This window comes from Pleurodeles waltl, chromosome 8 (assembly GCF_031143425.1).
Source record: "Pleurodeles waltl isolate 20211129_DDA chromosome 8, aPleWal1.hap1.20221129, whole genome shotgun sequence".
NCBI lineage: Eukaryota > Metazoa > Chordata > Amphibia > Caudata > Salamandridae > Pleurodeles > Pleurodeles waltl.
This window is the reverse complement of record NC_090447.1, coordinates 10591064-10735242: the sequence shown is the minus strand read 5'-3', so window position 1 is coordinate 10735242 and position 144179 is coordinate 10591064. Positions and strand designations below refer to the sequence as shown.

The 144179-nt window shown below is 46.3% G+C and overlaps 1 protein-coding gene across 1 annotated transcript; it reads right to left on the bottom strand.

Moving 5' to 3' along the window:
• Nucleotides 1–60971: 60971 nt before the first annotated feature.
• Nucleotides 60972–110447, bottom strand: LOC138249022 (pepsin A-like). Its single transcript, XM_069203079.1, has 9 exons — nt 110395–110447; nt 101737–101893; nt 92354–92474; nt 84815–84933; nt 82638–82834; nt 77019–77135; nt 72040–72184; nt 71711–71809; nt 60972–61239 (listed from the first exon to the last, which is right to left on the bottom strand). Exons 1-9 carry the CDS (start codon nt 110445–110447, stop codon nt 61102–61104), a joined length of 1146 nt encoding a protein of 381 aa, XP_069059180.1. The 3' UTR covers nt 60972–61101.
• Nucleotides 110448–144179: the final 33732 nt, after the last annotated feature.

The following is a 144179-nucleotide window of genomic DNA, read 5'->3' as shown; positions in this document are numbered from 1 at the left end:
GTAGTGGCAAAGAGTGGAGAGGCCTAGAATGGAGTGTGGTAGAGTACAATAGTGTACAGGGGAGTAGTGTAGCGCATAGTGGCCGAGTGGAGCATCACAAAGTGGAGTGAAATACAGTATAGTGGCATACAGTAGAATAGCGGTGGAGTGTTGTAGAGTGGAGTGGTAGATTGGAATACCTTATAGCGGAGTAGCGCAGAGACGAGTAGAGTGGAGGGACATAGAGTGGAGTGGCATAGAGTAACACAGCATACAGTGGAGTGGAGCAGAGTGGAGTGATGTAGAGCAGTATAGTTTTCCTTACCCAAATGCCAAGTGTCAAATATCAGAGAAACACACTATTTCAGAGTCTGAGAAGATATGTGGCAGGTCATTTGAGGGGGAGGGAAACCTCAGGGTCCTGGATAGGGATCATTCAGACAGTAATTTTTTTAGGTCTTCCTCCTTCTTCTCTAGACATCAATAACACAGCCAAAGGTGATCACCAGATCTTCTCACTCCCTTGTACTTGTGGGATTTCACAATGAGTCATCCTTGTGCTCATTCTATTCACTCTTAGCATACTGCTTGTTGGACCTGGCCCTCTCTGCAGGGTCATCCCCAAACTTATCTTCCACATATTTTTTTGAATTTGTTTTGCTGGTATTAGAACTCTGAGTAAATCCATTCAGTAGTTTTCGCGAAATTAAGGTTCAACAGATTTGTAAATCTGGGCAGTTGGATGGACTCTCACGAGAGTCCCTCAAACCCTATTTTAGAAAATAGAGCATTCTGATGGCCAAGGGAGCTTCATTTCCCTTGAGCCATCTCACTCCCCAGGAGTCAGCCTCATGCGGTGCTGTTCTGTGACTGGTTTCAAATGAAGAAAATTTTGCTGTCAGCATAGGAAAACAGAAATACATATTTTAAATTTAAACAGAACTTTTAATTAGGGCTTGTGTTAGTTGCTTGATGGACAGACTGTGCAGCAAGAGGTCACTCAGTAATAATCTAGCCTGTTTCTTTGCACAGAGTTTATTGTTATTTAACATTCCCAGTAATCACTGGGTGCATTAAATATCTCACCTTTTATTAAATTTCGGCCAGTAAAACATGTCAAAATTTAACAGGTGAGAAGTATACAGTATTTGATGTATAATGCAGGTTATGGTGAGGTGTGTGGTCTAAGAAGTGGGTTATTGTAACTAGCAAGTTTGTGGTGTGTTCCATTTTATTGCATGTGTAGCTTTAGAAGATCAAAATTATGTACTGTAAATTGTAAGATCCTGTATAAGGGGTGCAAAGTTTGCAACGTTTTGTACAAAAATCATGAAAGCTTTGTGTAAAATCTGCAGATGATGACATTCCACTTGTCCGAAAGTCATGTGAGGAATCTTTCCAGTGAGATATCTTCTACTCAAGCCAGGGGTCTGCACTCAAGAATCATGTGAAAAATGTATGTTACACAAAACACAAACATATTGGTATACTTCATGTTATACAGAATTCACAAATTGTGCATTTGTTTGCCAGTATACCACCTATTTCACCCAAACTTAGTCCTGCCCTGCCTTCTTTAAAACAATATTTTTCTAATGTCAAAAGGGGTGGGCGGAACTTGCAAAGTATCACTCAGCATAATTCTGTGAAGTTACATAAAAACTCCAGCAGATTCACTGAGTTCTGCCAATGGACAGAAATGTGTATGCCAGTAGCACGAGCAGCACTGAAAATCAGTGAACGGCACTATGCGGTTTGCAAGAGCGTGTGGCCATTCGAGTTGATTTTGCTGCCTCCCGAGTAGAAAATCTTCAAGAGCAACAAATCTACTTGAGAAGCAGCCGCTCTAGACCATCCACTTTCCAAGATGGCGCTAGGGGACGCCAAATGTCACTCACGCTTGAGCAACTGGAGCCCCAAATGAACAAAGTCTGCTACAAAGCCATTGGCTGAATTTGGCTGAAACTCTGCATTACAAGACAAACTCAAATCCCACCAATTCTGCTGGTGGAAAGAAACATTCCGCCCACCCCTATTCTCAAACAGGGTGTGTTGGTTCCTTGCTGTATCCCTCAAGGAGGCAACGCCACCTTTGCCTCTGGCAGGTCCTGAGGGCTCAAAGACCTCACTTAATGGGCCACTTGCTTTCCCTCTGTAAATAGTCCGTCCGCTGATCTTTCAAAATAAAGTGTATTTTTCACTCAAAACTTTAGACAACTGATTTTTGTGTTTCTTATCTATTTGTGATAAAATATAACAGAGCAAAGCCACAATAGGATATGTATACTCCGATACCATTTACGGATAAAGCACAGAGGAAGGTCAAAGAGCCTCAGATTAGATGCTCAGTTTGCAGGTCTTTTCACCTTGGCAGCTGCATTAAAAACTGATAACGATAAGGAGCTGAAAAACCTGTGCTTACTTTGTAGAGATAAAATGAAAAATATCAGAGGGAAATCCAGTGGGACAGAAGCACTCAGAAGGGGCTGCTCCGTGGAGACAAGTGAGGGGGTCAGCACCAGGGCTAGGAGCCCTGCACATGCTGTGTGCTTACACACAACACTACAAAGAGCACATGAGGGGGTTCTGCTGCTAGACCTGACTAAGGACCAGGTACTCATGTACAAATATTCCTTTTAGGAAATAGGGAATTGTGAAATATAATGATTCACAGTTTGTGATTTTTTAAATGGAATTTACAAAAATGTATTCCTCAGATGTGGCCGTAACTTGCACACCGATTTCTACTGAATCCATATTTATTTTGCAAACTGACCTCTGTATTAATAAATTGGTTCACAAAATACTGATTCTATTTTTTCTTCTGTGTGCGGCAATCAGGGGTCTCTCTTTGCACAGCAGCCAAGGCCGTGTGTGCGCCAAAGGCAGCAAACACTCACTATGCAATTGATCGCGGTATGTGAGCTACCAAAGGCAGTAGGCTCTGCCACTTCAAATTAAATGTAAAAGATGCATTTTGACTCACTCTTAGTTTCATGTAATAATTGTTAGAAATGGGGTTTTTGGTTGGCAGTCAGGTTGCCCTCTGTCCAAGCAAGAACCCTCACTCTAGTCAGGGTAAATCACACACAATCCAAAATCAGCCTGTGCTCACCCTCCGGTAGCTTGGAACGAGCAGTCAGGCTTAACTTAGAAGGCAATGTGTAAAGTATTTGTGCAATAAATCATACAATACCACCATATAGCACCACAAAAATACACCACACAGTGTTTAGAAAAATATATAATATTTATCAGGATAATTGTAGGTCAAAAAGAATAACGTTGCAATGTGAAATTGTAGAGATATCACTGAAAAGTGATATAAAGTGTCTTAAGTCTTTAGAATATAAACAAAGTCTCTATCAAGCACAAGTACCTGGTTTGGAGTGGAAAAATCTCCTCAGAGGGCCACAAAAGAAGAGGTGCGTGGAAAAAGTGTGTGTGCGTCGATTTCTCCCCAGCACACACGGACTTGCGTCGTTATTTTCCACGCGGGGAAGTCGTGCGTCGTTTTCCGGCGCGCGGACAGTCTCTTTTCATGGATCGCGGGGATTACCAGATGTCCCGGGTCTGTGCGTGGATTTTCCTGCTTGTTTTCCGGCTGTGGGTCGTTCTGCGGGGCAGCGCGTCGAAATTACGATCTCACGGCAGGCGTCGCGACGATTTCTCCTCTAGAGATCGGGCGGCGTTGTCCTTGCGAAGCCGTGCGTCGGATTTTCGGTCGTCCCAAGAGCGTCGCGTCGATCAGCGTCGGTGTGCGGCGTTTTTCTCGCCGCGGAACAAGCTGTGCGTCGAAATTTTCGGTGCACGGAGCGTCCAAGTGAAAGAGAGAAGTCTTTTTGGTCCTGAGACTTCAGGGAACAGGAGGCAAGCTCTATCCAAGCCCTTGGAGAGCACTTTCACAGCCAGACAAGAGTTCAGCAAGGCAGCAGGCCAACAGCAAGGCAGCAGTCCTTTGTAGAAAGCAGACAGGTGAGTCCTTTGAGCAGCCAGGCAGTTCTTCTTGGCAGGATGTAGTTTCTGGTTCAGGTTTCTTCTCCAGCAAGTGTCTGATGAGGTAGGGCAGAGGCCCTGTTTTATACCCAAATGTGCCTTTGAAGTGGGGGAGACTTCAAAGAGTGGCTAAGAAGTGCACCAGGTCCCCTTTCAGTTCAATCCTGTCTGCCAGGGTCCCAGTAGGGGGTGTGGCAGTCCTTTGTGTGAGAGCAGGCCCTCCACCCTCCCAGCCCAGGAAGACCCATTCAAAATGCAGATGTATGCAAGTGAGGCTGAGTACCCTGTGTTTGAGGTGTGTCTGAGTGAATGCACAAGGAGCTGTCAACCAAGCCCAGCCAGACGTGGATTGTAAGGCACAGAAAGATTTAAGTGCAAAGAAATGCTCACTTTCTAAAAGTGGCATTTCTAGAATAGTAATATTAAATCCGACTTCACCAGTCAGCAGGATTTTGTATTACCATTCTGGCCATACCAAATATGACCTTCCTGCTCCTTTCAGATCAGCAGCTGCCACTTCAACAGTGTATGAGGGCAGCCCCAATGTTAGCCTATGAAGGGAGCAGGCCTCACAGTAGTGTAAAAACGAATTTAGGAGTTTTACACTACCAGGACATATATCTACACAGGTACATGTCCTGCCTTTTACCTACACAGCACCCTGCTCTAGGGGTTACCTAGGGCACACATTAGGGGTGACTTATATGTAGAAACAGGGGAGTTCTAGGCTTGGCAAGTACTTTTAAATGCCAAGTCGAGGTGGCAGGGAAACTGCACACACAGGCCTTGCAATGGCAAGCCTGAGACAAGGTTAAGGGGGCTACTTAAGTGGGTGGCACAACCAGTGCTGCAGGTCCATTAGTAGCATTTAATCTACAGGCCCTAGGCACATGTAGTGCACATTACTAGGGACTTATAAGTAGATTAAATAGTCGAATCAGGTATGATCCAAAGTTACCATGTTTTAAGGGAGAGAGCATATGCACTTTAGCACTGGTTAGTAGTGGTAAAGTGCGCAGAGTCTAAAAACCAGCAACATTTAGGTCAGAAAAAGAAAAGGAGGAAGGCAAAAAGTTTGGGGATGACCCTGTCAAAAAGCCAGGTCCAACATGACCCCCTCCCAGCCTAAAGCCAGGGTAGACTAATCAACACTCTGATGGACTTCCCTGCTTAAGGCGATAGAACATGGACAATGGCCCACTACTGCAGGGGCACTCGCCAGTTCTACGCCTTTCTGAACTCAGTGAGGCTTCTTTGTCTATACTCTCTGGGGCCACTGATCTGGCCCATGGGGAACCCTTCTCATTACCTGAGGACCCCATCTGTACAGCTCCTAACTTTAATTTGCTTACAGATGCATCCCAGTATGCAGACAGTACCACCATGGCCAACAAAGTGATGTGGCCCATTCCATTCCTTGGGTCTGACTTCTGTCCCCAACCCAGGGAAAACTCTGCCCACAAGGACAGAAACCAACAGATGCCACTGACATCTGTCAGTGTTATGAGCCAGGCCCCTGACCATCCACTGCTAGGTGGAGACCCTGAGGGGGGCCGTTGGCTGAGCTTCTCCTCCAACTGGGGGGCTGGTAGGGAGCTCCCAAGGGATTCCTGTAGCATCCCAGAATGGGGGGTAGTAACCCCAGGGGTCTGGCACCCCTTCTCCACTCTCACCAGGTCAGGGGTGGGTCCCTGATACTGGTCCCTCAGCCCAGGGTCTGTACTCTGAGGCTGAACAGAGGACAGGGGTGAGTCCTTCCTCCCCGTGCCTCCCCATCGGGGCTTACATACCCTCCTCTGGGGAGTGGTACTGCCAGACATCTGAACTGTTAGGGCACCCTTGGGGGTCGGCCCTCTCAGCTCTCCTGACACTAAGGGAAACTCATTCCCCAGAATGCAGTCAATGGGCAGCTGGGGACTAACTATGACCTGCCTCTGGGTCACCTCCCCACCCCACTCTAGGGACACCCGGGCCATGGGGCGGAAGAAATCTTCCCCACTGGCTGGAGTCACTCTACACACCTGTCCGGTGTACTGCTCTGGTGACACTAGTCTCTCCACAATCATGGTAAGACTAGCCCCTGTGTCCCTCAGAGCGGTGACTGGGATCCCATTCACTCCCACCTGGTGGAAGTGACGACTCCCACCCTCAGGGATTACCAGTTTACCCTCTGAGTCCACCTCCCAACTAAAGGAGATGAAGGCATGGTCTACGACCTGCCCCTGGGGACTACATTCCCCTAAGGCCACATGGGCCACCCCTGTAGAGGTCCCAATATTGGGTGAGTTCTTTGGACAGACAGAGTCCCCCTTCCTGTGTCCTATCTGGGAACACTCAAAGCAGCGGGGTTGGGAATGGGATGCTTTGGGCCACTGCCCACCAGAACCCCACCCTGTTTCTCAGATGAGGTATGGAAACCCTTTCTTCCCCCCTTACTCTTGGACTCGTCTGGGTCATCTCTAACCTCCCCCTCACTTTGTTGGGGGGAACCGGAACTACCCTTCTCGGGGTCACTCCCAGATACCTTTCTGGACACTCTGGTGCTTGCCCAGAGGTCCGCCTCCTCAGCAAGCTTCCTGGGATCAGTCAGCTTACTATCCACTAAGTGCTGGCGCAACTCTGTAAAAGTAGTATTAAGCATATGCTCTCTCAGAATCAAGTCATATAAACCTTTATAATCAGCCACTTTGTTGCCCCGCACCCATCCATTCAGTGCCTTACTGGAGAAGTCAAAGAAATCTACCCATGTTTGTGTGGTTTGTTTGGTGCTGTCCCTGAACCTCTGATGGTATCCCTCAGGGGTCAGCCCAAACTTGGCAAGTAAAGTGGCTTTCTGAAGGGGGTATGTGTTTTGATCAGGTTGATCCAATGTGAGGAGTGTATCCCTCCCCAATGGCAGTACATAACCCCACATAGCTACCCCCCATTGCCCTTCAGGAACCTCATGAGCCCTTAGTGCAACTTCATAAGCAGCTAACCATTTATCTATGTCATCTCCCACCACAAAACTGGGCACCACATTTTTGGGTATATTAACCTTCTTTTCTCCAGCAGGTCCTGTCAGTATGCTGCCACCATTATTGCTGGATTCAGACTGTCTCGCCTTGATCTCCAGCTCCTTGAGACTCAGTTCATGAGCCAACAATAGTTTCTTTTCAGCCAAAGCTCTTTCAGCTTCCACCTGTTTGGCTGCTCTTTCAGATTCCACCTGTTTGGCTGCTCTTTCAGCTTCCGCTTGTTTGGCTGCCCTTTCAGCTTCTGCATGAATCTGTTTGGCTGCTCTTTCAGCTTCAATCGGTTTGGCTGCTCTTTCAGCCTCAGCTTGTTTGGCTTCTCTCTCTGCCCTTCTCTCCTCCTGTTGAGCCTCAATTTTCAGTTTTGCCATTTGCAATTGGAACTCCCTTTCCTCTCTCCTTTCCTCTGCGGTCAGGCTTTGCACAGAGACCCTGCTCCCTGGTCTGGAAGGGGGCACAATTGCAGTGGTAACACCATCCACAGATAGTGAAAATTCCTCTGAGGTGCCATTTTCTGGCTCCTCTTCCTCATCATCCTCTAAATGGGCTTCTGCCCAGGCCCTCAGCGCCACTTGAAAGTCCTCCTTTCTGGAGGCCCCTTGGGTGGGTACCCTCAATGCCCTGCAGAATCCTCTTAGTTGTTTGACCGTATATGTATCCAACTGGACTAGGTCAAAGTCCCCTGTCTGAGACCCAGTCAGAGACATGTTGAGTGAGGATTTAGTTTTTGAAAATTGTCAGGAAAAAAAACGGATTTGCAAAAAGAGATAAAAAGCCAAGTTGACCTTCAACTGTGGGTAGGTAGTGAAATACTTAGCTACTGTATGTCACTGCACAAATACAAGTCCTATCCTCACCGCTGATCACCAATGTTAGAAATGGGGTTTTTGGTTGGCAGTCAGGTTGCCCTCTGTCCAAGCAAGAACCCTCACTCTAGTCAGGGTAAGTCACACACAATCCAAAATCAGCCTGTGCTCACCCTCCGGTAGCTTGGAACGAGCAGTCAGGCTTAACTTAGAAGGCAATGTGTAAAGTATTTGTGCAATAAATCATACAATACCACCATATAGCACCACAAAAATACACCACACAGTATTTAGAAAAATATATAATATTTATCAGGATAATTGTAGGTCAAAAAGAATAACGTTGCAATGTGAAATTGTAGAGATATCACTGAAAAGTGATATAAAGTGTCATAAGTCTTTAGAATATAAACAAAGTCTCTTTCAAGCACAAGTACCTGGTTTGGAGTGGAAAAATCTCCTCAGAGGGCCACAAAAGAAGAGGTGCGTGGAAAAAGGGTCTGTGCGTCCATTTCTCCCCAGCACACACGGACTTGTGTCGTTATTTTCCACGCGGGGAAGTCGTGCGTCGTTTTCCGGCGCGCGGACAGTCTCTTTTCGTGGATCGCGGGGATTACCAGATGTCCCGGGTCTGTGCGTGGATTTTCCTGCTTGTTTTCCGGCTGCGCGTCGTTCTGCGGGGCTGCGCGTCGAAATTACGATCTCACGGCAGGCGGCGCGTCGATTTCTCCTCTGGAGATCGGGCGGTGTTGTCCTTGCGAAGCCGTGCGTCGGATTTTCGGTCGTCCCAAGAGCGTTGCGTCGATCAGCGTCGGTGTGCAGTGTTTTTCTCGCCGCGGAACAAGCTGTGCGTCGAAATTTTCGGCGCACAGAGCGTCCAAGTGAAAGAGAGAAGTCTTTTTGGTCCTGAGACTTCAGGGAACAGGAGGCAAGCTCTATCCAAGCCCTTGGAGAGCACTTTCACAGCCAGACAAGAGTTCAGCAAGGCAGCAGGCCAACAGCAAGGCAGCAGTCCTTTGTAGAAAGCAGACAGGTGAGTCCTTTGAGCAGCCAGGCAGTTCTTCTTGGCAGGATGTAGTTTCTGGTTCAGGTTTCTTCTCCAGCAAGTGTCTGATGAGGTAGGGCAGAGGCCCTGTTTTATACCCAAATGTGCCTTTGAAGTGGGGGAGACTTCAAAGATTGGCTAAGAAGTGCACCAGGTCCCCTTTCAGTTCAATCCTGTCTGCCAGGGTCCCAGTAGGGGGTGTGGCAGTCCTTTGTGTGAGAGCAGGCCCTCCACCCTCCCAGCCCAGGAAGACCCATTCAAAATTCAGATGTATGCAAGTGAGGCTGAGTACCCTGTGTTTGGGGTGTGTCTGAGTGAATGCACAAGGAGCTGTCAACCAAGCCCAGCCAGACGTGGATTGTAAGGCACAGAAAGATTTAAGTGCAAAGAAATGCTCACTTTCTAAAAGTGGCATTTCTAGAATAGTAATATTAAATCCGACTTCACCAGTCAGCAGGATTTTGTATTACCATTCTGGCCATACCAAATATGACCTTCCTGCTCCTTTCAGATCAGCAGCTGCCACTTCAACAGTGTATGAGGGCAGCCCCAATGTTAGCCTATGAAGGGAGCAGGCCTCACAGTAGTGTAAAAACGAATTTAGGAGTTTTACACTACCAGGACATATAACTACACAGGTACATGTCCTGCCTTTTACCTACACAGCACCCTGCTCTAGGGGTTACCTAGGGCACACATATGGGGTGACTTATATGTAGAAACAGGGGAGTTCTAGGCTTGGCAAGTACTTTTAAATGCCAAGTCGAGGTGGCAGGGAAACTGCACACACAGGCCTTGCAATGGCAAGCCTGAGACAAGGTTAAGGGGGCTACTTAAGTGGGTGGCACAACCAGTGCTGCAGGTCCATTAGTAGCATTTAATCTACAGGCCCTAGGCACATGTAGTGCACATTACTAGGGACTTATAAGTAGATTAAATAGTCCAATCAGCTATGATCCAAAGTTACCATGTTTTAAGGGAGAGAGCATATGCACTTTAGCACTGGTTAGCAGTGGTAAAGTGTGCAGAGTCTAAAAACCAGCAAAATTGAGGTCAGAAAAAGAAAAGGAGGAAGGCAAAAAGTTTGGGGATGACCCTGTCAAAAAGCCAGGTCCAACAATAATCATATTTAGATTTGAGGTATTATACTCTAACATGATCATGCCAGTTCCCCATGACAATTACTCCACCAGCACCTGCATAGACAGGTACAGAAATGGCAGAACTCAAATGTAGGTACCTTTAAGTAAATTTGCTTTGAATTGTCTGGGAGAACATTAAACTGAGCCCTAAGAGTTTACCACGGAAGTCACAAGTGGCTGATGATGTCATGGTGTCATGGTGTGTCTTGCCATTGCATAGCCCATATGTTTCCACCACATTACCACAATAAGACTACAAGCGGTAGAGTGCACGGTGAAAGAAAGTGTGGGATGAGCTAGCTATGCCTGACTTTGGATAGCACTAGGTGAGTTAGCCATGCCCTGACATTGGACACAATAGTTAGATGCCCCTGCAAGCCAAACATAACTAGGGGTCATGTAAGAAGGACCGCTTCATGCACGTCAAGAACATGCAGGTGTGGAAGGCAGAGCTCTTCTTGACTCAAGCTAAGGATGAATGCTGGGCCTCCTGCGTTCTAACAAGAGTTTCCATCCCCTGGGGCTGACACTGCACAACTAGGGGCCATATGTACTAAAGAATTTTCCCATAGACACAGAATGGGTAAAATCCTTTGATACATCTGTCCCTAGGTGTCTTCACCCAGGCTATACCAGCTCTTTTATCCTACAGCTTCCTTTGGTGCACGTGAAGGCACCAAGAACCTTTCCAACTAGGATTCAAATAGAGACTCTCTTCCAGACGCTGCCATGCCACTGGCAAAATTACTTCCTCTGTCAAAGGAATTGGCTATTCCTCCACTGCCAATGTTTCAAACATCACCGATCCTATAAAACATGTGACAAATTTCCTGAAGGTGAAAGCCATTTTGATATGATCACAGTGCCATGCCCAACAGTGGATGGAGAAAGAGTTCCTTGTGGGACTTTACCTTGCGATGAGTGCTTTGGCAGGTTTGAAGGGATATTTGATTCTCCCTAAGATCACATTCAGATAGCCAATATCTTCAACCATGGTGATGGCATTGAAGTGAGTAATATTTTTCCCCCTTACTGGCACAGATGGTGGAGGCAGGTTTACTCTGCAGAAAGCAAATGGCCTGGACACATTCTCTCAGGTAGAGCTAGAGAGTCCATGAACACCTCCTTCATGGTTGTGCTAACCAAGATTGCTGAGGGTTCTGGATTACCTTTGCCTATAGATGAAAACAAAGATCACACAGAGATTTCACAGCCCACATCCTCTGCTCTGGATCCCTTGCTTCCTTTCAGCAAAGTCTTCATTGATGTTATTTTGGTCACATATAGCAAACAAGTTTCTGCTCATATGGTGAAACATCAGGTCTTCCAGAGTCTTCACCCTTCACCTCAACCTTCCCTGTCTCACTCCCTGAGAGTCTTGTGGTACAAACTTCTTCTTCCACCTAGCAGAATAATGACCTTTCCTTTTTATTCCCCGAGAGGGAATCTCAGAGGACTGAAGCAATGGGGAAGAGGTTTTTCTTTCCTGGGAGCCTTGCCCTTTCACTCCAAGAAAGCGTCTTGCCTTCTGGCCTGTTTTTCACATGATCTCTGGGGAAATTGCACAAATGTTTTTCATGAATCTACCTGATCACCTCTGGGACTATTTTGCAGACATTTTGCATGTTGGTCAGGACGCGGCCAAAGACAACCTTTCCTGCTCTGACATACATAATTTGGAATCGTAGCTTGATCCATGGGATTCTTTATTGCCTTGCATCACTATGCTGTTTGATGTTGGCCAGTTGACTCTTATGAACATTCCCTTTGATTATGCTCCTGTTTTTAGAAAGGTGGCTAACTTGCACTTGCATCATTTCACACAGGGTTGTGCCACGGCCCGCTCATTTGGCCTGGCTTCCCCTGCTCCTTGCTTTCACAGAAAATACTGTAAGTAATAAATTATACCCTATTAGCACAATCATCTTTCACAGCCTGTGAAGTTGAAGTCCAACCTGTTGTTTTCACAATACAAAGGACTTGGTGGTTCCAAGCGTGTCCAAGGACAGCAGCAACAGTTCTCTTCATATTTAGAACTGAAGAACAACTTTAAGTCACTTGCAAGGGAATACATGGCCTGTAAGGGGGAGCATGCCATTTCCTTTGTATAATTAGCTGTCCATCAATATAGAACATTGGTTTCAACTGAGTGTCGAGCAAGGCACACCCTTCCAGAACATGTCCTATCCCATGATGCATTTTCTCTGTTCCTTTGACACTGTCAACACTTCATAGTGGTAGGCGATCAATTGGATTCTCGAGCCAGATGCCTGGCTCTGACTCACATTGAGGTCCTCTTGGAGTCTCAAGACAAAAATGAGCTAAGCTTTCATGTGGCTTCTGCCTGCCACCCACACTCTAACTTCATGCACCAAGAATTGACGACAAACATTAACCCTTGATGTATAGCATGAGAGACAATAAGATAGCGATCTGGTCCCAGACTGCACAATGTGTAAAAACTTGGGAGCAATCTTGGCTTCCCTGCTTGACCAAACTGTGTGATCCAAGGTAAATATTTGATTTTCATGTTACTCTTTTTTCTTTATGATTACATATAAGAGCATCTTGGAGCATGTACGTTGAGGACGTGAGTGGCACAAAGCATATCTTATGTTTGATTTAATTGATTATAATTTTGCTCCAACTCTTGTAAGAATATAGGCCATATATATGGTCCATATTACCACTTACTTACTGTAGGAGGCTGGCCAGGTTTGTAGTGGTTACCTAAGGTACGTACACCTTATAACAGGCCCAGTTATCCCTTATTAGTGAAATCTAGTCAGTGTCTAGAAGCCAGGCTCTCTAGAGGTAGCTGTAGCTGAGCAGCCAAGGCTTAACTAGGAGACATGCAAAGCTCTTGCAATACCACTGTAGTCACACAGTACTCACACACACATGACAGAAAATACACAGTGTTACAAAAATAAAGTTACTTAAATGCCAAAAATAGCATAGAGACTATACTCCCTTAGGAGGTAAGTAATACACAAATTATATACACTAGTATGCAGATATCGGCATAAAAACAGTCAGAAAACAGTGCAAATAGTGAAAATCACAATAGTTAGAAATGGGCCTATGGGGAACACAAACGATATACTAAGAAAGTGGAATGTGAATGTCGGTTTCGCACCTAGGCAAGTGTAGTGTTTAGTGGGACACTGGGAGTATTAGAAAACACCAAAGGTAAGTAATAGAACCCACCCCAGAGCCCAGGAAACCAGGAGTAAATCACAGTAACTTTTCTAACACACAAGAAAGAGAAGAAAGAAGATAATGCAAGAACCAGAAGAGACTACAAGACATCAACAGTGGATTCCCGGACCTGAAGACCTGTGGAAGAAGGTGACCAGGTCCAAGACACACTAAAGAGTCTAGGGAGAACAGGAGCCCCTGCTAACCGGTATGAAGGTGCAAAAGAAGAACCACTAGTGAAGAACAGCAGTCAGTACCGCAACCAAGAAGACAGATGCGGGTTTCTGGTTGGTGCAGATGATGTCCCACGCTGGATGGATGATTGCAGTCTGGTTTGTGTTGCTGGATTCTGCCAACAACTCACGGCACACGCAAAGCTCACAGTTAGCAGAAAATGGCACTGCCCGGGACCAGGAGGGACCCGCTGGACTCTGCCCAAGAGGGGGAATCAGAGGGGCTCTCAGCAACTCAGAGAGCCCTCAAAAGACCAGGCAGCGTGCACAGGAGTCCCACAGCAAATGGACAAAGAAGGTGCAAAAGGATGCCTATAGAACATTACAACAAAGGGTCCACGCCGCTGGAGAACAACACTGGAAGCTGTGCATCATAGGAAGAAGTGCTGAGGGTCGGAGCTGCACGGTGCATGAAGAACTTTGTGGGAGGATGCCAACAAGCCTTGGCAACTGCAAAACAGGTGGTGCACAGGGGTACTGTCTGGTGTGGGGAGGCAAGCTCTTACCTCCACCAAATTTGGATAGCAACACATCAGGACCATCAGGACCACTTAGATCCACCACCTGTGATGCGGAATCCATGCAACTCATCAGGAGAGGGGACCCACGCAGCCGGTCTTCGATGCAGAGAGGTGCCTACTGAAGCAGAGTAGTGACTTTTTCACTCAAAGGGAGATTCTTTTGTTCTTCTGGTGCAGGCTCAAGACAGACTTTCCTCTGAGGATGCACGGCCAGGAAACAGTTGCAGTTTCTGGCAGGAGCTGGAGATACAATGCTGCAGAAGTTGTCTTTGCTTCTTTGTTGCAGTTTGTAGAGTTCCTGGAGGGTTAAGATGCAGTTTCTTTTATCATAAGGTGAATTAAAGGATGCAGAGGATTTCTGCTGTAGTCTTGCAATCTGAATCTGAAGAACCACCCATGAGAGAGACCCTTAATAACCCAAAAAGGGGGATTGGTCAGCTAACAGGTAAGCACCTATCAGGGTAGACATCACCTGCTAGCACTGGCCACTCAGATGCTCCCAGAGTGCCCTGCCAACTTGGAATCCAAAATTGCAAAACCCAGGGACCCTCTGGCGGAGCTCTGAGCACCACCCCTAGGGTGGTGATGGACAGGGAAGTGGTCACTCCCCTTTTCGTTGTCCAGTTTCGCGTCAGAGCAGGGACTGGGGGTCCCTGAACCAATGTAAACTGGATTATGCAAGGAGAGCACCAAATGTGCCCTTCAAAGCATTTCCAGTGGTTTGGGGACACTACCACCCCCTAGCCTGTAACACCTATTTTCAAAGGGAGAGAGTACAACACCCCTCTGTAGGAGGCTGGACTGGCTTGTAGTGAGTACCAAGGGGTACTTACACCTTGCACCAGGCCCAGGTATCCCTTATTAGTGTATAGGGTGTCTAGCAGCTTAGGCTGATAGATAATGGTAGCTTAGCATAGCAGCTTAGGCTGAACTAGGAGACGAGTGAAGCTCCTACAGTACCACTAGTGTCACTTGCACAATATCATAAGAAAACACAATACACAGATATACTAAAAATAAAGGTACTTTATTTTTATGACAATATGCCAAAGTATCTCAGTGAGTACCCTCAGTATGAGGATAGCAAATATACACAAGATATATGTACACAATACCAAAAATATGCAGTATAGTCTTAGAAAACAGTGCAAACAATGTATAGTTACAATAGGATGCAATGGGAGCACATAGGGATAGGGGCAACACAAACCATATACTCCAGAAGTGGAATGCGAACCACGAATGGACCCCAAACCTATGTGACCTTGTAGAGGGTCGCTGGGACTGTAAGAAAACAGTGAGGGTTAGAAAAATAGCCCACCCCAAGACCCTGAAAAGTGAGTGCTAAGTGCACTAAAGTTCCCCAAAGAGCACAGAAGTCGTGATAGGGGAATTTTGCAGGAAAGACCAACACCAGCAATGCAACAACGATGGATTTCCAGACGAGAGGACCTGGGGAACAAGGGGACCAAGTCCAAAAGTCACAAGCAAGTCGGAGGTGGGCAGATGCCCAGGAAATGCCAGCTGTGGGTGCAAAGAAGCTGCTACTAGGCAGTAGAAGCTGAGGATTCTGCAAGAACGACAAGGGCTAGAAACTTTCCCTTTGGAGGATGGATGTCCCACGTCGTGAAGAGTCATGCAGAAGTGTTTTCCTGAAGACCGCAAACAAGCCTTGCTAGCTGCAAATCGTGCAGTAAGGGTTTTTGGATGCTGCTGTGGCCCAGGAGGGACCAGGATGTCACCAATTGCTTCTGGGGACAGAGGGGGCGTCCAGCAAGACAAGGAGGCCTCTCAGAAGCAGGCAGCACCCGGAGAAGTGCCGGAACAGGCACTACGAAGAGGAGTGAAATGATGCTCACCCGAAGTTGCACAAGAGAGTCCTACGCCGCCAGAGGACAACTCAGGAGGTCGTGCAATGCAGGTTAGAGTGCCGTGGACCCAGGCTTGGCTGAGCACAAAGGAATTCCGCCGGAAGTGCACAGAGGCTGTAGTAGCTGCAAAAGACGCGGTTCCCAGCAATGCAGTCTGGCGTGGGGAGGCAAGGACTTACCTCCACCAAACTTGGACTGAAGAGTCACTGGACTGTGGGAGTCACTTGAACAGAGTTGCTGGATTCAAGAGACCTCGCTCGTCGTGCTGAGAGGAGACCCAGGGTACAGGTAATGCAGTTCTTTGGTGCCTGCGGTTGCAGGGGGAAGATTCCGTCGACCCACAGGAGATTTCTTCGGAGCGTCTAGTGCAGAGAGGAGGCAGACTACCCCAACAGCATGCACCACCAGGAAAACAGTCGAGAAGGCGGCAGGATCAGCGTTACAGAGTTGCAGTAGCCGTCTTCGCTACTTTGTTGCAGTTTTGCAGGCTTCCAGCCCAGTCAGCAGTCGATTCCTTGGCAGAAGGTGAAGAGAGAGATGCAGAGGAACTCTGATGAGCTCTTGCATTCGTTATCTAAGGAATTCCCCAAAGCAGAGACCCTAAATAGCCAGAAAAGAGGGTTTGGCTACTTAGGAGAGAGGATAGGCTAGCAACACCTGAAGGAGCCTATCAGAAGGAGTCTCTGACGTCACCTGCTGGCCCTGGCCACTCAGAGCAGTCCAGTGTGCCAGCAGCACCTCTGTTTCCAAGATGGCAGAGGTCTGGAGCACACTGGAGGAGCTCTGGGCACCTCGCAGGGGAGGTGCAGGTCAGGGGAGTGGTCACTCCCCTTTCCTTTGTCCAGTTTCACGCCAGAGCAGGGCTGAGGGGTCCCTGAACCGGTGTAGACTGGCTTATGCAGAAATGGGCACCATCTGTGCCCATGAAAGCATTTCCAGAGGCTGGGGGAGGCTACTCCTCCCCTGCCTTAACACCTTTTTCCAAAGGGAGAGGGTGTAACACCCTCTCTCTGAGGAAGTCCTTTGTTCTGCCTTCCTGGGCCAAGCCTGGCTGGACCCCAGGAGGGCAGAAACCTGTCTGAGGGGTTGGCAGCAGCAGCAGCTGCAGTGAAACCCCTGAAAAGGCAGTTTGGCAGTACCTGGGTCTGTGCTACAGAACCGTGGGATCATGGATTTGTGCCAACAATGCCAGGATGGCATAGAGGGGGCAATTCCATGATCTTAGACATGTTACATCGCCATATTCAGAGTTACCATTGTGAAGCTACACATAGGTAGTGACCTATGTGTAGTGAACGTGTGTAATGGTGTCCCCGCACTCACAAAGTCCGGGGAATTTGCCCTGAACGATGTGGGAGCACCTTGGCTAGTGCCAGGGTGCCCACACACTAAGTAACTTAGCACCCAACCTTTACTAAGTAAAGGTTAGACATATAGGTGACTTATAAGTTACTTAAGTGCAGTGAAAATGGCTGTAAAATAATGTGTGCATTATTTCACTCAGGCTGCAGTGGCAGGCCTGTGTAAGAATTGTCAGAGCTCCCTATGGGTGGCAAAAGAAAAGCTGCAGCCCATAGGGATCTCCTGGAACCCCAATACCCTGGGTACCTCAGTACCATATACTAGGGAATTATAAGGGTGTTCCAGTATGCCAATGTAAATTGGTGAAGTTGGTCACTAGCCTGTTAGTGACAATTTGGAAAGAAATGAGAGAGCATAACCACTGAGGTTCTGGATAGCAGAGTCTCAGTGAGACAGTTAGTCATAACACAGGTAACACATTCAGGGCACACTTATGAGCACTGGGGCCCTGGCTGGCAGGGTCCCAGTGACACATACAACTAAAACAACATATATACAGTGAAAATATGGGGGTAACATGCCAGGCAAGATGGTACTTTCCTACTCCCTCTACCAAAGGAAATCACTTGTTCTGCCTTCCTGGGCTTGAGCTGCTCTAGCAACAGGAGGACAGAAACCTGTCTGAGAGGTGGCAGCAGCTGGGACTGCCTGGAAATCCTCAGAAGGCTGGAATGGCAATACTTGGGGTCCTCTAAGGAGCCCCCGGAGTGCATGGAATCATACAAGCAATGCTTGCAAAAGCATTGGGGCATGATTTCAACATGTTTGATACCAAACATGCCTATGTCCGGAGTTACCATTATGTAGCTTGACATAGGTAGTGACCTATGTCCAGTAAGCACATAAAATGAAGTGCCCGTACTCAGGAAGTCTGGAAAAATGGTTCTGGAGGTCGTTGGGGCACCTCTGCTAGTGCAGGGATGCCCTCACACACAGGTACCCTGCACCCTGCCCTCAGGACTGAAAGGCATGCTATAGGGGTGACTTCTAAGTGACCTGGTGCAGTGTAAATTGCACTGAAAGGGTGCATGCACCTTTTCATGCAGGCTGCAATGGCAGTCCTGCAGAAGCGTTTGTGTGGGCTCCTTATGGGTGGCAAAATAAATGCTGCAGCCCATAGGGATAACCTGGACCCCCAATGCCCTGGGTTCCTAGGTACCATGTACTAGGGACAAATAAGGGGGCACCAGTGTGCCACTTTTGGGTAAAATACTGGGTTACCAGTATGCAGTGACAACATTTAGAGGAGAGAGAGCATAATTACTGGGGTCCTGGTTAGCAAGATCCAAGTGAACACAGCCAAGCACAATGACATCTGGCAGAAAATGGGGGTGACCATGGCAAAATGATGGTACTTTCCTACACAACCACCCCCAAATGAGGGACAATAATGCCAACCTTGCCCAGGTGAGTCTTCATTGTCTAGGTGTAAATATCTGGAGAGTCCATCTGCATTGGTTACTGCCAGGTCTTTGTTCCACTGTAAAGTCCATCCCCTGTAGGGTAATGGACCACCTCAACAATTTAGGGATTTCTCCTTTCATTTGCTTTAGCCATAAGAGAGATGTGTGGCCTCTCTGAACAATGAAGTGAGTCCCAAAGAGGTATGGTCTTCTTCAAGGTCCAGACCACAGCAAAGGCCTCCCTCTCTATGGCTGACCAACTCTTTTCTTCAGGGGTCAATCTTCTGCTGATAAAAGCTACTGGTTGATCCTGGCCCTCTGTATTTAATTTTGATAAAAGTACCCCAAACCCCACCTCTGAAGCATCAGTCTGAACAAGAAACTTATTGGAGTAGTTTGGGCTTTTTAAGACAGGTGCAGTGCACATGGACTGTTTTAGCTCCTCAAAAGCTTTCTGACAGCTAGCTGTCCGTAATACCTTTTTAGGCATCTTCTTTGAGGTTAGATCATTAAGAGGGGCAACAATAGAGCCATAGTTCTTTACGAACCTCCTGTAGTACCCAGTGAGACAAAAGAAAGGCTCTCACCTGGGTCTGTGTTGTAGGGAGAGCCCAGCATAAAATAGTCTGGATCTTCCCCTGTAGTGATTCAATCTGTTCTCCACCAACAAGGTGTCCCAGATAAACAACCTTCCCCTGCCCTACCTGGCACTTTGAGGCCTTGATAGTAAGGCCTGCCTTCTGCAGAACCTAGAAAAACTTTCCAAAGGTGGACAAGGAAGTCATCCCTGGTGGAACTAAAGACAGCAATATCATCAAGATATGCTGCACTGAAAGCTTCAAGACCTTGGAGGACTGTGTTCACCACCCTCTGAAAAGTGGCAGGTGCATTCTTCAAACCAAAAAGCATAACTGTAAACTGATAATGCCCTCCAATGGTTGGGAAAGCTTTCTTAGGTTTAGCATCTTCTGATAGTTTGATCTGCCAATATCCCGCAGTCAAATCAAAAGTGCTTAGATACTTGGCAGATGGCAGTGTATCTATTAACTCATTTGCGCTAGGTATTGGGTGAGCATCTGTTTTTGTGAGTGTGTTGAGCCCTCTGTCTTCTACACAGAACCTTATCTCCCTTTTTCCATTCTGAGAGTGAGGTTTGGTACAATCACCACTGGGCTAGCCCAGGGGCTATCAATCATGAATTGTCTGAACCTCAGATTTAATGCAATCTCTGGCATGGTCAGGCTGATATAAATCTTACTCTCGACAGGTAATCTGCCTCCTGTATCAATGGTGTTCTCACACCATGTAGTCTGACCAGGTGTCCGAGAAAAGAGTTCCGAAAAGTCACCTAGGAGGTTCCTGCAGTCCTCCTTCTGGGACTCAGTAAGGCAGTCTTCTAGGATAACTCCTTCCACTGAGCCATCAGCTGCAGTGTTGGAGAAGAGTTCAGGGAAAGGGTCACTCTCTTCTTCCTGTCCCTCATCAGTGGCCATGAGCAGAGTTAAGTCAGCCCTGTCATAGTAGGGCTTCAGGCGGTTCACACGAAGTACTCTAAGAGGACATCTAGGAGTGCCTAGATCAACCAAATAAGTGACCTCACCCTTTTTCTCCACTATGATGTGTGGTCCACTCCATTTATCTTGGAGTGCTCTAGGTGCCACAGGCTCAAGGACCCACACATTCTGTCCTGTTTGGTACACTGACAGGACAGCCTTCTGGTCATGCCATTGCTTTTGCAATTATTGGCTTGTCTGAAGGTTCATAGTTGCCTTTTTCATGTGCTCAGCCATTCTTGATCTTAGGCCAAGCACATAACCTACTGTAGTGTAGCCATTTTTAATGTAGCTTTCTGCGCGTTTGCTTAACGTATTAGGCCTCAGTGCACTTTGCACTAGATGCATTTTGTTTAGCCTTGCACTGTTATTTTACAATAACCAGTTTCACTGTCTTGTTTTTATTTCCTTCTATCACACTGTTTAGCTTACTTCAGCACTGTGTTCTCAAACAATACATTCTTGCTCGCTCTGTGCTTCAGTCAAGGATACCGTCTGGTACATTGCCGATTGACGTGGTAGAAGTTTAGTCTTTATGGTTGATAGAAAGTACACATCCTTACGTAGGGACGATTTTTAGAACGCCTGTGTGTTAGTTATAAAAACACTTTCTAGTCCGGGTACACGTAAGAGGGAGATTCCGACCAGGAACCCACAACTAGATGCTGACTGCCCTGTTGCAGATGGTGATCCAGATCACAGGCTTTTGCTCAGGTATGAGGGTTGATGTCCTCCCCGGGGAACCTGAAAGGCAGGCTCAAAATATAACTTAGGGAGAACATAATTTAGTTGCAATATGACAGCCTTATTCTTATGTTTCACTCTCCTCGTTACTATTTCAATCCTACTGTGTTGTATGGTTCTGGTTATTGCGGCTCACGCCTTGTTATCTAAAATGCAGTCGTTTTATTAAACCAATCTTTAAAACTCAAACTTCCTTTGTCATTTATGTATGAGACCGCACTTTGTACGAGAGAATTGGTTGTGACCTGAGTGGCCACAACTTCCCTGGGAAGCACTAAGATGTCATGCCTTCGGCTGCCCAATTGTCTCTTCCCTTTGGGAGAGATGAGGCACTGCTAGTTAGCCGGAGCATAACCCGGATTTGGGGTGACAAGGGTCCTTCACCATGGGTCAGACTTAGTCCCCCACACTGCGAACGATCTTGCCGCATACAAATCCAGTAGTCTCATTAGGATAATGAGAGCCTACGCGACACTACTACATCTTGTTTAGGGGCCTTCAAGGGTTACTCCCACCCCACGTTCACAAGAGCTAATGGACCCCTAACAAGGTGACCAAAGAGGAGTTCAAAGGGGCTATAGCCCACTGCTTTCTGAGGTACTTCCCTGTAGGCAAAAAGGAGGCATGGTAACAGGACATCCCATCTCCTCCTGAGGTTTTCAGAGTCCCATAATCAAGCCTTTGAGGGTTTGGTTAAACCTCTCAATCAACCCATTTGTTTGGGGATGGTAAGGTGTGGTGAACTTGTATGTTACCCCACACTCTTTCAACATTGCTTTTAAGTATGCAGACATGAAGTTGCTACCTCTGTCTGACACCACCTCTTTTGGAAAACCCACCCTGGAAAAGATTCCCAGGAGGATTTTGGCCACTGCAGGAGCTGTAGTGGTCCTCAGAGGTATAGTTCTGGACATCTAGTGGCATGGTCCACCACCACTAAATTGAATCTATTACCAGAAGCTGCGTGAGGGTCAAGGGGGCCTACAATGTCAACCCCTGCCCTTCCAAAGGGCACACCAATCACTGGCAGTGGGATTATGGGGGCCTTTGGGGTGCCACCAGTCTTGCCACTGGCTTGACAAGTGACTCAGGAGCGACAGAACTACTTTGTGTCTTCGAACATGTGAGGCCAGTGAAAGTGAGGCACCAGTCTGTCCCAGGTCTTACTTTGCCCCAGATGTCCAGCAGGATGGAATATCATGTGCTAAAGTAAAAAAAAACTCTGTATTGCAAAGGGATGACCAACCTTCTGGTGGCACCAGGCTTGGGTTCCCTTGCTTCTGAAAACAAGAGGTTGTTTTTCCAGTACACCCTGTGGGTGCCACTGACATCCCCTGTCTCTTCCTTGACAGCTTTGGGGGACCTGTCCCTCCGTGGCAGGACCCCTGCTCCTAAAAGTTCAGCTGTGTCAGCTTGTAGCTCCTCAGGTGTTGGTTCTGTCCAGGGAACTGACCATAGCCTGGAAAAATGTAATATCTCTAACTAGGCCTACTGTAATAACAGGAACTCTTCACGATTAACAAAATCAAGCCTACACAATTTTTTAATGTGATCACTATAAATACTCTGTTCTTGAAAATGAATTAACATTTGCTAAGCCAAATCTACTGGCTTTAAAATCATTGAAAAATGTACCTATAAAAAAACAGATAAAATGAATGGATTTAAACATTAAGGGACATCCTTACAAGGAAGCATCCTTACAAGGAGGAATTAAGAAGGTCCCCACAGTGTGCCATATTTACAAAGTAAGTTTACATAGTAAATACAGCGCTACCACGGTGACGTTAGGGGGGGTGCAGGGCGATACAAGAAAAGTGGCGCTTCAAAGCTGATGTGCCACTTTCTTGTAAATATGCCCCTAAGAATGATTCTATCGCCGCCTGAAAGGTAAACAATAATTTTAGTCAGACCCAAGATTATCCATGTTACTGTCTCTGACTAGAGAGCCATACAGAAATCCACAAGATCTAACTTTATTCTGCCACAGGAAACCATAGGTCCTTTCTGACTGCTACGTAGTGTACCCCAGTTTCTTAGTACGCTCCAGAATCCTGTAATTTTCACCAGGGCCAGTCACCCCAAGGGCTTTACAAAGGCTAGACCCAAGGAAGCAGCTTTCAACAGAAGGTTCCCTCTTTCTGGATACCTGTGTCCTACTCTTGGCAGTGGGCCCCAGCCACCAACACCACATTCAGTGGCCTCCCGATATTCAGAATTGGTTCATCTCATTTCTTTGCCCTTCCTGTACAGCTGCAATACCTTTTCTGGACAGTGTCCCCCTGTATGGCAAGTGCTGCCTTTTCAGCACATTTACGACCCAAGCCCCTCACTCAGCTTCTTGCTAAGCAGGCAGCTGGGCTAATGAATACACAGCCCAGGATTAGCCTCTTGGGGACACAGTTCAAATACTCATTTTCTCCAGCAGGCAGGTCTTCCAGGTCTAATGCCAGGGCTGCTGCCCAGGTTGTGCCCCAGTGAGGAAGTTAGAAATCATAGGTCCTGCTCTAGAGGCAAGTAATTACCACCCACTCTGTGGTGCTGATCCTAATATGACCTCACTGAGGGCTCGAATCGGACATATGTATCAATTACAAGTCCGTGTGGGTGTATGCATGGGTGTGTGTGTGTGCATGTGTGTCTATGTGTGTGTATTTATGAAGCAATACAGTATCTCTTCGATGGTCTTAAAAATAAATGAAATTTTGGAAAGCACCTGAGACACTGATTTTTCACTTTTTCCTGAGGTCTTTAATATCAAACATAAAACCAGGGGTTCTCTTTTTGAGAGACAGGGAGGGGATCACATGGCCACCCTGTTATCAGTGAGTTTCTCCCTGGTCAGTGTCTTCCATCTCAGCGATGGGGATCCTGAAATAGCAGTTCTTGCTCCAATTCTTAGCTGCAAGCTTTACTCCAGCCCCCTCACACCTGCTGACTCCCAGGGCTCAGACACTGCTCCCCAAGATTCAGGTCCTGAATGCAGATTTCTCTAGACACAGATTCCTATTGAGATAGTCTGTTGATGGGAAGAGTAGAGCGAATTGACAGAGGGTCAGTGTCCCATCTATGGGCTAGTACACAGGAAGGGTCAGTCTCCAGGCTGCTCAGGTCTGCGGAGAACCGAGCAGGGTTTGCTTTTTATGGGGGTCCCCCTCCGGTTGCTCCTGAGAAGGCATGGGGAAAATGGTACCGCATTTTTAATCCTTTACTAGACAAACAAACTGTATAGAAAAATCGCACATAATTACAGTAATGACATTTAGAGTTTTAGCACAGCCAAATGCTAAATATAAAAAGAAATAACATTTCTAACTTCTTAAAAAAGTATGAAAGGATCCTTTCTTATTTCTTTTGATGTGAGAGGAATGTAACAAGGCCTACAGACTTCTCCCACATTGCCTCCTGTGAGTGCAGTCCTATTTCAAGTCCAAGTATGTGGGAGATTCTCCTGCCCCAGCACAGTGAGAGACCTGTGAACTGCCAGTGCTTGTTTCCCAGGGTGTCGATGAGAACCAGATGTGAGAAATATACATTTCTAAGGCAAGCACCAGCTATAAAAGTGATGTTTACCATATGGACATTACATATTACTAGTTAACTAAAAAATCCACAATAATGTATCAAAAGTGCACTTACAATATATGGAAGCTCCCTTTGGATATGAAAACATCATAAACCTATATGCTACTACAGCATAAAGAAATTAGGTGAACAACTTCAAGTTGCTGTGACAAAAGTAGAAGCCTGGGTCATAGATCAGAAACCCTGGCTTTACATGACACACACACTCTCAACTTTGTACCACAACACCACATTCCCAGGCAGCCAGAAAACCTATAATGCATTCATTATGAGTGACCTTCAGATGATAGCTCGAGCTTGAAATTTTACATGGTTGCATCCTCTCCATTTTCAGGGCAGTGAGTAATGCTTGCATGGTGTCCTGTCATACAAAATAACTGATACAAAGACTATCACACCCTTCCTATGTACAAACACCTGAAACCAAGTGACACACGACACCTGAATATTATGGCAGTTTTTTATCTTCATGCCTTTACAGGTGTGCAATAGCTATACACAGACACAATACGATACATAGATCAGCGTGATCTCATAACATACTAGGGTCCAGATAAATGACAGAGCGCGATGCTGCGCAAACTTTGCCAGGGCCCAGCTCCGTCTTTTTTAACGTGCAGGGATGTGCTGTATTTATATAAAATATGGCATACCCCTGTGTTGCCCCCTGTGCTGACGCTAAATTTCCTGCTGAGCAACGACATAGCTATCTTTGCACCATGGTGCAAGGATGGCTGCACTGCAGGGGAGATGTCTTTTGTGCAGTAAGGGACACTTTCCTACAAAAAAAACAATCTTCAATGGCCTTTTGCTCTTTCTATGTGTCCTGCATTCTATGTGAGCGAAAAATGAGGAGAAATTAACACATTTCTCCTTGTTGTGCCATGCTAACGCCACCCCGTGGCTGGCGTTAGATACTGGCACTGCCTCAGTTTTACAAAAACTCATAAATCTGGGGCAACGTCTAAATGCAATGGGCTGCGGGTGACAGGACTGTATTTAGAAGGTGGCGTTAAGCCACAAAAAGCTGCTTAACACCACCTTGTAAAGATGGCCCCGTGCATAGCGCAACCCGAGTGTCACTAAAAGTTATGCTCCGGTGGCGATAGGGCCTTGTAAATTTGTCTCTTAGTACCTGTAAAGGTTGAGAGCATTATGTCAGCAGTCAGAAATCACAGCAATGGCCGCCCTGTCTAACTACTTTGTTTATTTCTGAGAAGGGGGGACAGGGAAATAATTTGTCCAGATTAAGACCTAATGGAAATTCTCTCTGGAGTTTGGTCAAGTTGATTCACCTTCCTTCAATGAATTCATGGAATTATAACTTTATTCTCTTTTGTAAAGGTGACAAGGCTGTAACTTCTTCTCTGAGGTGATGGCTAAAGATGGTGGTCTGTCTTGCCTATGGCTCATGGTCTACTTCTATTTCATTGCCACATATAGGATGTCTGCACATGGTGTGGCTCCTTCTTGGGGGCAGTAATTCTTTGTCATGGCGACATCAAGGATGTCCACATGTGATGTGGCTGCTTCTTGGGAACAGGTATTTCTATGTCATGGTCACATCAAGGATGTCCAGACATGGCATGGCTGCTTCTTGGAGGGGGAGGGGTACTTGTATCATGGCCACATGAAGGATATCCACTCGTGGCATGGCTGCTTCCTGGGGGATACTTCTATGTCATGGCCATTCAAGGATGTCCACACGTGTTATGGCTGCCTCTTGGGCAGGGAGCCTGGTTGCAGTACATTTGCCAAGCTGCAGATTGGGCATATGCATCCACTTTTGTTTCCTACAACATGGTAACTGTGGGGGATCAACAACCCTTGGAGCCTGTAACCCAAGTCCTCGGGCTGTTCTTTCTAAGTGAATGCATCTTCTTTAACAAACCAGTTGTGCAGCATTACTTTAGACTATTGTGTTACAATGAGCTGCTTTGTATATCTTCATAACTTGAAGCACTTGGATGAGGGCATGCTGAAGAGGTAGTGCTTGAACTACCAGCATCTGACATCCCTCTGAAAGTTTGTACCCAGTGGTTGGTGACAAAAGGGCACAATGTGAGCCTTCTCCTTATGGCCTAAATGAGTGGGTGGATTCTGAGTGGGCGAGTGTGTGTAGAAAAGCAGACCAAAGTTTTTTTCTTCCCTTGGTTAGTCCTGCTGATGCCTAGGTGAATTTGAAAGCTCCTCTGAATTGTAGGTACTGGAGCGAGGAAGGGTAGTCAGAGTAATGAAGTAATCTGAGAATTTCACTTTATTAATTGAAACAATAGCTGAGAGGAAAACTGATTAACATTAGTCATATGCTCATAGAGATCATTTACAATGAAAAGCCTCCATTTAACAACCAAAAGAGAGTTAGACCACTCACCTATGATTCCAGAACAGTATTATGGCCCTCATTCTGACCCTGGCGGTCTTTGACCGCCAGGGCGGAGGACCGCGGGAGCACCGCCGACAAGCCGGCGGTGCTTCAATGGGGATTCCGACCGCGGCGGTAAAGCCGCGGTCGGACCGGCACCACTGGCGGGGTCCCGCCAGTGTACCGCGGCCCCATTGAATCCTCCGCGGCGGCGCAGCTTGCTGCACCGCCGCGGGGATTCTGACCCCCCCTACCGCCATCCAGATCCCGGCGGTCGGACCGCCGAGATCCGGATGGCGGTAGGGGGGGTCGCGGGGCCCCTGGGGGCCCCTGCAGTGCCCATGCCACTGGCATGGGCATTGCAGGGGCCCCCGTAAGAGGGCCCCTAAATGTATTTCACTGTCCGCTGCGCAGACAGTGAAATACGCGACGGGTGCAACTGCACCCGTCGCACAGCTTCCACTCCGCCGGCTCGATTCCGAGCCGGCTTCATCGTGGAAGCCTCTTTCCCGCTGGGCTGGCTGGCGGTCTGAAGGAGACCGCCCGCCAGCCCAGCGGGAAAGTCAGAATTACCGCCGCGGTCTTTCGACCGCGGAACGGTAACCTGACGGCGGGACTTTGGCGGGCGGCCTCCGCCGCCCGCCAAGGTCAGAATGAGGGCCTATATGTCTTAATGCAAAAGGTGACACTTATTTTTGTGCTGATGGAGTTGAACAAACTCTGATAAGTTATAATGTTTTGAACAAGTATTTACCTCACCCTACCTGGTGAAGAAAGCTTGAGAAGAAGTTAAGCAAGTGAAAAGGTGTGTTTATTCTGTGTTCATTAAATGGAGATTACACACAGAGGAACAGAGATATGGGTTGCAGTGTGAACATACAGAGCGGTGAACTCTGTGATTTGTGGACACACATGAAGCAGCTTTGACCTTTGAAGGCTCCTGAACTAAGCATTTGTAGCCTGAAGTGCTTTGCTGTTACACTAAGCAAAGACATTGAGAAGGCAGTTGAAGGTTTAAATGGTGACAAATACCAAAGAATAAGGTTTTCCTGCAGTGTTTAGACAAGGGATAGAGCTTACGACATAGATGAGAATTAACCATGTTCAAGTGGGATATATTGAATGGAAGAAAGCAGTAAATAATGAGGGCTGAGTCTTGGAGATGTCTTGCAGTAGGATGGATGAATCTTGGGAAAATTAGAAGATCTCAGGAGCCTTGTCGGCCACTGTGAGAATCGAAGTCTGGACATGTCAGGCAGTAGCATAGGTGAACTTTGAATGTGTGAGAATGGTGTCAGGAGCCCTGAAGGCTGTGGGACAGCAAGTCCTCCACATGTCAGGTAGTTGCATGGACAAATCTTGGAAGAGTGAGAAGGTGTCAGGAGCCTTCTATGCTGCTGTGACGATGAAGGCCTGGAAATGTCAGGCTGTAGCATGGGTGATGTGAATCTTAGAAGTGTTAGAAGGTGGCATGACGTGACAACAGAGAGGTTGCTTCCCTCAATCCTTTCAGCTTATCAAATTACTTGAGAAAGTTATACCTAAGAGAGCATTATGCGAAACCTGTTACCAGAGTTTGGGGGGTGAGTGCTGATGTGACAAAATTACAGTGCAGGCCCCTAAAACTTATGTGGCTTTTGAGATATGGTATGTCTTGAAACAAGTGTCAAAGCTTTAACGCACTCAGGCGGTCATTCTGGGGCGGCCCAGCGGGAAAGACCCTGCAACGAGGAAGCCGGCTCGGAATGGAGCCGGCGGAGTTGCAGGGGTGCGACGGGTGCAGTGGCACCCGTCGCGATTTTCACTGTCTGCATAGCAGACAGTGAAAATCATGGTGGGGCCCTGTTAGGGGGCCCCTGCACTGCCCATGCCAGTGGCATGGGCAGTGCAGGGGCCCCCAGGGGCCCCACGACACCCATTCCCGCCATCCTGTTCCTGGCGGTAAATACCGCCAGGAACAGGCTGGCGGGAAGGGGGTCAGAATCCCCATGGCGGCGCTGCAACCAGCGCCGCCATGGAGGATTCCCTGGGCCAGGGGAAAACCGGCGGGAAACCGCCGGTTCCCCTTTTCTGACCGCGGCTTTACCGCCGCGGTCAGAATAGCCCAGGAAGCACCGCCAGCCTGTTGGCGGTGCTTCCGTCATTTTAGCCCTGGCGGTCGCCGACCACCAGGGTTAGAATGACCCCCTCAATGTCCATAAAAATCCCTATCTGTTCCAAAATGTAAATATTTAATCAACTACTGCGTAATAAATTCAACTAATAAGTCTCCACTTCATCATTAAATGTGATTTGTGTATCATTTGCTGCTGTTTCATGGTCAAACTGTTCTTTGCTGTTATTGATTTATGTTGAATAAAATGTAAATGATGTTCATTCTCAATTAAAATTCTTCTTCCCATTTTAAGTCTCCATTAAGTATACTTCAAATGAATTGAGTTTCCTGAATGGTTTCTTTTTTCTTAACACATCCAATTTAATCTTTGCTACATAAGCCCACAATATTTTTTTCAGGCATATGGCCACCAATGTGCTTGAGAGGTACTTTGGGCTCGTGCAATGTCACATGTTCACCTTAAGTCCTGCCACTGGCATCATGTAGGAAAGTACCATGTTTGGCCACTAAATGTGAGTCACACAGAATGATTCAGTCTGTTGGCCGATCATTTGGTACATTAAGATACAAAGAAATTGGTACTTGCATTATTTGTATTCTGGTAGGTAATGCTATTTGCACAAGAGTGTGATATTGATGAGATGTTGAGTAGCACAAACAGTGTAATATTGATGAGATGTTGAGAAGTACCAACAGTGTAATATTGATTGTTGAGTAGATTTTTGCCCAAGGGACCAGTCCTGACACTCACTTAAAGTGAAAAAAACTGTTTACTGGAAGCAAGCAGAGGTCACATTTGCTAATAACTGTTCAGCTTAACCCCACCCACTTTTAATCATTATCATCCTCTTACGGTTCTACAGCCCACTCCCCCAATTAATGCTTCACTCCTTAACATGTTTTGACTAAGAACTCCTATTTCCCAATCTTTGTTCGTCCTTCTCCACTACCTTCTTCATCTGCCTGCCGCACGAGTCCCAGGTTTTCTCGCCTCTCAACATTGATGAAATCTTTCCATGTACTTCTCTCCTCCTAATGTGTCTGTGTCTACCGCTGCCTTATCCTGAGCTCTCTCTTTCTGCCTGCTTCAAGCTACTGTTCACACACACCATTCCAAGCAACCAGCCTGCCTGCTCCCAGGTGAGTGTTCCTTTGGATACCAAGGTGGGTGCTGGTCTCGTTGTTGCACTGAAGGGAATGAGCAATTCTTCTGCTCATGCTTCTCATCAGCAGCGACACATTGGATCCAGGTGACCTTGTTTTCCAGATCCAATGAGGTCTTCCCCTGTAATTCTCTGCTCCTAACCTTTTCATCTCTTCCCTTCCTTCCCCTGAACTCTGTCTTTCTGAAACCACAAAAACCCTACAAAGAGGTGTTCTTTCTCTCTGTACCTCAGCTTCAACCCTTCCTCTCGGATGATTCTTCTAGAACTTCCATCACCTTCACAATATAATTTATTTTCCCAATCAGGGAACAGCACTTATATCATGATGTTCCGCCTGAACACCGTTGTCCATTTATTCTGTGTGGCTCTGTGGCTTCTCTCTCCTATCTCTCTGGTTTTACAAAATCCTCACATCTCCCTGTTTATATCCTTCATTTCTGGTAGATGGTTCCTCAGCCTCCCCTCTATGCCCACCTGGTAGCAGACTTTCTTCTTCCTCCCACTATCTGCTCCTTTCATGAGAAGAAACACGACCGGTGATTCGCTCCACCCTATTGCTGTACCCCTGCCTCACATATGCCCACCTTTTACCTCATCTGCACCTGCACAGCCATTTCAGTCTGTCATCCTTACACACCGTGTATGCCTTCGTATGCCTCCACTGCTACCCTCAACCTAAATGAATTTGGTGCTTTCTCTTCTTAGCTAAGTCCTGCCTGTCTTTGAGTCTGAATCCATCGTTATGTAGAAATGCTGTGCCAGGTCCTAGCCTGTTACCTCCTGCAGTTTATGCACATATTGGACAGATCTCTGACCTGCTGGACCTACCCATCTTGCTACTGAGCACTCGTGTGCGCAAGTCCTCAGTGACCAAACACTTATAGGATGTCACCCCATCTAACTTACAATAGATGAACATGCCAAAATGTTATGAGAACATTGTCCTTACAACGCAGCTTTTCTTGCCTGGGTCACTTCCTTTCATCACTTCCACTTAAATTTCCCTATGGCTTTCAACTTTTCTCACCAATCCTTTGCCCACCCTACCAAAAACCGCTTCACAAACTCACCACACTCAGCTCATCCCCCAAGAAACACTTCCCATAAAAGGCCGTGCCTGCATGTTTTCCTGAAATGGTGACCAATGATAGCCTTTTTTCCACCAGCACCATCACAAATTAGATTATGTTCCATCCAGGCCTCGCCGGAGTCTATAAAAAAAGTGATGGATGGAATGCTTGCACTAACCACAGCCACGGGTACTTACTTGGGCTGCATCCCAATCCATCATTATTTTGCACACCATGCAACCGGAGGTAGGAACCCACCATGTGCAAATCAGTCTTGTCCCTGCTCCAAGGGGAAACTTCTAGCCCTTTCTGCCAGGCCTGGTCCTCCCCGAATAGCTCCCCAAGCAACCCAGGGCCGGTTTTGCCCTAATTAGCACTCATCAGTTGCAGATAGTTTGGTTCTAGTGACACAGTGAGCTTGGTACCCATGTCTGGGCATACCCAACGTTCTTAGAGAAAAACACTTCAGTATTCAAAGTGATAGATGGAATGCTTGACTTATTCTCAGCCACAAGCAATCCCTTGAGCTGCGTCTCAGCCCATCAATTTTTTCGAAACCATGCCACCTCACTCCAGCTTAACTGCCAGGCCAGGAGCATCCTGAACCAGATCCAAAGCACAACATGACAGTTATCATGGCTGTGCAATGCTTGTGGCATAATTCTACAATCATTGACAAAACTAGTACCATCAGCAGGTATACATTGGTAAAACAAGACGGATTACCTTTGCCAATAGTTACTTCCTGGAGTACACCCATACATAACAGGCATCTAATTAAGATATAAATCGACTACAAACTAGTATTAGGCTCTCACCTATAGTACCTGCCTTTACATCACTATACATATGTCATTTTTTTGTTGTATCACATTAATAGTCAGACTACTTAACTTGCACTATTGACACCCATTTTGGTCTCCTGAAAAAGTGCTCACACAGCCGCAGTGGTAAACGTAAACTTTAGTTAAGCATTGCTCCTTGTCTTAAGTCTTTGTCTGGCAGCAGAAACCACTTTTTCTGCACCTTGCAAGGTATTTCTTGTGCTGGCGAGAGCGATGGATGAGGGTCTTAACCCTGGTGCTGACACCTCTTACTTGTAGTTTCAAAGGTGTTTTTTGTGTTGGCACATGCGAAGGACGAAGCTCTTAACCCTGGTGCTGACACCTCTCACTTGTACTTTCAAAGGTGTTTCTTGTGTTGACACATGCGATGGACGAGGCTCTTAACCCTGGTGCTGACACATCTCACTTGTACCTTCGAAGGTGTTTCTTGTGTTGGCATGTGCGATGGACGAGGCTCTTAACCCTCTTGCTGACACCACTCACTTGTACCTTTGAAGGTGTTTCTTGTGTTTTGGCACATTAACCCTGGTGCTGACACCTCTCACTTGTACCTTTGAAGCTGTTTCATGTGTTGGCACATGCGATGGACGACGCTCTTAACCCTGGTGCTGACACCTCTCACTTGTACCTTTGAAGGTGTTTCATGTGTTGGCACATGCGATGGATGAGGCTCTTAACCCTGGTGCTGACACCTCTCACTTGTACCTTTGAAGGTGTTTCTTGTGTTGGCACATGCGATGGACGAGGCTCTCAACCCTGGTGCTGACACATCTCACTTGTACCTTGGAAGGTGATTCTTGTGTTGGCATGTGCGATGGACGAGGCTCTTAACCCTCTTGCTGACACCACTCACTTGTACCTTTGAAGGTGTTTCTTGTGTTTTGGCACATGCGATGGACGACGCTCTTAACCCTGGTGCTGACACCTCTCACTTGTACCTTTGAAGGTGTTTCTTGTGTTTTGGCACATGCGATGGACGACGCACTTAACCCTGGTGCTGACACCTCTCACTTGTACCTTTGAAGATGTTTCTTGTGTTGGCACATGCGATTGACAAGGCTCTTAACCCTGGTGCTGACACCTCTCACTTGTACCTTTGAAGGTGTTTCTTGTGTTGGCACATGCGATGGATGAGGCTCTTAACCCTGGTGCTGACACCTCTCACTTGTACCTTGGAAGGTGTTTCTTGTGTTGATGCGAGCGACGGACAAGGCTCCTAACCCTTTTGCTGACAACCCTCACTTTTCTCCACAGAGCAGGCCGTTTCTGAATGTTTCTTCCCCCGCGCTTTTCCTCTGCTTTTCTTTCCATTCTATCTTTACAAAGTAAGCACAACTTTTTCAACCACTTATCGTTATCAATTTTTAATGCAGCTGCTAAGGTGAATTTAATCGAAAGTCAAGCAAGTAAACTGACCTTTCCCTGCATTTCCTCTGTAAATAGTATTGGACTGTAAATAATAATTAGTTTTTTATCAAAATTGATACTAAACACAAAAAATCTGCTGCTTATTGTTTTGAGTAAAAGCTGCATGTGATTTACAAAGATCAGTGGCCAGGTCGTTACAGGGGGGAGCAAGTGGCCCCCTAAGTGAAGCCATTGGCACACCTGAGCACCAGCCAGAGGCAGCAGGTGCCGGCACCCAGCTACCTGCTGGATCAGTTCGCACGTGGTTCGGTACCACACATACATAAACACATAAAATGAATTTTCCTATGGTTTTGCCGCCAGAGACGGTCTTGGATAGAATATATTCTCCCTCAACAGATGTGCTCCTTTTGTGAAAAGCGTGGCACACATCACTGCAGTACAAATCACAATATCAAGCTTTAGTTATTCATGACATCAACTCAAACACAGCACAAAGTTTACATAAACACCCTCCTTCTTAGCCCACCCTACTCCTTCTTGCCCCCTTCTAAACTGCACAACATTAGCTGCAGACCTGCCCAAGCTTGTACCTAGACATGTTAAACACAGCAGTGGATACTGTCAGAATACTTGTATCCTGTGACTTAATGCGAACTAAGGCCTCCCCCTCAGCAGGCTGTGATGATGGCCTGAGTCTCCCATATCTCACAAATATTCATCAGCCTTGGGTCCCATTAAGCATTGGCGGGCCCCTAACGGGTCAGGCTTCTTCCTCACATGTGCAGCAGGGGCCTACATTACGCTTCTGCATGGAGCTACTTATTGTTGTTATTAGGCGTTGGGGCCACATGCAGCCCACAGACACTTCCAGATTGGTGCCTGGTCTGGTAGAGGCTGAAGGCACTGCTGTTGGGTCAGGAGTGTCGGCCTCGGGTACTCCACGTGCACTGGGGATTAGATCAGGGAGCACTACACATGTGCAGAAGGCTGCTTTGCAGATTTCTTTTAAGTTTAAACTATTTTATTATGTTTGGTAATATAATGGCAGGAAGACATACAAAAAATAACAGCAAAATTGTCACATTTGAAGTAATACTGAAGAAAGTGTTGCTCATTGCAATCATGGTATAAAATCCATAAAAGACGCTGCAACGAGTAACAGGCTACATTCATAATACTATCCAATATAAACCAGTTTACTTTAAGCAATTAAATAGAATTGAATAAAACATCCAAAGGTTTCTAAATTGAAGATGTGAGGTAAAACAGCTTCTTATTCTTATTGAATGAAAATCCAATCCAATTTCTCAAATGTAATATCCAGTTCTGGCAGGCAGTTGAAGATATAGTAATCACAGATTTACAATTCATAGTGGTGTATAGCCATTTTAGTGATGCTTCTGGGCATGTTATTTTAGCACGTAGGCCTGCCGCTTGTGCCCTTTAGCACAGTTACATTTTATTCTGCTTCATTTTTATTGTTTCAGAATCAGCCACATTCGTGGTGATGTTTTATTTTCCTTATCTAGTTGTTCTTTCACCTGGGAAACCATTGCGTCTCTTAGAAAGGTATTCTTTTCACTTTGTGCTTTCCTCAAGGCTACAGCGAGATAGGGTTGCTGGCACAAGTGGTACATTGCGTCTCCAATGTTCACAGAAACACACACATTCTTACGTGGGGACATTTTCTCAGAACATCAGCTGTTTTATTATAAAAATATTTCCATGTCCCAAGCACGTTTGAGGGAGATTCCAGCCAGATGACCACGGCCGCATGCTGATTGACTTTGTTACAGCTGCTTGCTGAGATCACCGGTTCACTGGCCTACATCAGGGTTGTAGACAACAGGCGTCTTTGCTCAGGTATGGGGGAATGATGTCTTCCCAGGGGTGAAACCTGAAGGGTGGATTAGAGCTTATCCTGCTGTGCTCTAACACAGCTTAGGTAGGAACCGCATGTATTACACATAGTGACGGTATGGTGAGACCCTTCCTGTGTTTCACTTTCCTTGTCACCATTTTGCTTCTATTATGTTTTATCATTCTAATTATTGCAATTCATGCCATTCTGTCTAAGCTGCAGTGTTTCAATAAACCTTATTGTATCATTCCCTGCCTCTGTTTGTCTTTGCATGTGTGGAATAATGTAACTGAGAGAAAAGGATGAGATCTGATACACCACGATTTCCCTGAGAAGTCATCTTGTCATGTGCCTGGTTGCCTCAAATCATCCCTGCTTTTGGGCAGGGATGAGGCACTGCTAGTTGGGCAAAAATGGATTAGGCTGACAGTTGTCACATGGTGTGGGATTGGACTCAGTTTCCCACAATTCAGGTGATACTGCCACCCAAATGCAGCAGCCTCATTAGGATAATGAGAGCCCACGAAACAATAGTAATGGATTTGATAGCAGAAGAAATGAGTAAATCAAACAATTTAGCATTCACATACGAAAGTGTGAACAAAATGAGTGGTTTACCTATTATAATTTCATATGTAATGGGATTATCAATATTAAAAATTTGTGGGATGTTACATATAACAAATGTTGTAATGATCGTTATTCAGTTTTACAATTCCACCAAGTTGTAACGATTGTTGTTCAGTTGTAAAATATCCACAAGTAGGATAATCAATTAAGTTAGCCTACATAATTTAACAGGAGTCCAGTAGCATTTTTTCCATTGTTAGAAATGGGGTCTTTGGCTGGCAGTCAAGTTACCCCCTGCCCAAGCAAGGGTAGAGGAGACTCACCCTCAGTTAACCCCGCTCATCCCCTTGGTAGCAGGCTTAAATTCAGAAGCAATGTGTAAAGTATTTGTACCAACACACACAGTAACCCAGTGAAAATACTACAAAATGACACAACACAGGTTTAGAAAACAAAATAGGTGATATTTATCTAAATATAACAAGACCAAAATGAAAAAATCCGACATACACAAGTTACGATATGAATTTTAAAAATAATTAGAAAACAGTGAGAATGCTGTTTTTGCACAAAAGTGCCTGGGTAGCGTCAAAATAAAGCTGCACAGGTGAGTGTGTGTCAAAAAAAGGCCAGCGATGCATCAATTTTTCACACGCAAGCAAGACCATACGTCACTCCTCCTCCGGTTGGGTCGGCATGCGTTGTTTCTTCTCTCCCGCAAGAGAGCAATGTGTCTATCCCTGATGGGCACCTCGGGACCGGGCAGGCTTTGCATTGATTTTCCACTACCAGCGATGTTGTGTTGAAATCCGGTCGCATGGTATCAAGAAACCATGCTGCGTGGGGGCTTGGTCGTTAACAGCAGCCGCTGCAGGTGTTGAGCGTCGTTTCTCCAGCCGTGTTGTGTTGATCTCACAGCCGCAATGCAGGTGGAGTGTCAAGATTAGCCATGAGACGGGTGGTGCGTCAAACGTTTCCCTGCACGTTCGATGGTCTTTGTGTGGATTTCTGCCTTTTGCCACCAGCTGCATCTTTTAAGGGCCCAGAGACAAGTTAGGGCAACACTTGGCAGGCAGGACTCTCAGCAGAAAGCCCAAGTGCTGACGGAGAGAAGCCTTTGTTGTCCCTGAGACTTTAACAACAGGAGGCAAGCTCAGCTCAAGCCCTTGGAGATTCTTCACCTATGGGAAGTCACACAAAAGTCAGTATTTGTCCTCTCTCAGGAAGAAGCAGCTACTGCAGGCCAACCCAGCAAAGCACAGTCGCAGGCAAAGGGGCAGTGCTCCACCTCCAGCTTCTCCAGCTCTTCTCTCGGGCAGAGGTCCCTCTTGGTTCCTGAAGTAATCTGATTTTCAGGGGTTTTGGGGGCTCTTCTTATACCCCTTTCTGCCTTTGAAGTAGGCCTACTTCAAAGAAAAGAATCTGTTGTTTTCAAGACCCTGTTTCGCCCAGGCCAGGCCCCAGACACACACCAGGGGGTTGGAGACTGCATTTTGTGAGGGCAGGCAAAGCCCTTTCAGGTTTGAGTGACCATTCCTACCCTTAGCCCAGATGGCCCATCAGGATATGCAGGCTACACCCCAGCTCCTTTTGTGTCACTGTCTAGAGGAGAGATGCAAACAGTCCAACTGTCAAACTGAACCAGACAGGGAATCCACAAACAGGCAGGGTCACAGAATGGTTTAAGCAAGAAAATACCTACTTTCTAAATGTGGCATTTTCAAACACTTAGGCCCATATTTATACTTTTTGACGCTAAACTGCGCTAACGCAGTTTAGCGTCAAAAACTTTTGCGCCGTCTAACGCCATTCTGAAGCGCCATGCGGGCGCCGTATTTATGGAATGGCGTTAGACGGCGCAATCAGACCGGCGCTGCCTGGTTTGCGTGGGAAAAAACCACGTAGACCAGACAGCGCCGGCGTAGGGGGAAAATGGCGTATGGGCGTCTTAAAATGGGGCAAGTCAGGTTACGTCGAAAAAATCGTCGTAACCCGACTTGCGCCATTTATTTTCGACGCCCATCCCCCATCAACATGACTCCTATCATTGTAAAGATAGGAGTCATGCCCCCTTGCCCAATGGCCATGCCCAGGGGACTTCTGTCCCCTGGGCATGGTCATTGGGCTTAGTGGCATGTAGGGGGGCACAAATAAGGCCCCCCTATGCCAAAAAAAATAATTAAAAAAAAAATAATAATACTTACCTGAACTTACCTGAATGTCCCTGGGGTGGGTCCCTCCAGCCTTGGGTGTCCTCCTGGGGTGGGCAAGGGTGGCAGGGGGGGTCCCTGGGGGCAGGGGAGGGCACTCTGGGCTCATTTTGAGCCCACTTGTCCCTTAACGCCATGCCTGACCCAGGCGTTAAAAAGCGGCGCAAATGCGCCGTTTTTAGCCACGCCCACTCCCGGGCGTCTCTTTTGCCCGGGAGTATAAATACCACGTAAAGGCCTGGGAGTCATTTTTTAGACGGGAACGCCTCCCTTGCATATCATTAACGCAAGGAAGGGGTTCACGCTAAAAAATGACGCACATTCCGGGAACTTTGGCGCTATACGCCTCTAACGCCATAGTATAAATATGGCGTTAGTTGGCGTTAGTTTAGCGTCGAATTTGCGTCGAAAAAAACGACGCAAATTCGGCGCAAACGTAGTATAAATACGGCCCTTAATCTAAAAACCAACTTCACTAAAAGATGTATTTTTAAATTGTGAGTTCAGAGACCCTAAACTCCAAATTTCTCTCTGCTACCAAAGGGAATCTGCGCTTCAATCATATTTAAAGGCAGCCCCCATGTTAACGTATGAGAGAGATAGGCCTTGCAACAGTAAAAACCGAATATGTCAGTATTTCACTGTCAGGACCTGTAAAACACATAAGTACATCTTCCACCTTCAACATATACTGCACCCTGCCCATGGGGCTACTTGGGGTGCCTTACATGTATAAAAAGGGAAGGTTTAGGCCTGGCAAGTGGGTACACTTGCCAAGTCGAATTGGTAGTTTAAAACTGCACACACAGACACTGCAGTGGCAGGTCTGAGCCATGTTTACAGGGCTTCTTATGTGGGTGGCACAATCAGTGCTGCAGGCCCACTAGTAGCATTTGATTTAAAGGCCCTGGGCACCTATAGTGCACTTTACCAGGGGATTACTAGTAAATCAAATATGCCAATCATGGAAAAGCCAATGTGCACATACAATTTATACAGGGAACACTTACACTTTGCCACTGGTCAGCAGTAGTAAAGTGTCCGGAGCAAACAAAAACAGCAAAAACAGAGTCCAGCACACAGAAGCAAACTGGGACGTAGAGGCAAAGAGTTATAGGAGACCATGCCAACGATGCCAAGTCTAACATCAATATAAAAGAGTTGGTATGGAATATAAAAGATGGAAAAAAAAGTGAAATGTTACAAAAAACGACTTGTTCTAGTTTTTTAGAGACTAGCTATTCTGGAAGCAACATGAATTGTCAGACTATGTATACCAACAAACACCTCAATATCTTAAAACTTACAACCAGGTATGGAACTATTGTAGTGTAGGAAAGTACCATCTTGCCTGGCATGTTACCCCCATTTTTCACTGTATATATGTTGTTTTAGTTGTATGTGTCACTGGGACCCTGGTAACCCAGGGCCCCAGTGCTCATAAGTGTGCCTGTATGTGTTACCTGTGTAGTGACTAACTGTCTCACTGAGGCTCTGCTAATCAGAACCTCAGTGGTTATGCTCTCTCATTTCTTTCCAAATTGTCACTGACAGGCTAGTGACCATTTTTACCAATTTACATTGGCTTACTGGAACACCCTTATAATCCCCTAGTATATGGTACTGAGGTACCCAGGGTATTGGGGTTCCAGGAGATCCCTATGGGCTGCAGCATTTCTTTTGCCACCCATAGGGAGCTCTGACAATTCTTACACAGGCCTGCCACTGCAGCCTGAGGGAAATAACGTCCACGTTATTTCACAGCCATTTTACACTGCACTTAAGTAACTTATAAGTCACCTATATGTCTAACCTTTACCTGGTAAAGGTTAGGTGCAAAGTTACTTAGTGTGAGGGCACCCTGGCACTAGCCAAGGTGCCCCCACATTGTTCAGAGCCAATTCACTGAACTTTGTGAGTGCGGGGACACCATTACACGCGTGCACTACATATAGGTCACTACCTATATGTAGCTTCACCATGGTAACTCCGAATATGGCCATGTAACATGTCTATGATCATGGAATTGCCCCCTCTATGCCATCCTGGCATTGTTGGTACAATTCCATGATCCCAGTGGTCTGTAGCACAGACCCTGGTACTGCCAGACTGCCCTTCCTGGGGTTTCTCTGCAGCTGCTGCTGCTGCCAACCCCTCAGACAGGCATCTGCCCTCCTGGGGTCCAGCCAGGCCTGGCCCAGGATGGCAGAACAAAGAACTTCCTCTGAGAGAGGGTGTGACACCCTCTCCCTTTGGAAAATGGTGTGAAGGCAGGGGGGGAGTAGCCTCCCCCAGCCTCTGGAAATGCTTTGTTGGGCACAGAGGTGCCCAATTCTGCATAAGCCAGTCTACACCGGTTCAGGGACCCCTTAGCCCCTGCTCTGGCGCGAAACTGGACAAAGGAAAGGGGAGTGACCACTCCCCTGACCTGCACCTCCCCTGGGAGGTGTCCAGAGCTCCTCCAGTGTGCTCCAGACCTCTGCCATCTTGGAAACAGAGGTGCTGCTGGCACACTGGACTGCTCTGAGTGGCCAGTGCCACCAGGTGACGTCAGAAACTCCTTGTGATAGGCTCCTTCAGGTGTTAGTAGCCTTTCCTCTCTCCTAGGTAGCCAAACCCTCTTTTCTGGCTATTTAGGGTCTCTGTCTCTGGGGAAACTTTAGATAACGAATGCATGAGCTCAGCCGAGTTCCTCTGCATCTCCCTCTTCACCTTCTGATAAGGAATCGACCGCTGACCGCGCTGGAAGCCTGCAAACCTGCAACATAGTAGCAAAGACGACTACTGCAACTCTGTAACGCTGATCCTGCCGCCTTCTCGACTGTTTTCCTGCTTGTGCATGCTGTGGGGGTAGTCTGCCTCCTCTCTGCACCAGAAGATCCGAAGAAATCTCCCGTGGGTCGACGGAATCTTCCCCCTGCAACCGCAGGCACCAAAAAGCTGCATCTCCGGTCCCTTGGGTCTCCTCTCAGCACGACGAGCGAGGTCCCTCGAATCCAGCGACACCGTCCAAGTGACCCCCACAGTCCAGTGACTCTTCAGCCCAAGTTTGGTGGAGGTAAGTCCTTGCCTCACCTCGCTGGGCTGCATTGCTGGGAACCGCGACTTTGCAAGCTTCTCCGGCCCCTGTGCACTTCCGGCGGAAATCCTGTGTGCACAGCCAAGCCTGGGTCCACGGCACTCTAACCTGCATTGCACGACTTTCTAAGTTGGTCTCCGGCGACGTGGGACTCCTTTGTGCAACTTCGGCGAGCACCGTTTCACGCATCCTCGTAGTGCCTGTTTCTGGCACTTCTCCGGGTGCTACCTGCTTCAGTGAGGGCTCTTTGTCTTGCTCGACGTCCCCTCTCTCTGCAGGTCCAATTTGCGACCTCCTGGTCCCTCCTGGGCCCCAGCAGCGTCCAAAAACGCCAAACGCACGATTTGCGTGTAGCAAGGCTTGTTGGCGTCCATCCGGCGGGAAAACACTTCTGCACGACTCTCCAAGGCGTGGGGGATCCATCCTCCAAAGGGGAAGTCTCTAGCCCTTGTCGTTCCTGCAGTATTCACAGTTCTTCAGCCTAGTAAGAGCTTCTTTGCACCAACCGCTGGCATTTCTTGGGCATCTGCCCATCTCCGAGCTGCCTGTGACTTTTGGACTTGGTCCCCTTGTTCCACAGGTACCTTCAGACAGGAATCCATCGTTGTTGCATTGCTGATTTGTGTTTTCCTTGCATTCTCCCTCTAACACGACTATTTTGTCCTTAGGGGAACTTTAGTGCACTTTGCACTCACTTTTCAGGGTCTTGGGGAGGGTTAGTTTGCTAACTCTCACTATTTTCTAATAGTCCCAGCGACCCTCTACAAGGTCACATAGGTTTGGGGTCCATTCGTGGTTCGCATTCCACTTCTGGAGTATATGGTTTGTGTTGCCCCTATCCCTATGTTTCCCCATTGCATCCTATTGTAACTATACATTGTTTGCACTGTTTTCTAAGACTATACTGCATATTTTTGCTATTGTGTATATATATCTTGTGTATATTTCCTATCCTCTCACTGAGGGTACACTCTAAGATACTTTGGCATATTGTCATAAAAATAAAGTACCTTTATTTTTAGTATAACTGTGTATTGTGTTTTCTTATGATATTGTGCATATGACACTAAGTGGTACTGTAGTAGCTTCACACGTCTCCTAGTTCAGCCTGAGCTGCTTTGCTAAGCTACCATTATCTATCAGCCTAAGCTGCTAGACACCCTATACACTAATAAGGGATAACTGGGCCTGGTGCAAGGTGCAAGTACCCCTTGGTACTCACTACAAGCCAGTCCAGCCTCCTACATTGGTTGTGCAGTGGTGGGATAAGTGCTTGAGACTACTTACCACTCTTGTCATTGTACTTTTCATAAGAGAAAAATATACAAAACAAGGTCAGTGTATATACACATAGCCAAAAAGTTTTGCATTTCCTCTTTTCACTCTTTTCTAAGTGCTGAAAAGTACTTCTAAACTTTCAAAAAGTTCTTAAAAGTTTAAAAAGTTTTTCTGTCTTTCCAAAAAGTTCTGAAAACTTTTTTTTTTTTCTCTTTGTCTATCACTTTAACTCTCTCTAAAAATGTCTGGCACAGGCCAAAAAGTTGAACTGTCCAAACTGGCATATGATCACCTTAGCTGGAAAGGAGCAAGGAGTCTCTGCATAGAGAGAGGTTTGAGTGTAGGGAAGAATCCTTCCTTAGAACTGTTAATTAATATGCTTAGAGTACAGGATAAGGCCATAAGTGCCCAATCTGTAGAAAAAGTAGCTAATGGTTCTCAATCTGATCCAGGGACTCCCCCAGGAAAAGGTTCAGGAAAGAAACTTCTCAGCCTGCCCATTACTAGACAGTCTAGCATAGTTGGTACAGAGGTTGAATCACATCATACTGATGATGTGCTCTCACATTATACTGGTAGCCAAGCTGTTAGGGTGCCCTCTGTAAGGGACAGGTCTCCTTCTGTTCATTCCCATCATACCTCTGTATCTAGAAATGTCCCTCCCACCCACCCTGATGACAGATTGTTGGAAAGGGAGCTCAATAGATTGAGAGTGGAGCAAACCAGACTGAAGCTCAAGAAGCAACAGCTGGATTTGGATAGACAGTCTTTAGAAATAGAGAGGGAAAGACAGAAGATGGGTTTAGATACCCATGGTGGCAGCAGCAGTATTCCCCATAGTCATCCTGCAAAAGAGCATGATTCCAGGAATCTGCATAAGATAGTTCCCCCTTACAAGGAGGGGGATGACATTAACAAGTGGTTTGCTGCACTTGAGAGGGCCTGTGCTGTACAGGATGTCCCTCAAAGGCAGTGGGCTGCTATCCTATGGCTATCATTTACTGGAAAAGGTAGGGATAGGCTCCTTACTGTAAAAGAAAATGATGCTAACAATTTCCAAGTTCTTAAGAATGCACTCCTGGATGGTTATGGCTTAACCACTGAACAGTACAGGATCAAGTTCAGAGATACCAAAAAGGAGTCTTCACAAGACTGGGTTGATTTCATTGACCAGGCAGTGAAGGCCTTGGAGGGGTGGTTACATGGCAGTAAAGTTACTGATTATGACAGCCTGTATAACTTAATCCTGAGAGAGCATATTCTTAATAATTGTGTGTCTGATTTGTTGCACCAGTACTTGGTGGACTCTGATCTGACCTCTCCCCAAGAATTGGGAAAGAAGGCAGACAAATGGGTCAGAACAAGAGTGAACAGAAAAGTTCATACAGGGGGTGACAAAGATGGCAACAAAAAGAAGGATGGTAAGTCTTCTGACAAGGGTGGGGACAAATCTAAAAATGAGTCTTCATCAGGCCCACAAAAACACTCTGGTGGGGGTGGTGGGCCCAAACCTTCCTCTAATCAGAACAAGGAAAGGAAACCATGGTGCTATTTATGTAAGATAAAAGGCCATTGGACAACAGATCCCAGTTGTCCAAAGAAAGGCACCACAGCTCCTACCACTACAACCCCTACTGCTACACCTAGTGTCCCTACTAATAGCAGTGGTGGTGGGAGCAAACCTACTAATAGCCAATCCAAGGGAGTAGCTGGGCTCACTTTTGGTAATTTAGTTGGGGTTGGTCTGATTAGGGAGACCACAGAGGCTACTTTAGTCTCTGAAGGGGCTATTGACTTAGCCACTTTGGTTGCTTGCCCCCATAACTTGGAGAAGTACAAGCAACTAACCCTAATAAATGGTGTTGAGGTCCAGGCCTACAGGGACACAGGTGCCAGTGTCACAATGGTGATTGAGAAACTGGTGCACCCTGAACAACACATACTTGGACACCAGTACCAAGTAACCGATGCTCACAACATAACACAAAGCCACCCCATGGCTGTTGTAAATCTCAACTGGGGGGGGGTATCTGGTCCAAAGAAAGTTGTGGTAGCTTCAGATTTACCTGTAGACTGTCTATTAGGGAACGAGTTGGAGACATCAGCTTGGTCAGATGTGGAGTTGGAGGCCCATGCAGCAATGCTGGGCATCCCAGGGCATATTTTTGCTTTGACAAGGGCTCAGGCCAAAAAGCAAAAAGGACAGGGAAGCTTGGATCCTGGAACAATGGACCAAGTGCTCCCTAAAGCTAGGGCTAGTAGAAGCAAACCACTTCCTACTATCCCTCCCTCTACAGTGGATTCTAATTCTGAGGAAGAAGAATTCCCTCCCTGTGCAGAACCTACACCAGAGGAGCTGGAAGCAGACACTGCTGAGCTTTTGGGTGAAGGGGGGCCTGCCAGAGAGGAGCTGAGTGTGGCACAGCAAACCTGTCCCACATTAGAGGGTCTCAGACAGCAAGCTGTCAAACAGGCTAATGGGGATGTCAGTGACTCACACAGAGTTTACTGGGAGGACAACCTCATGTACACTGAGCAAAGGGATCCTAAACCTGGAGCTGCCAGGAGATTAGTGATTCCTCAGGAGTACAGAAAGTTCCTCCTAACACTGGCACATGACATTCCCTTAGCTGGGCACCTGGGTCAAATGAAAACTTGGGACAGATTGGTACCACTGTTTCATTGGCCTAGGATGTCTGAGGACACAAAAGAATTTTGTAAGTCCTGTGAAACCTGTCAAGCCAGTGGCAAGACAGGTGGCACTCCAAAGGCACCCCTTATCCCACTGCCTGTGGTTGGGGTTCCCTTTGAAAGGGTAGGGGTTGACATAGTTGGCCCCCTTGACCCTCCTACTGCTTCAGGCAATAGGTTTATCTTGGTGGTAGTGGACCATGCCACAAGATATCCTGAAGCTATTCCTTTAAGGACCACTACAGCTCCTGCAGTGGCAAAGGCCCTCCTGGGAATATTTTCCAGGGTGGGCTTCCCAAAGGAAGTAGTATCAGACAGAGGAAGCAATTTCATGTCTGCATACTTAAAGGCCATGTGGAAGGAGTGTGGTGTAACTTACAAGTTCACAACACCCTATCATCCACAAACAAATGGACTGGTGGAGAGATTTAATAAAACTCTCAAAGGCATGATTATGGGACTCCCTGAAAAACTCCGCAGGAGATGGGATATCCTTCTACCATGCCTCCTTTTTGCCTACAGGGAGGTACCCCAGAAAGGAGTGGGCTTCAGCCCCTTTGAACTTCTTTTTGGACACCCTGTTAGGGGTCCACTCACACTTGTAAAGGAGGGTTGGGAACAACCTTTAAAAGCTCCTAAGCAGGATATTGTGGACTATGTACTTGGCCTCAGATCAAGGATGGCTGAGTACATGAAAAAGGCCAGTAAAAACCTTCAGGCCAGCCAAGAGCTCCAGAAGCAATGGCATGATCAGAAGGCTGTTTTGGTTCAGTACCAACCAGGGCAGAAAGTGTGGGTCTTGGAGCCTGTGGCCCCAAGAGCACTCCAAGATAAATGGAGTGGTCCACACACAATTGTTGAAAAGAAGGGTGAAGTCACCTACTTGGTTGACTTAGGCACTGCCAGGAGTCCCCTTAGGGTGCTCCATGTCAACCGCCTGAAACCCTACTATGACAGGGCTGATCTCACCCTGCTCATGGCAACAGATGAGGGACAGGAAGAAGACAGTGATCCTCTACCTGATCTCTTCTCTTCCACAGAACAAGATGCTCTTGTGGAAGGTGTAGTTTTGGCTGATTGTCTTACTGCTGAGCAGAAAGATAATTGCATAAATCTCCTAGGACAATTTTCAGAACTCTTCTCCATTGTGCCAGGCACCACTTCTTGGTGTGAGCACACTATAGATACTGGAGACAGTTTACCTGTCAAAAGTAAGATCTATAGGCAGCCTGACCATGTCAGGGACTGCATAAAGCAAGAAGTTCAGAAGATGTTGGAACTAGGAGTGGTTGAGCACTCTGACAGTCCATGGGCTTCTCCTGTGGTACTGGTACCAAAACCCAATTCTAAAGATGGAAAGAAGGAAATGAGGTTTTGTGTAGACTATAGAGGTCTCAACTTGGTAACCAAAACAGATGCTCACCCTATACCCAGGGCAGATGAGCTAATAGATACACTGGCATCTGCCAAGTATCTAAGCACTTTTGATTTGACTGCAGGGTATTGGCAGATCAAAATGTCAGAAGATGCTAAACCTAAGACTGCATTTTCTACCATTGGAGGACATTACCAGTTTACTGTAATGCCTTTTGGTTTGAAAAATGCACCTGCCACTTTTCAGAGGTTGGTGAACACGGTCCTGCAAGGGCTGGAAGCTTTCAGTGCAGCATATTTGGATGATATAGCTGTCTTTAGCTCCAGCTGGGATGATCACCTGGTCCACCTTTGGAAAGTTTTGGAGGCCCTGCAAAAGGCAGGCCTCACTATCAAGGCTTCAAAGTGCCAGATAGGGCAGGGTAAGGTGGTTTATCTGGGACACCTTGTTGGTGGGGAACAGATTGCACCACTTCAGGGGAAAATCCAAACTATTATTGATTGGATTCCCCCTACCACTCAGACTCAGGTGAGAGCCTTCCTAGGCCTCACTGGGTATTACAGGAGGTTCATTAAGAACTATGGCTCCATTGCAGCCCCTCTTAATGACCTCACATCCAAGAAAATGCCTAAAAAGGTATTATGGACAGCAAACTGTCAGAAAGCTTTTGAGGAGCTGAAGCAGGCCATGTGCTCTGCACCTGTCCTGAAAAGCCCTTGTTACTCTAAAAAATTCTATGTCCAAACTGATGCATCTGAATTAGGAGTAGGGGCAGTCCTATCACAACTTAATTCTGAGGGCCAGGATCAACCTGTTGCTTTTATTAGTAGAAGGTTGACCCCTAGAGAAAAGCGTTGGTCTGCCATTGAGAGGGAGGCCTTTGCTGTGGTCTGGGCTCTGAAGAAGTTGAGGCCATACCTGTTTGGCACTCACTTCATTGTTCAGACAGACCACAAACCTCTACTTTGGCTAAAACAAATGAAAGGTGAAAATCCTAAATTGTTGAGGTGGTCCATATCCCTACAGGGAATGGACTATACAGTGGAACATAGACCTGGGAGTAGCCACTCCAATGCAGATGGACTCTCCAGATATTTCCACTTAGACAATGAAGACTCATCAGGTAATGGCTAGTCTTATTGTCCTTCGTTTGGGGGGGGGTTGTGTAGGAAAGTACCATCTTGCCTGGCATGTTACCCCCATTTTTCACTGTATATATGTTGTTTTAGTTGTATGTGTCACTGGGACCCTGGTAACCCAGGGCCCCAGTGCTCATAAGTGTGCCTGTATGTGTTACCTGTGTAGTGACTAACTGTCTCACTGAGGCTCTGCTAATCAGAACCTCAGTGGTTATGCTCTCTCATTTCTTTCCAAATTGTCACTGACAGGCTAGTGACCATTTTTACCAATTTACATTGGCTTACTGGAACACCCTTATAATCCCCTAGTATATGGTACTGAGGTACCCAGGGTATTGGGGTTCCAGGAGATCCCTATGGGCTGCAGCATTTCTTTTGCCACCCATAGGGAGCTCTGACAATTCTTACACAGGCCTGCCACTGCAGCCTGAGGGAAATAACGTCCACGTTATTTCACAGCCATTTTACACTGCACTTAAGTAACTTATAAGTCACCTATATGTCTAACCTTTACCTGGTAAAGGTTAGGTGCAAAGTTACTTAGTGTGAGGGCACCCTGGCACTAGCCAAGGTGCCCCCACATTGTTCAGAGCCAATTCACTGAACTTTGTGAGTGCGGGGACACCATTACACGCGTGCACTACATATAGGTCACTACCTATATGTAGCTTCACCATGGTAACTCCGAATATGGCCATGTAACATGTCTATGATCATGGAATTGCCCCCTCTATGCCATCCTGGCATTGTTGGTACAATTCCATGATCCCAGTGGTCTGTAGCACAGACCCTGGTACTGCCAGACTGCCCTTCCTGGGGTTTCTCTGCAGCTGCTGCTGCTGCCAACCCCTCAGACAGGCATCTGCCCTCCTGGGGTCCAGCCAGGCCTGGCCCAGGATGGCAGAACAAAGAACTTCCTCTGAGAGAGGGTGTGACACCCTCTCCCTTTGGAAAATGGTGTGAAGGCAGGGGGGGAGTAGCCTCCCCCAGCCTCTGGAAATGCTTTGTTGGGCACAGAGGTGCCCAATTCTGCATAAGCCAGTCTACACCGGTTCAGGGACCCCTTAGCCCCTGCTCTGGCGCGAAACTGGACAAAGGAAAGGGGAGTGACCACTCCCCTGACCTGCACCTCCCCTGGGAGGTGTCCAGAGCTCCTCCAGTGTGCTCCAGACCTCTGCCATCTTGGAAACAGAGGTGCTGCTGGCACACTGGACTGCTCTGAGTGGCCAGTGCCACCAGGTGACGTCAGAAACTCCTTGTGATAGGCTCCTTCAGGTGTTAGTAGCCTTTCCTCTCTCCTAGGTAGCCAAACCCTCTTTTCTGGCTATTTAGGGTCTCTGTCTCTGGGGAAACTTTAGATAACGAATGCATGAGCTCAGCCGAGTTCCTCTGCATCTCCCTCTTCACCTTCTGATAAGGAATCGACCGCTGACCGCGCTGGAAGCCTGCAAACCTGCAACATAGTAGCAAAGACGACTACTGCAACTCTGTAACGCTGATCCTGCCGCCTTCTCGACTGTTTTCCTGCTTGTGCATGCTGTGGGGGTAGTCTGCCTCCTCTCTGCACCAGAAGATCCGAAGAAATCTCCCGTGGGTCGACGGAATCTTCCCCCTGCAACCGCAGGCACCAAAAAGCTGCATCTCCGGTCCCTTGGGTCTCCTCTCAGCACGACGAGCGAGGTCCCTCGAATCCAGCGACACCGTCCAAGTGACCCCCACAGTCCAGTGACTCTTCAGCCCAAGTTTGGTGGAGGTAAGTCCTTGCCTCACCTCGCTGGGCTGCATTGCTGGGAACCGCGACTTTGCAAGCTTCTCCGGCCCCTGTGCACTTCCGGCGGAAATCCTGTGTGCACAGCCAAGCCTGGGTCCACGGCACTCTAACCTGCATTGCACGACTTTCTAAGTTGGTCTCCGGCGACGTGGGACTCCTTTGTGCAACTTCGGCGAGCACCGTTTCACGCATCCTCGTAGTGCCTGTTTCTGGCACTTCTCCGGGTGCTACCTGCTTCAGTGAGGGCTCTTTGTCTTGCTCGACGTCCCCTCTCTCTGCAGGTCCAATTTGCGACCTCCTGGTCCCTCCTGGGCCCCAGCAGCGTCCAAAAACGCCAAACGCACGATTTGCGTGTAGCAAGGCTTGTTGGCGTCCATCCGGCGGGAAAACACTTCTGCACGACTCTCCAAGGCGTGGGGGATCCATCCTCCAAAGGGGAAGTCTCTAGCCCTTGTCGTTCCTGCAGTATTCACAGTTCTTCAGCCTAGTAAGAGCTTCTTTGCACCAACCGCTGGCATTTCTTGGGCATCTGCCCATCTCCGAGCTGCCTGTGACTTTTGGACTTGGTCCCCTTGTTCCACAGGTACCTTCAGACAGGAATCCATCGTTGTTGCATTGCTGATTTGTGTTTTCCTTGCATTCTCCCTCTAACACGACTATTTTGTCCTTAGGGGAACTTTAGTGCACTTTGCACTCACTTTTCAGGGTCTTGGGGAGGGTTAGTTTGCTAACTCTCACTATTTTCTAATAGTCCCAGCGACCCTCTACAAGGTCACATAGGTTTGGGGTCCATTCGTGGTTCGCATTCCACTTCTGGAGTATATGGTTTGTGTTGCCCCTATCCCTATGTTTCCCCATTGCATCCTATTGTAACTATACATTGTTTGCACTGTTTTCTAAGACTATACTGCATATTTTTGCTATTGTGTATATATATATTGTGTATATTTCCTATCCTCTCACTGAGGGTACACTCTAAGATACTTTGGCATATTGTCATAAAAATAAAGTACCTTTATTTTTAGTATAACTGTGTATTGTGTTTTCTTATGATATTGTGCATATGACACTAAGTGGTACTGTAGTAGCTTCACACGTCTCCTAGTTCAGCCTGAGCTGCTTTGCTAAGCTACCATTATCTATCAGCCTAAGCTGCTAGACACCCTATACACTAATAAGGGATAACTGGGCCTGGTGCAAGGTGCAAGTACCCCTTGGTACTCACTACAAGCCAGTCCAGCCTCCTACATGTAGGCATTAAGAATTACACAATATAGCATATCTATGAATTTCGGGAGCAGGTAACATATTTTAATTGCAGATCTGAAAAAGCTAAAAACATATTATTATGGCAAATGTCTGAGATATAGAATATATCAGCATGAATCTAGTTTTCCATGTAAGAGATCAGGGTATTAAATGTAATCAAATGATTATTCCATAGATATATCTTCTCAGAAAATATAATTATATTACCAAATGTTGCATCCAAACTTTATGTTTCATTTTTGGTGATCCATAGTAAGAATGGCTGGTAGAGGAAACAGCACAACACTTGTTTTCTCTACTAATATCGAGGAGGGAACCAAGTGGGAATCTGAATTAGAAAGCCAAGGAACGCTTTGCAGATTTAAAAAGGAGTTATGATGTTTGTTAAAATCTGGAACATTTAGGCCTCTTTTTAATTTAGTAGCTTGTAAGTGGCCATATTTGTTATGAGGGGGTCTTATTATTCCAGATAAATTTAGCAAGGGGATTATTACAATTTGTGAAAAAGATGAGGAAAAAGTAAAAGGCAACATTGATAATAGATATAACACTTCTGGGGCTAATACCATTTTAATTGCATACATTCTCCCCACCAAGCTAAGTTGAGGGAAGATCATTTGTGAACATTTTCTGAAATTTTAGTCAATAATGTTTGCATTTGAAAAAAAATGTATTTTTAATTATTGTTTTTAAAAAAAATGATACTTAAGAGCAGCATTATTCCTAGTAATGATTGTGTGATGCAACGTGTTAGCACAAAATATGTTTAAAGGAAATAATTCACTTTTACAAATATTTAAAGTGTATCCAGACACTAATGTATAATCATCAATAATATGTAATAATAATAATACTGGAATAGTCTGTGACATATAACGGTGCATCATCTGCATTTGTGAAAAGTTTAAGAACGCTATTATTGATGATAATGCCTATGTTTTATCCAGAAGAATGAATACGACTTAAGAGGGGTTTAATTGCCAATATAAAAGTAAATGAGCTAAAGGGCATCCCTGCCTAGTGCTTCTGAGCCGTGGAAAAAGAGGAGAACTAATACACTTAACAAAAGTATTTGGTGTGAGTGAAAAATACAATGCTGTAACCGTGGAAGTAAATGTCTCACCAAACAAACTTTTTGCATAGTTCTGAATAAGAATTCCCAATTTACTTTATGAAATTCCTTTTCAGCAGCTAAAGCTAATAAGCCTATGGAGCATTTAAAGTTCTTAAGGGGAACGATAGTGTGAAGCAGCAATCATGTGTTATGTGAAGATGGTTGACCTCTCAGGAAGTTATTGTGGTCAGGATGAGCTGTGGGTGGGGAACTGGAGTCAGTTTATTTGCTGGAATTGTAGCAAACAATGCGGATTAAGAAGCGAAATGGGTTGATAGTTACAGAGTAATGCAGGATTTTTATCATGTTTAGGAAGGACCATAATTGTTGCTTCTTTAAATGCATCTTCCAAAGAAGCCTTATGAGTAACTTCTTGGAACAGTGATAAGAGGAGAGGAAAGAGTTAACTCAGAAAGGTTTTATACAATTCTGCAGGAAGGCCTTCAGGTCCTGGTGCTTTTCTGGTGTTACGAGGTGTAATGGCATTGCAAACCTCTTCCATATTTAAAGGAACATCAGAAGAACTTCTGTCAGATTGTAAGAAATATGGAAAGTCGCACTTAAATAGAAAATTATCTAACATGGTATTCTGAATATCTTATGTAAGCGATTAGAATAAAAGCTCGGAGTTTGAGCAGCTATTTCACCAGCAGATAGAAACACATGTCTTCCTGAATGACGTATAGCAGGCATCAGCTTGTCATCCTTTTTAATGTGTACGTAATTAGGAAAAGTGTGGCCAGGTGTGTCTGCATTAAATTGGAAATTGACTTTCTGTCTGCAAATAAAAAGACCTGCTCTTTTATTAAGCAAGTATTACATTCATAGAGTACATTTTGACTTGAAAATCACAAGAGGAGAAGAACAGCCTTTCAGTTGGAGAGATTTGCTCTTCTAGACTATTATGTTTTAAGTTGAACATGTTATTCTCATGTGCCATAATAGAAATAGTCACTCCTCTGATGTAGGCGTTAGGAGCATCCCAGTGAATAATGTGAGAAGTATCGTCTGGTTTAATATTATGAAAGTATTCAGAAATAGCAGATAATCATTTGTTTCTATAATCATTGGCTAACACAGCATCAGTATTCATTCTGTTATATGTTTGGGGATATCCCTGAGGGTTAAGGAAAAGTAGATCAGGGCATAATCTGAAAAAGTTATGGACTCTATTTCAGTGTTTGAAATTGAACGACATCAGTTCCTGGTGGAAATTAAGTAGTCAATATGTGAATATGTAAATGAGCATTAAAATAAAAAGGAATCTCTTATCAGTGGGATGACTGAGTATAAAGTGATCAATTAACTAAATATCAGCTAGAAACACTTTAAACATTGAATATGACCTGGGGGGTCTGATAAACGAGATTCTATTTACGTAAATAGTCTGAAACGTTCCTTCTCTTCATGGGGAGACACAGGTTATTAACAATTGTTAAAGTATAAATATTCGCCATAGACCAAGGAGAGGGGGGAAGATGAAGAAATGAGATGGAAGGCCGGGGCTGCGAAGCTTTGCGGATTGTTTGAGTTTACACAGAGGGTCGCGCGCCCGTGTTACTTCCTGATAACAAAACATCCATCTGCCTGCACGTGTGTGGGGGGGGCAGCGGGATCGGCCGGGGTTCAGACTGACCCTGCACAGTCAGTCTCGCTGCTGAATGCACAGGAGTGTGATGAGCGCAGCCCCCTACAACACAACGGAGTTTCCGGTTGTTAATATTCACAGAAAGGCATGCCAGCAGGACTGCGCCATGTCCTTGAAGATACTCTACAGTTCTCCTCTCTCCTGGTGATGCAAAGCAGGAAATGTTCCTGTTGCAACAATGCACCGCATTTCAGTAACTCTGGCTTTTGGATTGTGCCTCTTGGATTATTCAGGACGGAGCAATGGGCCAGTGGGCGGAGCAAATGACCAGTGGGCGGAGCATGGACCAGTGGGCGGAGCAATGGACCAGATTTGCACAATTTGCTGCTTTCCATTCAGCATGTGGTTTTACTTCCATATAGTGGACATGTTCCAAGGAACTGTGCCTGACGTGTGATCTCCCCTCCCTTACGACATGTGACCCTTTGACAAACTTGCACCATGGCAAAGAGAACATTTAACAACGGTTTCACACTCGTGTATACATTGTTCCGGGGTAAAGATATCAAGGTTACAAAAATGAGAATCCCTCCGGAGTCAGCTGCTCACCTTATACACAGAGTAGACTCAGCATCTCTGCAAACATGAATGTGGTGTGCAGCCCTTTGAATGTTCCATGTGCTCGTGAAGTGTATAATTCTATAGTTTCTATAGCGCCTGAACCTCCTGGCATAGGCAGACAATAAACCCAGGTTGTGCCAATGAAGATACATCACCTGGTAGTCGTGAGATGAAGCTCGGGCAGAAGATTTGGAGATAGGTGAAGGGATGTGAGGATAGGTTTGTTACACAGCATACCATGGATTTTGGCCCCTTTTGCACGATATCACAACTGTGCACAACCATTGCCTATGCTGGCCGTGAATACTTGGGCGCCTCAACCTCTTTGCAGCTTCTATTTAAAGCTGAAGTCAGACTGGTTTAAAGACCATTATGTAAAACAGTTGGACTTCTGAGGCCACTCGTGAGTAAAAAAGTCTTACCTCCCCCAGACTCCAGGTGAACCATCATCCAATCGTTCTTTTGTAGGTAGGGTTAGTGACAAAGGGTTTTGATACTCAACTCTGAGTTCAGCCTCAGATAAAACTTAGGCCCAGATTTAAGAGAGCCTAGCGACATTCTAACGCCACATTAGTGTCATTTTTATGAGGCTAATATGGCGCTAGAAGGCCAAAAACGCCGCTCATATTTACAAAGTGGTGCAATGCACGCATTGCGCCACTTTGTAACCCTTTGGGCTACATCATGCAAAGCTCATTCCCCAGTTAGGGGGGCCAAGAAAATGGTGCAAGAAAATCTTTGAGATTTCCTTGTGCTGTTTTTTTCGGCACGTTTGACGCCTGCTCGGAGCAGGCGCTAAAAAGAGGTTTACATTGCTGACAATGGGTCTCGGGTGCTTTGCAGGATTAGCGTCAGAACTTTTGACACTAATCCTGCAAAGCGCTGAAATAATGTAAAAAATTCCCCTAACTACCGGCATGGTGCATCGTATTTTAACACATGGTGACATTGGGGGGGGGGCGCGCTAATGGGTGCCAAGGGACACAGGAAAATTGGCACTGCTATGTGTGCATCGCTTTTTTCTTAAATATGCTCCTTAATTTTTTGCCTTGTTTTTTTATCTCTTTAATTTACCCCCATATATTCTGCTACAATGTGTGTAACCTCGGTGGGGGTTTCAAGCCTCATTCTTGATGTACTCACACAAAATCAGCCAATCAAGCTATAATCAGGCGGCAACCTCCGATGCGTAAGTGCCATCTGTATGTGTCATGGAGGCCTGGAGACACTTTTTGCACTAGTGTTGGACAATTTTATAGAGACATTTGCACCAAGGACCAGTGCAGATATTTATATTTCCACACAATGGCAAGTACAAACCCTGACCTCGTCATAGTCAGTGCGCGTTACGTGTAGAGGCCTTCTCATCACACACAACACACAACTCCTTGTTGCTGCAGTGGGGAGTGTGCGCTCAGTTAAACATTGTAGTTCTTCTTTGACCTTCTAATGCCCAATCAAAGTCTTTGTCAAGTCCTACAGTAAAAACTCCATCGGTGCCCTCAGTGAATGTTTCTTGGGTACCATTGTATAAGGCGCAGGTTCTCGAATCTGCCAACTGATAACAGACTCCTGTTCCTCTAAAAACCACAAAGCTGACCCTTTCTGAGAATTTCTCACCTCTCATTTGTTCTTCTCCTTCATTTAAATTTAATCTCTTGAGTAAGCACAACTTTAATCTTTTTAAGGACTTATCTCTATTTGTGTTTGATGTAGTTGCAGGGTGAAAATGAGTTCAGTTCAAGCGATTTATCTCTAGTTCCACAACCTTTCTTACAAGGTACTAAGGTGTATTGTAATCCTTTCTTGTATCACTAGTTTATGTTTTATCAAACTATGATAAAAGACACACACAAGTGATTGCTTTCTTTGGTTCCGAGCCTTCCCGGCATAAAGTGACCACCATGGCCAGGTGGCTACAGGAGACATGGATAATTTAGGCCTGGGACACAGAGAACATAAAACGACTCCTATTAGATTAGTCTGAGGGGCATGACTCCAAGGTCCCACAAGATCTGGTATAGCAGGAGACCTTGGATGTTTGATTGCTCTGTGGTAGTAATACGGTTCCTCCTAAAGAGTCCAGGATTATCCTTTCTGAAGGTCTGGTCAACATCTGTGGGAAGTGATCTGCTTTAAGAGCTTGATGGGTAGATATACCATCTCTTTAGTAAAGCCAGCCTTCTCAGTGCTTTAAGACAAATGTTTGCCGGTGGTAATGAGAGAAACCGAGGAGGTCTTGGGGTGCCAAAAACACCAGCGCTAAAGCCAACCCTGTCATTTGGTAACACTGTCATCATAAACCATCGTAGGAAACATGTCTCCCTGATATGTACAAGTGTAGATCTTAAAACTAGCTCAGTTGAGGTCTTTAAGTGACAGTGCTGCTCAGAATGTGCTCTGCCTAGTGACTCCCTGTATTAAGGGGTGTTAGGGCTGGGACTGTCAGTATTACACCAGTGTCCCATTGTTCCATTCCTGGACTTAGATTTAACACAGCAATATTCCAACCCTAGTAAGAGAGCATGCCAGGACCACAGGCCACACAATTACTTAATGAGCACTGACTCCTGCACAGAAATGTGTATGCACGGGGTTGTACAAAGGGGTTATATTTCATTTCAGAGCACCTCTGTGGTTAGCTGCCTCTCCAGGTCACACAATATGTGTGTATGAGCCATTTGTATAGCACTGATGTAACCAAAAGGCAGCAGAGAGCTACACAGGGTCTACGATGAAGGTGCTCTCAACAAGTGATGGGAGAGGTAGCTGGTTTCTGGGAGCAGATGGGGGCTGTTACTGCAAGAGGTGGCTCTTCAGAGCTTTCCTGACCTGGGGCAGGGGTGGTCAGTCTTGATGCAGTCCCAGGTCCTGGGTGCACAGCTACAGAAGCCCTTTGCCTTGTGTTTTTCCTTTCTTGCACGTCTCTGTCCATTTGATGGTGTCCTGGCTGGAGATGTATCAAGGTCCACCACAGATGGCAATCTTGTCAGCCAGATAGGTGGGAGTGCTGACCCAGTAGATAAGGTGTCCAAGCCACTTTTAAACATTTCACAATCTGGATAGAACATGATTCACTAGGGAATGTATGTTCTTTAGGGCTGAAGAGGACAAATAAATAGTACTGTTGGCAAAAGCATTTGAAAATGATTCAGCTGCCTTTTTATGAAGCATTTGTCTGGTTCTTGCATCATGCCTTGCAAATTAGGCACACTGCACAGTATGTAAAAAAGTTTATTGGCTCTGAAAGATATAAATGTCTGGTATCCACTTTATCTCACTTTTACGTCTTATGCCCTTAACAAAGCTACAAAGCAGCTGCACTTGTAAGAAATTCAATATTTAAAGACAAATGGTTTGTGATATTTCAGATCGGCCCCCTAGTAAGCAACAAGGACATATGGTGCGCGGTATCACATTATCTCCAATCAGCAGCACGAGGTGTGAGTTTTTTGAGTGCCTACTCCTTGCTTTTCCCCCATTTTTTTCTATTGGCTCTCCTTAATTTTCCCTCACTCTCACTGCTTTCTCCTTGTTTTTTCCCCAATTTGTTGTGTGCCTTCTCCCTTCTTTTCCCTTGGTTTCACTGCTTTCTCCTCGCTTCTTCCCTTGTTTCGTGTACTTTCTACCTGATTTTCAGTTGTTTTCAATGGCTTCTCCCTGCGTTTCCCCCCGTTTTTTGTGTGCCTTCTTGCTTTTTCCTAGTTTTCACTGCTTTCTCCTTGCTGCCCCACAGTTTTTTGTGTACCTTCTCCTTGCCTTTTCCTTGTTTTCACTGCTTTCTCCTCGCTTTTCCCTAATTGCCGCTCTCGCTATTTGTTTACCATGTGCTAGTAGGTAGTGATAAAGTTTCGTAAAAATTGCAATAAGATAGGTACGCGAAAAAAGGGCATGAAAATATCTTCACCAGAGGTAGCTCTAGTTTCAAATTAAAATGAGCCTGACATAAAAAACGTAACTTTTTTAAAAAGTGTGTTAAGAACTAATAATGCAGTAGGCCTAATTAATAGGAAACGTTTACTAGCATAAACCTTGCTGGTTTGCATCACTGTGACTTTAATGCTACAGGACTGGTGTCTGGCGATACACATCTGGATCACTGAGACAAAGGCCACAATGCACATCACAACTAATGTGTCTTAGTGCATCAACAGAATCATCATCCCACCACAGTAGGAACAAATCTCAGCAACATTGCCCTACCACCGTAGAAGCAACACTCACCTCTACTGTCCTTCTAACACAGTGTCAGCAGGTCTCAGCAGTAATGTCCTTCACTCAGTACCAGCGGCACTCACCTCTACTGTCAAACTAACACACTACCAACAGATCTCAGCAGCAATGCCCTTCCCACAGTACCATCAGCACTGACATCTACTGTCCTCCTACCACAGTGTCAGCAGGTCTCAGCAGTAATGTCCTTCACTCAGTACCAGCGGCACTGACATCTATTGTCATTCTAACACATTGTCAACAGATCTCAGCAGTAATGTCCTTCACTCAGTACCAGCACCACTCACCTCTACTGTCCTCCTAACACTCTACCAACAGATCTCAGCACTAATTTCCTTCCCACAGTACTAGTGGCACTGACATCTATTGTCCTCCTACCACAGTGTCAGCAGGTCTCAGCAGTAATGTCCTTCACTCAGTACCAGCAGCACTCACCTCTACTGTCCTCCTAACACACTACCAACATAACCCAGCTGTAATGTCCAGCACTCAGCTCTACCATCCTTCCAGGGTGGAGACAAGCCTCCTCCTAGCATAACACCAACAGATGGCAGCCAACCTCTCCTACCACAGTACCAGCAGCACTCACGTCTACCATCTTGCTAGGCTGCCTGCAGGCCTCTTTCTGCCTCTGTATCACTAGTAACACACACCCCTACTACCCACCTGCCCCAAGATTAAGATCATAGCACGAAAGGGCCTGTCTCTGGGTTTTGACATTTTTCTTATGCGTGAAACCCTCTCCCCTCACGCCTCACCAGCACATCTCAGTATTTATCTGCAGGCGTGTCCGGACAGGTACCAGAGGACTCACCAGCCCTGCTGGCCAGCGCTGTTCATGCCCTATTTTTGCACATTCCTAAACGGAAGTCCCTGACCCCGGTGGCAGGACTCATGGTGCCATTTGACTGTGATTCTCTGAACAATTCAGTAGTAGACTTGGCCTGGCCCAGCAGCATGATGGCACCTTCCCCGTATGGCTCTGCAGATCTGTCGAGGGTTGTAACTTTAAGTCTGTCAAGCATCAAGACACTGCCTGCAGGTAGAGTGGGCAACCAGTACTGATAGGGAAGGCCAGGGCCTCACCAACAATGTGAAGCGTGGGCTGCTGGCTCCTGGATACCCCATAGGGCCATGACACCACACTGCGTGGTGCCACCACTCAGTGACTTACCTATCTGCTGTTGGGTGCATATGCACTGGTAAGCAGAAGGAGCATCAGCGCATGGGCCTTAATTCACATGGGGAGGATGGCCCGTTTGCTTAAACTCTGCTGTGGCTTAGTATTCCCACCTGTCAAATTAACCAATGAGAGGCCTGTCAATGTGAAGGTATGAGCGGTCTCAGCCACTGATGGCGTTGATGACGCCTGAGCGATCCACCTATGCCTGGGAGTTATGGCTCTACACGGTAGCCACATCATGTGGTGATGTCAGACTGTCGAGTCACCTATGAAATAACACTGCACCACCAAGGTCTGAGGGTGGGCGAGGCAGTGCTGGGAGAGGGAGCTAGCAACCAGACTGTAAACAAAAAAAGTCACATCCCTAAATAATAAGAGCTGATCCCCATACTTACTGCAAGTGCTTGTTTCTATATACTTAAGAAACTATAAATAAAACCTATGAAAATCAGCTTTGCTAGATAAAAGCCTCACAAGCAAACTCTTTACTTCTATTTATTTTTAGGAAGAAAGTGCTATGTCCTAAGGAGACATTGTCCATTCATTCTGATGAGAGATCCTTTTCACCTTTAAATTCCCCAAGGTTTGACCTGACAACATTTGAGAGGGGGTGCCAACTTCATTGTGCACAGTAACGCTAGGGCCCATCTTTATGGGCAATTGGCATAGGGCAGCCTAGGAAGTGCCACAAGTCTTATTGCCGCACTGCCCTACCCCTCTGTGAAAGGGCAGGGATGCGCTTTATTTATGCAATAAGGTGCGTTCCCGCCCTTTCCCCCTGTGCTGGCGCACTATGGGCTGCATAGTGCCAACACAGACACCCTTGCACCATGGTGGCACCATGGTGCAAGGGTGTCCGTGTTAGCACAATGGGCTGCACAGTGCAAGGGTGTCTGTGCTGCATGCAAGATTGTTTTGGGGCACCCTCCTGCACAGAAACAATCCAGAGAGGTGTTTTCCTCTTTCTAGGCATGCTGCAGAATTCCCACATGGAACGAGGAAATAAGTTAGGAGAAATACAAATATTTCTCCTTGTAACTCCTGTTCTGGGGAGACGTAAGGTTTTGGAGCTGCCCCAGGTTTACGTCACTAAGTAATTCTGGGGCAGCGTCAAAATCCATGGGTTTTGACTTCTCTACATTGTTTTACAGAATATCTATTAGAAAGTGGCTTTGAATGGCCTCACACATGGTTGAGAGAGGGTAAAAAGAATGACGCTCTGGCGTAAGCCTCTCATAAATATGCTCCCAGGTGCAGTGAGCATTGCGCCACGCATACTTCCGATCCTTGTGCATACAGGTGTTTGCGCAGCGTCATACGCTACTACAGCACTAGTTATTAGGATCTTAGAGGATTTTCTGGCAAAAATATTATTTGTGTGATAGTTTCATCAGAAGCATAGTTGGACAAAAGAGTCTAATAGAAGAACACAATTCTCAACTTTAATGAATGCAGGAGCATAATTATATTATTGTTGTCCCTCGTACAAGCTCCCAGACATCACAACTCCTAATAATTCACGCACACAATGCATTTTCTTTTCCTCTGAGCAAAAATGATTTGGTGAAAGACATGCAATAGAGAGAGAGAGGTTATAATATTGATGCTTCAGCAAGGCAATTTATTGATCTTGAATTTGGTTGCAAACACACAATTAGCCTTTTTTCTCGAAGTGGTGACTCTAAACAATATCCATCCGCCGTTGGCCCAGGCATTTTCAAATGTGTGTGTTCAGACGCTGGTGGCAAAGCCAACGTTGTTGTTGGCTCTGTCATAGACCGTGTAGTACCCCCTGATGAAGACATCTCCAAGGATCCATACCTGATCCACGTTGGATGGGGTTTCTTGAAAGTTGCTGGTGCAGGAGTCCTGGGGAAGGATTGAAAGAAAACAGCCAGTGATTAAGAGCACAGCACCGTTCAGTGATTTACAGACCTCTTGTTGATTATGGATTCAAGTGGAACAGGAAATGAAATTGTTGAGATTTACTGCAGTGGAAAACAAATGTAGCTTTTGCTGCTGTGATGTTGGTGTTCCGTACCATGGCCCAGTGTTGAGAGGACAATATGAAGGGCTGGAAAAGCTGTCGCTAAACTCCCCCCCAACATTACGCATGCAGAAGCTGCAAGGCCATGGCCTAGCACAAGCCCCAGCCGCCTTCTAGGGCAGAAGGGCCCCTGAGCTGCTGATCCAGAAGGAGAACTAGAGCAATGGCAGACAAAGCACTGTCATGTCAACCTTCTCCCCCAGAGTCTGTAGAGACCCAGGGGTGACAGAGGCTCCCTCCTGTCCTCAGTCATCACTTTGACAGCAGCTGTCAGTGCTGTACCTCTACTAAGAGTACACACCCTCAGAGAGAGGGGAGGAAAGAGCCACTGAGACAGAAACTATGTCAGTCATTACTTATACACATGGCAAGGTAGCTGCTGGGGAAGGCAGTCAGTTCAACAGGTGACTTTTCTTCAGCGGATTAGTGAAGGAGGAAGGTACAGCCAGAGGGGTGTAAAGAGTGGCAGGACACCTTGTGTATGTGTAATAAATGGGAGTAATCCTAAGGGAAGAATGGCAGGACACCTTGTGTATTCGTAATATATGAGAGTAATCCTGAGGGAAGATTGTCAGGACACCTGTATTCGTAATATATGGGAGGAATCCTGAGGGAAGAATGGCAGGACACCTTGCGTATGTGTAATATACGGGAGGAATCCTAAGGGAAGAGTGGCAGGACACCTTGTGTATGTGTAATATACGGGAGGAATCCTGAGGGAAGAGTGGCAGGACACCTGGTGTATGTATAATATATGGGAGTAATCCTAAGGGAAGCGTGGCAGGACACCTGGTGTATGTGTAATATATGGGAGTAATCCTGAGGGAAGAGGGACAGGACACCTTGTGTATTTCTAATATATGGAAGGAATCCTAAGGGAAGAGTGGCAGGACACCTTGTGTATTTGTAATATATGGGAGGAATCCTAAGGAAAGAGTGGCAGAACACCTTGTGTATTTGTAATATACGGGAGGAATCCTGAGGGAAGAGTGGCAGGACACCTTGGGTATTTCTAATATACGGGAGGAATCCTAAGGGAAGAGTGGCAGGACACCTTGTGAATGTGTAATATACGGGAGGAATCCTGAGGGAAGAGTGGCAGGACACCTTGGGTATTTCTAATATACGGGAGGAATCCTAAGGGAAGAGTGGCAGGACACCTTGTGTATGTGTAAAATATGGGAGGAATCTTAAGGGAAGAGTGGCAGGACACCTTGTCTATTTGTAATACACAAGAGGAATCCTGAGGGAAGAGTGGCAGGACACCTTGTTTATTTGTAATACACAAGAGGAATCCTGAGGGAAGAGTGGCAGGACACCTTGTGTATGTGTAATATATGAGAGGAATCCTGAGGGAAGAGTGGCAGGACACTTGGTGAATTGTAATATACAGGAGGAATCCTAAGGGAGGAGTGGCAGGACACCTGGTGTATGTGTAATATACGGGAGGAATCCTAAGGGAAGAGTGGCAGGACACCTTGTCTATTTGTAATACACAAGAGGAATCCTAAGGGAAGAGTGGCAGGACACCTTGTGAATGTGTAATATACGGGAGGAATCCTAAGGGAAGAGTGGCAGGACACCTTGTGAATGTGTAATACACAAGAGGAATCCTAAGGGAAGAGTGGCAGGACACCTTGGAATTTGTAATATATGGGAGGAATCCTAAGGGAAGAGTGGCAGGACACCTTGTGAATGTGTAATATACGGGAGGAATCCTAAGGGAAGAGTGGCAGGATACCTTGTGAATGTGTAATATACGGGAGGAATCCTAAGGGAAGAGTGGCAGGACACCTTGTGAATGTGTAATACACAAGAGGAATCCTAAGGGAAGAGTGGCAGGACACCTTGGAATTTGTAATATACGGGAGGAATCCTAAGGGAAGAGTGGCAGGACACCTTGTGAATGTGTAATATACGGGAGGATTCCTAAGGGAAGAGTGGCAGGACACCTTGTCTATTTGTAATACACAAGAGGAATCCTAAGGGAAGAGTGGCAGGACACCTTGTGAATGTGTAATATACGGGAGGAATCCTAAGGGAAGAGTGGCAGGACACCTTGGAATTTGTAATATATTGCTAGGCTTTTCCTGGAGGTGACAGGCAGAAAACAGTAACATTTCAAGCACTGTGATAGCTTCACTTAAGTGGTTCCTACTCTATTGGGCTGCCAGCTTAAGCATCCTGTCAATGGTGCCAGTTGGAGCTCTGCCATCAAAAAGCTTATGATCTTCCCATCCCTGTGACTACCACCATGGTGCACTGAATTTTAAATATGGTGCACACATGGTGGCATTAGAGGGGCGCTAAAGGGTGCAATAAAAGTGGCACTGCACTAGGTGAAGCGTCACTTTTCATAAATCTGGCCCTTCGCATTTATAAGTGCAGAAGTAGACTTACAAACAAGAGTACCTCCACCCTGCATACTGCGCCTTGTGGCATCCACAGTGAGAGGGGATCCCTTCTCCCAGCATCAGGCACAGATCACTAAACACTCAACGACACCAAGACCATACTTCTAAATGGGTGCATCATGTAATGCCTTGACCAACCCAATTACAGCAATGTTATCATAATACTGCGATCAGGACTGCCATGCGTCACACATAGTAAGCATCTGCACTGGGACCCTCTAAAGATAATGAACACCTATAACCTTGTCAACCATTTCCTAGCAGTGGTATCCAGGCACTATGAGTTGATTCTCAGTTCTATGAGTGGTAGCACAGAACTATCAGTTGTATCACAGTATTGTGAGTGGTATCGGAGTACTAAGCCTTGTATCATAGTACTAACATTTGTATCACAGTACTATGATTTGTATTACAGATATATCAGTTGTATCACAGTATTATGAGTGTTATCACAGTACTATCATTTGTATCACCTTACTATCAGTTGCATCACAGTATTATGAGTTGTATCAGAGTACTAACAATTGTATACCACCAATGAGACTTGCATCACAGTGCTAGTAGTTGTATCACAGTACTATACGTTGTATCCCAGTACTCTGAGTTGTATCACATGACTACGAGTGGTATCACAGTATTATGAGTGGTAGTGCAGTATTATGAGCTCTATCACAGTGCTATGTGTTAAGTATTATGAGAGGTATCACAGTACTATGAGTTCTATCATAGTACTGTGACTTGTATCACAGTACTATATGACTATCAGTTGTATCACACAACTGAGTTGTATCAACAGGCTATGAGCTGTATCAAAGTGCCATGACTTCTGTTGTATCCCAGTACTATGAGTTGTATCAAAGTGCGTCAAAGTGCTAAGAGTTATATAATAGGCCTTTTGGTTGTATTCTAGTACTATGAGTTGTGTCCCAGTACTATAGGTTTATCACAGTGCTATGAGTTGTATCACAGAACTATGAGTTGTATCCTAGTTGTATGTGTTGTATCACAGAGCTGTGTTGCATCACAATGCTATGAGCTTTATCGCAATACTATGAGTTATATCACATTACTATCAGTGTATCTCATTAGTGAGTTGTATCACAGTGCTTGAGTTGTATCACAGTACTGTGAGTTGTATCACAATTTACTGTGAGTTGTATCACAGTACTATGAGTTGTATCACAATGCTTTGAGTTGTATCATAGTGCTATGTGTTGCATCACAGTCATAGGAGTTGTATCACAAGGCTATCAGATGTATCACAGTACTGAGTTGTATGAGTTGTATTTCAGTGCTATGTGTTGTATTCCAGAAGGATGAGAGATATCAGAGTACTATGAGTTGTATCACAGTACTGTTAGTTGTATGACAATGCTATAAATGTATCACAGTTCTATGAGTTGTATCACAGTGCTTTGAGTTGTATCGCAGAACTATGAGATGTAAAACAGTAGTATGAGTGATATCAGAGTACTATGCGTCATATCACAGTACTATGGATGATGTCACAGTACTATCAGTTGTATCACAGTACTGAGTTGCATTACAGTACTATCAGTTGTATCCCAGTACTATGAGTTGTATCAAAGTGGTTCGAGTTGTATCACAGTGCTATGAGTGGTATCAAAGCACTATTGTAGGAAAGTACCATCTTGCCTGGCATGTTACCCCCATTTTTCACTGTATATATGTTGTTTTAGTTGTATGTGTCACTGGGACCCTGGTAACCCAGGGCCCCAGTGCTCATAAGTGTGCCTGAATGTGTTACCTGTGTAGTGACTAACTGTCTCACTGAGGCTCTGCTAATCAGAACCTCAGTGGTTATGCTCTCTCATTTCTTTCCAAATTGTCACTGACAGGCTAGTGACCATTTTTACCAATTTACATTGGCTTACTGGAACACCCTTATAATTCCCTAGTATATGGTACTGAGGTACCCAGGGTATTGGGGTTCCAGGAGATCCCTATGGGCTGCAGCATTTCTTTTGCCACCCATAGGGAGCTCTGACAATTCTTACACAGGCCTGCCACTGCAGCCTGAGTGAAATAACGTCCACGTTATTTCACAGCCATTTTACACTGCACTTAAGTAACTTATAAGTCACCTATATGTCTAACCTTTACCTGGTAAAGGTTAGGTGCAAAGTTACTTAGTGTGAGGGCACCCTGGCACTAGCCAAGGTGCCCCCACATTGTTCAGAGCCAATTCACTGAACTTTGTGAGTGCGGGGACACCATTACACGCGTGCACTACATATAGGTCACTACCTATATGTAGCTTCACCATGGTAACTCCGAATATGGCCATGTAACATGTCTATGATCATGGAATTGCCCCCTCTATGCCATCCTGGCATTGTTGGTACAATTCCATGATCCCAGTGGTCTGTAGCACAGACCCTGGTACTGCCAGACTGCCCTTCCTGGGGTTTCTCTGCAGCTGCTGCTGCTGCCAACCCCTCAGACAGGCAGCTGCCCTCCTGGGGTCCAGCCAGGCCTGGCCCAGGATGGCAGAACAAAGAACTTCCTCTGAGAGAGGGTGTGACACCCTCTCCCTTTGGAAAATGGTGTGAAGGCAGGGGAGGAGTAGCCTCCCCCAGCCTCTGGAAATGCTTTGTTGGGCACAGATGTGCCCAATTCTGCATAAGCCAGTCTACACCGGTTCAGGGACCCCTTAGCCCCTGCTCTGGCGCGAAACTGGACAAAGGAAAGGGGAGTGACCACTCCCCTGACCTGCACCTCCCCTGGGAGGTGTCCAGAGCTCCTCCAGTGTGCTCCAGACCTCTGCCATCTTGGAAACAGAGGTGCTGCTGGCACACTGGACTGCTCTGAGTGGCCAGTGCCACCAGGTGACGTCAGAGACTCCTTGTGATAGGCTCCTTCAGGTGTTAGTAGCCTTTCCTCTCTCCTAGGTAGCCAAACCCTCTTTTCTGGCTATTTAGGGTCTCTGTCTCTGGGGAAACTTTAGATAACGAATGCATGAGCTCAGCCGAGTTCCTCTGCATCTCCCTCTTCACCTTCTGATAAGGAATCGACCGCTGACCGCGCTGGAAGCCTGCAAACCTGCAACATAGTAGCAAAGACGACTACTGCAACTCTGTAACGCTGATCCTGCCGCCTTCTCGACTGTTTTCCTGCTTGTGCATGCTGTGGGGGTAGTCTGCCTCCTCTCTGCACCAGAAGCTCCGAAGAAATCTCCCGTGGGTCGACGGAATCTTCCCCCTGCAACCGCAGGCACCAAAAAGCTGCATTACCGGTCCCTTGGGTCTCCTCTCAGCACAACGAGCGAGGTCCCTCGAATCCAGCGACACCGTCCAATTGACCCCCACAGTCCAGTGACTCTTCAGCCCAAGTTTGGTGGAGGTAAGTCCTTGCCTCACCTCGCTGGGCTGCATTGCTGGGAACCACGACTTTGCAAGCTACTCCGGCCCCTGTGCACTTCCGGCGGAAATCCTTCGTGCACAGCCAAGCCTGGGTCCACGGCACTCTAACCTGCATTGCACGACTTTCTAAGTTGGTCTCCGGCGACGTGGGACTCCTTTGTGCAACTTCGGCGAGCACCGTTTCACGCATCCTCGTAGTGCCTGTTTCTGGCACTTCTCCGGGTGCTACCTGCTTTAGTGAGGGCTCTTTGTCTTGCTCGACATCCCCTCTCTCTGTAGGTCCAATTTTCGACCTCCTGGTCCCTCCTGGGCCCCAGCAGCGTCCAAAAACGCCAAACGCACGATTTGCGTGTAGCAAGGCTTGTTGGCGTCCATCCGGCGGGAAAACACTTCTGCACGACTCTCCAAGGCGTGGGGGATCCATCCTCCAAAGGGGAAGTCTCTAGCCCTTGTCGTTCCTGCAGTATTCACAGTTCTTCAGCCTAGTAAGAGCTTCTTTGCACCAACCGCTGGCATTTCTTGGGCATCTGCCCATCTCCGAGTTGCTTGTGACTTTTGGACTTGGTCCCCTTGTTCCACAGGTACCCTCAGTCAGGAATCCATCGTTGTTGCATTGCTGATTTGTGTTTTCCTTGCATTTTCCCTCTAACACGACTATTTTGTCCTTAGGGGAACTTTAGTGCACTTTGCACTCACTTTTCAGGGTCTTGGGGAGGGTTATTTTTCTAACTCTCACTATTTTCTAATAGTCCCAGCGACCCTCTACAAGGTCACATAGGTTTGGGGTCCATTCGTGGTTCGCATTCCACTTCTGGAGTATATGGTTTGTGTTGCCCCTATCCCTATGTTTCACCATTGCATCCTATTGTAACTATACATTGTTTGCACTGTTTTCTAAGACTATACTGCATATTTTTGCTATTGTGTATATATATCTTGTGTATATTTCCTATCCTCTCACTGAGGGTACACTCTAAGATACTTTGGCATATTGTCATAAAAATAAAGTACCTTTATTTTTAGTATAACTGTGTATTGTGTTTTCTTATGATATTGTGCATATGACACTAAGTGGTACTGTAGTAGCTTCACACGTCTCCTAGTTCAGCCTAAGCTGCTCTGCTAAGCTACCATTATCTATCAGCCTAAGCTGCTAGACACCCTGTACACTAATAAGGGATAACTGGGCCTGGTGCAAGGTGCAAGTACCCCTTGGTACTCACTACAAGCCAGTCCAGCCTCCTACAACTATCAGTTGTATCCCAGTACTATGTGTTGTATCACAGTGCTATGTGTTGCATCACAGCAATGGGAGTTGCATCACAGTGCTATTAGTGGAAGTCCAGTAGTATGTGAGATATCAGAGTACTATGAGTGTTATCACAGTACTATGAGTGTTATCACAGTACTATGAGTGATATCACATTACTGGTAGTTGTATGACAATGCTATAAGTTGTATCACAGTACTATGAGTGTTATTACAGTACTATGAGTGGTATCACACTACTATGATATGTATCACAGTGCTATGAGTTGTATTACACAGCCATGAGTTGTAGCACTGTGCTATGTGTTGCATCACAGGAGTTGTATCACAGTACTATCAATTGTATCCCAGTACTATGAGCTGTATCAGAATGCTATGTGTTGTATCACAGTGCTATGAGTTGTATCACTGTGCTATGAGTTGTATTACAATACTATGAGTTGTATTGCAGTGCTATGAATTGTATTACAAGGCTATGTGTTGTCTGGCAGTGCTATGAGTTGTATCACAGTGCTATGATTTTTACCACTGTGCTATGAGTTGTATTACAATGCTATGAGTTGTACCGCAGTGCTATGAGTTGTATCACAATGCTATGTGTTGTATCCCAGTACTATGAGCTGTATTACAATGCTATAAGTTGTATCACTGCTATCAGTTGTATCGCAGTACTATGATTGCATCACTGTGCTATGCGTTGTATCACAATGCTATGTGTTGTATCGCAGCTCTATGAGTTGTATCGCAGTGCTATGAGTTGTATCGCAGAGCTATGAGTTGTATTGCAGTGCTATGAGTTGCTTCATAGTGTTATGAGCTGCTTCACAGTACTATGAGCTGCATCACTGTACAATGAGTTGTATTACAATGCTATGAGTTGTATTACAGTGCTATGAGTTGTATTACAATGCTATGTGTTGTCTGGCAGTGCTATGAGTTGTATCACAGTGCTATGAGTTGCATCACTGTGCTATGAGTTGTATCACAGTACTATGAGTTGTACCACTGTGCTATGAGTTGTAACACTGTGCTATGAGTTGTATCACAATGCTATGAGTTGTATCACTGTGATATGAGTTGTATCACAATGCTATGAGTTGTATTGCAGTGCTATGAGTTGTATCACTGTGCTATGAGTTGTATCACTGTGCTATGAGTTGTATTACAATGCTATGAGTTGTATCACTGTGCTATGAGTTGTATCACAATGCTATGTGTTGTATCGCAGTGCTATGAGTTGTATCGCAGTGCTATGAGTTGTATCGCAGAGCTATGAGTTGTATTGCAGTGCTATGAGTTGCTTCATAGTGTTATGAGCTGCTTCACAGTGCTATGAGCTGCATCACTGTACAATGAGTTGTATTACAATGCTATGAGTTGTATTACAGTGCTATGAGTTTCTTCACAGTGCTATGAGCTGTATCACAATGCTATGAGTTGTATCACTGTGCTATGAGTTGTATTACAATGCTATGAGTTGTATCGCAGTGCTATGAGTTGTATCGTGCTGTAAGCTGCTTCACTGCACTATGAGTTGTATCACTGTGTTATGAGTTGTATTACAATGCTCTGAGTTGTATCACAGTGCTATGAGTTGTATCACAGTGCTATAAGTTGTACCACTGTGCTATGAGTTGGAACACCGTGCTATGAGTTGTATCACTGTGCCATGAGTTGTATCACAATGCTATGAGTTGTATCACTGTGCTATGAGTTGTATCACAATGCTATGAGTTGTATTGCAGTGCTATGAGTTGTATCACTGTGCTATGAGTTGTATCACTGTGCTATGAGTTGTAATACAATGCTATGAGTTGTATCACTGTGCTATGAGTTGTATCACAATGCTATGTGTTGTATCGCAGTGCTATGAGTTGTATCGCAGTGCTATGAGTTGTATCGCAGAGCTATGAGTTGTATTGCAGTGCAATGAGTTGCTTCATAGTGTTATGAGCTGCTTCACAGTGCTATGAGCTGCATCACTGTACAATGAGTTGTATTACAATGCTATGAGTTGTATTACAGTGCTACGAGTTGCTTCACAGTGCTATGAGCTGTATCACAATGCTATGAGTTGTATCACTGTGCTATGAGTTGTATTACAATGCTATGAGTTGTATCGCAGTGCTATGAGTTGTATCATGCTGTAAGCTGCTTCACTGCGCTATGAGTTGTATCACTGTGTTATGAGTTGTATTACAATGCTCTGAGTTGTATCACAGTGCTATGAGTTGCTTTACAATGCTATGAGTAGTATCACAGTGGTATGAGCTGAATCACATTACTTTGAGTTGTATCACATTACTATGTGTTGCATCACAGGAGTTGTATCACAGGACTATCAGTTGTACCATAGCACTGGGTTGCATGAGTTTTATTACAATGCTATGAGTTGTATCACTGTGCTATGAGTTGCATTGCAGTACTAGGAGTGATATCAGAGTATTATGAGTTTATCACAGTACTATGAGTGTTATCACAGAACTATGAGTGGTATCACAGTGCTATGAGTTGTATCATGGTGCCTTGAGTTGTATTACAGTGCTATGAGTTGTATCCCAGTACTATAATTTGTATCACAGTGCTAAGAGTTGTATTGCGTTACTGTCAGTTGTATCACAGTATTGTGTTGTATCACAGTGCTGTGAGTTGTATCACAATACTATGAATTCTATCACAGTGCTACAAGTTAAATCACATTACTATGAGTGTTATCACAGTACTGTGAGTGTTATCACAGTACTATGAGTTGTATTACAATGCTATAAGTTGTATCACAATGGTAAGAGTTGTATCACAAATGCTATGAGCTGTATCACATTACTATCAGTTGTATCACAGTACTTAGTTTTATCACAGTGCTATGAGTTGTATCACAATACTATGTGTCACACCACAGTAATATGAGTTCTATCACCTAATAGCCCTATATAACAATACTACGAGTTGTATCACAGTACTATGAATGATATCACAGTACTATTAGTTGCATCACGGTGCTATGAGTTGTATCACTGTACTATGAGTTTTATTACAATGCTATGAGTTGTATCACAGTACTGAGATCTATCACAGTACTGTACTGCAGTAACATGAGTTGTATCACATACAATGACTTGTATAACAGTACTATGGATGAGATCATAGTACTATTAATTCTGTCACAGTAGTGAGTCTTAAGATCGTTCTAAGGTCAAAGGAAGCCCTGCGCAAGATTGGCCACTTACCTGGTTAATGTAGGCGCTGGCTGGGACATTGAATGGCTTCCCATTGATGATGAAGTAGATATCAGGTAAGTAGTCAATGGAGTAACAAGGAACGCGATACTGAAACAGAAAAAAGAGACAGAATGTGTCAGGATAAACCATGCCAGTTCAGAATTTAAATAGCTGGATGCTGAAGGTATCTGACTGCATGGTTGCCTACAAGTTGCAGAAATGGCAATATTATATCACTGTCATCACTACAATACATCAAGGTCCAAAGGATGCTTTCATGATCAGTATTCTGTTTAGTCTTTGATTCTGGATAAAAATGAGATGCTACTGGTACATACCTCCCCGTTCCAGTCTAGAGTAGCTCCAATGGCATTGTGGATGTTTAGTACTCCACTTGGTGGTCCAGCAATCAGTGAAGTCCCAGTGTCCACCACAGCTTGGCATCCTCCATCACAGGCGATAATGTTTCCATTCATGGTGATACTGAGCGAGAAGTCAAGAGAATGATTAAACACATCTTTATTTATTTAGAGAGTTTATAAAGCGTGAACATGACCATTCGGGCCCAACTGCATATAACTGATGTTGTTTAAGTGAAATCCCCATTGACAGGATTTGGTCCTCAGCTCCTGACATTTGATGGCCTTTTCACACCTGATTGTGGTGTGGGAGACACCATCTCCACATCTCATCTTTCCATAAGTCTGCAGGAGATGCTGTCAAAGTGCTAAATCCTAACTTTGAAAGTATCACCCGCAGCCATACTTTGGGGAAGCAATGAGGATTTGAAAATAACTGCTGAAATGTGAAATCACAATTGAAATATTTTAATTGAAATTACAGTTTTTAAGAGTTTCCCCATATCAAGGCATTGGCTCAACATTCCAGCAACACATATTCGGTGTCTGGAAGGACAACATCCTTATAAAATGCAGATGTTCTCCACCAGGAAGCATTTGTCTTCCTGCGTGCAGCAGCATTCTACTCACAGGGTACTTAAAGGGCAGACAAGCTAGCAGGTCATGGCAGTGAGGAGGGAGGGACTGTGGCTGCACTTCACTTCGTCTGTGAGCTGTTCCTGCCTCATCTCCTCCTAGGAACAGTTTCAGGGCACCAAGAGTGGGAGAGGAACTTCAGGACTGATACAGTAATGGAGAATCTCTTCCAGCTTGGTGAAAGTGGTGGGTTTTCTGGAAGACAACTCTGACAGGTTTATGTTTACACCAGAATAAGAATGAGTCTTTACACCCCAATCTCTCAGGATGCTGAGGTGGACGTTCTGACCTACTGAATAGTCTCCAGTGGTCTCCAGGCATAATGGCCATGGAAACAGTGGCCCATATTTAAGAGGGCCTAGTGCCATCTAATGACACATTGGTGTAATTTTTTACGGAAATGTGGCATTACATGGCTAAAAACGCCACACCAGAATTACAAAGTGGCGTAATGCACCAATAGCGTCACAAATGTTGATGTTATTGCCACCTACCCTGCACAATGGTGCGCCATATTTTAAATATGGCGGACACATGGTGTCAGTAGGAATCACTAAGGGGCACAAGGACAGTGCCGCTGCACTGGGTGCAGTGCCACATTGCTTAAATGTGCCCCAAAGTATCTGAACCATGCCTGACCAACAGCCAGACCCATGATAGGGCTGAGAACTGTGCCTTGATGCTATGGGGTATCCACGTCAGTGCCCTCTCCCTACAAATGCATCTCATGCTTCCTGAGGGTGTGACAAAGGCCACCAGAATCAGTATGAAGCTCTTAGAGGGAACTCAGTCCTCTTTTCACTCCTCTTGCTCCACTACACCTTGGAGAGGATCCCCTTTCTCACCCCAGGCACGTTGTGGCATGGAGAAATGTAGTTTGTTTGCAAAAGGAATATTTCACATCATTGTCATGATTACTGGATTAAAGGAAGGGCAAATCAAGCTGGTTGTTTACTCCACACCAACAAACCATCCCCAGTGTTTCCAAATATGCTAAATTGTGAAGATACAAGCTTTGGCAAACACTGCTTTTTGTGATGAAGATAAAGTGAAGCTCTACAAACCAGGGGGTTTTATCAGTAACATGGAACCAGCAGTTGAAGGAACAGAGACGCTCACTTCACAGTGTACACAACCAGGTAAGTGTAGTTACCAGATATAAACGTGAAGTTCCCAGCATCTCAGAAAGCATTATTTTTCAATTACTCCGTTTGTGATGGGCTTTGCAGTTGTTGTCACTTGTTTCCATTTGTTCAGACCCATCGCTGGGTCAAGAGAGCTGTTGGAGAAGCCTTTCATGATTGAGATATCTCCAACTTCAAGATTCCTGAAAGAAGCCCAGCACTTGTGTGTGTGATGGATGTTAAAGGTTTCTACCATCGCACCCCAATATAATGGGGCTACTATCCGTCAAGCGCACCTACAATGATTGTAAACTAGCTGAGCTGAATCATTGAAATATTGATATAAATCTGACAGATAAAATGAACAATACGGCCCATGAATTTCTTGATATAAGAGTTGAAATTGTAAATGGACCCTGGCAGACAGGCATTGGGAGAGCATTAATGTTGATGAATTGGCACAGCATTAGCGGTGGGGAATTGGGAGAACATTGACAATAAAGAGTAGGGAGAGCATGCATAGTGACGCACTGAAAGAGCATTGGCGGTAATGTATTGGAAAATCAGTAATGGAGATACATATGGAGAACCCTATAAGGCATTGGGATAGTTTTGATAGTGATACATTAAGAGATCATTGACAGTAAGACATTGGGAATGCAATGATAGTGAGCCACTGGGAGAGCATTGATAGTGATTTGTTGAGAGAGCATTGAAGATAAGGCATTGGGAGTGCAACAACAGTGAGGCATTGGGAGAACATTGATAGTGATATAGTGAGAGAGCACTGACAGTAAGGCATTAGGAGAGCTTTGACAATAAGGCATTGGGAGAGCATTGATAGTGATACATTGTGAGAGCATTAAAGGTAAGGCATTGGGAGTGCAATGACAGTAAGGCATTGGGAGAGCAACAATGGTAAGGCATTAGGAGAGCAACAATGGTAAGGCATTGGGAGAGCATTGATTGTGATACACTGAGAGAGCAACGACAGTAAGGCATTGGGAGAGCATTGACGGTAAGGCATTGGGAGAGCATTGATAGTGATACATTGTGAGAGCATTAAAGGTAAGGCATTGGGAGTGCAATGACAGTAAGGCATTGGGAGAGCAACAATGGTAAGGCATTAGGAGAGCAACAATGGTAAGGCATTGGGAGAGCATTGATAGTGATATAGTGAGAGAGCACTGACAGTAAGGCATTGGGAGAGCATTGACGGTAAGGCATTGGGTGATCATTGATAGTGATTTGTTGAGAGAGCATTGATGATAAGGCATTGGAAGTGCATTGACTGTGAGGCTTTGGGAAAGCATTGATAGTGATACATTGTGAGAGCATTAAAGGTAAGGCATTGGGAGAGCAACAATGGTAAGGCATTGGGAGAGCATTGATTGTGGTACACTGAGAGAGCATTGACAGTAAGGCATTGGGAGTGCATTGACGGTAAGGAATTGGGAGAGCATTGATAGTGATGTATTGAGGGAGCATTGACAGTAAGGCATCGGGAGAGCATTGATAGTCACGTATTGAAGGTAAGGCATTTGGAGAGCATTGACTCTAAGGCATTGGGAGAGCATTGATAGTGATGTAATGAGAAAACATTGACATTAAGGCATTGGGAGAGCACTGATGGTAATGCACTGGGAGAGCTTTGACAGTAAGACATTGCAACAGCATTGACATTGGAACACTGGGAGAGCATTGAGGGTGATGGATTTGGAGATCACTGATGAACATATATATGGAGAGCACTGACTATGAAGCGCTGGGATAGCATTGACATCATTCATTGAGAGAGTATCGGCAGTAAGGTATTGCAAGGTCGTTGACAAAGATGCTTTGGGAAAATACTGACCCAGTGATGGTATGGCATTGGGACATCATTGATGGTTAGGTATCGGGGAAGGAATTGATGTGTTGGGAGTGCATTGACGGTGAGGCATTGGGAGAGCAATGATAATGAGGCATTATGTGAACATTGACAGTGAGACATTGAGTGAACATTGAGGTTAAAGCATTTGGAGGGCATTGACGATGAGGCATGGTAGACCATTTGCAGTGTGGTTATCCTCTGGTCCAGAAACAAACTTGATTGGAATGAGAGCAGCAAGAACAGCCCCCCATTAGCCTATTTTACTGAGCACCCCATACAGAAACCTACATCCCACTTCTTTTGAAAATACTGAAAATGTCTGAACATGTTTGGTTCAGTTTCCATTGTACATGACCACACTGAGAAAGCATGAATGGATGACTGTCTGAGGTTAGCACTCTGAAGTTATTGTTAACATATATCAATGCTGGATTAACTTTACATCTTTACAGTTACTTTACTTAACTGCTCTACCTATTTTAGAGTGACATACATTCATGTCTGTAATACCTTACACTGCGTTATATTGTATTGTGTTTGTCCCTGACCCTCGTCCCTCATCTCTTCTGAACAGAAGATCTGCCCTTGCCTGCTACAACTTACTAACGAGCCCAATGCTTTGAAAATGCCACAGTCGTAGCTGTTTGTGCACTACTGGAGACTGAGGGGCATATTTACTAGAGGATTGCACCACGGGAGTGTCCCTTTTGTGGAAGCTCCAGGGGTGCAGGCCTGTGAACCATATCTCTGAGAGCACACAGAGCCACTCTGTGTGGCTTTGCATGTCCTCACAGATATGGAGTAAGAAAAAGCAGCTCAAGCCGGAGGTGTTCCATGGGTGTTGCGGTGGGTTTTCCCATGCATCGCCCATGGATTTAACGGTGCCCACTTTACCTAATGACATAAACCTGGGGCAGTGCCAAAGCATTATGCCTCCCCAGAGCAGACGTAACAAGGAGCAATTATTTTATTTCCCCTTGTTTTTTTCTCTTCCCATGCATTCTGCAGCACAAATAGAAAGAGGAAAATGCCTCTCGGGACTGTTTTTAGGTAGGAATTCACATTGGTGTGGAGCAGCATAGTAAGAAGAATTCAGGCGCTGCCCTGTGCTAATTGCCAATAAATATGGGCTGGAATATGAAGTAAGCTCTATTTAGAGGTGGCTTGAAGGGCCTCCAAGTTCTCTCTTCATTGGAAGTGGAGCACACCCGTGTGTCACACAACTGATGTAAAATTCATGCAATAAACACCTATAGCAGCAGGGGCCTTGTTCATTCAAAACTACCACTTTATGATATGTTTGCATGATCATCCATAACACATACCTTTCCATAGCAATCTGCCAGTATTTCTCTTTTGAGACTGGTACCCAGTAGATATTTCCATAATAAAAAGAAGGGTCAGTCCCTCCAAGGATCAGCATGCTTCCGCTGTCGCCATCCCTGTTAAGTAAAAGTATAGAACATTGCACAATTAGCCAGTTATACCTGAACTGCTCAAGGCTCTGAGGTTCCGGTCATGGAAACATGGGGGCATATTTACAAGCCCCTAGCACCACCAGATCTTCACTTTTTATGACGCTCTGGTGGCGCTGTGCTTTGTGTTGTATTTACAAGGTGGTTCTAAGCCACTTTTTGTTGCTTAACGCCACCCTGTAAATACAGCCTCTTCACACGCAGCACTGTGCATGGAAGGGGCGTACAATGGGTGTTGCTGTGGACGAGCCATAGCAACACCCATTGCATTTTGACGCTGCCCCAGATTTATGAGAAATCATTAATCTGAGGCAGCGTCAGAAACTAATGCCACCCCAGAGGTGGTGTTAGCATGATGCAACCAGTAGAAATGCTTTCATTTCTCCTTGTTTTTTGCTCTATGTGTACTGCATTCTGCAGCACACATAGAAAGAGCAAATTGCCATTGAAGATTGTTTTTGTGCAGGAAGGTGTTCCCTCCTGCACAAAAACAATCTCCCCTTCAACACAGCCGTCCTTGCACTATGTTGCAAGGGTTGCTGCGTTGGCGCATAGCAGCAAATTTAGTGCCAGCACAGGGGGAAACACGGGGTGCACCGTATTCTAGTAAATACAGCACATTTCTGTATTTTGAAAATGACAGTGTGCTACGCTGACAAATTTGGCACAGCACCACGCACAATCACGTTCTATTAAATCTGGCCCTTGGTGTGTGGATGTGCTCCGTGTGAAAGAGCAAAATGCAGTCACTAAAAATGAAGTTAGCCAGTGGCTGAAATAGGCCAACCCACTCCCACAAGCTTTTTCTGTAATAGGTGGGAGAAAAATGTGGATGACACAACTACAGACCACTGGATGAAAAATGCTGACTGAAAGCCCAGATAATTAGTCATACGATATGTCTAATTTCAGTAAAATCAAAAGGTATTGGTTAACACCAGACCTAAAAAGGAGATGCAAATAAATGACCACCTAGCTGGGGAGCCAGATATACTTACAACATAGATAGCTGGTATTAAATAAATAACATTAAACACACTTTGAACCAGACTTGTCTCAGAAGCAAAAGGCAGTAGAAGATAGTATTTTAGGTGCATGTGAACAATGTCCACAAGCTTCATGCATTTGTTCAAAGTGAAGAGAGCCAATGGGTAAAGGGGGGGACCCATACTGTGGTGAACGGAAGCAACATGCACATGACAACTTTCTGCATCACAATTGCTATAGTGAAAAGAAAGGGCAGTTGTTATTCTTTCAAACTATAATTACAGATGCATGGTGTTCATGTGAACACAAGTGTGTGGAAAAATCATCCAATGGCAAGATAACATTTCAGAGTCAAAATCTTTTTTTATGTGTCCTCAATGAGGAGTCACCACTTTTCCATTGCTTTTTTGTAAGAGCGTGGCCCTGAGGAGCCGCTGCTTGTGTCACCTAGTACAGACAATAAGAAAAGCTCAGAAAATCAATGGCCCATATTTACAAGAAAATTATGCGGCGTAGCACTGCAAGCAAGCCTGCTGCACCATTAGGAAAGTGCAGCGTTGCATTGTATTTACAGCAATACAATGCATCCTTGTACTTTCCTCTGCACTGGCGCATAATTGTCTCCTTAGCTCCAAGGCAGTGACTTAGTGTGTGTGCTTCCTTTTTTAGCTGTTTTTTTTTAATAGTCGATTGTGTAGGGATTAGGTCCCCCAGCGATCCCTGCCCACATCACATACTGAAGCTCGCTCCGGAGCTGGCGTCCTCGGCCCTGGAACCTCTGTCAGGAGATTTTGAACACCGGAGCACTTCCTCCCTCATGGAAGGAAGCGATTGTTATCCCTCTGAAAAAGAAACCTAGTGGTGCTCCGAACGACTTCAAGAATCTCCGCCCTACAGCTTGGTTGCCCTTTCAGGCAAACATTTTTGAAAAACATCTCAATACAGAAGTGGCACAATTCTTACAAGAACCAGGCTGCCTGCATCTCTCTCAGCACGTCTTTCGGGAAGCTCACAGCAAGGAATCTGCCCTCATCACCACCTCGGATCCCATTTGCAGACTGGTTGATAAAGGGGACATGCACTTTTAGTGCTACTGGATTTATCTGCTGCATTTGATACCATTGCGCCGCACTTAATGGTACGATGTCTTCACCAAGCGGGAGTTAGAGAGAAAGCCTTGATTACTCTGAAGTGCTTTCTGTGCCGGAGATCTACCATAGATCTACCATGGTAAGTTGTGATGATCTCAGAGGTCCCCCGTTTCAACCACCTTGTGGAGTCCGCAGGGCTCCTCTCTCAGCCCCACCCTGTTTAATCTTTATGTGGCTCCACTTGCTTGACTTATCTGCTCTTTGGGCTTTCTAGCTGCCTCCTGTGCTGATGACACTCAGCTCATCCTTCCTGTTAACAAGAACTGGTAGGAGGTGGCAGACAGATTCCGCCACTGCATGAGCGAGGTAATAAATGGATGGGCCACAACAGGCTTACAATGAATGGCAACAAAACAGAGAACCTACTTTCCCCTCTAGCAGTGAGTTGTGGAGCCCACGATGGTGGCTGCAATCTTGCAGTGACCTTCCTGTCCCCATAGCATCCACTTGAAACCTCGGGATTGCGTCTGACAACTCCTTATCCTTCAAGTCCCAAGTAAATTCGACCACTAAAGCCGGCTATTGGATTCTAAGGCCCGTATTTATACTTTTTTTAGCGCCGCATTTGCGCCGCTTTTTGACGCAAAACGGCGCAAACCTACAAAATACAATGGTATTTTGCAAGTTTGCGCCGTTTTTGCGTCAAAAAACGACGCAAATGCGGCGCTAAAAAAGTATAAATACGGGCTTAAAAACCCTGAAGAAAATGTTCCAATATATCTAGAAGGAATTTAAAATGTCGGTGTCTCTGACCTTGGTGATCTCAAAACTAAATGACTGGAACAAGCTGATGTTGAATATCGATAAAGGTTCTCTCGACAAATTGCAACTGATTCAGAAAACCGCTGCCCGCTTGTTATTATATTTTCCCCGCTCAGCTTCGGCTGCCGACAGCCTGAGACAATTGCATTGACTATCTGTTGAGAATCGCATTTTGTTCAAGGCTCTTTGTCTGGCTTATAAGGCACTTCACCGGGTACGGCCTGAATACCTCTGCTCTTCTTTACAACGATTTGTGCCAGGTTATCAGCTCAGCTCTTCAGGTCTCTTTTTGATTTCTGTCCCCTGTAGCCGTAAGACTAGGTGAGGTGACAAGGCTTTCCCTGTAGCAGAGGCCAAATGCTGGAATACTCCTCCTCTGTCCATTAGGAAGGACGATAACTTCCTATCCTTTAGGAAGCTGCTCAAAACTTGGCTTTTTCCAAATTAATTCTCGTTAATTTCCTGGCAGCTACTCTGCAGCATCCTTCTGTGCTCTTCTCTCTCTCACTTCATTGCCACTCAGCGCTTCGATGCTACCGCCGGAATGCGCGCAATAAATACCAATACAAATACAAAGGCAACCTTGCACCATGGTCCAAAGGCGCTTGAATTGCAGGAATGATTGTTTTTGTGCAGGAAGGGACATCTTCCTGCACATAAACAATCCTTAATTGTGATTTCTTCCTTCTATATGTGCTGCAGAATTAATCCCACTTACAAAATAGCAAAAAATAAGGAGAACTAAAGGTATTCCTCCTCGTTGCGTCACTTTTACTCCATCCCTGGGGTGGCGTAGGAATTCGATGCTTTTCCAGGTTTACAAAACCTTGCAAATCTGTGACTGCGTCAGATTCCATCTGTGTTGCGTGGGAACACCCACAGCAACACCCGTAGAATGCCCTTTTCATGCAGAGTTATGCGTGAAAGGGGGCCGTGTTTACAAGGCTATGAAAAGTCGTGCAAGGTAGCTTTCTGTGGCCTTATGGGGGAACACTGCACCACCAGACCGTCAGAAAAGTGATGCTCCAGAGGCATTATTGTGCCACAGGGACATTGTAACTATGCCCCAAAAGTCCCATTCATGCCTGTTTTGTGGATCTGAGGGCCGCTTTTGATCATGCAGATGGGATAAATCTCTGGTCCAAACTTGCAGCTTAAGGGATCCTAGAGGAACTATTGAAAGCTAAACAACAGCTCTATGAACATAAGAGATGGAACAAGGGTCTCCTACAAGGTCCAGACCACAATAGGCCTTAGAAAGGGATGCATGCTTGCCCCAGCATTGTTCAACCTCTTTCTGGCAGAACTCACAGAAGTCTTGGACCAGACAAATGCTCATGCATCCAAACTAGCGGAGAAATTATTGCAAAGCATGTTATACGCTGACAATAGATTTCTCAGCAGAATTAAAGTGGGTCTGCAAATGCTGTTGTCCAAACTAAGTAACTAGACTCTAGTAAATAATCTCAGCATCAATTGCAAAAGCAAGGGTGTTAACATTCATCAAGACAACTAAGGGGCTCAGTCACAGGATTCTGATGCATCACTATCGATGCATCAGATTTCCTGCGCTTCCTGCACATCCCGTAACGAGGCCATGGACGCACTGTCTTTACAATACAGAGCTCCATGGGGCACGTTTTCACAGACACATCAGAAATTCTGACACATCTGTTGGCACTAAACTCATGCATTGCTGGAGTAGCATTGTTAAACTGACGCAACTCCAGTAATGCGAGGAGACCCCCATAGGGAAAAGCCCTATGTTAATTTTACGCCTGCTCTGAGCAGGCAGTAAAATGTTGACGGAGTGAAGACACAGAATGACGAAGTGAATTGTTGTAAATTTCACTCTCAATGCTGCAACGCCTACCCTGCATACATTATACCAGGTGCAGGTTTAATGTGATGCAGGGCTTTACAAATGGATGCACTGGTCCATCAGTTTGTAAATATGGAGCAGTGTAGTGCATTGCTTGCGCCACCGCTGCGTATAACAGATGATGCAGCAGTGGCACAAAGGGCTGGTAAATGAGGCCCTAAGAAAGCAAGACCCTCGCATCTAATAACCACAAACTAGATTCATGTGAAGAAGGTGCAGTGCGAGAGGAAGGCGCGCAGTGGTTGGGCACTCAGATAACCGAAGATAACGCATCAGCACAGTAGTCTGTGGCTCCCTTAGACTACTGCATGCTGCTGTAGAGAGGCAACCATGTGCTCTACAAGGATGTACTGAAGGCAAGGTCTTTTGAACCTCAGCAGCAAACAAGCAGTGCCAATGAGCAGCTGGTTGAGTGTGACCACCTGTGTTGATCCTAGCAGCATATATTCATGAGGGACAGTGGCAGTGAGTTTGAACATCAGATTGGCAGGATTAAGTAGAAGTTCTAAGATGCACACCACTGCCACCCACAGTTGTGAAAAAGTCTGTTGTTTATGTCTAGTACTGTTCCGGAGTTTCTCTTTATAGGATTGAATCTTCTGCGTCTGGATATCCTGTGCCCTCCCTTGTGTACTGTGTGATCTGGCTCATTTTCTGATATGCATCATATGTAGGAATGTGACTTACGAGCTGAGGTAAACTGAGAAGAGGTCATCAGGAATCAGACTTTGCTTCCACATGTTGTCAAACACTGGGGTGGTTCCATCACCTGAAACATTAGGGTACGCCAAACCCAGCATGCCACCAAAGGGCTGGTTTTCAAAAACTTCAGCTTCGGTGTAGGCTAAGGTAAAGACCTGGTCAGTGACCACCACACTTCCCACCTGCGAGAAGAAAGAAGTCAAATGAGTTTCAGATTGATAGCACATTCCACACACTAACTTTTGTGGTACAATTACTAAAGATATCCAAGAGATTCCAGCATGCATTTCATATTAAATGCAGTGGGACAAGGGCTATATGTGCTATTCCACAGATAATGCATGACTTAGTAGGATGTGGGGAGGATGTCTACTGAATGGTAAAGAGGACGTCAGAGCTTGAGTCTACCTGGGACACAGACAAGCATGACAGTGGTTTGTTTGGAAGTACTTTTTTGAGTATTCTCTGCATCCTGCTTTGAAGAACTCATGTTTTAGGGTCTGTTGAATTACCAGTTTTGTCAGACACTGTCCACGTTTATTGACAAACATGTATGACACAAAAGTATTTTTTATTCTAGACATAAGGGGGATGGAAGTTGGAGGTGATGGAAAAGGTGGTGCTTGGAGGGAGTGTGAGCACCGATATAATCCAATGGAGTTGGCCAATAAAGAGAGACCTTTACCTGGCATCAGCTCTCAATCAATCAATCAATCAAAGAAATTTGTAGAGCGCGCTATTCACCCGTGAGGGTCTCAAGGTGTCGGGGGGGGGAGGGGCCAGGGAAGGTCACTGATCGAACAGGCTCATGTCAGTTCTCTGGTGCATATCATACTGGATCAACACCCCTTTCATACATCATATCACATATAATATCACATCATATTATATAATGCTGAGTAAACAGCTACTCTGTCATATCATATATCACATAATATCATATAAGTTATCATATCACATTTAATATTACATCATATTATATCATGCTGGGTGAACAGATATTCTGTTATATCATTTAATATATCATATCATATATCATATATCACATCATATATTATTTCATATCATATCACATCATATATCATATATCATTAAATATCACATATAGTATAGCACAATATTATATCATACTGGGTGAACAACTACTCTCCTTGATCATATCACATCATATCATATCATATCATATCATATCGTATCATAATGTATCATATCAAGAGCAAATCTCTTTATATCATTTAAGATTATATGACATACTATGATATCTTATCACACTATATAATATATGATTGAGACTAAACCTCCTTATATCATTCTATATCGTATTGTGGAAAATCAAAACCTAATTTCCTTTTATCATATTATGTTATTTATCATATCATATCAAATAATATGATATCTTACCATATCATGTCATGTTACATCATATATCATATGTCATATCCTATCAAGACTTACTGTTCCTATATCCTATTTCCCCTATATCATATTGTAATATACTGTATTGTATCATACCCAGGTCTGAGCTCATTTTATCATATTAAACTGTATCGTATCACCGTCTGTCAACACAGAATCTCCTCACCTTGTGTGTTTTCCAGTGACCTCTGCTGACCACACCAATCCAGCTATTTCCAGGTGTACATGTGTCCTTTTAGCTGAGAGCTAATCTGTAATGATACTCCCTATTATCTTGGATCACACTCCTTATGCCCTCACCCTATTGCTACTCAGCCATCTACTCACTACAGTTCAGTTCCCTCTTGTTTCTCAAAATGGCCTGCCATGCCAGGAAAGTGGGAGAATGGTGCCTGGTAAAAGCCGCAGCCCCTGTTTCATGATGGCAGCTCAATAAAGAAATCTGCGCCCTCCATGCCATAGGATAAAGGAGCTTCAGCACGGAGAAGGTGTGGTCTATGTGACTTCCCATCTCCATGTCACTTCTGTACCTTCTCTCAACCCTAGCCCAAGCATGGTATTGCTCCACCATGCCAGAGGTGTTATAGGTTCTACAAAACTGGAGCTTGGTCAGCACTACAGGAAACACCACAGATAAAGAAATCAGAGGTGAAGATCCCACAGCACTGGGAATCAAATACATTCATGTGGTGCCCACACTCAGCCCTAGGAAGGGAACACAAGGTCTTGATCTCTGATCCACTTACTTGGACGGTGTCGTATCCCAGGACACCCGTCAGGCTTCCACTGCCGTAGTACAGCGCACTGCTGGTTGTGCTGGACTTGAACGTTGAAGAGCTGGCAGGATTAAATTTGTTGTGATTGACTGCGGATACAAAAAGAAGTTTTGGTAAACAAATAAGAATCGTGAGGAAGAGAAAAGAAGATCAAATATACAAAAATTGCTACAGAGTTATGAGTACATCAAGTGTCTCTATGGAAAATCTCTTACAAAAAGACGATTAGTGATCTAGCAAAGTGTGATTTCAGTACAAAAAACAGTTTCTGCAGAGAGCACAATTTTAAGTGATTGGATGTTGCACTTTTGCCAAGTGGCACAGTGCAATGCTAGGTTCATGTATGTACACACAAGGCAAGGCATTGGGCCACTTCAGTACTATGCTGTATGGTTAGCTTGGGTGATTGAATTTTGTGTGCCAACAGGCTTTTCCTGGCAGCCCCAAACTGCTGCTAATCTCCACTTTACGTGAGTAAGATCCCTGACTCCCATGGTGATAAATTGAACAGAGTACTGGGGTTGCTTTGTATAGTCCTCTGCTTAAATTGCTGACTTGGTGCCATGGCCTTTGAAGATAGTTACCTGACTGTCTCAGGCTGACTCCCAGACACAACAGTGTCTCTGGTCACCTGTGACCTGTATTCCTAACTAATAACACCTCTAAGCTGAAAGGTCCTGGACCAAGGAGTATGCGGTCCAGTGAAACATTGCTTTGCACACAGATCATCTAGCCACAGATACACCTGACCATCTGTAGCAATCCATTAGGGGCAGCACACAAACAATTAATGCTCAGACAGGGTGGCATGGTGAGCAAATGAACGATGGATTAAACCCGGATCTGTGACTGGGGTGAGTGTTTGCATTGTTCAGCATTCCGTCCATCATCCTTTTGTATTGCTAAAGTTGCCCTAAGTGGGAAGGGTATGCCCAGATGTGGGTCCCTTGTTCACTGTGCTACTGGATTCAAGATAGCCTGGCCGATGAAGGGTGATACTCTGAAACCGGTCCCAGGATGCTTGTTTCTGGTCCAGGGAGGACCTAGCTTGGCAATTCGGGCTGGACTGTTCCCATGAGGAACAGGGTCAAGACTGATTTGCATATGGCTGGGTCCAAACTGGGATGGCATGGTGAGCAGAAGAATGATGGATTAAACCCAGATCTGTGACTGGGGGTGAGTGTTTGCATTGTTCAGCACTCCATACATCATCTTTTTGTATTGCAGACAGAATTCCTGGCATGGGCAGTCATCCCTTCTATCCATGGTGCATGTGAGAGAAGGAAGTTGTTGTGCGGGACCTGCCTGCAGGACAGTGATATCTAAGACTACTGTCCTTCAGAGGTGAAGCCACACACATCTAGTTAACTTCACTCCAGGCACCATTGACCAGCGTGGCTGGTGGGTGAAGGACCGCCATGAATATCTGATTACAAGGACTATGGGGAGGCTGGATTTTCCCACAACGTAACATGTTGCTAAAAAATAGAGAGCCTGTGACTCATCCTTGGATCCCTAACCAAGAAAAGTCCTGACTGGTCTGGCAGAGTTGAGGCTTGCTATAAATGGTTCAGATTCAAGTCAAACCATGGGATGTATCATTTGAAATGTGGGAGCAGGATGGATCAGAGTGGGAAAACGGTGCCAGTGAAGGAGGGGCAGAAGAGAGAGTGGCGTGGGTGAGGGATAAAAGAAAAGAGGTGAAGGGTAGGTGTCCATAAGAAATTACTATTTGAAAATGTGTGTGGAGGAACCGTGGGAATAAACAGAAATGTAGGAGTATGTCATGTTCTTCTTCTGTTCAATGCCTACTGATTAGGCCAAGAGCAAGAAAAGCTGATCCACACTCAGCAAGCCTCTTAGCTGAGGCCAACAATCCCCACCATCGTACCTCAACTGAACCAAGTCTCTTGCCACAGTCATGGGCCAGAATACCCTGAGATGGTGCAATTAATGGGGTGAGGCAACACCATGGCCAGAATAGTACAGTCAAGAAATAGATTGTGGATAAAACACAAGACAATGGTCTCCTCCCAACGACCACCAAGTAGCCGACAGACCCGGGAAGAGGCGAAGAAAGGGAAAGGCCCACAATCAAGCATCACTTCAGAGAAACAATTTGTTATGCAGGGGAGAGAGGCATGGGGTGAGGGAGAACAGCACATGGATCACCCTGGAAGAAAGGGGCACACAAAACGAATGCAGACTCCTACATATCATGTATGCATGATGTTCTGGGGAGAGACGCAGAACTCAAAAATACTCTGACCATGGTGCCTCAAGCTACAGCACCACTTTGATTGTGCTGCCAGCATTTGCATTAGATAGGCCTAACAGCCTGTGTGTACTCATGATAAAGTGTCGCTCAAAGGTCCACAATTAGAAAAGTGTCTCGCAACGCAACGCAGCACGGCAGCCAAAAGCGTTACGCTGTGTGGTGTGACAGGGAGAAAGTAGGAGAGTGCCATATCTACGTACATATGGCTCTCTCGTCCCCTCTCCCTAGTGCTGGCACAGAGTTATGCTGCTGTGCGCCTCGCATACACCATCATTGTGCTAAGGAGTGTGTGAGAGAGCAGCATAGATTTTGTACTGAAAGGGTTCCCTTCCAGCATAAAATATTATGCTTAGACTAGCTTTAAAACTTATCCTACAATGTATGTGTACTGTACAGAGCAGCACACATGCAAAGTAAGAAAAGAAAGAAGAAATTAAAACATTTCTCCTTTTATTGCCTGCCTTCAAATGATGTTCATTTGTAATGCAAAACCTAGTATTGTTAGTGGATAGGGTTTTTCATCAAAAAGCATGGGTGGTTGCAGGGGACCGCTCAAGAACCAACCTGATAACACCCTTTGCACTAAGTACTGCAAAGCAGCACTTCACACTGCTTAGCGTTAATTTTTGTTTTGCGCTGGAAAGTAAATAAAAAAAAAATTCTGCTGGTTTACGTCACTATTGTGATGCAAACCCAGCACAAAATGTTTATAAATCTACACCAATGTCATACAAAAGCTAAAGTCATTTTGCATATAAGCATAATGAAAACATGGAAATATCACTTAGTGCTACGTGAATACTTAGCATCTATGATCATAGTGACCTCTTTACAATGAGGTAGGATAATGATATGTGCACAGGTGTCTTTTGACAAGTTAGTAGTTTCCTTCAAAGAATTGGGACATTTGATACAATATTTGAGGTCTTCAATCAGATGGACTTGTTTGTCAATGAGAGTTCAGATTTACTCATTGGAATGAGGAAGTGGTTCAACGGGTGAGCTCCCGCCATCTCATTAGACTGAGAGATGTTTTAATGATGGCCAAGGGCCACTAAAGTGTCACAAGCAGCTCTGCCACAATACACACTTTAGTCATACAACACTTGACACAGTTGCTTCAGTACCAGTTCTTTAAGAACTTTGGTTCGCATTCTACCTATTTTATACTCCAGCCCAAAGGCCTGCAGAAGCACTAACCCTCTAGATGCTCTGGTTTAGTTTCCTCCAATCTGGGTCTTCTATCACTTCTCCTGCTAAACTACTTCTATGGAAAGAAGACCAATTTTGTAAATGCATCTCATTCTCTCCCTCTCTCTAACTGAACCATGTTACTGAACATGGATCATCCTTCCATCAATATTTTCCATTCTCCTGAACTCCTGCTGCCTCTCAGTTCCCCTGCTTAATCTGCTGCCTACCCTTTCACCTCAACTTCCACTGTCCCCAGTGTTGACTTTTTTTCACCCTGTGTAGTCCAAGCTAAACTTGGAATATGACTTCATACCATAAGAAAGCAGCACTTCAGTCCTGGACACTTGTCCCACAGCACACCACACTGTGGATGTTGTAGTCTTGGATTGCCTCAGTTCATTAAACAGTACTCATACGCATGAATAATTCAAAAGAAATCTCAAGACTAGAGCATGGTGTGTAGTGGCTAGGTGGCACACTACATCCATCCCCAACTTAGTCACAACTACAAACAACGGGGTAAACTGAGTTACATGTGGAATGAATCCTTTAGCCACCACAGATCATTTTTCACGCTTTGGCAGAGCATGGGATTTGGCATAAGGCCACCTCTGGCTCCATGTGGGCAGAGTGTTCCCTTCCCGTCTCTCTGGTTCTTGGTTTACAGGTGTGGCAGGAGGCTTGTACTCTCCTGACGATTCAGGCAGGGTCACTTGAGGCGACAGTCCTATGTGCTAATTACATTTCTCATCTCTCAGGGCCTCCTCTTGGTGTCGTTCTTCCACAGTTGTTTTGATTATCATGAATAGGGAATGGACCTTGTTTAGTGGTAACCAAGACACATTTAACCACTACGTCTGTCCAGCCATCTTCCTATTTAATGTGGAATTCTGATCCTGGATGTGGATCTTGTATCGTGATTGCATTTCCTTCCTGGATGGACAGCAAGGTGGCCTTTTTTTTAATTATTTTCTTGCCTGCTCTCCTCCTTTGACACGCTTCAGCATCAAGCAGATTTGGAAGACACTGCAATGCCATCAATACAGAATCTATGAGGTGTCCAAAGAACAACTTGGTCACTGGCTCACATAAGGTAGTGCAGTGTGGCAATTTACTTGGGTGCACATAGTATTGTCCAATATGGGCTGTTGACATCCAATCTGATAGGTTTTGTATGGACCCCTCCACATTCTCTTGCTGTTCTATGCATTTCTGCAGGGTCTTATTTAGGGTTGTTATAAAGCTCTCTACTTCCCTATTTGCTTGAAGCCAGTGGGGTGTGTTTTTCTGTTGCAGATGGGCAGACCCTGGAAGTAGTCTTGGAGCTGGTCCTTCCAGAATGGCAGCCTGTTGATCGTGTTGACTTTCACTGATATGCTGAATGTCATAATGATTTTTCCAGCTTGTGTCAGATGTGCTCTAAGGACATTAAAGTGACAGTATCTTTAGCAGAGTGCTTTGTCCAAAAGTCCATCATAACTAGCAGTTGTCTCATGTCTGGGATTTCATGGAATTCTGCAGTTATTACACCACACTGCTCACACAAGGCTGACCATTCTGCTCCACCTGTGATTTGGAACTGTTAGACTTACTGCACTCGAGTTTGCACTAGGCTGACCATATGTGGGAACCAGAATTTTTCTCTTAACCTTGCCTTTTTATTGGTCATTTCTTGGTGCCCTCTGTGTTGTAATCTTATCACTCGGGTGTGGAGAGTCTTTGAGATGAGCATCTTGTGTCCCTTCAGCACCAGTCTGTCATGTGCGCTTCCTGCATGCTGCAGGCTCTTAAGGGCATATCGGCTCTGTGCATCTCATGTTCTCAGCTGGCCAAGAACATTTTCCATGATCCTTTTTAAAAGTTTGAAGAGCATTTGTACACTTTCATCACCTCGGGTGCAAGACTGATTTCTCCTGTCAGCAATGCTTGAGGGCATGTTGGTGGAAGCATGTTGGCTGGACCACAAGCTGGCATTGTTCCTCCATGTTATTGGCATGGCGGTTTGTCTGGACATGATGGCCCGTTGGGTCTAGGTAGTCGGTGGGGTTTTCATCTGTAGGCCAGTAGGAGATTGTGAAGCAGTGCTTTCATAGTTACATCACTAATGTTTCAATGTGGGAGGGGAATTTCATGAAAACCCCATTAAAAGGTAGAAGATGGGCTTGTGGTAATTACCCAGAATCCACAGCCGTACAGGTACAAGTGAAAGTGTGCATAGCTGGAGTGAGACTCTGTGAGAGGTCTTCCGGCCAAGCGCCTACCAGACTGGCATCAGCCAACAGTTCTGTGTCTTTCTGTGGCTAAAAGTACTTCGCTGTGTTGTTATGCAGGTTTGGTTGAGGAATTATTGCAAATGTTTTCTTTCTTCAGCGTCACATGACTTTTTTGGGCTTTTTGCTGAACGCTATTTTTGCTTTCTATAAATTCCTGTCCATTTTTCCTGTGCAAACCAGTGGCAAATTGCTCTAGCTCCTCCTTTCAACATGGTCAATTTGATATACACTTGATTGGTATGTTTACTTTACACATAAGCCCCAAGCATATGGTCTCATAGTGTAACCAAGGCCTGTAAGGTAAATGTCACAAGGGGACTGCAGCTCTCATTGTGGTACCCATTTCAGTGACAATGCAAACATGACTGCATGCTTGCCACGTAGCCTGGCTGTGCAGGTTTCAAATGCAAATTCCACCTGTTAAAATTACCCCATTTGTTAGGCCTAAATCTTTTTAAAGATTAATGTCTCTTCTAAGATATGCCCTATTGCCCATAGGGTAGAGTGCATGGTATTAAAAGTAGGACATGTAAATGTTTTATATTCCACATGCCCTTACAGTAGGAACGCATAAAGCTATTTTTACTATAGTGAGGCTGGCTGCTTCCATAGAGAAAAGCTGGATTACATTATAAGACCTTGTAATGCTAGTTTCAAGATGATAGCCAGAGAAATACTCTTTTGATTAGCAAAATCCAATTTAATGGTAACGTTGAATTGGTCTTTCTATTCCTGAAAATATACTAAACAAAAGTTTCCTTCTGCCTCTCTGAAGCTTCGGGGTGACTTTCTATAAGTATTCAATGGTCACCTGGCCAGTTTTGGTGTGACATTTTTCTATCTTTCTCCTTGGCAAACCCAGAGCAGCAGCCATGAAGCTACACACAGACAAGACTGTCCAGCTACTCATGGTAAGACACAGGAATGTCCCCTTTCATCTACAACTGCTAGTTATACAAGTGCTGAAAAAAACTGGAAAAACATAGGGACAATTGTGAGAGTGGTGGGCCTATTCCCTGGGTATCCCCCATGGTGGACGCAACAAAGCCAAAGTACCAAGGTGTTATTAGAATTTACATTGATCTGCTTCTCCTGATCAGAGCTATATAATGAGTACACCATCTGATGCCTATTGACAACCACATACTGGCCAACCTCAAAGAAGCACAGTAATTACTGTGGTTCCCACGGATGGAAGGCAGCATACAATTCCCCAGTCCCAAGCTTGTTTCTTTCAACAAATCAATATCTTCCTGGGAATGTCTGATGAAAAAAAAAACTTTTAGTGTGGCTTTTTCGACCTTTGCCCTTTCTCATATCCTGTTATCCACCACACCCAATGCATTCCTCACTGAATCTCACTCTTGTTCCACAGGCAGGCTCTGAAAAGTGAGCTTTAGGTGCATGAAGGGAAAACTGGTTTATCTTTCTGTGTCTTCCTTTTAGGAAGTGTTATTGCACAGTTTAAAGCCACATTGACCCGGTGACCTCTCTCTCAACTCCAGCAAAGCATATTTTCTGTTTCACAGCTAAGTGATAATAACATAATAACAAATGAGGACTGATGATGGAGGTCTGCTTACCAAGGGGAAGGCATGGGGCGATGCTGTAATGCACTGTTTAGTGGTAGTAAGTGCAATAAGGGATGTCTAGCACGAGTTGAATCTATGAATCTCAAGGGGCGTGGCCTCAGCAGGAAAGGCGGGGTTTGTGAGAGGCATTAATACTTCTATCTATCCAATCATGGTTCTTGTAGATACTTACAGCAGGCGGCAGAGGTGTTGCAGAAGACAGATGGGACCCAGAGATTGGACGAACCTGTGTCGAACTGCACGTAAAACTTCTGGGGCGGAGTTCCAATGGTGATTAATCCAAAATAGGAAAGCTATGTGAGAATTAAGAAGGGGGTTAAAAAAAGTCCTTAGACTTCCACTGCCTTCACAATCGTTCAGGTTCCTCTGAGTGAGGCTGATAAATAAACACATCAGTTTAAAGGGTCAGAAATGTACCCTTCGCATGGTTTCCTCCTAAAACGTGAACAGATTTCCAGCTTTCTGAAAATTCCCCCCCAAAAAATCCTTACATGTATTGATGAACATCTATGAGGATATATTTCCTAGAGCACTTCTGCTGCATAACACTGTCTTCTAGGCACTGAATTGTAGTCAGACAACCAGTAGGAGCACATGAGACAATATGAGCTATTATTTCATCTTCGTTTATACCTGGACTATTGATTATGGAAGAGCTTTGTCGAACGTTTAGCCGAATACACACACAATCCAACGCTTTCAGAAGTTTACATGTTTAAAAGGGGTGACATGTTTGGGACCTCATGGAAGAAGAAGAAGGTAAAGGTATATTTAAGGGTGCTGTTCAACAAACAAAAATCCAGCTTACAAGTCGTGATGTCAGTTTATGCAAAACCAGACATAAGAAGAAGCAGAAATCCGCCTGTTTTCCAAACAACAGCTGAAATCACACCACACTGACCAGCACTTACAAGGCATGGTGGACACATATAAACCTCAAAATGAGTGAAAGCATAGAGCTTTGAAAGAGACACAAATATGCCAAGGGCACCCTGTGCCCCCACAACAGAACATTGTTTAAAGGTAGCTTTAAAAATTGGATTAATAACTAAAGGGCGGATATATCCCAGTGTTCGTAGGAGCTGTGACTAAGCTGAGTGCAGTGATCTGCCTCAAACACACCACAGGTTTGTGTCAGGATTCCGGGGATTATCATTGGTTGCTTGGTACAGCCAATCAGGCTTCTCTCAATGGATGTGCAGTTATACAAAGCCACATCACAAGAACATCAAACTTCGGAACTAAATAAAATAAAACCCCAAGTTATTAACAAACAAAAACCTCAAGAATTACAATTGCAGACAAATGACACAGCTCTGGTTCATTATGGGACATTAACCAAAGCACATATGGATGCTTTTTTACATATAGTGTGCACATATGTAAAGTAATATAAGAATGTTATTACAACCCTGACCACGATTTTCTTTTCAAAACCAACCACTGAGGGGCATCAGTAAACTAGTTCAGCAATAGAGCAATGCTCCCCCATCCTCACCCCCACAACAGAAGGAAATACCAGTTTGTGGAGGAATGTTGTTCTTTAAAACGCAGTTCACTTAAGCATACAAAAGTACATCTTTAGAAAGCAGATGTTGAAAGCAAATGTCAAACTTTCAAGTCTCCTAGCTAAATGTTTACAAGTTCAGCTCTGGTGCCCCAATTGTCCCCACAGCTTGTGTGACTGTTCTCTCAGAACCAAGCCATGGACTTCAGTGGGAGAGGGGTTGTAAACATCTCTTCAGTACCATTGACATAAAGCCCCTAAGGTCTTGCTGCATCTTATGTAGGTCCGACTCCTTCTTGACTAATGGATGTCGCCATCTTCTCATTCTCAAACTAACGTAGCTGCCATCTTTCACGGTTTACGCAGAATCATTGTCATATCTACTATTAGATGCAGATGTCGTCTGACCTTAGCTTTCTAAGAATTCTGAAAGTGTGAAGGACTTCTTTGATTGATGACACAGAAACCTCACCGAAAGCTACCTCGGTCTGGGTCAAATGCCTACTTTTCACCATATGAAGATTAACTATGAAAACGTACAGACATGTAACCAAAATAGTGTAGTCTGAATTGACATCCTTTGCCTTGTGTTTATAAGCAAATGTCTGGGAGGCCCACATTGATGCACATAATCTATGTTAGACATTCCTAGCTGTATGTCAGAAATTCTAAGACTTAACATATAAGGACAACCACTTGACCACTTGTCAGGGTTGTTCCTTTGGCCATAATATCATATGAGTTCTGACAGAGATGGTCTCACCTGCTGGCAGACACTTTGCTCTCAACAGGTGGCACCTCTCGCTTGAAGCCTAAGGCCAGTAAATCTGAGTCCCGGAAGAAGAAAGACTGACTGCTCCCCAGCAAGTGTCCACCCTTTCCAGGGAACACTGTCTTCACACTTCCACTGGTAAAGCTTTTGCTGTCAACAAGGTATGTAGTGAGTCACTACTTCCTAGGAAGCTCCAACCTGCAAGTAGCTCTGCCTTCCATGCTCTCTTAATATAGTGCATAGAAGTAGATGTTACAGTGATGTATTTTAAATCACCTTTTAACAATGAATTTAAATGTTAATTTAATTCTTGTTATTCATAACATCATTTTGCTTTTTTATCATATTCTGTGTAGTTGTTTCAGATGTAATGAGAAACAGAGCATTCTTCTAGTAATAAATAGTATTTACTTAAAGTGTTCCTTCTCCTTTTTACAGTTTGTGGGTTACTGTGAATAAGAAAATAAGGATTGTTGCTGTTAGCAAGGTGGCCCTGATCCCATTAGGGGATTGTTAGTAACCCAAAAGCAATACCTCAATGCCAGTTGCACACTGAATAGTGTTTTGTGAGACTACAATAACCTGTCTTTCATAAGCATCTCTGGTGCACAGAACTGAGTTCACCTGTGTCACCTGTGGGTGAAAAAGCACACCTTGTAGAGACACACTAAATTTGTAACATATGCATCATCATAGACAAAGGCATGATTTCTACTATTTGTTGCTTTTTTTCAGCTCTCCCTTTTTATTGGCACTCACCTCTCCTTACCATCTTTGGATAAATAGTTCAGAGAAGTTAGGCATCTGGGATCTGTCCTTGGGAGGTCCAAGTGGCCAGCTTTCCTGCCCAGCAGAGTCCTTCATGTAAGCAGAGACTCAAGGACTAGCCACAGACCTCTTCTTTGGGGTCAAAATGTTCAGGCAGCATCTTCTGAGATCTCCTCTCTGGGCAGCTTTCTGTCTCCAGGGTGGTGTGAGCAGATTGTTAAAATGTTGACTCCTACAGAATGGTGAAGTTCCTCAAACCTAAGTTCCAAGGCAATTCTTTTCTATCTTGTAGCAATGGCCACCCTGTGAATCACTTCTCTATGAATCATGAGGTTGCATTCCTTGAGTTCACCCATGCTATAGTCAGTGAAAGCCCTCTCCGTATGAAAGTGAATCACAGCCCTTCTGGACACCGATATATCATCGCCCATTGGAGGGAGGTGCCAGGAAGCCTTTGTTTTGATTTACTGCAGGGGCTCCCCTTTCTCCTGTGTTTGGACTGACAAAAGGCCTTTGCTAGTGTGGTGAGGCTTCCAACCCCACCTCCCTTCCTTTCCAAGAGGAGCTAGTGAGACGGCGGACCCTTTCCCATGGTAGAGCGCAAGTTCAGCAGGACATTCACATCTCATCAGGCTCTCTGGATGTAGGAAAATTCAAAACTTCACGGGAGGCAGCTGCGAGTACTAGCCAATCATGAGCATCATGCAACGGGGACTGGGTCTGAGACCAGTGGGTGGAAATGCAAAGTTTAACATTATTGATACAAATCATTATGCTGACATTAGTACTAATGTAAGTTTTATAAGGCTTCATATATGTATCAACTGGCAGAATGTTGCAAGAATGACATTTCATGGAGATCATAGCAGAAGCTATAAACGTTCGGTTTTTTAAACCACTGGGCAATTTTTATAGTAATAGAACCTTTAAGCCCTTGTTATCTTTAAAACATAACATACATGTGTTCTGAATATTAGCGTGTTTTTTAACTGGGCACTCTGCACATCTCTGGATGCTCCAGGATGAAGCTCACACCAGCAATGATCACTTACGTTACAAGCAGAGTTCTGAGTCAGGTGATATTTCCATCTGTGCAAAGTTATCAAGACTAGTGCTGTTGGTAGCTCAGTGGGTAACTCCATGGGGCCAGGGAAAGGCAATGCTCCCCATTACATGATTTTAGGGAATAGCATGCAGAAATTGTTGTTTCTGTGCCAATTTCATGTATATTCTCCTCCAGTTTTTAACAAACAAATTACAGCTGCTTTCAGTAGCCACATTTCGTGATCTCGATGAGACCCTTTACTACTATTGCTGGCCAAAATGAGTATTACCACTGTAGCCTTGGAACCCACCTTAGCGGGCTATATCGGCCATTAATGCCCGCTCTAGCGTTAAAGGCCTGAGCCGAAGGCGAGGGCTTTTAACAATGGAAAAGGAAGTTAATGCCAGTTTGTCCCAGCTACGAACGGCTATGAGGCTATTAGAACATTCCGCCAATAGAGGGCAGAATGTTCTAATAAACAAAACCATGTCCTCACAGAGCCCGAATGGGATTAAAATCACCTCAGGCTCTATGAGACCTTTGTTTACAGCTGTTGCTGTGAAACAGACATTTCAATGTTGAAGCTCCAGGCTTTTACCAGTAATTAGAAGCCCAGAGTTACTCCATTGTCTCCAATAGAGCTCTCAACATTCCAGCTTTCTAATAATAATGACAGCCATGTCAACAAGCTTTGGCAGAGCCAAAAGGCCTCATTTCTGTAAGGCTTCGACACCGTTTGACTTTGGCAATGCTTGTTGCCAAAAATAGTGAGTTACTGCCACTGATAAATAGCATCAGCTAAAAACAATCAAACTCCCCCCACACACATAAAAATGGTCATAGCAGCATGACGCGTACATGTGGATTCATTAACCCGTATACCTCATAGTATTGTGGTGGATATGTTTTCAACTCATAGCAGGGCTTCCAAGCATATTCATGTGTGCATCATAGCCCCATGGCAGACATTTCTTTTTTTTAAAAAATACTTTTTATCTACTGTTCCAAGGCAGCAGACACTCATTCTGAGGGAGTACATTACAAAAAGAAAAGAGGGCTGATTCACAAAATATAAGTACGTGATTCAACTATTTTAAAAATAAATACTATTTATGTACCATTTTATAAAGTATTTGTAAGAGTAATTTATATGTATTTATATTTTAGCAATTTTAACAATGCAGTTTGAGTAACCATTATTCCCTATAGGGTTTTATGTTAAGTCCCTACCTCTATTTTTTGTGTGGTGGGGGTTGCTGGTCATGTGTAGTCCTGGACTTACTACTGTTTCTTAGTAGTAACTTACACTCAGTGTTTATGTTTACCTAAAAGTAGTAAACTTACTCAAACATATAAAAATACACAAAAGTGTAAGTTGCAGCTGCTGAGCCCTCCCAATAAGGAAACTGTGCCATGCAGAGGAAGAGCAGAGGGTTGATGGGAGATGCATTGGAGATGGAACGTAACGCGACACCTCTGACCGCGGGTGAGCTACTGGGGGGCAGTGAAGCAACACCGAAAGTGGGAGGGTTTGAGTGAAAAATATATTTAAACAGCTCAGAGGGCCGGAAAGGGAACAGTGGAGCAGGAAGTTGTTGATGCAACATGGGAAACATGGGGATGGGGACAGAGATGTGAGGAGAAAAGCTGGGCACTGGGGAAAGAGTAAAAAAGATATACTCCCAAGGATTGCCCAAAAAGGAAAAACCACAGTGGCTCCCTAAATATAAGCTGTGGAAAGACAGAAGTCATCCATCCTCAGACGAGGGAGTGATTTCAGCACATGCTCCTGCTGCCCTGCGACTTACGTGGCACAATGAATAGATGGCACTTCCGGCCAGCACCTACTGAGGCACTTGCGTGAGGGGCTCGTTCTGAAGTTGGGGGTGCAGAGGACAGTGCTCTGAAGGGTGTGCTATTTCTCGAAGTGTGTGGATGAATGCCATGAGCTATGTCATTACACAGCTATAGTGCTTGCTGAGATGTTACTAAAACTGTTGAGCACTGAGGGGCAGATTCACCCTTTAGCGCCACCCAACCGCCACTGTGTGTGCACCGTATTTAAAATACGGCGCACCATGGCGCAGGGTATGAGGCAATAATGCATTTTTTTTTACGCTATTGATGTACTCTGCAGGAGTAGTGCCAAAAATTCGGCGCTACTCCTGCAGAGTACATAGGGGCCCACTGTATTCAATGGAAGCCCCCTTTTTACTCTTGCTCTGAGCAGGCTTTAAAAGTGCCGAACAAAATGATGCAAGGAAATCTCTTAGATTTCCTGGTGCCTTTCTTTCAGCCCCCCTAACGGGGGAAGCCCCCTTTGCATACATTATGCCTGGTGCAGGTTGAATGTAGCATAAAGGGTTACAAAGTGGCGCAATGCATGCAAACAATGATGCTAATGTGGCACAAGGAGGCGCTAGGAGCTAATAACTATGCCCCTCAGTGTCTCTGGTGTGCTGCGTCCTTACATAGCCTGACATGACAGGGAATGTGCAAACTTTCTTTTTCTTGGAGCTATGTTGCTGTACTATGAAGCTTTTTTGAGTGATCTGCTGCAGATCTTGCCAGAATCTTTACATCTCTGTTCTTTACAAGGATTCATAGAATCCTGAATTTGATGAAAAAGTGACATTTTTATGCTGAAAATTCACTAGACATGAATACAGGGTCCGTACTCCTTGCATGCACCATCAGCCTCTGCATGTGCACATCTATTGGTATTTGCTGGGTGTGAACGTAGCTCAAGAGCAGTGGAGCACTGAACAAAGGTCATGGCCTTGAGTAAGACAGTCATTGGGAAAAGGTCAAGGGTCGACTGTCAGGTCAGAGGTAGTGCTCCTTGAAGAGGTGACTCTTCAGGTATTTTCTGAATTGTAGGAGAGTTTGCGCTGATCTGATGTCTATTAGGATACTGTTCCAGATCCTGGGTGCATGAATGGAGGAGCGTGCCTTCTATCTGATGTCCTTCTATCTGATGTCCATCAGGATGCTGTTCCAGATCCTGGGTGCATGAATGGAGGAGCGTGCCTTCTATCTGATGTCCTTCTATCTGATGTCCATCAGGATGCTGTTCCAGATCCTGGGTGCATGTATGGAGGAGCGTGCCTTCTATCTGATGTCCTTCTATCTGATGTCCATCAGGATGCTGTTCCAGATCCTGGGTGCATGAATGGAGGAGTGCGCCTTCTATCTGATGCCCATCAGGATGCTGTTCCAGATCCTGGGTGCATGTATGGAGGAGCATGCCTTCTATCTGATGCCCATCAGGATGCTGTTTCAGATCCTGGGAGCATGAATGGAGGAGCGTGCCTTCTATCTGATGCCCATCAGGATGCTGTTCCAGATCCTGGGTGTGCCTTCTATCTGATGTCCTTCAGGATGCTGTTCCAGATCCTGGGAGCATGAATCGAGGAGTATGCCTTCTATCTGATGTCCTTCTATCTGATGTCCATCAGGATGCTGTTCCAGATCCTGGGAGCATGAATGGAGGAGCGTGCCTTCTATCTGATGCCCATCAGGATGCTGTTCCAGATCCTGGGAGCATGAATGGAGGAGCGTGCCTTCTATCTGATGCCCATCAGGATGCTGTTCCAGATCCTAGGAGCATGAATGGAGGAGTGTGCCTTCTGTATTTTTCCTTCTTGTAATATTTTGTCTCCAGTCTAGAGATGTGCTGACTCTGGCCTTGTCCTGAGGCAGAGCTGTCTTGATGCCAAGTCAGCGGAGGTCTTGTTGTTGAGAGGTTTGATGCTGCTCAATCTGAAATTGATCCGAGCTGGAAGGGACATCCAGTATAGCTCTTTTCGCATAGAGGTGATGAGGAGGAACTTCTTCAAGCCCTTGATGAGCTGTCTCCCTGCGTGTAGGATACCGTTCACTGGAGCCAGTGCCATACCATGGAGACAGCTGACGAGGCTGCTCCATCCATCCAGGCGTAGTTTGATCATCAGCTCCCCACCATCTCTCTGAGATTATTTATTTGTCATTTTTATTAGCACTTTAGAATATAAATGCAAACACCTAGAAACATCTCTGGTACAACCAAGACCACCATCCCAGAAGGATAACATCACCATGTGTTACAGTGTTTCCCTCTCTGAGAGTAAGTTGTGCATTACGTCCAGCAGTGCAGTCCAGCAGAAGTACCGGGTACTAAAGCCCTCAGATGGTGCCTTCGTGGGAAATGTACATTGTGTTGAATGGACAGCGTGTGATGGTGAGCAGGGATGTGGGGAGGTTAATGGCTTGAGGTTTCTGCAGGAGGTCATGTAGTCAGGTAATTGCTTGCAGAATTGCTATCAGACGTTGCTCTTCCTGTGGAACTAATAAATAATTTTTTAGGGAAAACATCATATTTTGCAAAAAAGGAGTTCAGAAGATGCCTCTTCTGAATAAGAAAGGAGAGACCGCGTGGACAATGTGCTACAGACAAAAATAATCTTTCTCACTCTGAGAGCTCATCCATTAGCCGAAGAGGATGTGTTTTTAGGGTTTTCACTGCGAGGGTGAATGGGGTTTGGGGCTGGCTGTACTTTCTCTCTATGATGAGTATTGTGTGAGTTCGGGGTGGAAATGAACTGTAGGCAAGTAGTACAAAGAGGGAGGGGGTTTTAGAGGTGGTGGATAACTTCAACTTCGCTCTCTAAGTTCAACAGAATATTCAAAGTTCCCGCTTCCACATCTTCATCCAGCCATGGGTACTACAAGTATTTTCTTAATGAAATGTTATGAGGGGATTCTCACAGGAATAACATTTTAGTGTGTTTTTCACTTACAAACTACACTTAGAGGAAGCAAGACATTTAGGCAAAGCAAGTCCTTAAGGGGGATTTACTAGGCCACACAAAGCCACCTTGCGTGGCTCTCATAGTTTAGTGCATTCAAAGTAACGCAAGGCAGCGCAGATCCTTGTGTTACCTGGAGGCAGGGAGGCGTTCCATGGGTGGGGTATGAGCGTTCCCATGCATTGAGCCATGGTTTTTGATGCAATCCCAGATTCAAAAAGGTCTGCAAACCTGGAACTGTGCCCAAATGGTGGCCCTCCCTGTCCTAGGATTAATGAGGAGAAATAGCTTTATTTCTAGTCCTTGGTTCCACTTTGCATGCAGGCTGACTTCTGCGGCACGCATACAAGGAGGTATCCCTTCCTACAGAAATACAATCCTGCTTGGAATGCAGGCAACCTTGCAGCATGGTCCAGGAGTGCCTGCATTGGTGCTAGGCTGCACAAGGAGGGAGCAGGAGTGCACCTTAACTTAGAAGATGGGGCGCATTTCTGCTCTCTGCTTCACGCAACGCCGCACTGCATTGTGCGAAACCTTAGTACATCTGCCCCCAAGTGTCACTAGTATCCAGAGAACCCCATATTCTTGAAGTCATTCAAACTGGCAGTAAATAGAATCTGTACCAAGAGGTATGTGGATATTTAAGCTTGTAGTAGAAACGCACTCCTGTACTCACATCCAGGTGGTTGAACATCGGCTTGTAGGAGACCACAGCGTCTTCCGTTTGAGAGTACAGGCTGGCAGCCTTCTCCTTGTAGGTCTTCAAGTAATCCCTCAGCTTCCCCTCTTCCCTCAGGCGATCCCGGAGGGACTTCCTTTTCATTAGGGGAATCCTGAAGAAGTGGGACACCCAATGAGTAAAAGAAACGGAATACTGATATTGGAAAATATGCTCAGATCACTTTACTTGATAAGCATCTTGATTAACAAAACTGCTTTGAATTAATTCCTGAGATTCCCTTTTCAGTATAGTTTTTCACTCGCATGCAGCAAAACATTATGGGACTGATTTGAAACTCGGCAGATGAGTTACTCTGTCACAACAGTGATGGATATCCTGTCGCTGAAATCTAAATTCAATTATATTCTAAGGCATTTAGATGCTACCAGACGGAATATCCATCACCGTTGTGATGGAGCAATGCCTGGCGAGTTCCACATCAGGCCCTATGTTTGCTAATGAGAGCGAGAGGCAAAGACGGTGACTCGCGGCACTGCCCTGAGCCGCAAACCCACAAATGTGGCCTTTAATGGTATATTAACGGTTTGCATTCACAGAGAAAACATGACCATATTTCTTTAAAGTAGACATTTTGCGTATCAGCAGGGCTTTAATACCAGGCCAGAAAGCCAATTCTTTTTTAGACAAAGTTCTCCACATTTAAAGCAAACTCTTAGGTCCATATTTAATATACATTGCCGGGGTCGAGGGGCAAGACTTATATTATCTAGCAGAAAAGGTGCTTTGCCCTGGAAAGTGGAGTTTTCTCTGCAGAATAAGGCCCTGATTTAAGACAAGTGTTTCTGCACCCTGTGCAGAGCTACTTTTCTTGTGCCCCTTAGTGCATTCCTAACGCCACCATGTGTGCGCCATATCTAATATGTGGCACCTCATGGTGTTAGTTCGGGAACTAGCTAGTTTGGAGCTTTGCTGGATTAGCGTAAAAAATGTTGGCGCTAATCCTGCAAAGCCTGTTCAGGCCCATTGAAAACAATGGTGTGCCTCCTTTTAATACCTGCTCTGAGCAGGTGTTAAAAGTGCCAAAAAAAATGATGCAAACAAATCTTTTAGAGTTCATCACACCATTTTTTCAGCCCCCCTAACGGGAGAACTCCCCCACTGCATACATTATGCCTGGCGCAGGCATTATGTAGCGCAAAGGGTTACAAAGTGGTGCAATGCATGCGCAGCGATTTTGGCATCATTGGCGAGTTTGGCCTGGTTGACCTACATTAGCATAAAAAATTAAGCTAATGTGGTGCAAGGAGGCACTAGGGGATCCTAAATCTGCCCTTAAAAGCTTTGTGCTGCGCTGTGTCAAGAAGGCATTACTGCGACAGATTTGCACAAACACCTGTTTACACTTTACATAAAGACTGATCTAATAAGATTGCCAGACCTACCTTTGTGTCAAAAAATGTGGGATTTTTGACACAATTGTAAACAGTAAAGTGTATTCATTTCACAAAACAAATGACAGTGTGCATGTGTGCTGCAGTGCTGAGGACATATGAAATGCGTGGCTTTGTTCTGAGTTTGTCAAAGGTGCAGGAGAATGGACTGCAACGGCATGCTTCCAGTACAAATCCTATGCTAGACGGCGCACACTCGTTGCTGCACTATAGTCCGTAGAAAAAGGCCGCCCATAGCAGCGCCAGCCCGCGGATGGCAGCCGGAGCAGGCCACGCCCCGTATATATGTCTCTGCTCTGTGTTTACCACCTTGTGCAATGCAGGGCAGCAAGGTTGGTTGCTGTGCTGTATTACTTGACGACTTGTGAATCTGTCTTAGTTTTCATTAGGCAGATGTATCACAGCACTGGGAATGACAAACATCTGCCAAGGAATGAAAGTACTGAATGGGGCCAAGCCTAGCAGGACAGTAGATGTACATTGAGTTCAAGCTGGGCCACGCCTCTAAATCTTCTTCCCCTTGCAGGATAAGCTACATCACCCTCCACCTCTGTGCGGTGTGTCACTTTCTACAAGCCACCCTATTCTGTGCCTGAGGGTCCTTATGCATAAAACAGCTGCAGCTCATGAATACGTGACTGCCGACTTATGGCGGGCCAGCTCACTCAAGTGAAATACAGAGCAGCTGTTTAAAAGCCCTCTTCAAAAGTCGGTGCAAGATTGACTTTGCAGGCAGCAACCCAACTGCACGTTCAAGAGGGGAGAGTTCCCCTTGTAGGGGGGGTGCAGTGAGTGATTGCACCCACCTGCAAAGGGGATGTCTGGAGGGTCCATGGGACCCATTATCTCCCCTCTCAAAGGGCTGCCTTTTGGAGGAGCACTGAAAGTGTGGGTGTTTGTGTGGCACAGTTTAGTGTACCCCCATAATGCATGTTGCCTCTGTGTTTCGAGCCCATGCAAGTAAGGGGAAAGACCTCTTATTGTGGTGCTGGTGAACATGTGCGCCAATGCTATCTGTATTACAGAAGGACGCTGGCAAGCATCTGTGGCCTCCTGTGTAATGCCATTGTGCCCCTGGGGGTGCACCAAACAGCTTCATATGCCTGTTGTTCCCTTGAGGCACAATGTGTCATACGGCCCCAGGTCTCTTGGAAGCCAGGGCTACTGTGCGGCCAAGTCCACAGTGGCCTGCTGCCCTTGTTGGTGTCAGGAGTCCTCCTTCTTGTGTCTCTGAAGCAAGCAAATAACAGGTCACCACCGGGAACTTGGAGAGAGGTTTCCGTCACTTTTTAACTGATTGTAGTTACCCCAGGACCAGGAATGTTCTGATGAGATGGGGGTGAGGCGTCAGTCCCACCCTGCTCACTAGTCAGTGTTTGGAAATGTTTTCCTGTCTAGTCCTGCCTACCTTCCCAACCGGTGCCCACCCCATGTGCCACACTTCATCCTTGGTTCACTCACAGATGTCTTACAAGCAGTAAGCTGAAGAAAGCTGAACTCTTTTTCCAGCAGGAAGGTTGCTGACGCTCTCTAAACCCATGCCTCTCTTCAGATGAGAGCTTGTCCTCTCTGGCAGGGTGTAGCCGGGTTCTTCCTCATGCTGGGGTCCGTACCAAGGTGTCAGCTCCCAGGGGCTAGTCAGTGGTGAGCGGTGAGATGCTGACAACATCCCCCCCTTCCTGGGTCTAGGCTGGGAACCCAACAGTGGCGTAGAGTGGGAGTTGCAGGGGGGGCCGGCCGCAACAGGCGCAACATCTGGGGGGGGGGGGAAATCCACAGGTTAGGGGGCGCACATTACTTGCCTTGCCCCGGGTGCTGACACGGGTTAGGGGGCGCAAATTACTTGCCTTGCCCCGGGTGCTGACAACCCATGCTACGCCACTGGAACCCAAAGCAGCCCTGGCACTCTTGTCAGACCAGCCCCTGGGTTGTGGGGGGAATGGGGTGCACATGCAAAGCACCGCGGCTTTAAAACCGGACCCCAGGAACAAAACCGGACCCCACCGCTGCAAAACTGGCCCCACCCTTCCATCCTCCCGGGAAAACGCCCGATGGCCGCTAAGGCCAGTCCGGCCCTGGACCATAGTTCAAACCATCGTCCTCTGGTGAACAAGGTCATTGTCTCCAGCCAGGGATGCTGGCAGTGGTATGAGAGGCAAAACGGGTCAAAACCACGTTTGGCTCGGGCAATACAAAGTACATTTTAACACAGATACTTTTCTCAATAAAGTTATCAAAACTCTAAAATCACCATTATATTAGATTTTGAAAACTGAGTACAAAACATTTTTTAATTTTTGTGCATTTTCCAAAGCAAAGTTGTGAAATTAATATTTTAATCTCAGTAAGACATGCTCATGGGAAATGCAGCAGAACCTTGACTGTGTTAGTTGGAGGTCACCAGTCAAAGCCAAGGCTCACCTTTCCAGATGTGTAATGTGCCATTTTCTCCATTTGTAGCACACATCCCTGTGTTCCTAAAGTGCAGTTTAGGGATGAGTTGTTAATGTAGAGAAACAGGCTTCCCTACAGGGCTGGGATGCTTGTCCCTTCCATGTATTCCTCTAAAGCTTGTAATCTGTAGTCCAGGCGAAGCCCAGTGGATGGGAGTAGGCATGTATTCTGGCCACACATGAGGGCAGTGCACATACTCACAGTAACACAGACATGGCATTTACCATCCATCCTAGAGGGGTCCTCTCTGTGCCATTTACTAAGGTCTTGCAGGAGCTTTAAATCGATTCATTGGAATTAAATAGAATCATTGGAGTTAAATAGATTATTTGGATAGCCAGTTCCACCATACTATTTTAGATGCATGCACACACATTGATGCAGACACATAAAAACACACGCACAAGTGAACAAAAACACACAAATGCACACACACTCAGACACAGAAACACACACGCAAAAGTGAACAAACACATATGCATACAAACACATGTGTACGAAAACTCATGCAACTGCACACACACTCATGCACACCCACACAAACACACACACACACTAGTGCGCAAACACACATGCATGTACACACACTCACACAGACACACAAACACACACAAGTGCCTGAACACCTATGCATTCACACACACACACAGACACACAAGCACACACACAGATGCACAAACTCACATGCACAGGTGTGCAAACACACATGCATGCACACACACACACACTCACACAGACACACAAACACACGCACAAGTGCGCGAACACATACGCATATACACACACATAGACACATAAACACATTCACACTGATACATAAACACGCACACAGGTGCGCAAACACACATTCATTCACACAGACACAAACACACGCACAAGTGCGCAAACACATATGCATATAGACACACAGACACACAAACGCATTCACTCACACTGATACATAAACACACACACACAGGTGCGCAGACACACTTGCATACACACAGACACACAAACACATACACAAGTGCGCAAACACGTACGCATACTCACACACAGACACACAAAGACATACACTCACACAGATACATAAACACACACGCACAGGTGCGCAAACACGTACGCATACTCACACACAGACACACAGAGACATACACTCTCACAGATACATAAACACACACGCACAGGTGCACAGACACACCTGCATGCACACACACACAGAGACGTACAGTCACACAGATACATAAACACACACGCACAGGTGCGCAGGCACACCTGCATGCACACACACACAGACACACAGAGACGTACAGTCACACAGATACATAAACACACACGCACAGGTGCGCAGGCACACCTGCATGCACACACACAGAGACACACAGAGACGTACAGTCACACAGATACATAAACACACACGCACAGGTGCGCAGGCACACCTGCATGCACACACACACAGACACACAGAGACGCACAGTCACACAGATACATAAACACACACGCACAGGTGCGCAGGCACACCTGCATGCACAAACACACAGACACACAGAGACGTACAGTCACACAGATACATAAACACACACGCACAGGTGCGCAGGCACACCTGCATGCACAAACACACAGACACACAGAGACGTACAGTCACACAGATACATAAACACACACGCACAGGTGCGCAGGCACACCTGCATGCACAAACACACAGACACACAGAGACGTACAGTCACACAGATACATAAACACACACGCACAGGTGCGCAGGCACACCTGCATGCACACACACACAGACACACAGAGACGTACAGCCACACAGATACATAAACACACACGCACAGGTGCGCAGACACACCTGCATGCACACACACACAGACACACAGAGAGGTACAGTCACACAGATACATAAACACACACGCACAGGTGCGCAGACACATCTGCATGCACACACACACAGACACACAGAGAGGTACAGTCACACAGATACATAAACACACACGCACAGGTGCGCAGATACACCTGCATGCACACACACACAGACACACAGAGACGTACAGCCACACAGATACATAAACACACACGCACAGGTGCGCAGATACACCTGCATGCACACACACACAGACACACAGAGACGTACAGTCACACAGATACATAAACACACATGCACAGGAGCGCAGACACACCTGCATGCACAAACACACAGACACACACACAGACACACAAGCAGACACACAGATACATAAACACACACGCACAGGTGCGCAGACACACCTGCATGCACACACACACAGACACACAGAGGCGTACAGTCACACTGATACATAAACACACACGCACAGGTGAGCAGATTCACCTGCATGCACACACACACAGACACACAGAGACGTACAGTCACACAGATACATAAACACACATGCACAGGTGCGCAGGCACACCTGCATGCACACACACACAGAGACGTACAGCCACACAGATACATAAACAAACACGCACAGGTGCGCAGACACACCTGCATGCACACACATACACAGACACACAGAGACGTACAGTCACACAGATACATAAACACACACGCACAGGTGCGCAGACACACCTGCTTGCACACACACACACAGACACCCCCTCCCCATGCAGTCAATGCTTCTGTACACGGGTCCGACGCCTGTCAAGGTTTCTCAGTGCAGACTTGAAGGCATCCCTTGCAGCAATGAACCATCGCCCTCGGGAGCTGGCTAGGACGTCTTCCCTCAATGAACTCCAACAAGTCTGGTACGCGGGATATTTCTAGAATGTCAGTTAGCAGACTACCTTTGTAATGGTTTAGGGGAGCCCGGATCCATGTGTACTGAAGCGCTAAACTTCACTAAGCGGGTGATTTACACATTTTGCACTGACTTTGAGTCATAAAAGTGACACAAACCATGTTTTGTGCTGGAAATTAACCAGAGGTAATGCAAGGCAGCATGAGGCGCTGCTTTGCATGTTTTAGCATCACGGGGCGTTACATAAAACCCTATCTACAAAAAACGTGAGACCAGGTTTTGCATAAAAAATAATGCCTATTAAAAAGCAATTAAAAGCAGGCTTTAAAAGGAGAAATGTTGAAATTTCTCCTTCCTTTTCCTACTGTGCATGCGTCCTGCACTGTGCAGCACTCATGCAAAGTAGGAAAAGTTTTAGAAGTTGTCTTGGCATGGAGGGGGTAATTTTAAGACCGCTTTTTCTATGGGAAAAAGTGACACACTGGGGGTGCAAGGGGTTTGTAAATAAGCCTGTGTAACTTGTACTGGAAGAGGACCCTCCCAGTGAAAAAGCTATGTGAGACTATCACACATACCCTTGCACTTTGGCACCAAAGTTGTGTGGTGGCTCACGGCGGCTGCAATCAGCGCTGGCGCTAGGGAGGAGAGTGTCATACCTCTGTAGATAGGGTGCTCACCTGCTCCCTCCCGGTCACACAGCGCAGCATTTTTGGCTGCTGTGTTGCGTGCCGGACAGTTTAGTAAATCTGCCCCTTAGGGTGCTCCCTGAGATGGGTGAAATGTGGAGGTAGGAAGGCTTTGTGTAAGAAGCAGACAAGCGCTCGCTGCTGCCCTCTGCTGTGACCCGCCTGTCATGACTTGCAATCCCTTGAAGGAGGGCTCATGCTCTCCTCCTGATGTAGTTAATACATTTATTACCATTAAGGTACTTATTAGTAGGGGATGCTTTTTGCAGCACGTAGAATAAATATAGTGTGAAGAACCACATAAGAAGCCCATTATTATCTAGAGCTCTCCATAAAAGATTGGCAGCTCCTAGCCTCAATGTGTGGAACCAACACATTCAAGTTCCAGCGTGGAACCCAATGAACCCATCTCCCGTTTGATGATCTTCACCACAGCAACACACCATGCTGCAAAGCCTCTCTGTACTCCTGCACATTCATCGGAGCACACGGAGGGGCTCATAAAACATACTCACTGTCATCAGGCACTCAGAGAGGGACACCAGGCTCTCTCAAAGCTACTATCAGATGACCCTACAGCACACTGAGGGACCTGGAGTAAGTGCTCACTTGACCAGGCACTCAGATAGGAACACCAGCCTCTCTCAAATCTCCCATTTCATGACCCTACAGCACACTGAGGGACATGGAGTAAGTACTCACTTGAACAGGCACTGAGAGAGGGACACCCAGCTCTCTCAAACCTCTCATCTCATGATCCTAGAGCACACTGAGGGACTCAAAGGACATACTCACTTGACCAGTCACTCAGAGAGGGACACCAGGCCCTCTCAAAGCTACCATCTCATGGCCTTATAGCACACCAAGGGGCACGGAGTAAGTACTCACTTGACAAGGCATTCAGAGAGGGACACCAGGCTCTCTCATAGGTCCCATTTCATAACCCTACAGCACACTGAGGGACGTGGAGTAAGTACTCACTTGACAAGGCACTCAGAGAGGGACACCAGGTTCTCTCAAAGCCCCCATCTCATGACCCTACAGCACACTGAGGGATGCGGAGTAAATACTCACCTGACCAGCCACTCAGACAGGGTCACCAGGTACTCAATGCTCCCATCTCATGACCCTACAGCACACTGAGGGGCTTGGAGTAAGTACTTACCTGACCAGGCACTCAGTGAGGGCCACCAGGCACTCACTGCTCCCATCACATGACTCTACAGCACAGGGAGGGATGCAAAGTAAGTACTCACTTGACCAGGTATGCACAGCTCCCATCACATGACACTACAGCACACTGAGGGACTCAGAGCACACACTCACCTGACCAGGCACTCGGAGAGGGCCACCAGCCCCAGGAGCAGCAGCCACTTCATGGTTCCCTCTTTGGTCCACAGTATCCAACGCAGAGATCAGACTCTAGACTCCACTGTGAAGGACTGTGTCAAGAGTCCCCTAATATAGTCCTGTGGGTGTCCCTCAGACATCCTTCAGGGCACACTAAGAAGTAAGTGAGTGAGATAAGAGATCGAGATCTTATCACAGACTCCGATAAGGAGTTTTTTTCTGAGCCCCCTTATCTGAGTAAATTTGAGTAAAGTCAATGAAGCACGTGCACTACTGTTAGTCGCACAGGTTAGGTAAAGTTTGTAAGGAATGTGTTTCAAGAACAGACTCACCGGTTTGCATTAATGTACATTAATGCCCATTTCCAATGGAACGTTTTTAGATCCTATCACCGAGTGCGCCTGGAGGCACATTATACACTGAGATAAGGACAGAATTAGTGACTTATCTAGGTGTTTGCCTGATACAAATCCCGCAGGCCATTTCTGAAAAGTTGACAATTCTACAACTTGACTTTCAATGTCAGCTTTGCAATTTGTGCCTGTAGGTGCCTTAGAAGTGCTTACCTTACATTTAGGTGATGATCAATGAATGTGTGATTTTTTGCTGCCTTTCTGGAAGGCAGCCGTAGTAGGAGCTGGTCTGGTGTGTGGTGAGTATCTATGGTATTATCACCTTAAACCAGGTATCCCCTTATTAGTGAAGTGCAGGCAATGTATAGAAGCCAGGCTCTCTAGAGGTAGCTGTGGATGAGCAGCCAAGACTTATCCAGGAGACATGCAAAGCTCATGCAATACCACTGTAGTCACTCAGCACTTACACACATGAAATAACCTCACAGTGTTACAAGAGGTACTGTATTTTAGTGACACAAGTACTAAAATATTAGATAGGCAACTCTCCAATAGGAGGTAAGTAAACATACTATATATGTAAAGTAACTGTCAGAAACAGGCAGAAAAAAACTATAGAAAACAGTGAAAAGCAATAGGCAAAACTTAAGGCCTAGGGGGAGACCAAACCATATACTAAGAAAGTGGAATGCAAAGGTTGGGTCCCTACCCAAGGAAGTGGAATCGGTAGAGGGGGGCTGGAGGTACTAGGAAACCTCAAAGATAAGTACTGGAGTAACCCCCCAGCACCAGGATGAAAGAGGTAAGTTTCTGGTTCTACCCAAACCAACCCACTGGACTTCAGAGAAGGATATTGTAAGACTCAGACAAGACTGCAAGAAACCAAAGGTGGATCCTAGAAGAGGAAGACCTGGAAAAGAAGGCAACCAAGTCCAGTTCCAGTTGGAGTGTCTGGTGGTGGCAAGAGCCACTATCCACCCATCTGTGGATGCAGGAGTTGGTCTACGAGGAGACAAAGACTGTCAGCAATTCAGCACTGGAGCAGAATAAGAGTTCCTGTGTGATGCAGTTGATGTCCCACGCTGGACGAAGGTTTGCAGTGAGTCTGCAGTGTGGGAAAACCACCAAAAAGCCTTAGCAAATGCAAATTTTGCAGTTGGAGGAAAAGTGGAGATGCCGGGAACCAGCAAGGTCCAAGGGGGACTCAACCCCTGGGGGGGTACCCAGGCAACCCTCGGCAGTGCATAGAGTTCAAAGAAGAAGAAGCAGGCCCCAAACAAGACCCACATGCAAAGAGCCCATGGGTCACAGAGAGGCCCACGCAACACACCTGAGGAGAGGTCCCACGTCGCAGGAGAAGCACCCAGAGGACTGTGCTTCACAGGGAAGAGTGCTGGGGGCTGCAGCTACACAGAGCCTGAAGATCCCTTGGAGGAGATGCCAACAAGCCTTGGTAGCTGCAAGAGACATGATGCATGGGGGTACTGTCTTGCATGGGAAGGCAAGGACTTACCTTCACCAAAGTTGGACAGCTGGCAGAGAGGACAAAGGTTACTACTCTAGATCACCACCTGTGATGCAGGATCCACACACCTCAGGATGAGAGGAGATCCATGCAGCCTGTCGTCATTCCCATGGGTGCCTGCAAATGGTGGGAAGTGACTCCTTCACTCCAAGGTAGCTTCTTTCTTGCTTCTTGTGCAGACTGATGACTTGCCACCTGCAGAGGATGCACAGCTGGGGAAATGTTGCAGTTGCTGGAAGGAGCTGGAGAAACAATGTTGCAGAGCGGAGTCATCACTGTAGTTGCACAGTGTAGGTTCCTCTGGAGTCCAGTTGTGGTTCCAGTGGCCACAAGTAAAAGAAAATGGTGCAGAAGTCTCCTGCTGGAGTCTTGCCAGGGAATCTGAGGAGCCACCTATGAGGGAGACTGTAAGTAGCCCTGGAAGGGGGATTCGTCACCTACCCACGTGACCACCTATCAGGAGGGGGCTCTGACATCACCTGCATCATCTGGCCACTCAGATGCTCCCAGAGGCCTCTGCCCACCTTGGATTCCAGATGGCAGAATCCAGAGGCCATCTGGAGGAGCTCTGGGCACCACCCCTGGGGCGGTGATGGACAGGGGAGTGGTCACTCCCCTTTCCATTGTCCAGTTTCGTGCCAGCGCAGGGTCTGGAGGTCCCTGAACCATTGCAGACTGGTTTATGCATGGAGGGCACCAAATGTGCCCTTCAAAGCAAACCAGTGCTTTGAGGAGGCGACTCCTCCAAGCCATGTAACACCTATTTCCAAAGGGAGAGGGTGTTGCCTCCCTCTACCAAAGGAAATCCTTTGTTCTGCCTTCCTGGACTTGAGCTGTTCAAGCAGCAGGAGGGCATGAACCTTCTGAGGGGTGGCAGCAGCTTGGGCTGCCCGGAAAACCCTAGAAAGCTGGTAGGAGCACTGCTGGGGGTCCTCTAAGGAGCCCCCAGATTGCAAGAAATCATACTTCCAATACCGGCAACAGTATTGAGGTATGATTCTGACATCTTTGATACCAAACATACCCAGGTTCATAGTTACAATTATGTAGCTGGACATAGGTAGTGACCCATGTCCAGTACACACGTAAAATGGCTTCCCGCACTCACAAATTCCATGAAAATGGAGCTGGAGTTCGTGGGGGCACCGCTGCTCGTGCAGGGGTGCCCTCACACACAGGTACCTGCACCCTGCCCTCTTGTCTAGAAGGGCCTACCATAGGGGTGACTTACAGTGGACTGGTGTAGTGACGTGCAGTTAAAAAGGTGCATGTACCCTTACACGCATGCTTCAATGGCAGGCCTGCAGATACATCATGGGGGGCATAATACATGCTGCAGCCCATGGGGGACCCCTTGTGCCCCAATTCCCTGGGTACTTGGGTACCATATACTAGCGAATTATAAGGGGACACCAGTATGCCAAATGTTGGGTGTTTGTGATCCAAGCAACCAAGTTTAAAAGCACAGTCACTGGGGTCCTGGTTAGCAGGATCCCCGTGAACACAGTAAAAAACACACTGACAACGGGTAAAAGGTGGGCGTAACCATGCCATAAAGAAGGTACTTTCCTACAGCCATCAGATGCCCATCACAGACTCCTTTGGCTACTGGACTGAGGCTGCTGAAGCTTTCAGGCACCGGGAGCATGGCATCTGGAGAAGTGTTGACAGCCGGCTGATCCTTCCTAAGGGAAATGGCCTTAGACAGCCCTGTCAAGGAGTTGTCATGCATCTTGAAGCAGACACTACTAGTGCATTGAAAAAAACTGAATTTGAAATCAGATGTTGCAAATGATAATTTTGAAAGTAAAATAGTCACTGTGATTTTCTCATTGGGAATATGGAGCTGTTGCATGAATAAATTACCATGACCAGAATGCACTAGGAGGGCGACTAATGTCAAATTCACTAAAATACCAGAGCTGGTGGTACTTTGTTGTCTGCCTACTTGTCTTGTAGGTATCCAATTTACAAAGAAATGTTATACCTTGTGCTGGTTTCCCGGTGGCTCTGACTTGGCATCAGAAATAGAGTGAATCCCTGCAGGTGCATTGGTGTCTTGAGATAGTGAAGGAGGTAGTGACCTCTCAATGCTAAACTGCAGACTTTTTAATGGTGCCCCCCATGGGAAAATATTATGGACCCCCAATCTGAATTTTTCACAATTATTCTGCTAAATTGGCAATATTTAACTATGTCTAGACTTAAACATAGCAGTCCTGTTACTGTTTAAAAATGCAATCAAATACATACGGACAGATTTACAAGGTCCTTGCACCTCCTTGCTCAATGCTCAATGGGCATGTCTCTCCTGTTCTGTGGGCATGGCTATCCTGCTCAATAGGTGTGGCTCCTGTGCAGTACTTGTTCTTTGCAAAACGTTTTGATTTTTCACAATCTCTGGGACACATTTACAAGAAACTGGTGCAGGGCGGTGCTGCACCAAAATTAGCAGCACTACGCTGCCCCAGTTTTGGAAAAGTGTCTCTTCCTGCACAGAAACAATCATTCATGGCATTTTGCTCTTTCTATGTGTGCTGCAGAATGTGCTGCACATTTTCTTGTAAATCTGGGGCAGCGTTAAAAGCAATAGGTGTTGCGGTGCAACGCTCAAAGCAACACCCATTGCTTCCCTCTCTGCCGCAGAATACTGCGGTGAAGGGGCCCATATTTATAAAAGAGGCGTAAAGCCGCAAAAAGTGGCGTCACACCGCCTTGTAAATACAGAGAAATGTTAGCGCCACCGGAGTGTTGCAAAAAGTGTCGCTCCAGTGGAACTGGGGACTTGTAAATCTGGCCCTATGTCTTCGGTGATGTAACATTGGAGGCAGCGCCCCTCGCCCCTTTGTGAACTGTTCCAGCACTGATTACATAAAATGCATTTCTAAATTTAACTCCCACACAGCTACATTAAACAACTGCTGAAAAGATTTGCAACGATGTTGGCATGAAGTTAGAAATCGATCCAGAGCAGGGTCTGTTCTTGTTGTGGTGTAAATCTGTTGTCATTGTTTTAGAAATGTATGTTACAAGCAGGCGCCCACATAGGGTTTGAAGTTAAAACTAGTAGGGTGTAGGAAATTGTATATTTGCTTCCCAAAATGACATTAACTATTTTGAAAATTACTCAATAATATTTAATAAATATTACACCTTGAGTTAAAGTACTCAAGGTGCACTTTCTTGTATTATGAATAAATATTGTGGGGGAGTCCAGGCTTGATTTCAAAAGTCACTCGATATATCGGTAAGGGGACTCACTCAAGGAGAAACAGGCTCAAGGTAACACATTTTCCACCCAAACTTGTCTCCTCAAACTAGTCCCCTGCAGCAGAATGGTGAAATATGGCACACAGCTGTGGCGTAATGAAATTTGAGGGGACCCCAGGAAAGTAAATAGAAGGAGGGCCCTTCAAAGTCCTCAAGGCCCCTGGACTTCGCCCCCCGCACCACAGGGTCTGCAGGGGGCTTGTTACACCACTGACTTACAGTGACATTGAGTGACATAACAATAATAATTGGCCCACAACTTTTGTATATTTTATTTGTTAAGACTGATTGTCCACAAACCAGGTCTAGGACATGCCAGAAACACCACAACAGAGTAGTTGCTGCAGAAGTGTTTTGCTGCAATGACCATCTCTGGATGTCTAGAAGTGAAGCCTACATCCTAGGAAAAAAGCGAGGATTGGGGGGGTTGGGGGATTCAGAGGAGTAGCGATTACTCCCAAAAAGAAAACAAGTCCCCATTTACTATGGGGTTCACAGACTCAAGCCCATGATTGTGGTCCCTGTCCCACGTACAAGAAGGGTAAAGCCTGATGAAAAACTTCACAGTGCCTCCATGCATGGTCAATGACATGCATACAGTGTGGACCTGGGCCGTGGTGAGGCTGTGTGCAGCTGGTATGGTGAGATACAGGCCCTGGAACCAGAATCTATTACACATATCTGAAGTTGTGTGCAGCAAGGAGTTTGCCAAATGAAAGGTTAGACACTGCCCCACCCCCCACTGTACACATTCAAAGACAGGGTGTTCTCCCGGGAGGGAGAGGGGGTTGCAACATTGTTTGACTGTTTGTGTTGGGCCTGGCTACAATATTTTGGCCATGCATAGGTGGGTGTGGCTGCAAGGTGGTCTAAGAATACTGGAGTATGAAAACATGGTGGGTGGTAGTCACATATAATCAAAAATGCTCCAATTGACTGGAAACCTTTCATAAGGCCCTGGTTTATGAGTTTTCTGTATTCGGCTGGTACTTACCACAGCCAAACACAACCGCTGTGGATTGCGGGATTTACCTATCTTGTATTCTATGCTTCCAAAAGAAATGCGGCATAGCTTGAAGAGTTTGTGTAGAGAATACAGTTTTGCTCTTTTATCGTAATTGGGTTCTGATGTCCTTTCCTTCGAAGATGTTACCCACAAAAAGAACAGTAAAAAGTGATGGCTTGGTAGAAAAAACTTTAACACCTGAAAGGGGCTAGCTGCACACACTATAACATGCCCCCAAAGCAGTGCTCAATACCTTACACAGGATGTCAGAGATGGAATTACAAATGGGAAGGTTTTGCAGCACAAGGGCTTTGTGTGTAAGAGCCTGAATGATCACACTCGGAGTAGTATGATAGGAGCTGTGTTGACAGTGTCACTGGTAGCCCTGGCAGGGACAGTGGGTGGTGCAAGCTGCTGAGTCCTCCTGACGAGGGCCCAGTACTTATTTTTTCACAAATTAAACACTGATTGTAGGTCATTAACAATCTCATGACAAAGGTCGCCAAATGACTTCATGTCATCAAGGTCAGACTGCATCAGCCCTGGAAATTGCTTTCTACAAGCCATTAAATTCTAGTGTTTGTGGCCTTCATTCTCATGAAAGAAACTAGTTCAGCAAAAGTCCTACCTTTTGTAGTTACCAGCTGTGGGCCCATGTTCCCTCTTCTTTTTTAAAACAAGCTGAAGACTTGGTGTTGTTTAACATGTAGCAGGCAGCGGTACCCTGCAGTGTGATGTGCCAAAGACTGGGGAGTCACTGCCCTGACTGTGCATCCACCTAGATATTTCATGTAGTACACAGCAATCTGAGGGTATACACAGTGCCACAGAGCTGAGTGACCGTACACTTGTTAGACCTGTCAATCTTAGGGTGGTCTCACCCCAAACTTTTTGCCTCACACCTCCTGTTTTTGCTGATCTCATTTTTGTTGGCCTTAGGACTCTGCACTCTACCACTGCTAAAATACTTGTGCTCTCATTTAAATATAGTAGAATTAGCATACATACAATTGTGAGAGAGGCCCCCTTTTTGACATGGTTATCCCCCCGCTTTCTGCTGATGTTGATGTGTCCTAGAAATTGAAGTGCCCTGGGCCCCTGATAACCAGGTTCCCTGGGCCAAAGCTCTTTCCCCAAATCTGTTGTGATGCACTGGCACAATTGGATACACCCTTAGCTACCACTATAAGTCCTTAATAAAGGGACACCTAGGTGCTCAAGGGCCTGGGGCACTATAGGTAGGCCCCTAGGAGCAGCAGCACTGATTGTGTGACCCTCTAGGGCCATGCATCCAGATGAACACAGCACTGCCATTGCAGGCAGAGTGTCCTGGTGCAAACCTAAACTACAAACTCGACATGACAAGCTAACACCCTCTCCCTCAGAAACGTACACTGTCCTGGCAGTGAGCATCAAAGGGCTAACCGCTCTTGAAACTCGACCCCCAAGCCTGTTGCTAGCAGCATCTGGCATCCCCCTTTGCAAACCCCTACTTTTGGGAAACCTAACAAAGGGTAGGGGGAGTGGCCTCACCTGCCATGCACAACCCCTAAGGTGTTGCCTGCGAGGTGGACCCTCAAGTTCAGTTTCTTCCTCCTTGGAATGGAGGATAATAGCCAATTAGGTTTAGGGGAGTGACCCTTTCCTCAGGAAGTGGTCACTATAGTGAGTGTAGCCACCCAAAAGTAAGTGTCCCGTTAGACACTACAAGGTTCCCCCTAAAACACCCCCTAGATTCAGTATTTAGTGGGCACCCTAGACCAAGAAATCAGATTCGAAAGGACAAAGATGACCAGCAACAAAGAAGATCCAGAGCAAGAGAACTGTGAAGCCGCTGCATCAAGAAAATGCCAAATCCTGCCTGCTGCACCTAGGACCCAAAAATCGCCTAAAAATCGCCACTGCAGAGGAGCTGGACACTAGACTGACCCAAAAAAAGGCAGGGAACCTCCAGGCTTTACAAATTGCCCCATATATCCCTTCTGAGTGGAGGCACCACTCTGCAAAGCAACAAAGAAAAACAAGCCAGTGAGGGTCACTTCACTGACTGGCCAATATCTCCCGAACCGGAAGTCACAGACAGATCTGACGAAATAACCACCAGTACAAACCCGGCAAGTGTGCCAAGTTTGGTGGCAGTTCACCCTCCAGTGGCTGAGTCGTGTTAATACTCTGAGTACTGGTCAGTGGACATTGGAAACCAAGTAAAACGGTTCATCCTGAGCTGCAACTGGACTATAAAGAAGCCCCATTCGAGGGATTTCATGATAACCCTGGAACTCCTGACAGAGTGTCCCCGTTGTCCTGCAATCAACCCTGACCGCGACCTGCATCTTGACCAGTGAGGCATCTTTTCATACAGCCCTTGGATCAACAACTCGTCCTGCACCCGACCGCCCTGCACCCTGCAACGAGGAACCAGCTGTGCCCCGAGGGTCCCTCACTCCTTGTGTCCTCGACACCACAATGGGACCCCAAAGCACCACCTTGAAACCTGCCTCTGCAGACCTTTTTCAAGTGGTCCCTCGCAGTGGCCCTGCACTAGCTCAAAGAGTCTTTCCAACGCTGCTCCTGTCAAAACCGGTAGCTGCCCTAACTTCTCCTGCTGGCACACTGTGCCCACGATGACTGCAACCAGCCTGCCAAAGTGGAACTTAGTAAAGCAACAGTACGATTTTATATGCATTTTTATATGTGACCTTCCATTGATTCCTATGGAGCGTAGTGACACACAGAAAGAGTGCATTTATTAAAACCATAACATGAAAAGTACTTAACCAATTTTGATACTCTTGGCCTTAAAAATTATATAAAAATCTGAAGTATTCTTATAAATTGGTCTTGAGTTATTTCTTTGAGTGTGTGAGTCGCATGATTGATACTGTGAGTCCAACAAATGCTTTGCACTTTTCTAAGATTAGCCTAACTGCTCTACCAAGCTACAACAAAAATTAGAGCATTAGATGATCTAGTTTTTGCCTCTGGAAACCAACGTGTGGTTGCCTGGACCCCCTACACAGTGTACCTAGTTTTGTGCACCACATAGAAGGACAGCCTCCTGCAACAATTGGCATATTTAATCTATTTATAAGTACTGGGGTGAACCTGTTCTGTGTGCTTCATTGTGTTTGGCTTGAACTTTTGACTTTTGCCCCTATTTTTAACTCAAAATGAAATAGTTCATATCTCATCTTCTACTTATTGGATTTTCATTTTTTTTGGTGTCTATTTATTTATTAAAATATTCTCTATTTTTCTAGTTGGTGTGGGACTTTTCTCGTGGTGTGTTATCACTTTATTACTATTTGAGTGTTGCAACAATACTTTTAAGATTGCTTCGAAATTGAGCCTGAGTGCCCTGTGGCAGGCTACAAGAAGGTTAAGCAGGGGGTTATTTACTGACATTTGGGGTTCATCCTGACAAGGACTGTGATTAATATTTGAGGGGGGTTCTCATCCCTCTCAACTAATACTCCAATCTAATAAGTCTGGCTTTTCTATTAAATGTACACACATGGATTGAAGCTTGTATCTTTAAGAAAAAAAACATTCAGATGGCGTAGGGCGTCACACAACTTTGTAATTTTTAAATATCGATGGAACAGGACATTCAGCCCTTTCTAGACAGGTGAACGCGTCGGAGGCAGTGACTTCTTCCAGCCGCATTGGACAATCGTCAGATCCAGGTGAGGGGCCAGTGGAGAAACCAATCACAAATGCTGGTAGAAGCTGGCAGGAAGGGACGCACGCGTTTTCAAAGCCAGTAGGTCTGGCTGTTGTCTCAGGATTTGTGTTTCATCATAGACTGGCAAGTTTGTGTGTGTAGTTCTGGTAGACTGGGTGTGAGGATGAATCAGTGTTTGAAGAATGAGAGTTCATGGATACATGAAGATACATGCCGACAATATAGAAGTGGTAAATGAGAGAAAACATATTGGGGAGAATGTGTCCCCCTCCACTGACTTGTATTGAATCAGAGGCAATTTCAGCGGTGAGCAGCCAAAGAAACATAACGCCATTTTGTCTTCAAACATCTGGAGCATCACACCTGACTCGGGTCTAGTGGTAAGCAGGCACTAGGGGTGGGCAGAACGCGAGGAGTTTCAATCCATGGATTTCCATGGAATTGCATAAAAACTCTGTGAGATTCCGCGGAGTGCAGCCCGATTGAAGACAGTATGCACTTGGCACTGCTCGCGCTCCAATTTAGCACCGGTAGTGCAAACAGCACTGAAGAAACCGCTCAAATATACCATGCATTGCGCAGGAGCTCGCAGCCCTTCGAGCTGAAATTGCTGCTTCACGAGTAGAAAATGTACAAGAGCCGCAGCATGTCTTCTTGAGGAGCGGCCCTGTGAGCACAAATGGTTATGACTGCCCTCTACCACCCGTGTTAGACAATCACACTGGGGGGCGCCAAACCTCCCTCACCAGCTCACATTCATGGAGCCTCGCGGGAAAAAAATCCCGCCAGACAGCGATGGAAAGAACTTGGCTGGAACTCTGCGTTATGAGAGTAATGTGGAGTCACTAAACCCCACAAAATCCCAGAGGGGAATGAAACATTGCACTCACCCCTGTGCGCATGAGTGAGTTACTGGGTGGAAGTGCATCAACAGAGAGTAGACAATGTGAGGTCATGGGTAGATTGTTTGATAGATGAGAGCAGGAAAGGATACCTGGATGACCAGGTGAGTGGGGGCATGAGACACAAGTGGTGATAACTGTAAATCACCAATACTGATACCAATACTGATAACCACAGTTGAGCAGCCCATATCACTTGCACCAGTGTAAAAGGCATAATTTCTTGCAAAGAACACTGAAGGTGTCCTGCAGAGCCCCCTTCAGCAAGACAGTTACCTTTAGAGATATTATTAAGGAGAAATCTATGCCCTGACATTGAAGCACTCCTAAATCTTTCCTAAGACCATATTCAGTGAATGGTCATTCAGCCCCAGGGGCCCAGATATACTGGGGCCCCTTTTCAATCAGAGAGATTGACCTATATAACTGTCAGTAAATAATCCAAATGTACATTATGACACAGCGGCCTAAGTCTGCAGTTATAGGAGGACAACCAAAATGGGTCCACAATGTTTACGGTCCACAAGTGTGTACAGAGTCCATACGGTGCTGAAGGAGAGCCAACAGGGTCCACAGGTTTCAGAGCTTCAAACTCTCTAAGGAGTCCACAAACTACAGCCGGGGACCTAACTCGGTCTACAAGGTTCATAGTTTGCAAACTTTGCACCTGATTCATGCATTGTGCAACATACACAGAGGTCAGTAAGTGCTCACCCTGCGCCCAGGATGTGCCTTTGATAACGCGTCCCAACGTTGATACTTTACTTACAAGGGGACTCGTTTTAGGCCAATTAATCTTTTGACCCTGATTGGAGACTCCTCAGGACAAGGTATCTATTTAACATCTCAAAGGACAGATCAATAGTCTAATCAATATTCACAATAACTAATCAATCAAACGGATAACAACCTTTATTAAGAATGAAACACACCATGACCTTTCAGCCATGAATAACCACACAAATCTAGTAAGATTTTGGATATTTATTCCCTATTAGTTACAATCTACTAGCATATTCATTAGTCTCAATATCAGTAAGCACATCAACAAAACTACAATATGGCAACTCGAATAAGACTTTATCAAAGCAAAGATCATGAACATTAGGACAAAGCACAACATCAACATGAATCAACTTTAGCAGAGTATCATTAGTACATTATTCAACAAAGCAAGAATTCAGTCATTTGTCTATTTGCACCCGATATTAGTGAACCCCTTAACTAACCTCTAATTAGCATCAGCATGTTGGGCTTCATGTAAAACAATTTAGCAACATGAATCTAGAAAACATCTAACTATCTCCTCTGTCAAAAGAGCAGTTGTTACCTAGAAAGGAAAGGCAAACAGACAATTACAATTTATCATCAGATAGTTACCCATCCAATTGGGGCAGCATACAGTGTCAGTCTTCATCCTCAGGACATCAGTCGATTTGCCATCAGCCAGGATAAGCAGGTAAGTCTCAGCAGGGTATAGCAAAAAACTCTTCCCTCATAAGGAGGAGAAGTGCATGTCAGACAAGGGTAAAGCAAGGATGGCTTAAAGTAAAAGACAAAGGGGGTCGTTACAACATTGGCGGTAAAAGCTGCATACAGCCGTGCAGAAGACCACCAACACACCGCCGCGTCCGCGGAATTTCGCCACGGTCATTATGACCCAAAGGCCGGAATACGCCAAAATCTAGACACCCACACAAGTCCGCCACACCAAAGGTCAGTGATAAACTGGCAATAACAAATACTCCACCGTCACACCAACAGGAATACGCCCACACTATCACGACCCACGAATCCATGTGGCGGTCTTTCAACCGCGGTATTCCATTGGCAGTTCACACCGCCACGCTCAAAATACACACATTTACAAAACACAGCCACATTGGACAATTCCAAATACACACACCTGATACACGTACACACACCACTCCCAAACACCCAATACAATATAAAACACACACCCACATCACCCAAAAATCCTTACGACCACAATTGCGGCTGAAGGCCACAGAGAGACACCACCATCTACAAACGAGCATCCACAGGCACTCAACACCATTACCCACATAGCATCCACGCACCTCACACAGCACACCTCTAAAATCACCTCACACATCACAACACACACCACCCCACACATCACCCACACCACCCCATGGCACAGCAAAGACACCCCAGGTTCTCTGAGGAGGAGCTCAGGGTCATGGTGGAGGAAATCATCCGGGTAGAGCCACAGCTATTCAGATCACAGGTGCAGCACACCTCCATAGCTAGGAAGATGGAGCTATGGCGAAGAATCGTGGACAGAGTCAACACAGTGGGGCAGCACCCAAGAAATAGGGATGACATCAGGAAGAGGTGGAAGTGCCTACGGGGGAAGGTGCGTTCCGTGGTCTCAAGACACCACATCGTGGTACAGAGGACTGGCGGAGGACCCCCACCTCCTCCCCCACAACTAACAACATGGGAGGAGCAGGTCTTGGCTATTCTGCATCCTGAGAGCCTCGCAGGAGTAGCTGGAGGAATGGACTCTGGTTAGTCAAATCTTTACTATTACATCCCCCACCCTACCTGCATGCCATCACATACCCCCACCCTCGTCCTTTCCACCATCACTCCTACTCCTCACACATGTCCCAATATCACAAACCACACATCCCAACACCAAGCCCTGCATGCAACACTAAAGCATGGACACCCATCACCAATGCATTGCCACTGCACATACCCATACAGAACCATAAACCATCGTCACACAAGGTCCTACACAGGAATACAAGCTCTGGGGTACACGGTCACCCACCCATTGCACACCATGGCACATACAGATGCAATAATCATGCCTTTACACCCCTTCAGGACCCCTACCCAACGTCACCGGACAGGAGGGTGCAGATATGTCCACTCCACCCACAGAAGAGGCCCACAGTGATGACAGCAGCTCTGTCCAACTGGATCTAGATGACCAGCCAGGCCCAACTGGGACCTTAGGAGAGTCGGTTCCACTCACACTGGCACAGGCCACTACAGAGCTTGCCCCCTCTGGAAACACCAGCATAGCACCCACCCAGCGGGCCCATACCTCTGTCCCAAGGACACGTCAATCAGCAGTGTGTCCACCACTACAGGGAACCCAGTCTAACCCACCACCCCAACAGCACCAGGGACGTGTGGGCAGTGGTAATGGGCACACGGTTCAGGGGACAGAGGCCCAGGAACACAGGGTAACTGGGAGGGCTGCTGTGCGACACGGGGAGGACAGGCCCAGGGAACCCACTCTCCACGAGGCCCTCTCCAACATCATGGGAGCCTACCACCATTCCCAGGAGACAATGGCAACGGTACTGGCCAAGTTTCAGAAGACCCAGCGGCTGCAGGAGGAACAGTATTTGGGCTTCAGGGAGGAACTCAGATCCATCAACTCCACCCTGGGCACTACTGTAGGGGTGCTGAAGGAACTCCTCAACACTAGGAGGGACACTGTGGCACAACAACGGGCCCCTGACACTAGCCTCGACGATGAACTGCCCACCACCTCCGCCAGCGCTAGAGGACAGGAGGCACCGCCACAGGACCACCACACCAGCACCCCACCCCCTGCAGAGGGAGAACCACCCCGCAAACGGTTTTTGAGATCCAGGACAAAGACAGAGAACGATGCCAAGACCCCCGCCAAGAAATGAGCCCACCCTGTTTGTCATCATTTTGTCCCACTTTGTCACCCTGTCCATCCTTAAACTGCCCCAGCTCCACTTCCTATGCCCCTTTGGACAATGCACCTGTGAGACTAATAGACTGGACTCTGCCATGGACATTCCTCCACCATCACCCCTCATCATTTTACAACCCCCTCCAATATTGAGCACTTAAATAAACACCCTTAAAGCACAAAACAATCAGGAGTCTGTCTGTGATTTAGAAATAGTGTATTAGCAATTACAGTGACAAAATGCTCTTTCAAATGTAATGTCAACATACCTATGTCACACAGCTCTAGTCCACGAGGAAACAAAGCAGATGTCACACTGTGGGACCCACATCTGTGAAATCGTAAGGGAAAGTGACAACTCAGTGACCATACACTGGGTGAAAATGACAGTCAGATGAGAGGTAGTGGATTAAAATCAGATGTAGCAGGCAGTGTTGTCTTCTTACCTGTGTCTCACTGGGAGTATTGCAGGATCATTGTGTTCCTGTTGTCGATGTCCTCTTCTTCTGCTTCCTCGTCTTCACTGTCCACAGGGTCCACAGCTGCCACAACACCTCCATCTGGACCATCCTCCTGCAGAAAAGGCACCTGCCGTCGCAAAGCCAAGTTGTGAAGCATACAGCAGGCCACAATGATCTGGCACACCTTCTTTGGTGAGTAGAATAGGGAACCACCTGTCATATGGAGGCACTGGAACCTGGCCTTCAGGAGGCCAAAGGTCCGCTCTATAATCCTCCTAGTTCGCCCCTGGACCTCATTGTAGTGTTCCTCTGCCCTTGTCCTGGGATTCCTCACTGGGGTCAGTAGCCATGACAGGTTGGGGTAACCAGAGTCACCTGCAAATGGCGAGGGACAACTGTTAGACACACACTGACTCATAGGGACATCTACAGACCCAGACAACTATTCCCACTGATTTGGGTCCAGGTGCTCACCTAATAGCCACACACGGTGACTCTGGAGTTGCCCCATCACATAAGGGATGCTGCTATTCCGCAGGATGTAAGCATCATTCACTGAGCCAGGGAATTTGGCATTCACATGGGAGATGTACTGGTCTGCCAAACACACCATCTGCACATTCATTGAATGGTAAGTCTTCCGGTTTCTGTACACCTGTTCACTCCTGCGTGGGGGGACCAAGGCCACATGGGTCCCATCAATGGCACCTATGATGTTGGGGATTTTTTCAGGGCATAGAAGTCACCTTTCACTGTAGGCAAATCCTCCACCTGAGGGACAACGATGTAGCTCCGCATGTGTTTCAGCAGGGCAGACAACACTCTTGACAACACATTGGAAAACATAGGCTGGGACATCCCTGATGCTATGGCAACTGTTGTTTGAAATGACCCACTTGCAAGGAAATGGAGTACTGACAGCACCTGCACTTGAGGGGGGATTCCTGTGGGATGGCGGATAGCTGACATCAGGTCTGGCTGCAACTGGGCACACAGTTCCTGGATTGTGGCACGATCAAGCCTGTAGGTGATGATCAGATGTCTTTCCTCCATTGTCAATAGGTCCACCAGCGGTCTTTACACCAGAGGATGCCACCATCTCCTCACATGCCCCAGCGGACGGTGCCTATGGAGGAGAACAGCGAGCAGAGAGTCAACCAACTGTGATATACGTAAACACAGCTTACTCTGAAAATATTCATAAATCGAAATTTGCCTGTATGAGTGTTTAGGCAAGGCCTAGGTATGTGTGAAGCAGTCAAAAATAATGCAATGTGGGCCCCTGAAATGGCGGCTGCCTGACCTGTAAAGTGGGACAGGGGGATATGAGGTAACTGCGCTGGCGTTCTACACCGTCGCGGTAGGCGGTCGAAGACCGAGACTCAATTCTTCATTAGTTAACATTGGGCCCTATGGGTCCCAGGAGCCAATGACGATGTACGCCGGCGGTGACGGTATGCACTGCAGTGGACGTGACCGCCATTTTCTATCTGTTCAATCACTCGATACCTGATCTTCGACAGGAGAGGACCCACACTGCAAGTGCTGCTGTGACCTCAGTCTGGAAGAGACAATGGCTCCTGTGTCTGGGGAAAGGGCCTCTGCCTTCAGCATGGAGGAGTTGGAGAAACTCGTGGATGGGGTCCTCCCCCAGTACACGTTACTCTACGGTCCTCCAGACAAACAGGTAAGTACACTGTGAGCATGCTGTATGGGCAATGCCTGTGTGGAGTGGGGTGGATGAAAGATAGGGGGGGGGGTGAGAATGGGGCGTGCATGAAACGACGGTGAGTGCATGTGCATCATGGCAAGGGTAGGAATGGGGGCCAATGACTGTGATGGTGCAGTTGGTAATTACTTCTCTTTTCCCCTGTACAATTCCTGTAGGTCAGCGCCCACCAGAAGAAGGACATCTGGCGTGCCATTGCCAAGGAAGTCCGGACCCCGGGGGTCTACCACAGACGGAGCACCCAGATAGGAGGACATTCGTCGCTGGATCAAGAAGACGGTGGAGGCCCAGCTGAGGATGGCCTCCAACTTAAGAGGGATGCCCGTCGCACAATGACCCCCCTGATGTTCAGGATCCTGGTGGTGGTTATCCGGACTTGGATGGGCGCTTCAGGGCATCACAGCAGACACAATGGGGTGAGTACACTCTCATTCTCCTGATTCTGCGTGCATTTTAGGTGCCTGGGTGGGGGAGGTGGGCTGTGGGTTCCCCTAGGCCAGGGCGAGCTTACTAGTTAAGTTCCCTTCTTCAGGCAGGCCCTGTGGTACCCCACCCCACCTGTGTACAGTGGCAACTACACCTAGTCAGGCTCCTGTGACATCCATGTGTGCAGAAATCGGCCATAGCCTTGCCAGCCATGTCCCAGGGATTGAATGGTGGAGCCCAAGTGCGTGGCGTAGTGCAGGGGGCTTCTGTGTCTGTCGTGTCTGCCAACAGTAGCGGTATTGCTTGCACTGAACATGTTTTTCTTCTGTCTCCCCCCCCTTTTTGTGGTCTTCCTCTACTTGTGTGCATTAGCATCATCAGGCGGAGGAGCAGTGGCACCGGAGCAGGAGGGAGCTGCATCCTACATGGCCCTGGAGGGCGACACTATCGACTCAGAATTCACCAGTGGGACGGAGGACGAGGGGAGCTCCACGACGGGGACAGGAGCTGACACCAGCGAGACGGATTCCTCCTCTGATGGGAGCTCCCTTGCGGTGGCAGCCCCATCTGTGCCCCCCGCATCTACAGGTACAGCTGCCACCCCCCCTACCAGCACGCCCTCCCAGCAGCCCCTCAGCCTTTGCCCCGTGCCCGCTCACCCAGGAGGGTGGGCATTACCTTCGCCCCAGGCACCTCAGGCCCTGCCCCCCCTGCTGCCCTCAGTGAGGAGGCCATTGACCTCCTCAGGTCCCTCACTGTTGGGCAGTCTACCATTTTGTATGCCATCCAGGGTGTAGAGAGGCAGTTGCAACAAACCAATACATTCCTGGAGGGCATTCCCTCTGGTCAGGCAGTCCTTCAGAGAGCTTTTCAGACTCTGGCCTCAGCACTGATGGCAGCCATTGTCCCTGTCTCTAGCCTCCCCCCTCCAACTTCCTCCACATGGACCCACACCCCTGTACCTCAGCCTATCCCAAGCACACCTACAGACCAGCATGCACACACCTCAACACACAAGGGAAGCTCTGGCAAACATAAGCACCACACATCCCACAGGCACTCACGCAAGCATCACACACATGCAGACACACCAACATCCACTGCCTCAACTGTGTCCCCCTCCTCCTCGTCTCCCTCCTCCCTCCCTGTCTCATCTACACTCACACCTGCATGCACTACCTCTACAGCCACTACGACCCTCTCCAGCACACCCACCACCACACCCCGCTCACGTGCAGTCACCACCCCCACTACCATTCACACGTCCCCCATGTCCTCCCCCAGTGTGTCTGTGACACCCCCTCCCAAGATACACAAACGCAGGCACACACCCACCCAACAGCCATCCAGCTCACGACAGCCTCCAGCGAATGCACTTTCACCCAAAGTCAGCAAACGAGCACCTCCTACAACCACCACCTCTTCCTCCACTCCCAAACCCCCTCAAGCTACCCGTCCCAGTGTGTCCCAAAAACTTTTCCTGTCCAACCTTGACCTCTTTCCCACACCTCCCCCACCCCGTCCGTCTCCTAGGTCCCGAACTAGCACCTCAGCCACAACATCTCCGGGACCAGCAGTGCCTGTAATCACCGGAATCTGGAGTGCACCGGCCACCAGGGCAGCCAGTGTGGCACAGAGCCACAGCACAGACAGTCCCACATCTGTGAAGCACCAGAAGTTGGCCAGTGCCCGGCGGGAGAGGGGAAGACTCCAGCCACCAAAGCCGCTCCCAGGGGTCCTGGTGGGAGTGTGGAGTCAGCTGCGACACCTTCCAAGGTGGGGAAGGGCCACAAGAAACCCAGCAAGTCTGGGTAGAGCAGCACAGCGGAGAAGACCGCCATCATCCCCGCTGCCCAGGAGGCCACCGCCAGCACCAGCCCAGCTGCCCAGGAGGCCACCGCCAGGACCAGCCCAGCTGCCCAGGAGGCCACCACCAGCACCAGCCCAGCTGCCCGTTAGGACACCACCAGCACCAGCCCCCCTGGGCCATGAAGGACCGCCAGCACCAGCCCCGCTGGGCCATGAAGGACCGGCAGCACAAGCCCCGCTGGGTCATGAAGGACCGCCAGCACCAGCCCCGCTGGGCCATTAAGGACCGCCAGCACCAGCCCCGCTGGGCCATGAAGGACCGCCAGCACCAGCCCCGCTGGGCCTTGAAGGACCGCCAGCACAAGCCCCGCTGGGCCATGAAGGACGGCCAGCACAAGCCCCGCTGGGCCATTAAGGACCGCCAGTAAAAGCCCCGCTGGGCCATGAAGGACCACCAGCAAAAGCCCCGCTGGGCCATGAAGGACCGCCAGCACAAGCCCCGCTGGGCCATGAAGGACCGCCAGCACAAGCCCCGCTGGGCCATGAAGGACCGCCAGCAGCTGAGTCCCTGCAATGGAGATTGCGGCCTCAAGCACCGCTGAACAGGGCACCGCCGCCTCAAGCACTCCTGAACAGGGCACCGCTGTCTCAAGCACCGCTGAACAGGGCACAGCCGTCTCAAGCACCGCTGAACAGGGCACCGCCACCTCAAGCACCGCTGAACAGGGCACCGCCGTCTCAAGCACCGCTGGCCCATTAGCAGCAAGGGCACTGACGCTACTGAGTCCGTCACGGGGTAATGAAGCACTCTGGGCACCATGCCCCCTCCAGAACCAGTGGAGAGATCCATCCACTACCTCTGTCCTTAGCAGGATGAAGGACTCTGGGCACCATGCCCGCTCCAGAACCAGTGGAGATTGTCATCCACTACCTCTGTCCTTAGCAGGATGAAGCACTCTGGGCACCATGCCCCCTCCAGAACCAGTGGAGACTGTCATCCACTTGAGAGACTGTGGCTTTGCACTCCCCAGGATGGAACAGTGGGCAACCCACCCACTGTAGAGACTTGAGAGTCTGTGGCTTTGTACTCCCCTGGATGGAACAGTGGGCAAACCACCCACTGTAGAGACTTGAGAGACTGTGGCTTTGCACTCCCCAGTATGGAATAGTGGGCAACCCACCCACTGTAGAGACATGAGAGACTGTGGCTTTGCACTCCCCAGGATGTAACAGTGGGCAACCCACCCACTGTAGAGACTTGAGAGACTGTGGCTTTGCACTCTTCAGGATGTAACAGTGGGCAACCCACCCACTGTAGAGGTGCCTGTTTAGTTGCTCTCTGATGCCCTTGCAATGTTCTCTCCGTCATGGTCGGGGTTCTTGTGTGGGCCTCGTCCATACCGTGTGTTCCCAGTGTCCCACGGACTTAATTACAGCACTACCTGGACTACTATGCTTGGTATATAGTTTTGTACATGGTGTATATATATATTTCTGCCTACTTGATTTTGATATACTACAATGGTTACACTCATTTTCTATTGTCTTTGCATTCTTCCGGGGGGTTTGGGGGTGTAACTGTGGTGTATTAATATGCATTAGTGTGTGTGTTGTAGTGGGTGGGGGTGGGGGTGTTGCGTGCTGCGTGTGAGTGTCACTCTCTTTTCCCTCCCCTGTGTCGTAGGTGCAGTACTCACCGTGGTCTTCGCCGCCGGCATTCATGCTCCTGGTAGAGAAGCAGGAAGACTATTGCAGGCAGAATTTGGAGTTCCGGGTCCATGGTGTCCTCGTTCCTCGTGGGGTGTGTAGAGGTGAGCGTTTTCCCTTCAGAATTCCTGTTTCCGCCGTGTTTTTATCTGCGGTGAATCCGCCCTGGAAAAAGTGGAGGATTGGCCTGTCATAATAGTGTGGGCGGTACATTGTCCTCCGCCTGTCTGTTGGCGGTGACTGCCATGCTGATTGTTTGTGCCACCATGGCGGTAGGAGTGTTAAAGTGGCTGTCTTTGTTAGCAAATTTTTTTCCGCCGTCCTGTTGGCGGTCTTACCGCCGCTTTATCACCGTCCGCCAGGGTTGTAATGACCACCTATATGTGCCGCTGGGCCTGTAAATTAAATGCTACTAGTCGGTCTGCAGCACTTAAGTAGCACTTTATGGAACAATTATTTTTTTATTACTATAAGCATGAACTACAGTTACACACTGATTACTCTACAACCCACTGGGCCGGCCGCAGTACAAGAAGGAAATCAAATTAAGCAGTCAAAGTAAATATCTGCAGCCCAGGAGCCCCAGGAGCCATCAAACTCTGTAGGAAACCATGTAAGAAAAAAAAAACAATAAACCCCCACCCACCCTCACCCATCCCCTGGTGCCATCACGTCTGTATAAGCCTATATCTGAGTGCTGTCGTGTCGTGAATCAAGAGGGGGTTGCACTCTGTGTGGGAAGTGCCAAAAAGGTGGCGGTCGCGTCAGGGATCTGATCAGGAATCACCTGTAAAAGTTTCAAATAAACAGGGGCAGTCAATTAGCGGAATTCAGAAGAGAGGAAGCATATGAAGGGGCCTATAGGTCGCATATGCGGCACAGTTTGCCTGAGTATACATAGCTAACTTCTCCATCCCCAGTATAAACCAAAGTTTATGAAGCCAAGAAGTATGTGCTGGTGTCTTGTCAGTGCCCCATAAGAATAGAATGACCTGCTAGGCCGCGGCCAATGCCAGAGCCATTTGTCTCTCTTGGACAGAGCATAGCAGGTATGTCAAAGGGTTGGGGAGACCAAGGACCGTGTAAGAGGGAAATCTTGTAATAGTGGTATTGAAGGCTTTGTCAATATCATCCAGAACCTGAACCCAGTACTGTGTGAGCTTCGGACAATGCTATAAAAGGTGTACAAGGGCCCCTGTGGTTCCACAGTCCCACCAGCACTTTTGTGAGTGGGATGCATTCCCTCTGTGAATGCGAGGCAGGGTCAGGTACCAGTAAGAGACAACTTTATATGCAGATTCAGGACCAGCTATATTGAACGTAGTGTGATGGGCTCTGTAAAATATGTTGTTCTACTCCTGGGCCGTGTTCTACCTAATTCTGCCTCCTAACGGAGATGTCCCTTGGTTTTGGGTGAACTGTCAAGACTGCATAGAGTTCGGAGATAAGGCATTTGTCATCTTGTTTAAGTAAGAGCCATCCTTCAAAGGGGACACCTGTATGCTCGCCCCGGGGCAGACACCTGTGCTGATACCCAATAAACCTGGAGGTAGTGTACGTGATCAGTATCAGTCAGAGAGTAGTCATCCTTCAGTTGAGTAAAGGGAATGATCCCATTAGTGTCAAAAAGACTGCCTATCTGCTTACATCCGCCCTCCTGCCAGTGACGGAATTGTTTGGGTTGCATCCTGAGGATATAGTTGGGATTGGCCAGTATGGTAGTCACAGGCGAAGCAAAAGTGGTGAGGCCTGCCCTGGTTACTACAGAGTCCACCAGTGCGAATGTTGCAGGTGAGGAGTATAGATAGACCCCATGCTCTTTGTTTGCTGGGAAGCCACATTTCTTTTCAAATGTGGGAACCGGCAATGGATTGGTCCATATAGGTCCTGTCCTTCTCCGTCATTGGGTGGTTCCATTCTATCATGTGTCATAGCTGAGCCACCAAGCAGTAGCAAAGCAGCTGCTGGACCGCTAACCCACTCAACATTTTGGAACGAGACACCAAATGTCGGTGTAGGGGTGGTTTCTTACTGTTCCATATAAACCTGTCATTTTGAGTTGTTTAGATCAAATCATTCACGGGGGGAAGTCAGAGGTAGTGTCTGAAAGAGGAAGAGGATACGCAGAAGAAAAGTCAGTTTCACTGCCACGATCCTGCCCAATCAGGAGGGGGGGAGGTGCGACCATGCCGCCAGATCCCTGTGCTCTCACATCTGGCAGCCACTGTGCCGGCGAAGGTACGAGCTAAGGCGATACCCAGGTAAGGTATACTGTCCTTTGTCCACTCAAAGGGGAAGCGCAACTGTAGAATGCATTCATGGCCAGGATCTTCTGAGAGGTTCAATGTAGGAGGCTGGCCTGGTTTGTAGTGGGTACGTAAGGTACTCACATCTTATACAATGTCCAGTTGTCCCATATTAGTGAAATATAGACAGTGTATAGATGCCAGGCTCTCTAGGGGTAGTGTGGATGAGCGGCCAAGGCCTAACTAGGAGACATGCAGAGCTCATGCAATACCACTGTAGTCACACAGTACTCACACACATGAAAGAAAATACTCAGTGTTACAAAATTAAAGGTACTTTATTTTGGTGACAAAAATGCCAAAACTACCATAGAGACTATACTCCCTTAGGAGGTAAGTAATACACAAAATATATACACTAGTATACAGAAATAACTATAAAAACAGTTAGAAAAAAGTGCAATTTCGTGAAAATCACCCCAGAGCCCAGGAAATCAGGAGTAAGTCACAGTATCTTTTCTGGAACACACAAGAACACGAGAAAGAAGATTATGCAAGAACCAGAAGAGACTGCAAGACACCAACCATGCTTTGTTCTGCCTTCCTGGAACTGGGCTGCCCAGACCCCAGTAGGATGGAACCCTGGCTGTGAGTTGGCAGCAGCTGTGGCTGTAGTGCAAGCCTCAGAGAAGTGGTTTGGCAGTACTGGGGTTCCATGGTGGAGCCCCCAGAATGCATGGCTTCCCAATACCAGATTTGGAATGGGGGGACAATTCCATGATCTTGGACATGTTACATGGCCATATTCGGAGTTAGCATTGTGAAGCTACATATAGGTATTGACCTATATGTAGTGCACGCATGTAATGGCGTCCCCGCACGCACAAAGTCCAGGGAGACTGCCCTGAACTATGTGGTGGCACCTTTCCTAGCGCAAGGGTGCCCTCACACTTAGTAACTTTGCACCTAACCTTCAGCAAGTGAAGGTTAGACATATAGGTGACTTATAAGTTACTTAAGTGTAGTGAAAATGGCTGTGAAATAACGTGTGCGTTATTTCACTCAGGCTGCAGTGGCAGGCCTGTGCAAGGGTTTGTCTGAGCTCCCTATGGGTGGCAAAAGAAATGCTGCAGCCCATATTAATCTCCTGGAAACCCAATGCTCTGGGTACCTAGGTAGCATATACCAGGGACTTATAAGGGGGGTCCAGTATGCCAATTGAAATTGGTAAATGAAGTCACTGGCCTACAGTGACAAATTTAAAGGCAGAGAGAGCATACGCACTGAGGTTCTGGTTAGCAGAGCCTCAGTGACACAGTTAGGCACCACACAGACATACACATTAGACCACAAACTATGAGCACTGGGCCCTGGCTAGCAGGATCCCAGTGAGACAGTAAAAACACACTGACAGGCACTCACAAACAGGCCAAAAGTGGGAGTTACTATGCTAGAAAGAGGCTACTTTCCTACACCTGCCAAACTGCATCTTTGTTGCCCTCCATAGGTTACCATTGAAGACTCTGAAAACTGCACTATTTTGATTTTTGAAACAGCAAAGTATTTTTTATTTGAAAACTGCTTACCTTTGAATTAAGTACTTTGTTTCAAAGCATATATAAAAACAACTGTTATTTTTCTAAATTGGTCCCAAATTTATTCTTTGTGTTTGTTTCTCATTTATTGCCTCTGCGCGTACAACAAATGTTGAGCACAATTCCATAGTAAGCCTAGCTGCTTGCCCACACTACCACAAATAGAGCTCTAGACCTATCTATTTCTGCCTCTGCACATCTTTGAGGATCCATTGGACTTTCTGCTCAGTGAACTTCATTTTAGTGCACTATATAGACAGCCAGCGTCCTACATGTGCACTGAAGATTTGGGTCTGAGGGTCCCTTATTTATCTGCAGTGTCCACTTCGCTGTAGGAGAAGGTGTAGAAATGTCCACCCCGATGAGGTGTTAGGCATCCCCTTCCTTCCTGCCCTGACCTCAGCTTGTTTGTGAGTGTGTTCAGGCAGGGCCTTTGTGATGTGCAAGTGTGGTAGGTGACAGCTTTGCCCCCTTGTTAAGTTGGAGAGGCCCATCCTGCCAACACCTATCTTCCCTTTGTATCACTGTCTATGAGCAGGACACAAGGGCCAGCTGCAAGCTACACCTAGTCATGTAACCTAAGGACAGGCTGCAGGCACCGAATGGTTTGGACAAGAAAATGCCAACTTTCTAAAAGTGCCATTTTCAGAATTGTGACTTTAAATCTGACTTTAATGTTAAAGAGGGCTTATATTTACAATACTTTAGACACCAAAATCTGTCCACATGCTTTCAATTGAAAGTTATCACTTATTAAGTGTAATAGGAACCAGATTTACTTAATAGTCACGCAGCACAGTGTAGCAGTGCAAAATGCTGTGCTGCGTGAGAAGGAGAGAGCAAGAGAGCGCTCTCTCCTCCCCTCTCCCTAGTTCTGGCACTGATTTTAGCTGCAGAGTGCCTCGCACAAACATTAGCGCCATAGTGCTAGGGTGTGTGCGAGAGTCTAGCATGGGATTTGTACTGGAAGGGTAGCCTTCAGTACAAAATAATATAAATCTTTTCCTATGTTGCATGCGTGCTGCACAGTGCAGCACACATGCAAAGCCCAAAAAGAAAGGAAAAATAAAAACATTTCGCCTGCTTTTCAGCAGCGTTAATTTTTGGTGCTAAACCCTATCTACTAATGTTAGTAGATAGGGTTAGGCTTCAAAAAGCATAGGTGGTTGCATGGGAATCCCTATGTACCACCCATGTACTGCCCCCTTGACGCTACGCAATGCAAAGCAGTGCTTTGAGCTGCTTTGTGTCCAGTGCAAAACATATTTTGAGCTTGAAGGAAAATAGGTGAAAAAAGTTTTAGCTTCGATTCTCATCACTTTTGTGACGCAAACAGAGCATAAAACCTTAGTAAATATACCTCCCAATGTTAACCAAGATAGGTCTTGCAGTAGAGAAAAACAAGTGTAAGAGTATTTTAACCATGACATATGAAACTTAAAAGTACATATCTAATTTTTTAAATACACTCTACCCTGCCCTCTGGGTTGTTCAGGGCCTACCCTAGGGATGACATAGATGTATTAAAAATGAAAGTTTGGCCTAGCGGTGATTTTTTCAGGTCGAAATGGCAGTTCAAAACTGATCACACAGGCCGCAATGGCAGGCCTGAGTCATGATAAAAGGGCTATTTAAGTAGGTGGCACAACCAGCGCATCAGACCCATTAGTAGCATTTAATTTACAGGCTCTGGGTACTTAAGGTACAACTTTACTTGGGTCTTTCAAGTAAATTAAATGTACGAATTGGACATAAGCCAATTTCACCATATTTATGGGCTAGGGCATAAGCACTTTAGCACTGGTTAGCAATGGTAAAGTGTGCAGAGTCCTAAAACCAACAAGAACAGGTTCAGAAAATAGGAGGGTGAAGAGAAAAAGTGTTTGCATGACCCTGCAGAAAGGTCAAAGTCCAACACATTCTTACATGCATGCAGCCATATTTAAAGTTGAAGTTTCACTGGGGTTCTGTGGTGTGGTGGATTCTAATCATACTGTTTTCCACCTCAAACACGGAAAGAAGACATACTCCAGGTATGCAGCTGAAGGTTGTTGAACAGGGAGGATTATCTTTGCTCATCATGTTAGATCCTTTGCCAGGGTTTGATGTAGTGCTACTAGGACATCTTAGCCAGAATAGTGTCTAATATGTATATATATTGTATACTAATTATAATTATTGCTAACAAAAATATTGTCCTTTGGAGTTTAAACCTACACTTAATGAAAGGATATGTTAGTAAAGAATATTTAGGGCCCTATATTTACATCTGACTTTGTTTGTGCCTATTATGTAGTAACATACAACCATGTTCATCAGGTTTATTCACACTGTTGCCACAGAGTGGGTGGGAGCTTCCACCCGCATAAGCCTGGTCACGGCAGCTTGACACCAGGTCCCAGGATCCTGCCGGGTGGAGCGTAAAGAAGGAGGCGGTGCCCTGCAGTGACCAGCGATACCTAGCTCTGCCATCACTCCCACTGCACAGGATGTGCATGGACCACAACCGTTGAGTCTGAGGCCAAAGGCAGACCTGTCTTCACCCGTCATCACCTGAAGGAGGCTGGGTCGGACCTCCCTTCTGGCTTTTCGATAAAAGGCATATCCAGGGACTGTCTGCCTGTTCGGTGTTTTTGCTATTCAATATTTTCGTTTTCAATTTTTTAAAGAAAGGTATTGTATGTGGGCCTTCCCTTTTTTTTAAGTGAGCTGAAGCGTTGGTGCGTTCTTCATTCTGGAACCAGGCTTTATCAAATGTGCGCCCATGGGAAGTAGGAGCACCACTCCACCTTCTTCTGCTTTCTTATATTCGCTAGATGGTTTCCTGGAACGAGCAGTAGGTGTCATTTAGCACAGAGGCAAGTCCCTCTTTCTACTGAGACACTGTAAGTACCTGTTGTAAGAGGCTGGCCTGGTTTGTTTTAGGTGCCTATGGTACTTACACCTTATACCAGGTCCAGTTATCCCTTATTAGTGAAATGTAGTCAGTGTCTAGAAGCCAGGCTCTCTAGGGCTAGGGTGAATGAGCAGCCAAGGCTTATCTAGTAGACATGCAAAGCTCTTGTAATACCAATATAAGCCCACAGCACTAACACACATGAAAGAAAATACTAAGTGTTACAAAAAATAAAGGTACTTTATTTTGGTGACACAAATGCCAAAAATAACATAGGCTATTCTTCCTTAGGAGGTAAGCAATGCACAAATTATATTCATTAGTATGCAGAAATGTGCATAAAGTCAGTTAGAAAACAGTGCAATTAGTGAAAATCACAATAGTCAGAAATGGGCCTGGGGGAACACAAACCATATACTAAGAAAGTGCAATGCAAATGTTGGTTTCCCACCTAGGCAAGTGTAGTTTGTAGAAGGTTGCTGGGAGTATTAGAAAACACCAAGGGTAGGTAATAGAACCCACCCCAGAGCCCAGGAAAGCAGGAGTAAATCACAGTAAATTTCTGAGAACACACAGAAACACGAGAAAGAAGATTATGCAAGAACCAGAAGAGACTACAAGACACCAACAGTGGATTCCTGGATCTGAAGACCTTTGGAAGAAGGGGACCAAGTCTTAGAAGCACTGAAGAGTCCAGGGAAAGGGCCCCTGCTAACCTGGATGAAGGTGCAAAAGAAGAACCACTGGTTAGGAAGAACAGTCAATACTGCACCCAAAAAGATGGAGTCATGTTCCTGGTCGGTGCAGATGATGTCCCACGAAGGATGGAGGATTGCAGTCTGGTTTGTGTCACTGGAGTCCACCAACAAGCCTTGGCATACGCAAAGCTTGCGGTTAGCGGAAAATGGCCCTGCCCAGGATCAGGAGGGACCTAGTGGACTCTACCCAGGAGAGGGAGTCAGCGGAGGCTTTCAGCAACTCAGAGATCCCTCAGAAGACCAGACAGCATGCACAGGAGTCCCACAAAACAGGGACAAAGGAGGTGCAAGAAGAGGCCCAAGCAGCACTACAACAAAGGCTTTCAGGCTGCCGGAGAAAGACTCAGGAAGATGTGCGTCGCAGGATAGAGTGCTGGGGGTTAGTGCTGCAAGATGCTTGAATAACTTTGTGGAATGATACCAACAAGCCTTGGCAACTGAAAAACATGTGGTTCATGGGGGGTACTGTCTTGTGTGGGGATGCAAGCTCTTACCTCACCAAAGTTGGAAAGTAGGACGTCAGGACCTTCGGGACCACTTCTGTTTACCACCTGATGCAGGATAAATGCAGCTCAGCAGGAGAGAGGATTCACGCAGCTCCTTGTCATTGCAGTAGGTGCCTGCTGAAGCAGAGGATTCTCTCCTTCACCCCAAGGGAGATTCCTTCGCTCTACTGGTACAGGCTGAAGACAGGCTGTCCTCTGAGGATGTACTACCAGAAAACAGTTGCAGTTGCTTGCAGGAGCTGAAGATACAATGTTGCAGAAGTCGTCTTTGCTTATTTGTTACAGTTTGTAGAGTTCCTGGAGGGTCCAGATGCACTTTTTTCAGTGAGAAGTTGAAGTGGAGGATGCACAGGATAACTGCTGGAGTCTTGCAATCCAAATCTGAATGACCACCCAAAGGAAATACCCTAAATAGCCCTGAAAGGGGGATTGGGCACCTAAACAGGTAAGCACCTATCAGGGGAGGGCTTTGACTTCACCTGCTGGCACTGGCTATTCAGATGCTCCGGTAGTTCCCTGCCAACTTGGAATCCAAGATGGCAAACCCAGGGACCCCCTGGAGGAGCTCTGAGCTCCACCCCTGAGGTGGTGATGGCCTAGGGAGTGGTCACTCCCCTTTCGTTTGTCCAGTTCCACGCCAGAGCAGGGACCGGTGGTCCCTGAACCGGTGTAGACTGGATTATGCAAGGAGGGCACCAAATGTGGCCTTCAAAGCATTTCCAATGGCTTTGGGAGTCTACCGCTCCCAATCCTGTATCACTTATTTCCAAAGGGAGAGGGTGTAACACCCCTCTCCCAAAGGAAATCCTTTGTTCTGCCTTCCTGCGCTTGAGCTTTTCAAGCAACAGGAGGGCAGAAACGTGGCTGAGAGGTGGCAGCAGCTGAGGTTGCCTGGAAAACCTCAGGAGGCTATAATGGCAATATTGGGGGTCCTCTAAGGAGCCCTCCAGAGTGCATGGAATCATACAACCAATGCTTGCAAAAGCCTTGGGGTTTGATGCCAACATGTTTGATTCCAAGTATACCTCTGTTCTGAGTTACCATTATGTAGCTGGGCATAGGTAGTGATCTATGTCCAGTACACGTGTAAAATGGCATCTCTGAGCTCACGAAGTCTGGGAAAATTGTCCTGGAGGTTGTGGGGGCACCTCTGCTACGCCAGGGGTGCCCTCACACACAGGTACTCTGCACCCTGCCCTCAGGGCTGGAGGGTCTGCTATAGGGTTGACTTATAAGTGACCTGGTGCAGTGTAAATATTAGTGAAAGTGTGCATGTACCTTTTCACGCAGGCTGCAATGGCAGTCCTGCAGAAGCCTTTGCATGGGCTCCCTTCTTGGTGGCAAAATATATTCTGCAGCCCATAGGGATCACCTGGAACCGCAATGCCCTGGGCACCCAGGTACCATATACCAGTAACTTATAAGGGGGCACCAGTATGCCAATTGTGGGTGAAATACTGTGTTAACAGTATGTGACTACCAAATATAAGTGAAAGAGCATAACCACTGGGGTCCTGATTAGCAGGATCCCAGTAGACACTGTCAAACACACTGACAAACAGGCCAAAAGTGGGGGCAACCAAGCTAGAAAGAGGCTGCTTTCCTACACCTGTGATGCCAATGTTGCATAGTTCCAATACTGCGAAGGCTCAAAATGATGGCATAGGGCAGAGATTCACAAATGTTTTAGAATCACAACCCAATTTTGTAGTGCTACGAACTTTTGCGACTCACCTAGATTTAATGAACATGAGCAATTGAGTGTTAGCACACTCTTATTTACAGACAGCACAGTTTTCATTGAAATACCACTACATTTGCAGAGACATACAGTTTTACACGCAAAACTTTATTGCACACAAATGATAATGAATGGAAATCATGTTTCCATGGATATTTATCATTTTTGCATCACCAAGTAAAGTGTCTTGATTTGTTTTGATCATATTAAAATCTGTGTTTCCATTACACTTTTTTTCAAAAAGGTGTACTTCATTTTAGCTCTCCTAATTTTTGAATGTGTCCATTTCATTTACAGGTATTTACATTCAGGTGTTACAAAAAATGACATCTGATGGCCTTTCCTTTCACACTCCCTGTAGCCCAAATATATTGTCACATAATTCACTCTACTTTCTGACTCTTGAATAAGGGTGCTGATACCAGGGGTTTGGGGGGAGGGGATATCCCTGTGTTTGCATTTTCCTCCTTGGCCAGTCAATTACTCAGTATCCTGAAGCCAAGGAGGGATCGCTGACCTCCCCTGCAGACTAATGCTGTGCACAAAAGTTGCAAAGGCTTGAAATTCTTCCACTTTGTCACTCATGTCCACCTCATGAGCGTCATTTAGAGGTCATCAAGGTTGCTGTGACCCCTGGCTTGCCCTTTGCAACCCCTGCCACTGATTTTCAACCCCTGGTCTCAAAGGTGGCAATTTCAGTGCCAGAAGCACAGTGGCAGCTCGTCCTTATGGACATCAGCTGGGACACCATGCTCTTTCTTTTCTTTCAATTTTGTATTATACTTATATTGAATAATAATATATCATTCACTATTAGTGTAATACAAATGGAGTACAATAAAATGAAATATGCCCTTCCATGCCCGCTTTTAAATGTATATTGTGTGTGTATTTGCGTGTGAGACTGTGGTAATGTGAGAGAGAATGTATGTAAGTGTAGATTTGTGTGTGTGTGTGTGTGTGTGTGAATGAAAGTGGAGGTCAAAGGGTATGTGATGTCACTTATGCTCCCCCTGGCATTCCAGTGAATTGATGTCCGTGCTCAGGCTGCTTGCCCTTATGTTGTTGTATTGGCTAAAGTTCCCCAGGGGGCTCCCAGTCTGTGGAAACCAGCTGTCATTTGCCCAGTAAGGTCAAACACTGGTCACATGGAAATATTACAACAAATATCTAATCGTTCAATAACATATGGTTTGTGCATAGGGTTGGATAATTCGATCTCCTGAAAAATGGAAAAAGGAATTTAGTGGGGACTGTATCAATGTTTGTTGGGCCTGGCCCTTTTTACAGGGTCACTCCCAAACTTTTTGCCTTCTTCCTCCTATTTTTTTCTGACCAATTTTTTTTGGCTTTAGGACTCTGGGCACTTTACTTTTGGTAAAGTTGGTTTTTAAATTGTCAGTTTTGAAAATGTAACCTTTAGAAAGTGGACATTGTCTTGCCTAAACCATTCTGTGACTATGTCTGCTTGTGTATTCCCTATCTGGGTTAAACTGACAGTTGGGCTGTTTGTCAATCCCCTCTAGACAGTGACACAAAGGGAGCTGGGGAGTAGCCTGCATATCCTGATGGGCCATCTGAGCTAGAATGGTGGGAGGAGTATTCACTTGCACTTACACCTGAATGGGTTGTGTGTGCTCTCACACAATGCTGTCCCCAACCCTCTGGTGTGAGTCTGGAGCCAGACCTGGGCAAGGTAGGATCTGGATTCTGCAAAAACCACAGCACCGAGACCGCACTCATCGCTGCTACAGATTATATCAGGACCATGCTCAACAAAGGCGAAACCGTAGCACTCATCCTCCTGGACCTCTACACAGCCTTCAACACCGTTTGTCATCAAACCCTCCGCACACTCCTCCACAATGCCGGAATCCGCTACAAATCTCTCGACTGGATCTTGTTATTTCTCGCCAGCAGAACACAGAGAATCCGCCTTCCACTGTTCTTGTCCGAAGCCTCCAAGATCATCTGTGGCGTCCCCCAAGGATCCTCCCTCAACCCAACGCTGTTCAACATCTACATGCCCCACTCGCCAACATCGCCCGGACCCGCCACATCAACATAGTATCCTATGCAGACGACACCCAGCTGATCCTCTCCCTCACAAAGACCCTCCAACTGCCAAAACCAACCTCCACAATGGACTTCACACCATCGCCAGCTGGATGGAATCAATTTGCCTCAAGTTAAACACAGATAAAACAGAGATCCTCATCTTTGGCACTGACTCCTCAGCATGGAACGACTCCTAGTGGCCCACCTCCCTAGGAACCGCACCCGCACCCACCACCCACGCATGCAACCTTGGATTCATCCTGGACTCTACACTCAGCATGACTCAGCAGGTTAACGTAATCTCCTCCTCCTGCTACAACACTCTTCGCATGCTCCGCAAGATCTTCAAGTGAATTCCCGTCAAAACCAGGAAAACTGTCACCCTCGCCCTGGTCAGCAGCCATTTGGACTATGGAAACACACTATATGTTGGAACAACGACCAAACTCCAGACGAAGCTGCAACGAATCCAGAACGCATCCGCCCGCCTCATTCTGGACGTCCCACGCCGCAACCACATCTCACCCCACCTCAGAGACCTACACTGGCTACCTGTATCAAAGAGGATCACCTTCAAACTCCTCACCCACGCACACAAAGCCCTCCACAACACAGGCCCAGCCTACCTCAATGACAGACTCACCTTCCACACTCCCATCCGCTTTCTTCGCTCCGCCAGCCTCGCCTCCTTCTCCAGAATTTGCCGCACCACTGCCGGAGGAAGATCCTTTTCTCACCTCGCGCCAAGACCTGGTACTCCCTACCGCTCCACCTACGCCACACCCAGGATTTCCTGACATTCAGGAAATGCCTCAAGACCTGCTCTTCGACCAGTAGCTTCCCTCCCCGCCCAGCGCCTTGAGACCCTAACGGGTGAGTAGTGCGCTCTATAAATCTCATGATTGATTGATTGATTGATTGATTGTGAACAACATAGACTTTCCTTTGAAGTTTGCCTACTTCAAAGGCAGAAAGGGGTATACGTAGTGGACCCAAAACCCCATACTTTAGACTTCTTTGAGATAACTTCTGGGACCAAGAGTAACCTCTACCAAGGAGAAGAGCTGAAGAGCTGGAGGAGAAGTACAGCCTCTTTGCTTGTGACTGTGCTTTGCTGGGTTGGCCTGCAGTTGCTGCTTCAGCTGAAAGAGGACAAAAACAGGACTTTGTGGTATATTCCTGCTTGTGAAGAATCTCCAACGGCTTGGACAGAGCTTGCCAAGGTGAAGTTGGCAGATCAAGGACTGAAATCCACACACAGAACACAGTGCAGGGAAACGTTTGTCGCACCACCTGCAATGAGGCTGAAAAATGACACACCACCCGCTTCACTGCAAAAATCGATGCTCCAGCTTCATCACGGCTTGGACATCGACGCA

What these genes read in the sequence shown, in the direction of transcription:
- LOC138249022 (XM_069203079.1), bottom strand. Translation starts at nt 110,447, where the DNA reads ATGAAGTGGCTGCTGCTCCTGGGGCTGGTGGCCCTCTCCGAGTGCCTG. An exon ending in CTCTCCGAGTGCCTGGTCAG is followed by an intron (nt 101,894 to 110,394) that starts GTGAGTGTGTGC and finishes CCACTTCTTCAG; the next exon opens with GATTCCCCTAATGAAAAGGA. An exon ending in TGGGATACGACACCGTCCAA is followed by an intron (nt 82,835 to 84,814) that starts GTAAGTGGATCA and finishes TTCTTCTCGCAG; the next exon opens with GTGGGAAGTGTGGTGGTCAC.